At 34.3% G+C, this 142,814-nt stretch overlaps 6 protein-coding genes and 3 pseudogenes across 12 annotated transcripts; 5 read left to right on the top strand and 4 right to left on the bottom strand.

Moving 5' to 3' along the window:
• The first annotated feature begins 28,988 nt into the window (after positions 1-28,988).
• LOC123195475 (mediator of RNA polymerase II transcription subunit 22a-like) lies at positions 28,989-41,318 on the top strand. Its single transcript, XM_044609193.1, is given in 5 exon segments — positions 28,989-29,128; positions 40,117-40,298; positions 40,738-40,803; positions 40,959-40,987; positions 40,989-41,318. Coding segments are annotated over 4 exon segments (423 nt in total). The 5' UTR covers positions 28,989-29,128; positions 40,117-40,160; the 3' UTR covers positions 41,179-41,318.
• LOC123195474 (mediator of RNA polymerase II transcription subunit 22a-like) lies at positions 29,000-31,921 on the top strand. Of its 3 annotated transcripts, none has more exons than XM_044609190.1 (4): positions 29,000-29,128; positions 30,715-30,896; positions 31,339-31,404; positions 31,559-31,921. In XM_044609190.1, exons 2-4 carry the CDS (start codon positions 30,759-30,761, stop codon positions 31,778-31,780), a joined length of 426 nt encoding a protein of 141 aa, XP_044465125.1. In that variant the 5' UTR covers positions 29,000-29,128; positions 30,715-30,758; the 3' UTR covers positions 31,781-31,921. The 3 variants fall into 3 exon arrangements, with proteins under 3 accessions (XP_044465125.1, XP_044465127.1, XP_044465124.1); XM_044609192.1 differs by having other exon boundaries at positions 30,699-30,896; XM_044609189.1 differs by having other exon boundaries at positions 29,009-29,128; positions 30,749-30,896.
• On the bottom strand, positions 32,716-35,578 carry LOC123195473 (annotated as a pseudogene).
• Positions 41,319-41,940: 622 nt separating the features above from the next.
• On the bottom strand, positions 41,941-43,399 carry LOC123197033 (annotated as a pseudogene).
• Positions 43,400-60,762: 17,363 nt separating this feature from the next.
• Positions 60,763-87,340, top strand: LOC123195702 (annotated as a pseudogene).
• Positions 87,341-89,911: 2,571 nt separating this feature from the next.
• On the top strand, positions 89,912-91,484 carry LOC123196295 (aminoacyl tRNA synthase complex-interacting multifunctional protein 1). Its single transcript, XM_044610262.1, has 2 exons — positions 89,912-90,713; positions 91,103-91,484. The coding sequence occupies exons 1-2, from the start codon at positions 90,021-90,023 to the stop codon at positions 91,244-91,246; spliced, it is 837 nt and encodes a 278-aa protein (XP_044466197.1). The 5' UTR covers positions 89,912-90,020; the 3' UTR covers positions 91,247-91,484.
• Positions 91,485-92,057: 573 nt separating this feature from the next.
• LOC123196293 (methylenetetrahydrofolate reductase 2-like) lies at positions 92,058-97,462 on the bottom strand. Its single transcript, XM_044610261.1, has 11 exons — positions 96,860-97,462; positions 96,494-96,554; positions 96,319-96,401; positions 96,010-96,183; positions 95,573-95,746; positions 95,373-95,473; positions 95,113-95,224; positions 93,524-93,604; positions 93,250-93,424; positions 92,532-92,866; positions 92,058-92,434 (listed from the first exon to the last, which is right to left on the bottom strand). Exons 1-11 carry the CDS (start codon positions 97,259-97,261, stop codon positions 92,351-92,353), a joined length of 1,782 nt encoding a protein of 593 aa, XP_044466196.1. The 5' UTR covers positions 97,262-97,462; the 3' UTR covers positions 92,058-92,350.
• Positions 97,463-117,280: 19,818 nt separating this feature from the next.
• LOC123196397 (cysteine protease ATG4-like) lies at positions 117,281-121,348 on the top strand. 5 transcript variants are annotated; one of them, XM_044610413.1, is made up of 10 exons: positions 117,281-117,388; positions 117,781-117,848; positions 117,941-118,314; positions 118,406-118,491; positions 118,597-118,647; positions 118,822-119,201; positions 120,095-120,233; positions 120,504-120,559; positions 120,638-120,708; positions 120,789-121,348. In XM_044610413.1, exons 2-10 carry the CDS (start codon positions 117,841-117,843, stop codon positions 121,001-121,003), a joined length of 1,380 nt encoding a protein of 459 aa, XP_044466348.1. In that variant the 5' UTR covers positions 117,281-117,388; positions 117,781-117,840; the 3' UTR covers positions 121,004-121,348. The 5 variants fall into 5 exon arrangements, with proteins under 5 accessions (XP_044466348.1, XP_044466347.1, XP_044466345.1 ...); XM_044610412.1 differs by having other exon boundaries at positions 117,758-117,848; XM_044610410.1 differs by having other exon boundaries at positions 117,781-118,314.
• A 507-nt stretch (positions 121,349-121,855) lies between these two features.
• Positions 121,856-123,832, bottom strand: LOC123196398 (F-box/kelch-repeat protein SKIP20-like). The gene is made up of 2 exons (XM_044610414.1): positions 123,331-123,832; positions 121,856-123,297 (listed from the first exon to the last, which is right to left on the bottom strand). Exons 1-2 carry the CDS (start codon positions 123,632-123,634, stop codon positions 122,222-122,224), a joined length of 1,380 nt encoding a protein of 459 aa, XP_044466349.1. The 5' UTR covers positions 123,635-123,832; the 3' UTR covers positions 121,856-122,221.
• Between the last annotated feature and the right edge of the window lie 18,982 nt (positions 123,833-142,814).

Raw genomic sequence — 142,814 nt, 5'->3', positions numbered from 1 at the left:
ATTTTCTGAAAGGGTGCGACATGTTCTGAAAGAGTGCGTGGAACTGTTGGGCGCGTTGGGGCGCGTGGCCCATAACGTTTGAGTTAGAAACTAACCCTAACTTTTTATAATAACTTTAATATTGCAAATCAAAACTTCAACTGTCTCCGCAAAACCAAAATTTCTCACACTCGATTCACCGTCAGAGAACCGTTGTCGGAAAATTACGGCAATGTCGTCGGAGTCGTCTCAGTCGTCTCAGGTGCGTATTTGTTACCATTTATTCGGCATTATTCCGCATTGACACTTCGGCTTTGGCACATTGTATGAGATTTAGGTTTTCGTTTGGTTGGTTGGATGTATGTATATCGATTGGTGGTTGTTTAGGGTTTGTGATTAGTTTGCCGGTTTAACTGTGTTAGTTTTGGATGTGATTTTGCCGGATTTATTGCGTTGCGTTGGTTGATTTCACACCGTTCACACACACATTAACGCACCCTTTCACGTTTCGTCACACCCATTAGCACTTCCACGCACCCTTCACTCGTTTTGTCGCACCCATTAGCACTTCCACGCACCCTTCACTCCTTTCGTCGCACCCATTAGCACTTCCACGCACCCTTTACCAGCACTTGGACGCACCGTTCACTCGTCGACGCACCCCTTAGCAGCTCTTTCACGCACCCTTCACTCAGCCACGCACCCATTCACATGTTTGCCACACCCATTCACATGTTTGTCGCACCCCTTTGCACATCCACACACCCTTTCACATTTTGCCGCACACCTTTGCACATCCACGCACCCATGCACATGTTTGCCGCACCCATTCACATTTTTGCCACACCCCTTTGCACATCCACGCACCCTTTCACAGTTTGCCGCACCCCTTTGTACATCCACGCACCCTTTCACAGTTTGCCGCACCCCTTTGCACATCCACGCACCCTTTCACTGTTTGCTGCACCCCTTTGCACATCCACGCACCCTTTCATAGTTTGCCGCACCCCTTCACAGTTTGCCGCACCCCTTTGCACATCCACGCACCCTTTCATAGTTTGTCGTACCCCTTCACAGTTTGCCGCACCCCTTTGCACATCCACGCACCCTTTCACAGTTTGCAATTTGTTGGATTATATTAGTTATATTAGCCTTTCAACCTTTTCCTAATTTTTTTCAACATGTTGATTGCTTTTTAGGATAATGGAGTTAATGAAATTCCTGGGGAAAGGAGGTATAATGACAGCCATTATTTTTTGGGGAAGTTAAAAGTTAGAGCTCATGTGGAAACTGTCAAAGAAATCAGAAATGCCCTTACAAATACCCAGAAAAAATTGTTTAAAACATGTTGCTTCGGGCAATTTTTAAAGATGGAGACTTTGAAGCATAGTTCTAGTTTATTACATTCTGTGTTATTTCGTCAAATCAACAAAGGAGTGGTGGGAGAGGAAATGTGGTTTCGGCTTAATGGAGTGGACTGCAGATTTGGTCCTGTTGAATTTGCTTTAATAACAGGATTAAAATTAAGTAGGGAAATGGTTAAGAGGAAGGTTATAGGAAAATCCCGATTGAAATCTCAGTATTTCCCAGGTAAAAAGGCTGTTACCTATGGTGATTTAGCAGCAGTATTTAAAGAAAGAGTATGAATTGACAATGATGATGATGCCATTAAAATATCTGCTTTATATCTACTTCATTTTGCATTATTGGGATCCGATAATAGAAAAACTATTCCAGAGAATATTTTAAGTATTTTTTATGATTGGGATACTTTTAATTCATATCCTTGGGGCACACTTGTTTGGAAGATGACAGTAAAATCTTTAGGTGATGCTTTGGTAAAACAATACAATGAAGTTTCTAGATTGTATCCATCAAATTCAAATGATATCCCAATATTAACTTACGGTATACGAGGATGTACGTTAGCATTTCAGGTAATATGTTAACCCCTTTTTAATATTTCATAAGTATCAATGTTTACTCATTTATTTTAAGTATTGTATGTGTATTTGTTATTGATAGGTTTGGATATACGAGACGCTTAATAATTTGGAAAGATTTGTGGTCTGCAAATCGGTTAAGACAATACCTCGAATGTTGAGATGGAGAAGTTTAGAAGTTCCAAGCTGGGAGGAGATGGATCGTATTTTAAACTCTTCTGAAGTAAGTTCTTATGCATCTCTTCATACTGTATTAATAGTTCATTTTAAACTTCCATTAATAAACTTGATTTGAATATCTTTAGGATGTTGTCACATCTCGTATGATTGCATCCAAAGTTGAGAGGCAATCATGGTATTACGAAGATGTTATAAATGACATTGATGATTTAGAAGAATCTGATACAACTTCTGATGCACCTTCATCCCCTCCAAACATCCAACCTGATGTAACATCCCCTCCAGACATCCTTTATGGCGTTACATCCCCTCCAGATATCCAACCTACACCTTGGAGTACTCCTGTTCGTAGGTGACGAAGTTCATTTATAAGTAGTCATGTGCCCTCGCCTCAGCCAGCTGAAGAAACACATACTTGCAATATTCCAAGTGCATCTACCCGGATGGATAATGATAAATTTGATAGGCTTCAAGAGCTTCTACAAGGGTTTATGCAAAAAGTGGATGAACGACTTGAAAGCATTGATGAGTGGCAAACACTACTTGAAGCACGTCAAATATCCATAGAAGCCAAATTGACCGAGCTTCAACATAAGCACCATTCAAACCCACCAAGCCCAACTGAAGTGGTATATATATATATTTAAACTATATTATGATATATTATATTTTTGAATAATTGAATGATGTTATTTTGAAAATTGATAAGTGTTTTGTTTTTTATTTTCAGGATGAGCCAACATAAGTTCTGTTTGAGTATTTTGATCAGTTGGATACGGATATCCAACAAACAATGGATGTCACGAATAAAACTCAAACAGAGCACCTTTCCATTACTCGGAGGACATTACGTGGAAGGATAATGAAGAAGGGTAAAGCACTTCGGAGCCCATACACTGATCCTTTTGAACATCGTCGTGCACGGGCAGTGATAGGGGCATCCTGCAGAGAGGATATAACAAATCTTATGTGGGAATATTTGCAATGGTACGGAGACCCTCTCGAACCGGGATTGGGAAACACTTATTTATATGGGTCATGCGATAAAATAAAATGGTGGAAGCTATTATGTGAAGATAACCATTGGCTCATGGATCAGGTATATTAATCTTAAAAAGCCTGAAGTTACATTACTTTTATATTATTATTATTTTATTATGTTTGCTAATCAGTTTAATATTATTTAACTTTTCAGCATATCGATAGTTATTTAGTGGTATTACGACATACATTTCCATCGGCTAAATGGACTTGTGTCGAAACTTCTTTTGATGGGTGGTTACCGCATATAATAAAAGAACGAGAAGATTATAGGTTAGATAATTATCGATGGCCACGATTATTATTAGATCCGATTGAAGGGATAAATGATTCAGACCTACATAGAGGTTATATCTCATGGGCTAACGTTGATCGGGTTTGTATTATGAATCTTGATATTTATATATTATTTTGATAAAATATATTAGATAAATTTTGACTGATGGTAATGAATTCATTTTATTACAGGTTTATATTCCGATCAATTATGAATCTCAACACTAGGCATGCGGTGAATTAGACTTAAATGCTTGGACTTTGACTGTGTATGATTCATCGAAAGCATTTTTTGACTCTACAGAGAAGTTCTTAGAGGCTATGAAACGTTATTCTTATCTTCCGTCTATTATTAATGCGACCAATTATTGGGAGTCACGGGGTCTTGAGCCAAAGTTAGAACCATTGACCATCACGAGATACATAGATGTGCCACAACAAGGCACTGCCTCCGGTGACTGCGGGATATTCTCATTATTTATTTTAGAGTATCTCGCCATTGGCAGGAGATTAACTTTTAGGGCATTGAATGCTTCTGTCATGCGTTGTATGGTTGCATCCAGAATATGGAGGCATGGCGGGAATACAATTCTTTGATTTTTTGTATTATATATAAACATATGAATATGATTAATATGTTTTAGTCATATGCATATTTTGATTGATATGTTGATGTGGTTGGAATTTGGGTTGATAGATATATTGATGGATATATATATATATATATATATATATTGGAGTGCAGTTTCTTTTGAATTTGTTATATACAGATTGACAATTGTTGAAAATGCAAAGGAGATGCTGCCAAATTTTTTAAAAAATTTGGCCTAAATGATTCTGTTAATTTGATAAATTTGTATTCATATTATAATAAAAATTAATTAATACTTAATCACATATATATCATTCATATATTCAAAAATAAATATGCATAATGAAATTACTCATTTTATAATAATATCAAAACATAAATATAAAATAAATATAAATCTTTTGACTTTAGATGGGGGTATCAATCAACCAACCTTTCACATTCAAAAAATGGCAGCCCACCTTCCACATTCTAAACATACAATATTCTAAACACAACAACTATCTATCTGCTATTCTTCATCTTTCAATATTCTATTAAATATTTAAAATTTTAAACTCAACTTCATACGCAAAAACATAATAATAATTGCGGCAATTTATTAGAAACAGCAAAAAAAAAAAAAAGATTTGGAAATTGCTTAAAGTAAAGATATCCCTAAAGAAAATCATCACTTCAGCAAATTAAATCCACCATTGATAATTAACATAACCCCTCATGAAGTTTCACTTGCGAAAAGGAAAAAATTGTCATGAGTCAGAGACCAAATTATCATGAAGATGTTGTAGCCTCAGTTAAGAGATTTTTACAAACTAAACGTGTGTGCCCTTTTTGATGACATTTGCTACATTCAACTTGACGGATTTCTTCTCCTTCTGTTGGTCTTCTATTATATTCTGATGGACGACCAGAACGTCGCTGTTGCATTTGTGGTGGATTAACGATACGGATATCTTCAGGTTGTACCCATTCGGAAGAATCTCCCAAAGGTTCAACAGCCTCCTGGTAAACAGCTTTCCAAAATTCAGTTGAGTAATATTTATTTACCCAAGGATAACAATTTGAGAGGTTTTGAAATCTGGCAATTGCCGCAACATGCGTGCATGCTATCTGTGATAGTTGAAATTTTTTACAACTGCATTCTTTTGTTGTAAGATTGACTATAGCAACGGATCTACCAGAACTAAACACTTCATATCTATCAATGGTTACTGGTTTGACAATCATATTAGCTGATTTGCGAATATGATTGGCTAACTTTTCTTCAGCCCACAGAGTCAGAGGATGAGTACAAGTATCTGAAAGATATTATAACATATAAAAAATTAGAAAATGTAGATATTTAGGGTTTTTAGCTATCATACTGCAAAGAGTAACAAATTTAGGAGGTTTGTACCTGCCATATTGCAAAGCCTCTTCAAAATAAGCAGCTGCAGTGGGGTTTTCAGCTTTAATCATATGCAAAGCCTCTTCAAAATCCTCTGTTCGATAAGCCTTCACCGTTCTCCAAAATACTCCCTCCATATGTTTTGTTTGCTTGTATCGAGCACGCATATTTCCTTTTATATGATGGTTACACCAGCCATGATGTGCATTTGGAAACACCTCTCTCACAGAACGAGTGATGGCTTGGTGTCTGTCTGAGATGATTGCTAGATTAGTGAGATCGCCGATACATCTGTGTAACGCTCGGAGAAACAAGGTCCAAGTCATTGTTTCCTCCCTTCCGCCAACTCCCAATGCAATTGGATAAATTTGATTGTTTCCGTCCTTCCCCACAGCAATAAAAAGTGTACCCCAATATCGACCTTTCAGAAATGCTCCATCAATACAAATAACAGGACGATAATACTCACGGAATGCTCTAATAGAGCATCCTAAAGATATGAAAACAAATTGAAATCGATTATCTGAGTCAGTTTCAATTTGTGTAATAGTACCAGGGTTTCGTTGTTGAAGGTTATAACAAAATAGTGGTAATAATCTAAAAGACTCTTCTGGTGAACCTCTAATTTCGTTCAACGCCCAATTCTTTGCACGTCAAGCTTGTGCATAAGATATATCAATTTGAAACCTATCTGCCATATCTGTTATAATTTCTTTCGGCCTATACACACGATCCCCAGCAGTAAATACGGTCTGTAAGATTTTTCCAAGTGCCCTTTTACCTGCTTGCCTGTGATGAGGCCTTATCATATCGCGAGGACAAGTATGTGTTCCGAATTTATGTAAGACAAATACATCGCTATTACTTAACTTGCTCCCTCCCGCTTTCCATTTGCATTGTTGATGTAAACACTTTATATCCCATCTCTTCTTATTTGAGCTCGAGACCTTGAATTGATAACCATTTTCTATTGCATCTCTATATAATGTATCTTTCAAAACTTGTTTAGATGCAAACTGGTCTGTCACTTTGAATTTGTCGCGTGATGGTGCAACAGTATGAACTGTAATTCCTTCATTTTCAACATCTCTGTAAGGTTCTGGACCATTTAAAAATGGATTGCAACCAACTAAACTTTCAGGTGTTGTCACTGACGTACCAACCCCTACATCATCAACAACATTATCACACATTTCCGCACCATTATAATCTCTAGCACCCACGTTATCAAAACCACAATATTCATTTTCTTCTGGAAGGTTAATATCATTTCTTGGAATATCATCTGTTTGATAACAGCCTTCAGGTGTATCCCATATTGGTTCTGGGCCTCTTTCACCATATGCCAAGTCTTGAGAAAAAGGATTCCAACCAATATCGTTCTCAATACCATCTGTATTTATCCTGCTATTTTCTGGAACACTTTCTGGAACACTTTCTGGTATATGTTCTGGTACACTTTCTGGTTGTGTATATATGTTATCCATGGAATGAATTTCGACTGATGGATTTTATCGGATGCCTTGACGAATCTCTCGATCCAGTTGTGAATATTGCTGATAAATATCTGGAAATTCATTTTGCTGTAAAACCACTTCAAGGAAAAAAGGAGACTTTTTGCGAGACTTACATAACTGCATCATCATTCGGATATCATAATCATCTTTCAATAAATAAGGTGAATCGCTAAACTTGGTTGGATTCGGCATATAAATTTTAATTTCATTGAAACTTTGATCGATACCTAAACGAAAGCATACTCCTTCCTTAAATCCTTTGTAATTGATTCTTTTATCAGCTGAAAATAATTTCTGCAACCCACCGATATATTTGAGGTGATTACCTTCATCGTTGCGCCATTCTCCTCCGAATCCTAGCATAAACATCACTCCTACCATTCTTTCTTATGGATGGATTCAAAATCAAAAAGGTGAGATTGAAGTTATAACAAATAAAGAAAGAAAGAGATCTTTGTGAAATAACAATAATTTGTTTATGGAGAAAGTAGATAATCATAGATTTATCTACTTAATATTGCAGTAAATACTTTCATCTGCCACAAATCTACCCTACCTAAATATTAATGAAGAATTGAATTCTCTTCATATAAAAAATAATTAATTATTAACTTCTTAATAAAGGTTTAAAATTAAAAATGATAAGTTGTGCATGCATGCACAAGTCTGAACATTAGGGTTTTCACGCACCCGTTAGATTATAATGCAATGCACCCATCCACGCACCCGTTAAGCAATTCCTGCACCTTCAACGTGCCTATAATGCTTGCCGAACCCTTTCGGTAATTGTCGCACCCTTTCAGAAACTGACGCACCCTTTTAGCAATTTCGCACCCTTTTGACAATTCCCGCACCCTTTTAAAAACTGTCGCACCATTTTAGTATTTCCCGCACCCTTTCAGAAACGGCCACACCCTTTCAGAAATTGCCATATATTTTGGCCAATTGTCGCACCCTTTCAGAAACTATCACACTTTTTTCGGGATTACCATACCCTTTCAGTAATTCCCGTACCCTTTCTCGCACTCTTTCAGTTTGCCGCACTCTTTCAGAAAGTTACGCACCCTTTTAGCAATTTTCGCACCCTTTTAAAAACTGCCGCACCATTTTAGTATTTCCCGCACCCTTTCAGAAAATGTCGCACCCTTTCAGTAATTCCCGCACCCTTTCAGAAAATGTCGCACCCTTTCAGTAATTCCTGCACCCTTTCAAAAATTGTCATACTTTTTTATCAATTGCCGCACCATTTCAGAAACTACCGCACCCTTTCAGAAATTAACATGTCCTTTCGGTAATTCCCACACCCTTTTGGTAATTCTTGCACCCTTTTAAAAACTGCCGCACCATTTTAGTAATTCCTGCACCCTTTCAGAAAATGCCGCATCCTTTTAGTAATTCCCACACCCTTTTGACAATTCCTGCACCCTTTCAGAAATTACCATACTTTTTTGTCAATTGCCGCACCATTTCAGAAACTTTTCAGAAATTAACATACCCTTTCAGTAATTCCCGCACCATTTCGGCAATTCTCGCACCCTTTTATAAACTGTCGCACCCTTTCAATAATTCCCGCAACTTTTTGACAATTCCCGCACCTTTTCAGAAATTGCCATACTTTTTTTGTCAATTGCCGCACCATTTCAGAAACTACCACACCCTTTCAGAAATTAACATACCCTTTCGGTAATTCTCGCACCCTTTTAGAAACTGTCGCACCCTTTCAGAAATTGCCGTACCCTTTCAGCACTTGCCGCTGCACCTTTTTCGCAATTTTCACACCTTCCACACACCCTTTCACGGTTTGCCGCACCCCTTTCCAAATTATCCACTATTTCCGCAGCCTTTCTCAAATTTCCGCTAAGTTTCAGCCTTTCTCAAATTTCCGCTAAGTTTCTGCACCCCTTTCCAAATTAACGACCATTTCCGCACTCTTTCTCAATTTTTCCCAAGGTTTCAAAGCACCCCTTTCAAAAGCGCAACCTGTTTGAAAATAAAACGCACAAGGTATCGTTTTAAATATATCTATTATCTTTTATATATAAAAATCAATTATTTTATAAAAATAAAATTTAATCGATTTTTCATTACAGGTAATTTAAAGAAAAACGTATTATTTTTTATATATAAGAATAAAATAATTTATAAATATTGATCTCTTTTTTAATTTATAAATTTTATTTATTTCAGATAATTTAATATTAATGATTTTATTGAAAAGTAATGAATTAATCGGCGAAACGTAAGCGTTGCGTTTGAAAAATCAGAAGAAGGGTATTTTTCGAATGAAACAGTTGGTTTGCTTAAAAAGGTAAAACAGAGTAATTGTTGCCGAAAAATGTTTAGACGGGGATGTAGGTGCCTATTTTAATTAATATCCCGTTTTTAAATTAATAAAATTTAAATAAAATTTTCACTAGCTTTCAAAATGACAGTTGCATCTCCAATTATTGAATATAATACAATAAATTAAAAGATTAAATAAGATGTTCATTTACTCTATCTGGTCATTCTCATTGCAGTTTATTTTACACATTTATTTCATATCCTAAATATCTATAATTTGATATTATTTATTAGTTAGGAAACATTTGGAAGTATAAAATTTTTAATATGTTCAAACGATTAGCCAAAATTGAACCAAACTGTATTTTTTCAATTTAATTTGATTTGTTTGAAAACTAAAATTGTTTTGGTTTAGTTTGAAAATTTTGCAAATTATTTTTTTAATTTGATTTGAAAAAGTTTTTAAACTAAACAAAATCAGATCTTGTATAACCCTTCTAATCATATTCCTATTGCTACACATAAACCAATAGGAATATGAGTAGCAAAAGGCAAGAAAATTGTGGAAAAGGAAAGAAAGTTTAGGGGTTTGAGGTTTAAGGTTTAATACTCAATCTCAAAGTTATCTTTATCTTTTCAACTTCGATTGATTAACAATGCCATAAAAGAACTATTTTTCTTTTATCTTTTCTTTTTAGGAACAAAATATTTTAGGTTTTTATTTTGTAGTGTTTTAATTTTTTTTTTAAACTAAATTTGATTATTCTCATACTATACCCTATTAGTAAAATCAACCGAATCGGTGCCTAATCTCAAAGTGTTTCCTTTCACTTATTTTTTTAGGGGCTGAAAGGGTTTAAGGGTTGCTGGCCTCATTTTTCACCCGTGTGTTATCATCCATGTCTCTCACTTGACGTTGTCATCAACTTCATTCATCTCCATCGACTTGCACCTCTATTTCCACCGTTTACGTCCTTACACCTTTAAGTACATTTGTTGCATTTAAGGCTTACATCTTTCTTAGATTGTTTGATTTTGATTGAAATTGATTTTTAATTTTTGAAAGTTTTTCTTGATTGATTTTGATTTGCTGATTTTACTATGCTATTTTGGAGTTATGATTTAGGATCTTACTGTTTAAAAGGGTTTGAAGATTAGTGCTATTATGTTGTGCACGCCTTGTGTTCGACGAATTACCTTAGTGGAAATGCACAGTAGGTGTTTGTCATTTTGTTTATCTAAAGCTAATGCTTAGCCACCTAGTAGTCTCCTCTTTGCGCCAACAGCGTGCCTAGTATTTGCACTCACACATGAACCATTAAACCTTACACCAAATGCCATCTCCTAACCAACCACGTCTCTACCCCACTTCATCAACACTAAAACTAGAACACATTCACCTTTTCTCAACACATTTTAGCTTGCCCGACCACCACTGCCCATCTTCTACCAACACCCATGGTAGTAGCTTTGTTATCCATGACCTAGCAAGCCACTAAACCTACCACTTAAGACACCATTGCTCCTTCTTCCTAAATAGTCACCACTACACCTTCTACCCAAACAGTTGCTATATTTGCCACCCAACCATTAAGACCACCACCTTAAGGCTTATCCTGGGCTAATAAAATTATGGTATCTAGTTCAAAATCCATTTTTCCTTGGATCAAATTGAGTGTATAGTTAAGGGCAATGAGCCAAGTTTGGTGATTACAGATGATGTGATTAATGAGAACACCACTAAATGGATTAGATGCATAGTAGGTTTCTCCTCAAGATATGTCATGCCATATCAAGCTGTGAAATCAATAACTATGTAAGCGTGGAAACAATATGGCCTCGAACATGTTATGTCTTCATATGCTTTCATGTATTCAGATTCAAAGATAAAGAAAAGGTTCATCGAGTTCTTGAGGAGGGCTTATGGATGTTTGGAGGAAAACACTTACTTTTATAATAATGGCATACCCACACCTGATTTGACATGAAAAAAATTTCTAAGGTGCTAATATGGGTTCGATTACATTACCCCTCCCTTTATAAACTCATAAAGGGTTGAATATGGTTTCAAGTATGGTTGGAAGACCACTCTCTTGTGACAAGCAGACCAATGAGTGTACATGCCTTTCTTATGCTTGTGTTTGTGTTGAACTTGATGCTAAGAAACCTCCTTTGCACAATTTCAATATAACATGTTGCCTATGACCAAACCCTATTCAAGTTAGAGTGGAATACAAGTGGAAACTGAAGAAGTGTGACAAATTTGGGGGTTTTAGCTATAATTGCTAGCCTAAGGAGACTGTGCAAACACGACAAGCCTTAAGAGACCCTATGGTAGATGCAATCAATACCCTAGCTCTAGATTTAACTATAGGAAAAGAGAAAGCTATTATTACATATATAAAGGTGATAAAGGAGATTACAACCACTTTTGTAGGAAAGGTACAAGCCTTAATGACTGGTACAACTAGGTTTAAGAACACTTTAACAACTAGTGCTAATAACGAGAAAAACCCAAGGGAAGATGATGCGAACCCCCTATTATGGTTTTGGTGACAAAAAAAGAAAAGACTTCTTCAGACTCTGATTTTGATCTTGACACTCTAATAGCTATTAAAGAGGATCAAAAACGAATTTTAGGCGTTGGTGAGTGTATTTTGAACAAGTTGGCATCCTTGTCAAGGTCACCTAAACATTTTGCATTGCTAGACATTAGTATGGATATTTCTACTACCTTTAATACACCTGATAGCGGTACTAAGACTGTTGCTCATCTACCAGCTACACCTCGTGTAAAAAGAAAAAGTTAGAGAGGAGTTAGGCTTCAAGCCCAACGATAGTTTTTGATGTTATTGTTTTTTTATTCCACTTCTATATGATGGAAGTTGGAATATTAAAAGCTTAAATGGCCTCACAAAACAAAGAGCTATAAGGAATTGGATTTCAAATTTCTCATTGGGTTTGGTGGGTCTGTTAGAGACCAAAGTAGAGTATTTGCATTTAGATTTTATGATGTTAGTGATATGTCTTTCTTGGTAGCATTTGCCAAATGCTTCAGACTTAATAGCATGTCGAGTGTTGGTTTATTGAGATCTTTTTATGTGCAATATTAGTGGTATTTAGACTTCTCTTTAGGAGATTACTTGTGGGGTTACTAGACTTTCTGATGGATTTACTTTCACTGTCACTTTTGTGTATGGCTCTTCTGATCCGGGTAATCAGTGACAGTTATGGGATTCAATCTGGATATATTCATAAGCTCTTGGCACTTCAAAATGGCTTGTAATAAGGGATCTTACTACTATTCTTTAATCAAGTGATTTGTAGCTCTTCTTGGTATATGACTTAGCCAAATATGGTTTTAGAGTTTTTAGTCAGGGATGTTTCATATCATAATGCTATGGTTGTCTGGATTAGGCCATTACAAGCTAAGACATTTATCCCTTTCAAATTTTTGAATTTTTGGGCTGATTATGCTAATTTTCTGAAAATAGTTCAGAAAGTGTAGGAGTTGTTTATTAAGGATAACTTGATGTTCCACCTAACACAAAAATTGCAAAAATTAAAGAGTGAGCTCAAATTTGTTCATATAAAATCACTCATCTTTGTTTTGATGATGATCTTATGGTATTTTGCCATGTAGATGCCTTTTTAGTTGAAGTTATCAAGTTATCTTTGGATGAGTTTGTCAGAGTATTGAGTGACCTCTCCAGACAAAGTGATCAAAAATTCCAATACGTGGGAAGAAACGGATAGAATCCCAAACCTACTGGAGCTCCGAATAGCTCTGAGGAAATACCTACATGCCATCACAAATGATATCAGAAACCTTAGCATCCCAAGTAAGACCTGTGGCTGACAAGACCCGAAAAGAGAAAAGATCACATAACCGGTCCTGTGGAAGTCAATAATCAAACGAGAGGGAAGTGTTCTAACCATCACCAATGCAGTTAACAAAGAGACCCCTACACCAATCTCTACTCATAAGAATCTTCCTTCAAGCCTAAGAAACCCCTGAAATAACTCTAACATGCCAAAATGAGCGACCTCTGAGAAGGATCTTGTGAACCCAATAAGACCAAATGGAAGAATGATCAGTCAGAAGCCACCAAACATGTTTCAACAATGCCGCCTTATTTTAGTCCTTACGCCTCTTAATCCCCAAACCCCTTTCTCTCAGTAGGTAACAAACAGATGCCTAAGCCACATTTGCCTCTAAGTTAAAAGCAAGGTGCCACTCTACAAAAACCTCTGTAAAATACCCTCAATCTTCCTCATAGTAGCTGAAGGAAGGATAAACATAGAAGACCAATAAACCTATATAGAAAACAAGACTGATTTGATCAACTGTAAGCACCCAATATATGTAAAAGATGCATAAGTCCTAAGCCTGATCCTAGCAACAATCTTCTCAATCAATGGCTGACAATCAGAATGTCGAATATGAGTAATAACCCTAAACCCCCAAATATCGAATAGGAAGGGCACCCAACTGAAACCCCAAAATAGCCTAAATATGTATCTGTACATCCTCGATAACACCCAACAAGAACAGATAACTCTTCTCTGAATTAGTGACTAGACTAGACACCCTAGCAAACTCATCCAGAGAAGGCATTTACATGACAAAATACCATTAGATCATCAGCAAAACAAAGGTGGGTGATGCTTGTTTGATGACATCTCTAATGGTATTGAAAACCGGGAACCTAAAAAGCCTCCGTAAAATACCATCCAACCCCTCTATAACTAGCACAAATAGGTATGGTGATAGAGGACCCCTTGTCTCACTCCTCTGGAAGAAGAGAAAAAGCCATGCAGATCTCCATTTAAAGCTATCGAGAAATGAGGTATAGTCATGCATGTCTCAATCCACTGAACCATCATATTAGGAATACTCACCGCTAGTAATGCTGAGAGGATGAAGTCCCAGCTAACAGTATCAAATGCCTTACGGATGTCTACCTTAAGTGCCTTAGCCCATTTCTCCTTTGCTTCCCTTACCCTAGATGATATGTGGCTAGAATATTTGATATGAAGGGATTTCAATTCACCCTTCAATTTCTATAGTTTTTTGGTAAGGCGAAACATGGAATTACCCAAAAGTTTAGAAATTTAAAAGGAGTAGGGATTTTAGCTTGAAGAGACCCAAACTCAACCACCATCGCACTATGATCTGAAACATCCCTGATCAAAAACTCTGATTCTGAATTTAGCCAAGTCAACAGCCAAGAAGAATTACAAAAACCCAATCAAGCTTTCTAAGAATAGTACCATCTCCCTGTTGATCATTATGCCAAGTATATCTCAAACCCTTGTAAGGAACCTGAACAAGCTCAACATCATGAATACATTGCCCAAAATCATCCATATATGAGTACCACCCTGTATCACCTCCAACTCTATTAGAAGATCGAAGAATGGTATTGAAATCCCCCACAACAAGCCATAATGAGGAGTTTAATGTCTGAGAATGGCCTTAGATCGAATCCTATAGTTGTCGCCAGTTACCTGGATCAGAAGAACTATAGACAAAAGTGACAGTGAAAATAAGGTCATCAAAAAGTCTAGTTACCCCATAAGTGATCTCCTGAAAGGAATTCTGAATGCTACTAATGTTATACAAAGAAGGATCCCAACAAACCAACATACAACATGTCATAAATTCTATGGCATTAGACCAATATCTCCAAGAAAGGTATATTGCAGACACAACAAAATCCAGGTGCACATACTCTACTTTAGTCTCCTGTAGACCTACCAAACCCAAGAAGAAATTATTAATCAAACTCCTTACTGCTCTCTACTTTGTTTGACCATTCAGGCCTCTAATATTTTAACTCCTTATCATATGGAAGTGGAATAGAATAACCAGAATGTTAAACTATCACCGGGCACAGAGCGTTGTACCCCTCTTGCTTATTCCCCTTATCCTAAGTGTAACAAGTGGTGGAATAACTGTCTTTGAGTTTTTATCTACTGCTTTTGATATAGTGGTCGGATCCATACAACTATCCAATAAGGCAAAACGGTTAGGTGACTCTGACAAGGATATTGACTTGTTCAAAACACACTCAGCAAGGCCTAATAAGTAATCTTGATCCTTGTCAATAGCAATTGGGCTGTCAAGATCGGAATCTGAGTCTGAAGAGGTGCCCTGAGCTTTATCTGTCACCAGAACGATAGCTAACGATCCTACATTAGCGTCTTTCAAATGGGGATCATCCATCCTCTTTACACCCTATTCTAAAGACTTCTTCTTCCTAGTTGTCTTTATTTCTGATGTCGAAACCTATTCTATAATAGCTTGAGAATCTGCATTAGCTTCATCAATTACCTCTATATCTGTTACCACAACTTTCCCTTTTTTATTGACTATTTGGATTGAAAGACTAGCTGAAACTGCTTATGTTTCCTCCTTGGGCTTGGTGTCTCTCTCATTTGGATGACAATTATGGCCAAATAAACCACATTTAACACATCTCTTCGGCTTCCACACATACTCCACTTTAACTTCAATAGGGTTTGCAGATAAACAACATTGTATCTCAAATTTCTACAATAGTGTCTTTTTTGCATCAAGTTCTACACATACACACGCATAAGAGAGGCGTGTGTATTCATAAGTTTGCTTGTCACACGAGAGTGGTCGACCGACCATACTTGAGACCATACTCAATCTTCTTTGAGTCCAAAGAGGAAGAAGAACTTCATGCAAACGAACCCAGATTAGAACCTTTGAGATTCTATTCATGTCGAAGGAGGTGTGGGCATGCCATTGTTGTAGTACAATATGCTTTCCATCAAACATCCAAGAGCCTTCTTCCAACACTCGATGAACACCTTCTTTTTCATTGAATCTAAAAATAACAAACCCATAAAAGGACATTACATGCTCAAGGCCATATGACTTCCATGCTCGCATGGGAATAGACTTTATAGCTTGGTATGACACTACGTAACCCAGGAAGAAGCCAACAATACACCATGTCCATTGGGTAGCGCTCTCATCTATTATCTCATTATCAATAACAAGTTTGGGTATATCACCTTCAATAGTACAATCCACTTGTTCCAAATTAAACTGGGATTTCAAATTAGAAACCCGAATACGATTAGCCTATGATATGCCTTGAAAAGACTGCTTTGATGGTAGAGTGATGGGTGAGATGACAAGTTGGTGGTGGGTGAGGTAGAGGGCAAATTTTGGAAAGTGGTGGATGGTCGGGCTTTGGTTGGGGAAGAAGAGTTGGGCATGTTATTTGGCTGGGTAGTAGAGACCTTGTTGGCCATGGGGAATGGTAATGTACAGTTGTGTTGTGTGTGGGTGATAAGAGGGGAGTATGTGGTAAGCTTTTACTTAAACAAGTAGGTTATGGTGGTTGGATTATATGTTTGTGAGTGATGTGGAAGGTGAAAGCAGTAAGCTCTGGAATGGAGTGAATGACAGCTGTGGTGTGAGTGATTGGTAGTTACTGTGGCAGGTTATGACGGCTAATTGCATGGGAAAGATGCTATTGTACTGTGGCAGGTTGTGACGGCTAATTGTGTGGGAAAGATACTGCTGTACTATGGCAAGTTGTGGCGTGAGTTCAGGGATGTTGTGCACTGGAATCTCAGGAGCAAATCATTAAACACCTGCTACCCAATGCCACTCATACAAAATGTTGAACAGATGGTGTGCACCCAAGAAGCCAAATGTCAAAAACCCCTTTAATGCAACAGCAAAACCAGAAAACCGAATGCCAATTCAACACAAAATAATACCAATTAGAGTAATATCTTTGACAAAATTCAAATCACAGTAATTTAGATCACAATAATTCAATCCCAAGCAAAATTGGAAAGAAAACCAGGAAAGTAGAAGCTTCGATCATGGCAATAGGATAAGGGCGCTAGAAGATCGTCCAATAGAAGATATATGACAAGTGTATGGTGATCGGAGATGACAACTGGATGAACAGAGATAAGGCAAATCGAAAGCAAGCTGTGATAGAAGCAAAAAGCTGATCCATACAGTGATGAAAATAGACAAAGGGGGAGAAAATGGTGGGCTAAAGACGACGGCAGTTGGACGGCAAGATAATGCCAGTGATTGGCGACCCAAACACCGGCAGTAGGCTAGCAGATCGGGGCAAAGGCAGACCAACAGTTGAGAGTATTTCCAACCTAAACCCTAAACCCTAAACCCTAAACCCCTTAAACCCTAAACCCTAAACCTTAAACCCTAAAATCCTAAACTCTAAACTCTAAACCCTAATTCATTGTTGATTACTCTTGCAAGAAAAGTTCAATCCCTTTCATCAATTGATGCAACTCCTATGAGTGGACAGTTTTATAGTAGTTATTAATGATTGTATTATTCCAATTCATCCTAATCTGTACTGCTTTTAATAATAATACACTAATCAGATTGTTTGTTTACCTATGGTTTTTGCTTTTCCATTTTTTTACCCAGTCTCAATGTTGGAGTGGAAAACACAAATTTATAAGATGATTGACCTCATTGTTTGTCACACTTTTAAAATAAGTATAACTTTCTTCTCGTTCCTAAAACTATATACAGAATTGTTTGCTTTATGCCACTAACTGTCATGTATTCTAAATACATCTTTTAATTTTTTAAACTCATAGTTTAGCTTTTTTCAATGATAGATTATCATAATTGTTACAATCTTTTTATGGCTTAATAATTATAGCATGTGTGTAATTTCATATATTTCTTAATCTGGACACAAATTTTTTTGCTAGGGTTGTTTAAAGCAGAGTTATCAGTAAGACGTGCAGAAGCTAAAAAGACAATTAGAACTTGTCACTAAGGAGAAGAATGAATTTCATGTTGGCCTAATTTTGATCATCAGACCTTCTTCCCTTAGAGGGTAACAAACAGATGCCTATGCCACCTTAGCTCTTGAAAGTGAGAAGGAGGTACGCATCTATAAGAACCTTCGAAGAATACCCTTCAATCTTCCTCATAATAGTTGTCGGCAACATAAAAATAGATGACCAGTACATCTAAACAGAAAATAAAACTAACTTGATCAACTGCAAGTGCCCAGCATATGTAAGCGAAGCTAAAGTCTATAGTTTGATCCTAGATAGGATACGCTCAATCAAAGGCTGACAATAAGAATGTGTAAGACGAGTGGTCACCAAATGTACCCTTAGATACCGGATAGGGAAAACACCCAATTGAAACCCCAAAATTGATTGAAGCTACATCTGAATCTGCTTTAAAACCTATGATAGGAAAAGTTAACTTTTCTCTGAATTAGTGACTAGAACAGGTACTCTAGCAAACTCATCTAAAGAGGACTTGATAACTCTTAATAAAAAGGCATTTGCTTAACAAAACACCATAAGATCATCAATAAAGCAAAGATGAGTGATACCTGTTTAGTGACATTGCCAATGGTACTGGAAACCCGAATCCAGAGTTGCCTTTTGAAGAATACTACTAAGACCTTCTATGGTAAAAAAAAAAAGGTATGGTGATAGTGAATCCTCCTATCTCACTCCGCAAGATAAGGAGAAAAATCCATGCAATGTTTTGTTTAAAGCCATTGAGAAATACAGAGTAGTCATGTAGGTCTCAATCCATTTAACCATCATATCTGGGATGCTCACATTCCATAATGCCAAAGGGATAAAGTCTCAATTAACTATGCCAAAAGCCTTATGAATGTCTACCTTTAAAGCTCAACGAGCTGAAGAACCCCTGACATGATAGTTATACAATAACTCCTAAGTCAACAAAATATTATTTGTAATTTGTCTCCCTAGAACGAAAGTTGACTGAGAGTTCTTAATGATGTTAGGGAAAACACACTTTAACTAACTTGCAATCACCTTAGAGATACACTTCTAAAGCATAATACAACATGATATTGGTCTAAAGTCCCCTGTGCTCCTAAGACTCTCCACTTTTGGAACCATAACAATTCATGTCGCAATGACACATCTAGGAAGTCTACTAGTAGTAAAAAGAATACCTCACTACTGCTCTGAAATTAGCCTTAATAATATCCTACAACCTTTTAAAAAATAAGGTTGTGAAACCATCCAGCCTTAAGGATTTATTATTAGGAATAGAGAAAAGAGTATCTCGAATCTCCACATCTGTAATAGGTGCAATCATATTATCAACCATTCTTATTGGAATATGCCTAGCAAAGTACCTCAAGGCACCCTTGATTGGAGGTTGTGTTGGGGCGCTAAGTAACCTTTGATAAAACCAAACTGCCAACCTACCAAGCTCCTACTGATCATAAATAATAATGTCATCCTTATCCCGTAAACTCAAAACTTTATTCCTTACTTGCCTATGTATTATAGACTTGTGAAAGAATTTAATATTTTGATCCCCCAAAGCCAACCACGGAATCCTGGATCTCTGTTTTTGAAAAGCCTTCTCATCTTTGCAAAAGAGAAAAGTATTTTTTCACTAGGTCTCTCTCCAATCTTATGTGTTCAACTGATAATAGATTCTGATCTAGGCTAGTTTATGCATCTGCCCATTCTGTTTTAGCTTTCCTCACCCTAATAGAAATGTGGCTAGAACCCCTAATATGAAGAGACTTTAGCTTACTCTTTAACTTTTGCAATTTCTACGTTAATTGAAACAGTAGGTTACCCTAAATAGAAGACTCTCATACTCTCTAAACTGTCTCCAAAAAATTAGCATGAATTGCCCAAAAATTCAAAATTTTGAAAGGAGTGGGTGTCTTAGCTTATGGAGGCCCAACTTGTACAATCATAGCACTATGATCTGAGACATCTCTAACCAAAAACTCAAAAACCGTATTTGGCCAAATCATATACCAATAAGAGTTGCAAAAAGCCCAGTCAAGCTTTTTTAGAATGATACCATCCCCCTGTTGACCATTATGCCAAGTATACCTCAGACTGGTGCATGGAACTCTAATTAGCTCAGCATCTTGAACATAACACCTAAAATCATCCATATGTGAATACCAACTAGTATCATCTCTAACTCTATCACTTGACTGAAGAATAACATTAAAATCTCCCAAAATCAGCCAAAGAAAGGAGCTAAGAGCTTTAGAATACGTTCGGATGGAATTCCATAACTACTTTCGATTACTAAGATCAGAAAAGTCATACACAAAGGTTACAGAAAAATTAGATCCATCCAAAAGTTTGGTTACCTTACATGTAATCTCTTAAAAAGAAGTCTGAATATTACTGATATGGTAAAAGAAGGATCCCAATAATCCAACACTCGACAAGCTATAGAAAGTGTGGCATTAGATAAATTCCACCAAGAGAGGCATATATGAGACACCATAAAATCCAGATGCAAATACTCTATTGTGGTATCCAAAAGACCCACCAAACCCAAGGAGAAATTTGAAATCCAGTTTCTTGTAACTCCCTATTTTGTTAGGTCATTTAAGCCTCTAATATTCTCACTCCCTATCATATGAAAGTGGAATAAAACAACAAAGTCAAATTATCATTGGGCCCAAAGCCTAGTTCTACTCTTATCCTTTCCCCTTATACGAGGTACAACTAATGGAGGAGTAATAACTTTTAAACCATTATTAGATGCATAACCATAGTGAGGGGTTTATATTACTGTCTAGTAAGCCTAAGCAATTAGAAGACTCTAACAAGGAGGCTAACTTATTCAACATGTATTCACTAATACCCATAATACATTCTTGTTCCTTCTTGATAGCTCTTGGAGTGTCAGGATCAGAATCTGAATTTAAAGAGGTGCCTTGGTCTTGTTTTGTCACCAAAACCATAACAAAGGGTCTCACATCATCTTCTCTAGAGTCTTTCTCCTTACTTGAACTAGTTGTAGGAGTTGTCTTTACCTCATCTATGATTATTTATAAGGTTGGAACCATTTCTATGGATGTTGTTGGTATCTCCTTAGTCACTTTCATTTCTTTAAGAACAGTTTTCCCTTTTTCTTTAGCTAAATGTTAGTTAGAACAAAGACTATATCTTCTATTGAGTCCCTTGTGGGTTTCCTTGCCTTCACATTCTCTTTAGGTTGGCAATTGTGGCCAAAGACCCCATATTTGTCGCACCTCTTTGACTTTCACTCAAATTCCACTCTAACTTGAATAAGGTTAGGTGATAAGCAGCATGTTATATTGAAGTTATGCAAAAAAAGTTTCTTTGCATCAATTTCAACATAAACACGGGCATAAAAAAGACAGGTACACTCGTATGTCTATCTGTCACATGATAGCGGTTGCCCTACCACGTTTGAAACCATGCTTAACCATTTTTAAGTCCATAATGAAAAGGGCACTCCATGTAACCAAACCCACATTAGTAGCTTAAAATTTTTTTTTATATCAAAAGAGGTATAAACATGTCATTGTTGTAAAACTATGTGTTTTCCTCCAAACATCCCCGGGCCCTCCTCAAGACCTTAAAAGACTCTTTCCTCATCTCTAAATCTGAACACTATAAAACTATCTGAAGATATAACATGTTCTAGGTCATATAGTTTTTATGCTTATATAACTATTGATTCCACAACTTGATATGGCATAACATATCCCAAAAAGAAACCAATTCTGCATCTAGTCCATTAAGTGGCATTATCATAAATAACATCATCAGTTATCACTAGATTAGGTTCCCCACTTTCTATAACACATTTAACTTGATCAAGAGAAAACCAGGATGTCGAATTGGAAACCTGAATTTTGTCAACCCAAGATAGGCCTTATGATGGTAGACGTGGTGGTTGGGTGGTAGGTGCAATGACTATCTAAGTGAGAGGTGTAGATTCATTTTTTATGGATTCTGCAATAGCGTGGTTCGCTAGTTTAAAGAGGTTGGCTTGGGGGTTGATATAGGGAAATAAGTAGTAGAGGAAGTTATGGAAATGGTGGCTGAATACAGTGGTTAAAGTATCATTAAAATGGTTGGGTTTGTATGATTGTGGGTGGCATGACAGGTGAATTCAACAAACTGGTTTGTATAATTGACAGGTAATTATGGCAGGTTATAGCGTAGAATGATTGGTAGGTAATTGTGGCAAGTTGTGGCATGGTTGGTTGTGTGAGAAAGAGGCTACTGAGCTATAGCTAAGAGTTAGTGTGAGTCAAGGAATGCTGGACGCTAAATTCACTGAGGCAAATCAACAAACACTTGCTACCTTTAATTACTCAAGTAATACATCGAATAAGTGGTGTACACATTCAATAAGCTAACTTTCAAGCCATTTCAACGCAATAGAAAAACCATAAAATTGTACTACAATCAACATAATAAATTAACATACTCCAAATATTACTAAACACAGTAGATGCTTCAACAAAAAGTCAGATCATAGAAAAAGCCAATCCCAAGCAAAATTGAAAAAAACCAAAAGAACAGAAGCCTCGATCTCTGTAAGAGGATAGAGGTGCTAGGAAGTCGTCTGGTGGATAAATTGATGACTGATGTAGGTGATTAGAGGTGACGACTGAATGAAATAGAGATGAGGCTGATGGAGCACGATCTATAACAGAGGCAACAAAATGATCTACAAAAGACAAAAATGGGCAAATGAAGAACAATTGGTGGGTTTTAGATGATAATAGCTGAACGACAATGTAACGCTAGTGACTAGTGACCAAAACATCGATAGTAGGTCGGTAGATTAAGCCCAAGGTAGACTAAGAGTTGAGAGCGTTTTCCAAAGCCAAAGTTTTCCCCATTTCCTTAAACCCTTCCTAAACCCTAAACCATATTTAAATCTTAAACCCTGAACCCTAAACCCTATTTGAACCCTAAACTCTAAAGTTTAAACCCTAAACCCTAAACCCTAAACCCTAAACCCTAACTCTTAAATCCTAGAGCCTAAACCTTAAACCCTTTGAACTCTAACCCCTGACTCTTAAACTTTAAACCTTACCAATTTGTTTTTGGAGAAAGTAAATGATTTATATTAAAAAAGAAATAAAGTACAAAGTTATGAGGGGCGTACCCAAAGCAAAGTCAAAGAAGTCTCAAAACAAAACACAAAGAGCGCATAGACATCTAAAACAATCTCAAATCAAAGCAAACTAACTAGACAAGTGCCAAATAGTTTGATACTGTGGTGATACCTCGAATCTTTGCTCTATGGAAGTGATCTTAGAGCAAACAACATCATAAATATCTGAAACAACCTCTTTGCAATGCCTATGCGTTTGATGAAACACTCTGTTATTCCACTCAAACCATAGAAAGTAGACAATGGTAGATAAGGATAACCAAGAAAGGAAATGCCTAAAGTCTCTCCTTTACTTAAATTGGAAAAATGCCTAGTAGATAAGGGAGGACCAAGAAAAACTCGGCCAAGCTAGGAGGGTCTTAGCTTTGATTTCCCCCTAAATAGAAGTGAAGAAATCATAGCTGAATAAAAAATGGTTATGAGTCTCTACGATTGACTCACATAAAACACAAACTATAGAACTCACAATATAATAAAGCTAAAGGCGATCCATGGTACGAAAATGACCCATAGAGGCAAGCCAAAGAATAAATGAGTGTCATGGAATATGACCCAAGAACCATAGTAAATAGTGTACAAAAGTAACATCTCTTCAAGCCCATAGCATATTCTATTTCGAGTCCACTAAAAACTTTTCAGAAGAGTGCCTTTTCTAAACAAGATAATCAGAGGCCCCAAAATATGAATAGAATCTTAGATCTACTAAAATTTCAAACTGCTTAATAGGAAAACCAATAGACTATCATAGATGATATAAAAAACCTTAGCATCCTAGGGAAAACCAGTGGTCGATAATACCTGAAAAGAGAAAAGATCACATAGGTGGCCTTGCGAAAGCTAACAATCAAGCCAAAGTGAAATGTCTCACCCATCACCAATGCAGCTAACAAAGAGACCTCTACACCAATCCTTACTCATAAGAATATTCTTGAAAACCTAAGAAGCCCCAAAGCTAACTCTAACATTCTAAGAAAACCAAATAGAGGCACTATCTAAAAGGAACCTCCAAACGTGTTTCAAAACTATTGTCTTGTTCCAATCATTTTACCTTTTTATCTCTAGACCTTCTTCCTTTAGAAGGTAACAAACAAATGCCCAGACTACCTTTGCTTCCAAATGTGAGAAGAAAGTGCCCCTCTATGAGAACCTTCGTAAAATACCTTCAATCTTTCTCGTGGTAGCTACAAGGAGAATGGACATGGATGACCAGTATACCTGTATAGAAAATAAAACTAACTTGATCAACTGTAGGCTTCCAACATATGTGAGTAAATTTGAAGTCTATAGTCTGACCTTAGCTAGAATCCACTCAATCAAAGGCTAACAATCAGAATATGTAAAACAAGTGGTCACCAAAAGCATATCCAAATACTAGATAGGTCGAATGCTTAACAGAAACCTCATCATAGATAAAATTTGCTCCCAAACCTTCTCTATGACTCTTGACAAAAAAATGACTCTTCTTTGAATTAATAAATGGACCCAATACTTTGACAAACTCATCCAAAGATAACTTGATAACTTCAACTAAAAAGGCATCTACATGGCAAAATACCATAAGATCATCATCAAAACAAAGATGAGTGATTTTATATGAAGAAATTTGAGCTCACTCTTTAATTTTTGTAATTTTTGTGTTAGATGGAACATCAAGTTATCCTTAATAGATAACTCCCACACTTTCTGAACTATCTTTAAAAAATTAGAATAATTAACCCAAAAATTCAAAAATTTGAAAGGGATGGGTGTCTTAGCTTACAGAGGCCTAATCCAGACAACCATAGCACTATGATATGAAACATCCTTGACTAAAAACTCTAAAACCATATTTGGCTAAGTCATATACCAAGAAGAGCTATAAATCACTTGATCGAAGAATAATAGTAAGATCCCCTATTACAAGCTATTTTGAAGTGCCAAGAGCTTATGAATATATCCAGATTGAATCCCATAACTGTCACCGATTACCTGGATCAAAAGAGCCATACACAAAAGTGACAGTGAAAGTACATCCATTAGAAAACCTAGTAACCCCACATGTAATCTCTTGAAGAGAAATCTGAAAGCTACTAATATTGCAAATAAAAGGATCTCAATAAACCAACACTCGACATGCTATTAAGTCTGAAGCATTTGGCAAATGCTACCAAGAAAGACATATCACTAACATCATAAAATCTAAATCCAAATACTGTACTTTGGTCTCTAACAGACCCATCAAACCCAACGAGAAATTTGAAATCTAATTCCTCATAGCTCTTTGTTTTGTAAGGCCATTTAAGCTTTTAATATTCCAGCTTCCATCATATAGAAGTGGAATAAAAAAACAACAACATCAAAAACTATCATTGGGCTTAAAGCCTAACTCCTCTCTAACCTTTTCCCTTTACACGACGTATAGCTAGTAAAGGAGCAACAACCTTAGTACCACTATCAAGTGCATTAGAGGTAGTAGAAATATCCATACTAATGTTTAACAACGTAAAATGTTTAGGTGACCCTGACAAGGATGCCAACTTGTTCAAAATACACTTACCAACGCCTAAAATTCGTTTCTGATCCTCTTTAATAGCTATTAGAGCGTCAAGATCAAAATCAGAGTCTAAAGAGGTCTCTTTTTTTGTTGTCACCAAAACCATAATAGGGGGTCAGCATCATCTTCCCTTAGGTTTTTCTCTTTATTAGCATTAGTTGTTAAAGTGTTCTTAACCTTAGTTGTACCAGTCATTAAGGTTTGTACCTTCCCTACAAAAGTGGTTGTAGCCTCCTTTATCACCTTTATATATGTAATAATAGCTTTCCCTTTCCCTATAGTTAAATCTGGAGCTAAGGTATTGATTGCATTTACCATAGGGTCTCCTAAGGCCTGTCGTGTTTGCATAGTCTCCTTAGGCTAGCAATTATGGCTAAAACCACCAAATTTGTCACACTTCTTCAATTTCCATTCGTATTCCACTCTAACTTGAATAGGGTTTGGTCATAGGCAGTATGTTATATTGAAATTGTGCAAAAGAGGTTTCTTAGCATTAAGTTCAACACAAACACAAGCATAAGAAAGGCACATACACTCATTGGTCTGCTTGTCACAAGAGAATGGTCTTCTAACCATACTTGAAACCATATTCAGCCCTTTCTGAGTTTATAAAGGAAGGGGTAATGTAATCGAACCCATATTGGCACCTTAGAAATTTTATTCATGTCGAATAAGGTGTGGGTATGCCATTATTGTAGAAGTAAGTGTTTTCCTCCAAACATCCACAGGCCCTCCTCAAGAACTCGATAAACCCTTTCTTTATCTTTGAATCTGAATATATGAAACCATATGAAGACATAACATGTTCAAGGCCATATTGTTTCCACGCTTACATAGTTATTGATTTCACAGCTTGATATGGCATGACATATCTCGGGGAGAAACTTACTATACATCTAGTCTATTGAGTGGTGTTCTCATTAATGATATCATATGTAATCACCAAACTTGGCTTATCACCCTCAACTATACACTCAATTTGATCCAAGGAAAAATGGATTTTGAACTGGATACCATAATTTTATTGGCCCAAGATAGGCCTTAAGGTGGTGGTCTTGATAGTTGGGTGGCAAATATAGCAACTGTTTGGGTAGAAGGTGTAGTGGTGACTATTTGGGAAGAAGGAACAGTGGTGTCTTAAATGGTAGGTTTAGTGGCTTGCTAGGTCGTGGATAACAAAGCTACTACCATGGGTGTTAGTAGAAGATGGGCAGTGGTGGTCAGGCAAGCTAAAATGTGTTGAGAAAAGGTGAACGTGTTCTAGTTTTAGTGTTGATGAGGTGGGGTGGAGACATGGTTGGTTAGGAGATGGCATTTGGTGTAAGGTTTAATAGTTCGTGTATGAGTGCAAATACTAGGCAGGCTATTGGCGCAAAGAGGAGACTGCCAGGTGGCTAAACATTAGCTTCAGGTAGACAAAATGACAAACACCTACTGTGCATTTCCACTAAGGTAATTCGTTGAACACAAGGCATGCATAACACAATAACACTAATCTGCAAACCCTTTTAAAACAATAAGATCCTAAATCATAACTCCAAAACAGCATAGTAAAATCAGCAAATCAAAATCAATCCAGAACAACTTTCAAAAATTAAAAATCAATTCCAATCAAAATCAAACAATCCAAGAAATATGTAAGCCTCACATGCAACAAATGTACTTAAAGGTGTAAGGACGTAAACGGTGGAAATAGAGGTGCAAGTCGATGGAGATGAATGAAGTTGATGACAACGTCAAGTCAGAGACATGGATGATAACACACGGGTTGAAAAATAAGGCCAACAACCCTTAAACCCTTTCAGTCCCTAAAAAAATAAGTGAAAGGAAACACTTTGAGATTAGGCACCGATTCAGTTGATTTTACTAATAGGGTATAGTATTAGATCAATCAAATTTAGTTAAAAAAAAAAAACACTACAAAATAAAAACCTAAAATAATTTGTTCCCAAAAAGAAAAGATAAAAGAAAAATAGTTCTTTCATGGCATTGTTAATCAATCGAAGTTGAAAAGATAAAGATAACTTTGAGATTGAGTATTAAACCTTAAACTTCAAACCCCTAAACTTTCTTTCCTTTTCCACAATTTCCTTGCCTTTTGCTACTCATATTCCCATTGGTTTATGTGTAGCAATAGGAATATGATTAGAAGAGTTATACAAGATCTGATTTTGTTTAGTTTAAAAACTTTTTCAAATCAAATTAAAAAAATAATTTACAAAATTTTCAAACTAAACCAAAACAATTTTAGTTTTTAAACAAATCAAATTAAATTGAAAAAATACAGTTTTGTTCAATTTCGGCTTATCGTTTGAACATATTAAAAATTTTATACTTTCAAATATTTCCTAACTAATAAATAATATCGAATTATAGATATTTAGGATATGAAATAAATATGTAAAATAAACTGCAATGAGAATGACCAGATAGACTAAATGAACATCTTATTTAATCTTTTAATTTATTGTATTATTTTCAATAATTGGAGATGCAACTGTCATTTTGAAAGCTAGTGAAAATTTTATTTAATTTTTTTAATTCAAAAACCCCGTTAAACCAAAAAAACCAATTCGCCAACTTTAAACTTTTAAAATTGGCCAAAGGACAAATTCCCATCCAAACTATGCCTTATTCTCAAAGTTCCACCTGTTAGCCATGGAAATACCATTTACCCATCTATGAGCAGTTAAAATTAATGGTAGTAAAGATAAAATCGTTATTTTATATTTAATATTAAAAATAAACTTAAATATGATTTCATTTTCTCCCCTAAATTTAAAAAACTAACTTTTCTCTCCTAAACCAAGTTTGAAAAGATCACATTTCCCCCTTAAGGTTTAGTCTCTTCCTCTCGACGGTTTCTCTTCCATCGATGCCACAAAACAGTTTCTTGTCTTCGTCGTCTGGGAAGACGATTTCTCTTTCCAGACAACGTTTCTCGACGTCGAATGGGTTAGAATGGAGTTGAGGTGGGATATCGATGGAAGAAAAATAGTCGGGAGGGAGAGACGGCTAGCGACGGTGCGGGAGAAAGTGAATGGATTTGAAAACTAAACCCTAAGAGGGAAATACGATCTTTTCAAACTTAGTTTAGGGAATAAAATGTTAGTTTTTAAACTTTAAGGGTGAAAAATGAAATTAAAGTTTTAGAAGTTAGAGTTCTATTAAATTTAACCGGTTATGAGTGGATAAACAATATTTTCATAGTTAATGGGGAGAACTTTGACAATTCAACCTAGTTTGGATGGGAAATAGTCGTTTGGCCTTTTAAATTTTTATATCCTCCCCCATTCTCCATTTCCTTCCGTCATTCTATATCACATTTTTCCTCCCCCTTTCTCTCTTGTCATCAAACGATTGCTCCTGCACCGTCCGCCTCATCATCAAATAATTCGTTCAGACTTCGTCTCTTCCACTATGGATAGGTAAGCATTCCTTCTTTCTTTCCTCTTTTTGATTTCGGTTCAAAATAGATTAGGGTTTCCGACCTTGTTTATTAATTGACTGTTTCTTTACTTTTTTTACTTGGGGAAATGTATTGGTAGATTTAGTTGTCAGAACAATGTCAGAAAATAGAATCAATCGAATCAGTACCCAGTCACAAAGTTATCTTTATTTTTTTGACTTCAATTGATTGATTAACAATGCCAAAACAGAACTATTTTTTCTTTTATCTTTTCTTTTTGGGATCAAATTATTTTAGTTTTTTTTTTTTTTTCACTTCAATTGATTGATCTCATACTATACCCTATTAGTAAAATCAATTGGATCGGTACCCAATCTCGGAGTGTTTCCTTTCACTTAATTTTTTTAGGGTTGATCATTATTTTTCGGTTCTGAATATTTGGTTTCACCAATCGCATTTTTTAGTTTAATCATTGAATAAGTCTGATCTCGGTGGTTTTAACAAACTGGTGAACGCTAATATTACAAATTTTTTTTATCTTTATTTGTATTCATGACCATCTCTGCTTTCATCTCCTCATTTTCCTTGATACTGTTTCTATTGGATTTTTTTTTGGAGGTTTACATAGATTCAACCGTTGAAAAGGGAGGAGGTTTTTGTGTGTCTGACTTTTGCGATGGAGGGGTGTAAGGGTGGTTTACTGTTACTGTTATATGATTGGGGTGATTCTGATTTCTGGATGAAAGGTTCAGTTGTGACTAAATCGGGCGTAGGGAAATGTATTAATAGATATAATTGTAAGATTATGGTGAAGGACAATTGTTTAAATGCTTGGTCTAGGGTGTGGCAGGATTCATTAAGATTTGTATATTTTTTTAATTACTTTCAGTAGAATGTGTTTTTGCAGATAATTGTAGCATGTGCATATATTCAACAATGATGTTTTACATTCTAAATTTCACTCTTAGATTGTTTGAACTCTAAAACATAATTTATCCCTCAACAAAGTTTTGTCAAGCACATTATATGCATCTGTCTGTGATAGTGTAATTTTTGTGTGTGAATATCTGCACCATAAGAAATTGCAAGTGTCTTAACATCTTTCCAAACTTTGTTCATGGGAAAAAAATCATAGTAATATTAAATTTTCCTACCCCTTTTTAATTTGTGCGATATCAAGTCCTTGCTTTGTCATGTCAGGAATTGCTATGGGACAATTTTTCTTCTTTTTAGAATAAACATAATAACAAAAGATTGAACAAGTTGTTCAAAAATGTTCTGTCTAAAAGGATCACAAATAGATCATCATATAGATTAAACAACTCAAAAGAGCTGTGAATAACTCAAACTTCAATTCCAATAAAATGAAGTTAACATAAAACCCCTTCCCAGTTTAGGTGAATGAAGAAATGGTATGTATAATTGAATATTGGTGTGCATGAATCTCATACTCCTATTCTCTCTTTCTTTCCCTCTTAAAGATGCATTATTATTTTTCTCCTATGGCAAACTAAATACTGAATTTTAAACTCAAGCTAGTATCAGTGTTGGTTGGTTCTATATAAGTTTGGCTTATTATCTTTTCCTAGGCTTTTTTGAAATCAGATTGACTTAAGTGAATATTGAGGTGGCCTTTTAGAGAGAAAACAATGAATAAAGGAGGAAGTGGGCCTACAGCAGCTGCGGCAGCTACAGCAGCTCAGAAGCAGAAGACTTTGATGCAAAGAGTTGAAACTGATATTGCCAATATTGTTGACAATTTTAGCCAACTTGTCAATGCTGCCAGGGTATACTATTGCTTAGAAAATTTTTTTCGTCCCTTTCTTGCATTATGGCTCACTTAAATTTTAATAAATGTACTGCTGCAGTTAAAAATGTGATAGCCTAATTCTTGAGATATTCTTGAATGTATGTATGTTGACATGATCAAGAAGTACTCAAAAATTTGTAGAACTATTGTCGATGAGACCATGTTTCAGTTAATTGAATATGGTCTTGAATCCTTTGGTGAAGTAGGGACGGATAAATTTATCTGTTTGCTCTAATTTTGCTTATGTATCTTAGGGGTAAAACTTTATATGCAAATGAAAAGTTGATATTGCTTTACAAGAAAAAAAATTTAGCTTCTTTTAGAGGATTTTCTGCATGTGGTTAGAAATCGTTCCTGGCATGGGTGGGAAATATCCATAAAATTCATTTTTTTCATTTGATTGAACCTTTTATTTGCAGGTGAATGATCCACCCGTTAGAAATTCACAAGAGGCTTTCATGATGGAGATGCGTGCATCTAGGATGGTATGTGAAATTCTTCAAAAGAAAAAAATAGTTTTGTTATGGTCTTCATTTCATAGAAGTGACATTTATTTACTATATAATTGTAATCATTCATTTTTTGAAAGTTTAACTGTTTTCAGTTTCTCATTCCTCCTAATCACTTAATGAAGAACAGGTTCAAGCTGCTGATTCTTTACTTAAGTTGGTCTCTGAGTTAAAGCAAACTGCAATATTCTCAGGATTTGCCTTTCTTAATGACCATGTAGAACAGAGAACAAATGAGTTTAATCAACATGCAGAGAAAACAGACCGAATTATGGCTAGAATCGGAGAAGAGGCAGCGGCTAGTCTCAAGGAGCTCGAAGCACATTATTATTCGTCTGCCCAGAGAAGCTAAATTTAGGCATTATGAGTTAGTGACATGGGAAATGTAGGAGCGTATATTGCTTTAGCTTTATGATATATTTGTGGAAATAGAAGCTGGTTTTCAAATTAAATTGTGTCAACAATTGAGATTGGTTCTATTGCGTTTACTAAATTGTGTTCTTATATTAATATCTATTAGAGTTTGTTAATAATTTTTTATTATAAAAAATAAAAGATTATTACAAAGATAATTTGGTAAAATTTTATAAGTATAAATAATTGTCGTATTTGATTGAAATTAATTATTTTTTTAAATAATGAAAATATAATCCAAAAAATTTCATATGCCTATAGTTCCTTACCTGAATTCTTAGATCAGAAACCTTACGGCTCAAATCTCTCAGTCCTTCCAATCATTTCCTCCTAAAATCACCAAAAAGAAAAAAAAAACAAAAACAAAAACAGCAAAAAAACAATAATCTGGTTTATAACCATAAATATAATCATAATAATAATGTTTATGGAATCAACAAAATTGTTGAATGAAAAACATTAGGTTTTACTGTAAGCAAAAAGCTAAAATCAATTAGATAAAACTCACTTTCACTTTATCCTTTCTCTTCTTCTCTCTTTTCTCCTATATAAATATGTTCTGTTTACTCTTTCATTGGCCTTGCAGGTCTGGCCCAATACAATATCAATTTATTAAAAATAAATTATATTTATTATTATAATAAATACTCATAGAATTATTGAAAAATATTAATAATAACATTATGCGTATATAGCATATATAATAGGGTGACAAATTTTAAACAAGTATAATACAAATACCATTATTTTTGAATTAGAGCAACAAAAAAGATTACGTATAAGAGTTGTAACAATAATACACATAACTTCACATAAAAAGGAAAAACCGTATACTTACAACACCAATTTTACTACTATATTGCACTCCATACATCAGCTTTCATGCGCTAAAAATTCTGGATTTATAAAATAAGATCATAATCCCACAAATAGATTTAGTTATAACTGAAATTACAATTCAGTTAAAGATATACAATGGACCATACTTCATACAGCCTCACATTTTGAAGATGAAACCTTTTATGTAAAAACTAAATTGGGGCTTTTATGATCATTGTTTATCCCTAAACTAAAGCAACAAAAAAAATATGAATACGTTATTTTTCTATGGCTCCACGTCTTAATGACAGGATTTGAACTTGTTCTTTCCACCAAAGAATAATAATGTGCTTCAAGCTCTTTGAAATTGCACTTGTCCCCTCTCCAATTCCTATCAAAATATGTGTTCTTGTTCTAAACAGTTTTTAAGAGATGCAAACATGGAGAAGATTGCCTTCTGTTTAACTCAGACCAACTTAAGTAGAGAATCAGCTACTATTAATGGACTAACAAGAATGACGGATAAAATACAATTAACACTTCAAAAAAATGAGCTACAATATATAAGATTTTGAACCTTTTACTTCAAAATGCTCCTGCCAAAGCTTCTCAAGTTCTCCATGATAGTCAAAATTTTATCAGAAATGGAAGAGTAAAGATATCTGCGAGCAGCTTCGTCCATTCCATGAGAGTCACTGCCAGGCCATCCCATGCTACAAAGATGTGGATCACGAGACTTGGAAATTGCCAGCTACCTCATTTTGAGAAGGTCAAATTTTATTGGCCCCCCAACAACTATGTTAATGTGCTTATTACACAATGGAAATGGAGCCCTTCGACCAAACATAAAGTTTTCAGGCATCACGTGTGAAATCATGAAGTGTAAAATAAACCAAACCAAGGAATAATTACACATGTACCAAAGTCATATTTTAGAGCTTTCGATACTACATGCCTCTAGATAAATTATTCATAAGCAATTATACAAATTCACTCCTTGATAGAGAGAACTTAATAATTATTTTTTAACCATCAAAATGGACAGGGTTTAAGGAAAAAGCATTACCTCTTGAAAACCATGATGAATAATTGGCACAACTATTGGAGTAACTGGTGCACGATCAATAAGACTAGCAGTTCCCCATTTCAAACGCCGAATTGGTGCATCTTCTTGTGACACTTTTCCTTTAGGAAAAGTATGTAACTTCCCATAAGGGATATGAAATTAAAAATAACCTTAGAACAGCTACAAATTTGTCATTCTCAAACAAAAAAGGATTAAAGAAAAAAGATTATCACAAGTGTAAAATCTACAACAAATCAATCCATAAACTGTTAAAACAACTTAAACATTGTGAGGAACCCATAATATTAAACAAACATGAACCTTTTATATCAATATACACCAACAGACTATAAAAAAAGTCAGCTTCATGTAAATCTGGAACTTTGGTTGGCCGATCTCTCACTTAAAGATAAATAGCCACAAGATGAAAAATTACTAAAAGTAGACATTATATCTGTCCAACCAATGTTCAGTGAGAAACAGAGACTATTTCTCAGCTTGAAAGTCATTTAAAGTGAAAAAATAACTGGGAAAACGGATGATATAGAAAGAGTGAAAAATGTATTGATTATTGAATAATATATCATGTACTATAATATCACATTATTCCCTACTCTAATATCAGTTCCACTAAGCTAAAGTTCTTCTTGATCTCACTCACATTGGATAGAATGACATTCCGCATGTAACCTCCTGCACAAAGCATTCAATAAGGAAGAAAAGTGATAAAAGCAAAGGGAAATATATGAGTTAGTCAGTCAAGCTATTTATTTAGATTATCAACCAAAATAAACCCAACAACCTATGAAAAAAATCACAAAACACTCCTTTTCTATTATAATTTTTTAAGTATAAATTAGAAGAAACACTTGAGAAATAGAGCCCAGTCAATCATAGGAGTACAAATTGTGCAATCATAAGTGCATACGCATTCTCCATCACTTAAACACTTAATTGCTTCATTCTTATGTTCTTGATAAATTCCCCCACCCTTTGTGATGGGTATGCATTTACCTGTAGCATTACAATTTTCAGTGACAAAGATGTGCAAGGAAAAACACTCAACATGTTCAAATTCAGTACAAACTTCAGATACTAATATCGAAAAACGAGACTTGCCTAATCAGAAGACATATGAAAAAATAGGATTTTTGAAGCAAATATCTTCAGCAGCAAGAACCCATCGAGCCAACTTAGCATCCATGATGGGAAAACCCTTGAATCCCCACATGACCGGATCATCTAAGCTGCCGAATCATTCATGAAAATAATAATAAGAAAATGGAAAAATGGTTTGTTAATTAAAAAAGAAAACAAAAACAAAGGAAGAGACCGACGTGGACATGTGATTACTAACAGTGAGGAGAGGTACCCCACAAGGCCTAGAGTGAACAAGACGAATTAGTGTATCAGCTTTGTGAACATAAGTGGTGTTGAGAAAATTGGCCACCGTCTTTGCAAATGCTCCAACAGCCATGAACACTAACTTTCTTGGTAATCCTCCCATGTGGTTCGCTTGTGCTACCCATTCCATTTTTCTTCCCATCCTTACCCTAAAATCTCTAAAACTTAATCTTATCTCTCACTAATTTGTACCGAGTCATCCATAAAAATAGTACAAAAAAAAAAAGTACCCGGAAAGCGTAATAGCAGAATAAGATCACATACCAGTACAACAACTTTGGTTTGAAGACGATGATTATTTTTAATGTTCAGGTAATTGGCTAGAGTCTCATTCACATTGAATCTGAAGACCTCCCCTCCTTCCTATCCTTGCCTCCCAAACCAGAAAGAGCCGCAAGACATAAATGTAATGGAAAATGAAACATGGAACCAATTTGTTGGAAACCCACTTTCAGTAACTCCTTTGTCTTTTTTCTCCTTTTATGGGTTTTGGCCCGTATTCAAAATTATGTATTAATGTGGGCCTTCGAGGGTGCAATATAAAACCCATATAGATAAATTTGTAACCAGAATAAAGAAAGAATGTTTAGATTTAATTATATAGAATTGCTTATATTATAATCAAAATTAGTGATTAAATATGTTAAGATTTATTATTTCTATGATTTCTAGTAACTCCATATGCAACTTTATTGATACATATCATTTTGTTGAAGAAAAATATAATTTAATTAGTTAGTATACAAGCATGCAAATCATCACACAGCAAGGAAATAATCTTATTTCACTGAATTATTCATGACTAAATCAATATTCCTAAAATACTTTGTACGTGCTCCACATTTTATTTTGTTTTCTTTGTAATTTGAAGTCAAAACATTCGTACCTAATCCTCCAATTGATATTGATGTATTTCTCTTCTCAGGAATGTGTATGATCTGAATTGTGAAATAGGGATTAGAAAGTACTCGCCACCCGAATAAATACCAAATTATGCAAAAAACTTACCACCAGCTTAGGAATTCACCACTCAATGGAATCCCTCCTAACCATAGAGATAGTACCAACTCACCAATCAAATAAATCTACCCAAAGTGAAAAAGAAACCAAGTTCTGAATTTCCTGCTCAATGATTTGGCATAAACAGTCTGAATAGTGGTGTGCATGAATCTTATTCTCCTGTTCTACGTTCTTGTCATATTTGTTTTTCTCCTATAGCAAACAAAATAGTGAATTTTAAACATAATGCCAGTTTTATTTTTCTCCACCTATCAGTGTTCTCGCTTTTGGTCGACTTATCTCTCCCTTGCCCTTCATAGTCGTTTTCATCTTTGATGAAGACAACAAGCTAACAAAGACAATTTCATCTTCGCCTGAGATGAAGACAACAAAAAGACTACCAAGAGACTGGGAGGGAGAGAGAAGCTAAGAGGGAAAGAAAAAGTCAACAGTCAAAAAAGGGATTATTGTTAGAGAGAGGAGATGAAAACTTTGGGGGAAAATTATGACTTTTCAAACTTGAAATGAGGGTTAAGGAGAATCGTTAAATTTTTAAATTTAAGGGGAGAAATGAAATAAATTTTTAGTTTTTTAAAATAGTTTTGCTAAATAATGATTTTACTTCTAACGCTAACTGCAAAAATTAATAGATGGATGGGTGTTTAAGATTTTCAAAGTTGATGAATAGAAATTTGGAAAAACACTAATCTTTAGGAGGGAATAACTCCTTTGGCCTATCCTTTTTCTAGGTTGTTGCTTTAGTGACTATTGAGGAACTGAATTTTCGGATTTTTTTTTATTGAAGAAACCAAATATTTATATTTTTCTTTAGAATTGATCAAACTTCCAATAATATTCTCTTAAATGTACTAACCAAATACATTTAGGATTATTTAATTTGTTTTAAAAATAAATGATTAGTTTGGTACTCTCAATAAAAAATAATGAAAATTAGATCATTTAGCCAAGAAAATATGAAAGTTTCATTGTTTGAATAGTAAAATTTGAAAGTTTGATCCTTCTAACAAGAAAAAAACAAAATTCGATCTCTTAATAGAGAATATATGATAACTAGATAACTTCATGTGCTCTTATTCTAGAAATTAGGGCTTAGTATTAAAGTTGACTCGACTTGGTTCATCTCAGTTCGAATTTGGTTGATTGAAATTTGAGCCAAATCAAACTCTTTTTTTAAACTAAGTCAAACTCAAGTTAGGACATGTTTGGCTTGATTTAGGTTTAAATTCATAACTCAAATTGATAGCTCAAATTCATGTTTCGATTTTGTTTGGATTCATAGTTTAAATCAATTTGAATTCATAGTTCAAATTGGCTGTTTGAATTCATGGCTCTATTTAATTCAAATTTATGGCTTGAATCAATAACTCTATATATTATTGGAGGGAAACAATGTTGTTTCGACAATGAGCTAAAATTTTTAATTATCAATTTGAATCATGAATTCGAATAGAACTAAATTACAGATTTGAACTATTAATTTAAACAATGAATTCAAACCGAACTAAATAATTTTTTATTGAAACCGAACTTGACTCACTCTTAATTTAGCTTGACAAACTCAGACCAAATCATTCTCTATTTGATTTAAACTCGAGTCAAAAGATATTCGGGCTTAATCTAATTTACATCCACCCTAACTCAAAATATTCTTAGAAGCACATAATGCATATTTCTTAATGATATCACATATATCATGGTTGTCTTCGTAGAGCCCTATCACCAAAACCATGACAAAGATTGTATATCACCATATCGAATGCACCCGATCATATATATGTAGACATGACAGTGGAGCATGTCGGGCCAGTTATAACGCAACCCACCATGCTTATGGGTTGTGTCAAGCCCAAAATCCACATAGTCGCAAGCTATCATATCAGGCTAGCTTGCGAATTTTTGGCAAATCAACCTGTTAATTATATATTTTTTTCAATTTTTTTATTGTTTTTCTGTTAATTATATTTTTTTAAGTTCTTTTTCAATTTTTTTGTTATATCTTTTAGTTTTTCCATATGAAAATTTTCAATTTTCACCATAAAAATAATGACAAATAATTAATAAATATCAATTTCTCATCTTTATCTTTTAGTTTTCTCATAAAATTAATAACAAATTTATTATTATTTTTAAATTTTTTATAATATTAATGAATACTTTTAAATTCCTCAAGTAAATTATTTGGATATCTTATATAATAGTAAATTTTTTTAAATAATTAATAAGTTTTTTTTTTTTTAAATTATACATAACATCGTGCCAAGTCAAATTAACCTATGGAACAAACTTCACAGGGTACATGGCTAGTGGGCTGGCGCATGGACTGCTACAATATATGCCAAGTTCCCACTGGCTACAACAAAAAAAGGAGCTTGGTTGGGGCGCGGGCAAACCCAACCCTTTTGATGTGTCTATTACATGTTAAGTAGAAGTGTATTTTTGGTAAGTCCTCGTGTCAAGACTTGAACTTGTTAATCATTTTCAAATAATTTCGTAATAATAACAATAATAATAGGGGAAATATAATTATAATTTATTTTTAATAAATTCATACATATTGGGCCAGACCTGCGAGGCCCATAAAAGAGTATATTTTTAGTTATAAACCACATCAATGTGTTTCTGCTGTTTGTTTTTTCCCTTCGATTTCAAAAGGCAAGGATAGGAAAGAAGTGGAGATTTTGAACCGTACGGAGTTTCACATCTAGGAAATCATGTAAGGAACTATGGGTATTTGAGAATTTTTGGATATTATTTTTTATCATTTAAATTACGTCTTTAGTACCATATGTCAAATGAAGATCATTTTGATATAAACTTCTACTTTTTATTTTTTGGTAATACTTTGTTCAGGAATTATTTTGTTAGAAAACATTAGGGCTAGTTTTATGAATCAGGGTTGTTGTAAGCATGCTGTTAATATATAGTTGTAACCTGTCTTTTTTAATATTATGCTCATGTTTAAAGTATATTTTTTTATTGTGTTCCCGGGGTTATATGCAGTTTGTTTGTGTTTTTGTTCATGCATTTTGCGCTATTATTTGTGTTATGGATTTTTATATAGGAAATACAGGTATAGCCCTAATTTTGGTGGTTGGTTGTTTTGGAAGAGTATTCCCAGTAAAAGATTCTGGGAATTGATTTCTATTCTTCAAAAAGAAAAATGTTTAGATCAATATTTTTAGGTCTTGATTCCATAAGCCTTTGTAAATTTCACTTGTTCACCTTCTTATAGTTTCGGTATGACACTACCCCTACTACCCCTTTCTTTTCTTTATCTGTGGAGTTCAATAAGAAATTTCAAAAAATATAAATCAAATTCAGAGAAATTAACTAAATATCCTGATGTTTTTTATCTGATTATTTGACTACATGTATAATTTTCTAGATGCATCTGTTTGTGATAGTGTAATTTTTGTGTGTGAATATCTGCACCATAAGAAATTGCAAGTGTCTTAACATCTTTCCAAACTTTGTTCATGGGAAAAAAATCATAGTAATATTAAATGTTCCTACCCCTTTTTAATTTGTGCGACATCAAGTCCTTGCTTTGTCATATCAGGAATTGGTACGGGGCAATTTTTCTTCTTTTTAGAAAAAACATAATAACAAAAGATTGAACAAGTTGTTCAAAAATGTTCTGTCTAAAAGGATCGCAAATAGATCACCATATAGATTAAACAACTCAAAAGAGTTGTGAATAACTCAAACTTCAATTCCAATAAAATGAAGTTAACATAAAACCCCTTCCCAGTTTAGGTGAATAAAGAAATGGTATGTATAATTGAATATTGGTGTGCATGAATCTCGTACTCCCATTCTCTCTTTCTTTCCCTCTTAAAGATGCATTATTATTTTTTTCCTATGGCAAACTAAATACTGAATTTTAAACTCAAGCTAGTATCAGTGTTGGTTGGTTCTATATAAGTTTTGGCTTATTATCTTTTCCTAGGCTTTGGTGAAATCAGATTGACTTCAGTGAATATTGAGGTGGCCTTTTAGAGAGAAAACAATGAATAAAGGAGGAAGTGGGCCTACAGCAGCTGCGGCAGCTACAGCAGCTCAGAAGCAGAAGACTTTGATGCAAAGAGTTGAAACTGATATTACCAATATTGTTGACAATTTTAGCCAACTTGTCAATGCTGCCAGGGTATACTATTGCTTAGAAAATTTTTTTCGTCCCCTTGCATTATGGCTCACTTAAATTTTAATAAATATACTGCTGCAGTTAAAAATGTGATAGCCTAATTCTTGAGATATTCTTGAATGTATGTATGGTGACATGATCAAAGAAGTACTCAAAAATTTGTAGAACTATTGTCGATGAGACCATGTTTCAGTTAATTGAATATGGTCTTGAATCCTTTGGTGAAGTAGGGACGGATAAATTTATCTGTTTGCTCTAATTTTGCTTATGTATCTTAGGGGTAAAACTTTATATGCAAATGAAAAGTTGATATTGCTTTACAAGAAAAAAAATTTAGCTTCTTTTAGAGGATTTTCTGCATGTGGTTAAAATCGGTCCTGGCATGGGTGGGAAATATCCATAAAATTCATTTTTTTCATTTGATTGAACCTTTTATTTGCAGGTGAATGATCCACCCGTTAGAAATTCACAAGAGGCTTTCATGATGGAGATGCGTGCATCTAGGATGGTTATGTGAAATTCTTCAAAAGAAAAAAATAGTTTTGTTATGGTCTTCATTTCATAGAAGTGACATTTATTTACTATATAATTATAATCATTCATTTTTTGAAAGTTTAACTATTTTCAGTTTCTCATTCCTCCTAATCACTTAATGAAGAACAGGTTCAAGCTGCTGATTCTTTACTTAAGTTGGTCTGAGTTAAAGCAAACTGCAATATTCTCAGGATTTGCCTCTCTTAATGACCATGTAGAACAGAGAACAAATGAGTTTAATCAACATGCAGAGAAAACAGACCGAATTATGGCTGGAATTGGAGAAGAGGCAGCGGCTAGTCTCAAGGAGCTCGAAGCACATTATTATTCTTCTGCCCAGAGAAGCTAAATTTAGGCATTATGAGTTAGTGACATGGGAAATGTAGGAGCATATATTGCTTTAGCTTTATGATATATTTGTGGAAATAGAAGCTGGTTTTCAAATTAAATTGTGTCAACAATTGAGATTGGTTCTATTGTGTTTACTAAGTTGTGTTCTTATATTAATATATATTAGAGTTCGTCTGGTTTGAATAATTTTTTATTATCAAAAATAAAAGATTATTACAAAGATAATTTGATAAAATTTTATAAGTATAAATAATTGTCGTATTTGATTAAAGTTAATTATTTTTTTAATACACAAGATAAAACTTGATTATCTGTTATGTTGTCTCTCACGTGAATTTGGATAATACTTGTCTAAATTATTTATATTGATTTATTTGAGAATTTACGTGAAATTCTATAATAATATCATTTGAAAATTTAAGAAAACCCTAAACCCTAAACCCTAAACCCTAAACCCTAAACCCCTAAACCCCTAAAACCCTAAACCCTAAACTTTAAACCCTAAACTCTTAAACCTAAACTCTAACCCTTTAAATCCTAAACCCTAAATCCTAAATCCACCCTAAAGAAAAAAAAACACCCTAAACCCTATTTGAACTCTAAACCCTAAACCCTATTTGAACCTTAAACCCTAAACCCAAACCCCTAAACCCTAATACCTTAAACCCTAATATCCTAAACCTTAAACCCTAAACCCTAAAACCCTAAAGCATTATTTTCTGCAATTTCTGAATTTGCACCGTTTCTGCAGCTTCTAGGTTTACAATTTTGCTTGTTCTTCCAGTTGTTCCTCTGTCACAAAAAAGGCATGGAAGCCGTAGGGAACCCTATTCAGTAATTCCACCACTGCATTAGGATCTGGCGACATTGTTTTTGCATCAATTATATTAACCCCTAACTTTCCGGTGTTTTCGTCATGTATAGAGAAAATTAAATAGTCGTCATCTTCTTTAGAAGAGGTACCAGGCTCTCGAGGGACAAAAATAGCCTTTGAACCAAATCTACCTGGGCCCAGGTCGAAGATACCTTTAACATTTCCTCCAACTTCAAGCTTCGTCTTTTCAGCCTCTGGTTCAACATGCAAATCAAATTTGATAATCCCTGTAACCTTAACAATACTGTCTAAAATGGTCCTATAAACATATCTTTGTTTCCTACCAGTGTAGCTCTCATTAACCCTGGGAAAGTCAACAACAGGTGCTGATAATTTTTTTTTGTGAAGCTAGACCAGTTTTCAAGTTGAATCTCATCTCATAAGTTCATTTGTGAAATTTTCAAGTTTTTCTTTGACAGTCCCATTGACCATGTCTAGATATGGATTCCTCAGCGGCAGGTGATCAGAACAACTTCTTCCTCCTCCTCCCAAGCATTGGCATTATGGAATATGAAGCAATTTGGAAGCTCAAACCATCTGATTTTAGCCTCATTCTTTGCATATCGAGGAAGTACACCAAAATGAGCTTTCTTTGTTGCATCGAATGTGAATATCAGCTTGTTTTCTTTCACCATTTCCTTTGGCCTTTGGATGGGCAGTAAAGGAATGTTGCAATCTCTTGTCATAATCCAACATGCCATGTGTCTATAAATCTCTATCTTCTAATACTTTGATGTCGTAAGGTTTGTCTACCTCTTGAAGCACTAGAAGCTTCCCATGGTGATAAATGAGAGTTGTATTAACTATTCCAGTTCCATATGAAACATCCAATACTTTCAGTTTAGCTTGAAGAATTTGCATGTTAACCATGAGCAATCCAAATAGCCCTTTAAGGTCTCCAACCTTCAAAATTTATCATCTCCAAAAAATTCTTCCTATTTAAGTTGTGATGTTCTCACAAAACGTAAGACATAAGTTGCCTTTCCATCTATGATGTGTAGACCATGAATCATGCCATCTCTATCAAACCAGTGATATCCAGCAACCAGAGAGAACTTTGGATTTGGACCAACAGGAACAAACTCCCCATTCAAGCAATCCAGGAGATAACCGATGACGGTGAGGTTTTTAGTAGAATGAGTTTCTTTAGATATCGAAGCAAAGTTACCAGAGAGATAGTGGTGAGGCTACGAAGTATCGTACAGAAACTTGACGATCAACCTTTCAACAAAATCGATCACTTTGGAAGTAAGTCTATTCTGTGGTTTCGGATTCACCACCACTACACCGCCGTCAGCTCCGCCGTCATTAGCCATTTTCCCTCTTCTTGAGTAATTTTTTTTCCCCGAGTCCTTAAAACCTTAAACCCTAAATCGTAAACCCTAAACCCTAATTCATTGTTGATTACTCCTACAAGAAAAGTTCAATCCCTTTCATTAGTTGATGCAACTCCTATGAGTGGATAGTTTTAGAGTAGTTATTAATGATTGTATTGTTCTAGTTCATCCTAATCTGTACTGCTTTTAACAATAATACACTAATCAGATTGTTTGTTTACCTATGGTTTTTGCTTTTCCATTTTTCTACCCAATCTCAATATTGGAGTGGAAAACACAAATTTATAAGATGATTGACCTCGTTGTTTGTCACACTTCTAAAATAAGTATAACTTTCTTCTCATTCCTAAAACTATATACAGAATTGCTTGCTTTATGCCACTAACTGTCATGTATTCTAAATACATCTTTTAATTCTTTAAACTCATAGTTTATCCTTTTTCAATGATAAATGATCATAATTGTTGCCATCTTTTTGTGGCTTAATAATTATAACATGTGTATAATTTCATATATTTCTTAATCTGGACACAAATATTTTTGCTAGGGTTGTTTAAAGCATAGTTATCAATAAGACATGCAGAAGCTGAAAAGACAATTAGAACTTGTCACTAAGGAGAAGAATGAATTTCAGGCTGGCATAATTTTGATCATCAGACCCCCTTCCCTTAGAGGGTAACAAACATATGCCTATGCCACCTTAGCTCTTGAAAGTGAGAGGGAGGTACGCCTCTATAAAAACCTTCGAAGAATACCCCTCAATCTTCCTTATAATAGTTGTCGACAAAATAAAAATAGATGACCAGTACACTTAAACAGAAAATAAAACTAATTTGATAAATTACAAGTGCCCAACATATGTAAGCGAAGCTAAAGTCCATAGTTTGATCCTAGATAAGATGTGCTTAATCAAAGGTTGGCAATCAGAATGTGTAAGACGAGTGGTCACCAAAGGTACCCCTAGATACCAAATAGGGAGAACACCTAATTGAAACCCCAAAATTGATTGAAGCTACATCTGAATCTGCTTTAAAACCTATGATAGGAAAAGTTGACTTTTCTCTGAATTAGTGACTAGACCAGGTACTCTAGCAAACTCATCTAGAGAGAACTTGATAACTCCTACTGAAAAGGCATTTGCTTAACAAAACACCATAAAATCATCAACAAAGCAAAGATAAGTGATACTTGTTTAGCGACATTGCCAATAGTACTAGAAACCCGAATCCAGAGTTACCTTTTGAAGAATACTACTAAGACCTTCTATGGCCAATACAAAAAGGTATGGTGATAATGAATCCTCCTATCTCACTCTGCGAGATGAGGAGAAAAATCCATGCATTGTTTCATTTAAAGCCATTGAGAAATACAGAGTAGTCATGTAGGTCTCAATCCATTTAACCATCATATCTAGGATGCCCACATTCCTAATCCCAAAGGGATGAAGTCTCAATTAACTGTGTCAAAAGCCTTATGAATGTCTACCTTTAAAGCTCACCGAGCTGGAGAACCCTTGGAATGATAGTTATACAATAACTCCTAAGTCAACAAAATATTATTTGTAATTTGTCTCCCTAGAACGAAAGTTGATTGGGAGTTCTTAATGATGTTAGGCAAAACACACTTTAACTAACTTGCAATCACCTTAGAGATACACTTCTAAAGCACATTGTAACATGATATTGGCCTAAAGTCCCCTATGCTCCTAGGACTCTCCACTTTTGGAACCATAACAATTCACGTGGCAATGACACATCTAGGAAGTCTACTAGTAGCAAAAAAATACCTTACTACTACTCTGAAATCAACCTTAATAATATCCTACAACTTTTTAAAAAATAAGGTTATGAAACCATCCAACCTTAAGGATTTATTATCAGGAATAGAGAAAAGAGTATCTCGAATCTCTACATCTGTAATAGGTGTAATCATATTATCAACCATTCTTATTAGAATATGCCAAGCAAAGTACCTCGAGGCACCCTTGATTGGAGGTTGTGTTGGGGCGCTAAGTAACCTTTGATAAAACCAAACTGCCAACCTACCAAGCTCCTACTGATCATAAATGATAATGTCATCCTCATCCCGTAAACTCAAAACTCTATTCCTTACTTGCCTATGTATTATAGACTTGTGAAAGAATTTAGTATTTTGATCCCCTAAAGCCAACCACATAATCTTGAATCTCTGTTTTTGAAAAGCCTTCTAATTTTTGCAAAAGAGAAAAGTATTTTTTCACTAGGTCTCTCTCCATTCTTATGTGTTCAACTAATAACAGATTCTGATCTAGGCTAGTTTATGCATTTGCCCACTATGTTTTAGCTTTCCTTACCTTAATAGAAATGTGGCTAGAATCCCTAATATGAAGAGACTTTAGCTTACTCTTTAACTTTTGTAATTTCTGCGTCAATTGAAACATTAGGTTACCCTAAATAGAAGACTCCTACACTCTCTAAACTGCCTCCAAAAAATTAGTATGAATAGCCCAAAAATTCAAAAATTCAAAAGAAGTGGGTGTCTTAGCTTATAAAGGCCCAACCTGCACAATTATAGCACTATGATCTGAGACATCTCTAACCAAAAACTCAAAAACTGTATTTAGCCAAATCATATACCAATAAGAGTTGCAAAAAACCTAGTCAAGCTTCTTTAGAATGATACCATCCCCCTATTGACCATTATGCCAAGTATACCTCAGACTGGTGCATGGAACTCTAATTAGCTCAGCATCTTGAATACAATGCCTAAAATCATCCATATGTGAATACCAACCAGTATCATTTCGGACTTTATAACTTTACTGAAGAATAACATTAAAATCTCCCAAAATTTGCCAAAGAAAGGAGCTAAGAGCTGTAGAATGCGCTTGAATGGAATTTTATAACTGCCTTCGATTACCAAGATCAGAAAAGTCATACACAAAGGTTACAGAAAAATTAGATCCATCCAAAAGTTTGGTTACCTCACATGCAATCTCTTAAAGAGAAGTCTGAATATTGCTAAGATGGTACAAAGAAGAATCCCGATAATCTAACACTCGGTAAGCTATCAAAGGTGTGGCATTAGGTAAATTCTACCAAGAGAGGCATATCTGAGACACCACAAAATCCAGATGCAAATCTTTACTTTGGTCTCTAAAAGACCCACCAAACCCAAGGAGAAATTTGAAATCCAGTTTCTTACAACTTCCTATTTTGTTAGGTCATTTAAACCTCTAATATTCCAACTCTCTATCATATGAAAGTGGAATAAAGCAACAAAGTCAAATTATCATTAGGCCTAAAGCCTAGTTTTACTCTTATCCCTTCCCCTTATACGAGGTATAACTAGTAGAGGAGTAACAACTTTTAAACCATTATCAGATGCATAACCATAGTGAGGGGTCTATATTACTTTTTAGTAAGCCTAAACAGTTAAGAGACTCTAACAAGGATGCTAACTTATTCAACATGTATTCACTAATGCCCATAATACGTTTTTGTTCCTTCTTGATAGCTCTTAGAGTATCAAGATCAGAATCTGAATTTGAAGAGGTGTCTTCGTCTTGTTTTGTCATGAAAACAATAACAAGGGTCTCACATCATCTTCTCTAGAGTCTTTCTCCTTATTTGAACTAGTTGTAGGAGTTGTCTTTACCTCATCTATGATTATTTATGAGGTTGGAACCATTTCTGTGGATATGGCTATTATCTCTTTAGTCACTTTCATTTCTATAAGAACAGTTTTCCCTTTCTCTTTAGCTAAATGTTAGTTGGAACAAGGATTATATCTTCTATTGAGTCCCCTGTGGGTTTCCTTGTCTTCACATTCTCCTTAGGTTGGCAATTGTGGCCAAAGACCCCACATTTGTCACACCTCTTCGACTTTCACTCAAATTCCACTCTAACTTGAATTGGGTTAAGTGATAAGTAGCATGTTATATTGAAGTTATGCAAAAGAAGTTTCTTTGCATCAATTTCAACACAAACACGGGCATAAGAAAGACGGGTACACTCGTATGTCTATCTGTCATATGATAGCAGTTGGCCTACCACGTTTGAAACCATGCTTAACCCTTTTGAAGTCCATAATGAAAAAGGCACTCCATGTAATCGAACCCACATTAGTAGCTCAGAAATTTTGTTTATATAAAAAAAGGTATGAGTGTGCCATTGTTGTAAACTATGTGTTTTCCTCAAACATCCCCGAGCCCTCCTCAAGAACTCAGTAGACTTTATCCTCATCTCTAAATCTGAACATTATAAAACCATCTAAAGACATAACATGTTCTAGGTCATATAATTTTTATGCCCATATAGCTATTGATTCCACAACTTGATATGGCATAACATATCAGCCCAAAAATTCAAAATTTTGAAAGAGATAGGTGTCTTAGCTTACACAGGCCTAATTTAGACAACCATAGCACTATGATATGAAACATCCCTAACTAAAAACACTAAAACCATATTTGGCTAAGTCATATACCAAGAAGAGCTACAAATCACTTGATCGAAGAATAACAGTAAGATCCCTTATTACAAGCCATTTTGAAGTGCCAAGAGCTTATGAATATATCCAGATTGAATCTCATAACTGTCATCGATTACCTGGATCAGAAGAGCCATACATAAAAGTGACAGTGAAAGTAAATCCATCAGAAAGCCTAGTAACCCATATGTAATCTCCTGAAGAGAAGTATGAATGCTACTAATATTGCACATAAAAAGATCTCAACAAACTAACACTCGACATGCTATTAAGTCTAAAACATTTGGCAAATGCTACCAAGAAAGACATATCACTAACATCATAAAATCTAAATGCAAATACTGTACTTTGGTCTCTAACAGACCCACCAAACCTAACTAGAAATTTGAAATCCAATTCCTCATAGCTCTTTGTTTTGTGAGGCCATTTAAGCTTTTAATATTCTAGCTTTTATCATATAGAAGTGGAATAAAAAAACAACAACATCAAAAACTATCGTTGGGCTTGAAGCCTAATTCCTCTCTAACCTTTTCCCTTTACACGAGGTGTAGCTAGTAGAGGAGTAACAGCCTTAGTACCACTACTAGGTGCATTAGAGGTAGTAGAAATATCCATACTAATGTCTGGCAACGTAAAATGTTTAGGTGACCCTGACAAGGATGCCAACTTGTTCAAAATACACTTACCAATGCCTAAAATTCATTTCTGATCCTCTTTAATAGCTATTAGAGTGTCAAGATCAAAATCAGAGTCTGAAGAGGTCTTCTCTTTTTTTGTCACCAAAACCATAATAAGGGGTCAACATCATCTTCTCTTGGGTTTTTCTCTTTATTAGCACTAGTTGTTAAAGTGTTCTTAACCCTAGTTGTACCAATCATTAAGGCTTGTACCTTTTCTACAAAAGTGGTTGTAGTCTCCTTTATCACCTTTATATATGTAATAATAGCTTTCCTTTTCCCTATAGTTAAATCTAAAGCTAGGGTATTGATTGCATTTACCATAGGGTCTCCTAAGGCTTGCCATGTTTGTATAATCTCCTTAGGCTAGTAATTATGGCTAAAACCCTCAAATTTGTCACACTTCTTCAGTTTCCACTCGTATTCCACCCTAACTTGAATAGGGTTTGGTCATAGGTAGTATGTTATATTGAAATTGTGTAAAAGAGATTTCTTAGCATTAAGTTCAACACAAACACGAGCATAAGAAAGGCACGTACACTCATTGGTTTGTTTGTCACAAGAGAGTGGTCTTCCAACCATACTTGAAACCATATTCAACCCTTTTTGAGTTTATAAAGGGAAGGGTAATGTAATTGAACCCATATTGGCACCTTAGAAATTTTATTCATGTCGAATAAGGTGTGGGTATGCCATTATTATAGAAGTAAGCGTTTTCCTCCAAACATCCACGGGCCCTCCTTAAGAACTCGATGAACCCTTTCTTTATCTTTGAATCCGAATACATGAAACCATATGAAGACATAACATGTTCGAGGCCATATTGTTTCCATGCTTACATAGTTATTGATTTCACAGCTTGATATGGCATGACATATCTTGGGGAGAAACCTACTATACATCTAGTCTATTGAGTGGTGTTCTCATTAATCATATCATCTGTAGTCACCAAACTTGGCTCATCACCCTTAACTATACACTCAATTTGATCCAAGGAAAAATGGATTTTGAACTGGATACCATAATTTTATTAGCCCAAGATAGGTCTTAAGGTGGTGGTCTTGATAGTTGGGTGGCAAATATAGCAACTGTTTGGGTAGAAGGTGTAGTGGTGACTATGTGGGAAGAATGAGCAGTGGTGTCTTAAGTGATAGGTTTAATGGCTTGTTAGGTCATAGATAGCAAAGCTACTACCATGGGTGTTGGTAGAAGATAGGCAGTGGTAGTCGGGCAAGCTAAAATATGTTGAGAAAAGGTGAATGTGTTCTAGTTTTAGTATTGATGAGGTAGGGTAGAGACGTGGTTGGTTAGGAGATGGCATTTGGTGTAAGGTTTAATGGTTCGTGTGTGAGTGCAAATACTAAGCAAGTTGTTGGCACAAAGAAGAGATTGTCATGTGGCTAAGCATTAGCTTCAGATGGACAAAATGACAAACACCTACTGTGCATTTCAACTAAAGCAATTCGTTAAACACAAGGCGTGCACAACATAACAACATTAATCTTCAAACCCTTCTAGAACAGTAAGATCCTAAATCATAACTCCAAAACAACACAGTAAAATCAGCAAATCAAAATCAATCAAGAGTAACTTTCAAAAATTAAAAATCAATTCCAATCAAAATCAAACAATCCAAGAAAGATGTAAGCCTCAAATGCAACAAATGTACTTAAAGGTGTAAGGACGTAAACGGTGGAAGTGGAGGTGCAAGTCAATGGAGATGAATGAAGCTGATGACGACGTCAAGTCAGAAACATGGATGATAACACACGGGCGAAAAATGAGGCCAGCAACCCTTAAACCCTTTCAGCCCCTAAAAAAATAAGTGAAAGGAAACACTCTGAGATTAGGCACCGATTCAATTGATTTTACTAATAGGGTATAGTATGAGATCAATCAAATTTAGTAAAAAAAAAAAAAACACTACAAAATAAAAACCTAAAATAATTTGTTCCTAAAAAGAAAAGATAAAAGAAAAATAGTTCTTTTATGGCATTGTTAATCAATCGAAGCTGAAAAGATAAAGATAACTTTGAGATTGAGTATTAAACCTTAAATCTCAAACCCCTAAACTTTCTTTCCTTTTCCACAATTTCCTTGCCTTTTGCTACTCATATTCCCATTAGTTTATGTGTAGCAATAGGAATATGATTAGAAGGGTTATACGAGATCTGATTTTGTTTAGTTTAAAAACTTTTTCAAATCAAATTAAAAAAATAATTTGCAAAATTTTCAAACTAAACCAAAACAATTTTAGTTTTCAAACAAATCAAATTAAATTGAAAAAATACAGTTTGCTTCAATTTTGGCTTATCGTTTGAACATATTAAAAATTTTATACTTCCAAATATTTCCTAACTAATAAATAATATCGAATTATAGATATTTAGGATATGAAATAAATATGTAAAATAAACTGCAATGAGAATGACCAGATAGAGTAAATGAACATCTTATTTAATCTTTTAATTTATTGTATTATATTCAATAATTAGAGATGCAACTGTCATTTTGAAAGCTAGTGAAAATTTTATTAAATTTTTTTTAATTCAAAAACCCCATTAAACTAAAAAAACCAATTCGCCAACTTTAAACTTTTTAAATTGGCCAAAGGACTATTTCCCACCCAAACTATGCCTTATTTTCAAAGTTCCACCCGTTAACTATGGAAATACCATTTACCCATCTATAAGTAGTTAAAATTAACGGTAGTAAAGGTAAAATCATTGCAAATATACTTTCTTTGGTATGAGAGGAATAACGAGTTAGCTAAAGCTCGAGTTCAAATTGAGCTCTAGCTGAAGTCGAGCTCGAAACGAGCAGAGCTCGAGCTTATTTGCAATAAGCTCGAGCTCAATTACGACAAATTGAACTAAGCTGGGGCTCGGTTTGGCTCGAATCTAGCCTTATTTTTGGCAAGGGCAAAAATATTATTTTTCAAGTTTAATCAATATATATGTATTTTTCAAAAGTTTGTAGGTGTTTTTAAACATTTATGTTATGTGATAAAGATTTCTAATCTCAAGAGGCTTTATGATATTATTAAGCTCTTATAAATAAGACAATTGTCCTCCAAATCTGCATATCGCATAAGGTGTGTACTTTTTCGAAAACTTCAGCCTTTTCTCTCATTTCATCTTCGCCAAAATGCTTCATCAACCGTCCTCCTCCACCCCTATGAGATCACACCGTGCCACCACCACTCTTAGACTTTGTCTTCTTCCACCATGGAAAGATAAGCATTCCTATTTGTTTTTTATTTCGACTTCGGTTCTAAAATAATTTAAGGTTTCTATATGTTTAATTTTTTGACTTAAACCAATTGATCTCATTCTAACACATATTTGTTAAATCATTTGAAGTCTCAGAATATCAAGACTTAACAATTAGAAAGTATGTTTTGTCATTCTGCCTTTATGATCTTCTGGGTGTGTTTGGTAGTACAAAATATTCTTATGTAATGTGCCAATTTACACCTCATTTGACTTTTTAAATATTTCTTTTCTGCCTTTATGATCTTCTGCAACCACTTCTAACTAGAATTTGGAATTCAATTGCCATGCTTCAATGATGGTATCGAACATGAAGAGTAGGCATTCTTGAATTGCAACAATCATTTGTAATTGAATTACCTGCTTAATAGCTTCTTAAGTTTATAGTAGTACTAAATTTTTTAAGTAGGGTGCTAATGTAAGTCTTTTTTGTGGTTCATGAAAAATTAAGAAAAAATACAAAAGCATAAACCCTACCTTAAAACATAAAACTCTTAACACTAAAACTCTTAATCCTAAAACCCATAACCCCAAACTTGAAACCGTAAACCTAAGGCCCTAATCGGAATGCTAAACCTTTTTTTTAGAGAAATTAAAAGATTTTATAAAAAGAAAACATAGTACAAAATACGAGGGGCATACCCCAAGCAAAACAAAACTCAAAACTCAAAAACAAAACAATATATAAAATGTCATAAATAGACAACAAAGGCAAAAGCTCAATGAAAGGAAAACTATCCAGATAAATGTCATATAGGCTAAAACTGTGGTGAGACATCATATCTATGCCCTATGGAAAGGATCTTGGCACTGTAATACCCTCAGGTATATCTAAGGGCAATTACATCTTTTGACCCTATTTGGAGATATTTTCAATTGTATGTGTGCGTTTTAGTATATATAGATATATATATAAAGAAAAAAAAAGAAAGAAAGAGAAAGAAAAGTCAATATATATGTTCCAAAAGTCAAAAAAAAAAAAAAAGAAAGAAAGAAGGAAACTTTACCTTTGCTTTTTCGATCATTTTCCCATCTCTTCTAGAGGAGGCAGTTTCTTCCTTTCTTTGCTGTGTATTTGAAGAAAAGGTGGTGATTTGGAAGGCTTTTGAAAGATAAATAAGGAAGGAAAAAGAAAAAGAAGCACTTGGAAGCTTTGGTAACCAAAGATCTCCTTCCTTTCCCTTTTATCTATGTTTATATGCATGTTATGTGAATATGTTAGTGTGTTTTGGTATTGATTTAAAGTGGTCTTGGTGATAAAGGAAGCAAAATAAGGAGAAGGAAGCCAATTTGCAAAGATTTGGCTTAAAACAAGGTAAGGGGAATCATCCTTGATATGTTGCATGATTTAGTCTTTTAGTTCCTTGGATCTATGTTATAAATGATGATTTTGAAGTTGAGGAATGTTGTTTTGCCATCTGGGATGTCTGTGTGTTATTTTGTTCAGGGCAGAAAGTTGCATGATATTTACAGTTTTTGTCACTGAGTTCGTCCCATGTTTTGGCTGCCTTATCTGATGAATTATGAGTGCTATTATATCTTTTTGGAAAGCTCTTTGAATCCTCTTTCCAATGATATATAGCTTTTATGAATTAGAAACCGTTTGTGCTGTTAAATTGTATGAAAAAGAAGGCTGCCCTGCTAAATGTCCGTTCTGTGAACAGTATTTTGTAATTTTATCACTGAGTTTAACTCACGTTTTGACTGCCCTATATATTGAATTATGAGTGCTATTATAGCTCGTTGGAAAGATCTTTGAATCCTATTTTCAACGATATATAGCTTGTATGAATTAGAAACTGTTTTGGATGTTAAATTGTATGAAAAAGAAGGCTGCCCTGCTAAATGACTGTTCTGTAAACAGTGTTTCGTAATTCTGGGCAAGATAGAAAGAAAGAAAGAAAAGGAAGAAGAAAGAAAAGAAAGGAAAGGAAAGGAAAGAAAAGAAGAAAAGGAAAAGAAAGAAAAGCAAGAAAAGGAATTTGGGGCTCAAGATTTAGGGGTCGTCCCAAGAGTGATGTCTAGTGAATTATGAATAAATTTATATGGAAGCAAAATTTGTAAGATATAAGGCCCGCATGCATGCTATAAACTATGAGGGGGCACTTTACACTACACCCCCCGCAGTAAGGCACGTCCGTAGTAGAAGATAGACCCACAGTCGGGTCCGTTTGCAGTAGAGCACAATTCAAATCACAATTAGTGTCGTGAGAGAAAGGAAAAAAGCTCGAGCTTAGAAAAGTATCAAATCTCTATAGTTAGCTTCCAGAAAATATCAAATAGACACCAGATGGGACAAAGTATGACCCAAGTAGTAAAGAATGAACTAGATTACCCCGCCAATCTCTTATAGAGGTTATGATGTGAGGTTGAGTCCCGAAAGTGAGACAAAACAGGAAAGAAGATAGTTTATTTGATTCTTTCCCCTTACTGAGTGTTCTTATTACTCACTTCCTTTTTTTTCATGATTGCAGATACAGGTGATCGAGGTAGCTGCGAGGCAGGGTCAGGTCAGTGAAGATAGATCTGGCTAGAGCAGGTTATCTTTGGTTTGTGTTGCATGTATACAGTCGCATGTTCTTGGTCGACTTTTGACCTTTTTGAGATGATTGTAGTTGTATATGATTACTCCCTATTTTCAGATGCTTTCAGATGAGTATATATATCTTTTGGTTTACTTCCAGATATTCAGTTTTAAAAATAATTTCTAAACCCTTGTAGTGATGTATTCATATTAAAGTAGTTTAAAAAGAAAAAAAAATATAGACGCTCCGGATATTAATTCGTAACATCTCTCCTTCGGTAGATAGTACTTATAGGGAGGGGTGTTACAGGCACAAACAACATCATAGATATCCAAGACAATCTCTTGACAGTGCCTGCTAACTTGATGAAACGCCCGATTATTCCTCTCATACCAAAGAAAGTATACAGTGGCAAACAAGGGAGATAAAATGTCTAAAGTCCTTCCTTCTCTTGAGGTGTATAGAGGCCCAGTGAACAAGGGAGGACTATAAGAAGCTCAGTCTTGTCTGAAGAGTCCTAGCTTTGACTTCCCCCTATATATAAGTAGAGAAATCATAGTTGAAGAAAAGATGAGCATGAGCTCTGCAGTTGACCCACACAAAACATGAGCTGCAGAATGCATTATCCCATAATGTTGAAAGCAATCTATAGTACAAAGGCAACCCATAATGGCAAGCCAAAGAACAAAAGAGTGTCACGGAATGTGACCCAAAAACTAGAGCAGATGATAGACAGAATTAACATCTCATCGAGGTTGTATCAGATCCCATGTAGAGTCAACTGAAAACTTACTTGATGAGTGATCCTTCTAGACAAGGTGATTAGAAATCTTAATGCATAAGTGAAAGTGGATAAAATCCCAAACCTGTCAAAGCTCCAAACTGCTTTGTGGAAATGCCTAGATGTCATCATGGATGATATCAGAAATTTTGGCATCCCAAGAGAAAATATCACATAGTCGACCTTGGGGAAGCCAATAATCAAGCCATAATGAAGTGTCTCAACTATCACCAATGCAATTGACAAAAAGACCTCAACACCAATCCCTACTTGTAAAGATCTTCCTCCAAGCCCAGGAAACCCTTAAAACAGCTCCAACATGCCAAAATGAGCAACCTCTAAGAAAGACCTTATACACCCAAGAAGACCAGATAGAGGAGTGATCTGTTAGAAGCCTTCAAATATGCTTCAGAACTATTACCTTGTTCTAATCCTTACACCCTTTAATCCCTCAAAAGGTAATAGACAAATGCCCAGGCCACTTTTGCCCCTAAATGTAAGAGAAAGGTGCCTCTCCACATAAACCATCGCAAGATACACTCAATCTTTCGCATGGTAACTATAGGAAGGATAAACATGGATGACTAGTATACCTGTATAGAAAACAAAATCGACTTGATCAACTGCAAGCATCCCTCGTAAGTCAAGGTAGCTTAAGCCCATAGTCTAATTCTAGTGAGAATCTACTCAATCAATGGCTAACAATCATAATGCGTAAGATGAGTAGTTACCAAAAGCACCTCTAAATACTGAATAGGAAGAACACCCAATCAAAAACCTAATATAGACTGAATTTGTATCTATGTATCCTCTGTAACACCTAACAAGAATAGATGACTCTTCTCTAAATAGTGACTGAACTAGACACCCTAGCAAACTCGTCTAGAGAAGACTTGATAACTCCTACCAAAAAGGTATTTACATGGCAAAATACTATAAGATCATTGGCAAAACAAAGGTGGGTGATACTTGTTAGGCAAGATTTCTAATGATACTGAAAATCAGGAACTCGAGAGGCCTCTTGTAAAATACCACTCAAACCTTCCATTGCCAACACAAAGAGATATGGTGATAAAAGATCCCTCTGTCTGACTCCCCTAGGTGAAGAGAAAAAGCCATATAAATCCTATTCAAAGCCACTAAGAAATGTGGTGTGGTCATGCATGTCTCAATCCACTGAATCATCTTATCTGGAATGCCTACTATCTGTAATGTTGAAAGAATGAAGTCCTAGCTGACCGTATCAAATGTCTTATGAATGTCTATTTTAAATGCGCATTGAGTTGGGGAACCCTTAATATGATAATTATGCAAGAGCTCTTGAGTCAGCAAAATATTATCAGCAATCTGTCCCCCTGGAACAAAAGTTGATTAAGAGTATCTAATGATGTCAGGTAGCACACCTTTAAACCGGTTAGCTAACACCTTGGAAATATACTTATAACGTACATTACAATAAGATATCGGTCTAAAGTCACTCATGCTCATAGGACTCTCTACCTTAGGGATCAAAGCAATCTTTGCAGCAATGACACATCTAGATAGTTTACTGGTAGTAAAGAAATAATGTACTGTTGCTCTAAAATTGGCCCCAATAATTTCCTATGACCGTTTAAAAAATAGGGAAGTGTAACCATATGGCCCAGGGGATTTATTATCAAGAATAACGAATAAAGCATTCTTAATCTCCACATCTACAATTGGTGCAATCAAACTGGCCTTCATATGCTCTGGAATTTTCTCGTAATTTTTTGTAATTTTTTCGTAAGGGGAAATATGGAATTGCCCTCTATAGAGGCCTTCCACACTTTTTGAACAGTCTCTAGAAAATTAGCATAATCAGTCCAAAAGTTTAAAAATTTGAAAGGGATAGGGGTCTTAGCTTATAGAAGCCCAAATTGAACTTCCCTGAAACATCTCTAGTCAGAAACTCTAATTCTGAATTCGGCCAAGTTAGAAACCAAGAGGAGCTATAGAAAACCCAATCAAGCTTCCTAAGTATAGCATCGTCTCCCTGTTGGTCATTGTGTTAGGTATATCCGTTTTGTTTGGCCATTTAGGCCTCTAACATTCCAGCTTCCTATCTTTAAACCCAGAGCCCTGTGCCTCTTTTATTTTGTCCCCTTGCTCTAGATGCAACCAGTGGTGGAGCAACTGCCCTTAAATTGTTATTTGATGCTTTCGAAGTAGTGGTCAGATGCATACTACTATCTAGTAAAGCAAAACGATTAAGCGACTCTAATAAGGATACTGACTTGCTCCAAACACACTCATGAATGCCTAATATACGATCTTGATCCTTTTCAAGAGCTATCAGAGTGTCAAGATTTGAGCCAAATTTTGAAAAGTGTCTTAGTTTTTGTCTATCACCAGAACCATAGTTAAGGGTCTTATGTCAGTTTCTCTCAAATAGGAATCATCTATCCTACCTATTCTAAATTCTAAAGTTTTCTGCATCCTTGATATCATTTTTTCAAATGTTTAAAATTGTCTTGTAATGGCCTCATAATCAAATCTAGTCTACTCAGTCATCACCAAGTTTGTAACTACATCTTTCCTTTTATTACTTGCTATTAGGGCTAAAGCACCAACTGAAGCTTTATTTATTTCCCTTTAGGGTTGCCTTTTGGTTTTTTTCTCATTTGGCTGGCAATTGTGGCCAAATAAACCAAATGTAGCGCATCGTATAATGGAGTGACCCAGAGGTAATTTAACCAATTCCCAAATACCATTATGATATAATGCAGTCATTTCATCCACCATTGTTTGCCTCCAACCTGGATTAGAAAAAGCCTCACGAACAGATTTAGGAATTGAGATGAAGGATAAAGAGGACACAAAGGCATAATATGGTGAGGATAAACTGTGATAACTAAGAAAGGTATAAATAGGATTAAGGTTACGAGAGGATCTTACAGCTTTACAGATGGCAATAGGAAATTAGTCGTCAGGATATAAGACCTTAGTCGGGTTAGATACAGTAGTAGGAAGTGAGTCAACATGAGTCGTTAGATCAATAGAAGTGATATTAGTATCTATAGAAGAGTCAATAATCGGGGAAACAGGTGCCAAATCTTATGTGAGTGTAGATTGTGGGACAATTGTAGGATGTACATCGAAAGTAGAAATAAAAGTAGGTAATGAAAGACTTTCAGTGACAGGAGATTGGGTTTTAGATGAAGAAAAGTAAGGAAATGACTCGAAGAAAGTAACATTGGTATATATAAAGTAACGACGTGTCGTAAAAGAGTAACATTTATAACCTTTCTGGAGACGAGAGCAACCAAGAAATATACATTTGATAGATCGAGCAGATAGTTTATCATGACCTAGGGAAAGGTTATGTACAAAACATGTGCAACCAAAGACACGTAGAGAAATAGTGTATAAAGGGCCAGTAAGGAAGAGAATCGAATACAGAATCTGATTTTGCAATACTGAAGAGGGCATCTGATTAATGAGATAGCAAGCAGTGAGAACTGCATCAGCCCAAAAATGTAGAGGAGCATGTGAATGTAATAATAATGTACGAGCTGTTTCAATAAGGTGTCTATTTTTACGCTAAACAACCCCATTTTGTTGTGGGGTATAAGCACAAAAAGACTGATGAAGAATCCCTTGAGAAGACATAAAATTTGTGAAAGAAGTGGAAAAATATTCACTCGCATTATCACTACGTAATGTGCGTATAGAGGAATTAAATTATGTTTTAACTTTGGCACAAAATGATTGAAAATGAGAAAATAACTCAGAGTGACTTCTCATTAAAAATATCCACGTGCAATGTGAATAATCATCAATGAATGTCACAAAATATTGACAATTTAAAGTAGACTTAACTCGACAAGGACCCACACATCGGCGTGAACTAACTCAAAAGGAGACGAAACTCGATTATTGACATGCCTTGGGAAGGAACTGTAAGACTACTTCCCAAGTTAATAAGACTCACATTCAAGAGATGATAAACTTGATAAACGAGGGACCATTTTCTGAAGCTTGGAAAAACTAGGATGCCCCAAATGATTATAGAGAAGAGTTGGAGACTCAATAGTAGTGCAAGTAATGGAAGAAGGAATGGACAAGTGATAAAGCCCTTGTGACTCACGTCCTGTGCCAATCGTCTTGCCCGAACTTTGATCATGTATAACAAAAACATCATTAGTAAATGTAACAAAACAATTTAAGGCTCGTGTTAATTTACTAACTGAAACGAGATTAAATGGGCAATTAGGAAGATAAAGAACATAATCTAAAGATAGATTGGGTAATAGATTAGCATGTCCTACGACTTTAACTATAGATTTTGTGTCATCTGCTAGTGTGACAGAAGAAAAGGATTTGGAATGATTAAAATGTGAAAATAAACTAAAGTTACCAGAAATATGATCCAAGGCACCTAAATCTAGGACCCAAGGTCCTAGAGTAGAGGATTGTGATAAGCAAGCGATCGAATTATCAGACTGTGCAAAGGAAGCAACAGAGGATTGAGATGATTGTTTTGTCGTCTGGTACTGAAGGTATTTTTCATAATCAGCTCTAGTGAGAGTAACTGACTGAGAAACTGATTGAGGCTGTCTTGTTGAAATTTCTAAATGATAATCAAGATGAGCTGATTGAAGGACTGATTGTACAATATTGACATTGTGTATAGGTCTCTTATGTAGCTTATAACATTTTTCTCGAGTAAGTCCCTATCTATTACAGTAACTATATCTTGGATGACCATCTCTACTCCTACGGTCACTTGACTCTCTAGAGTAGTTCAGAGATCAAGAGACTAGGGTAGCAGAATCTGTAACTGTGGGTCCTATGGTAGAGGAAACTCTAAGTAGATGAGCAAATACATCATTTAATGTTAGAATGGTTGCACTTCCCAAGATTTGATCCTTAATAGGAGCAAGATCTGGATTAATTGCAGAGTCAAAACCATAAAGAACTTGTCACATTGTCCCAAATCCTCAGCTACACTATTCTCGACAGGCAGAATAACATTAAATTCAACTTTTAAAGATGACATCCTCCCTAGGAATTCTGGTATACTCATATCTTGTTGTTTCATATTAACCATACTAGAGATAACCAAATATAACTGTTGAATATCATTAGTGTAAAGTAATTTGGCTTGATTCCAAATATCAACATATGTTCTATAAGCTTTGTAAATAGGGTAGATAAATGGATCAATAGATTGTCATAACAAACTACACAATAACGCGTAAGTTTTGACCCAACTAGCCTTATTAATATCAATTTCTTTCAAATCAGTAGCTAGAACGATCAAATGGTCTTCTAAACCTTGTCCTGTGAACCATAACTCTACAGATGCAGCCCATGACATATAATTAACACTTCTTAATAACTTTTCAATAGTAATAATAGGAAGGGAGAGAAATGGAGTAAATGCACATAATTTTGAAAATCTTTCACTGGCCATTAATAAAAAAATAGCAAATTCAACACTATTTGACTGTTCTGGCAAAGACGATGGTGACGGACGGTGAAGAAACTGTAAGGTGATTACTCGTCAGAATTTACTGAGTTCAACAGTATTGGCGGTGTAGTCTAATACGCGCTGAAAAAGTAGATCGGAGATGATGATTCGAGACAGAAACAATCGATGCATGATACCAATTTCGATGATCGATGACGATGAAGTCACCACAGACTGACTCGTTGGCTTCTTCTGAGAGGACTGGAAGAAGTGGTGTCAATGCATGTTCACTGGAGAAGCAGATCGACGATAGAGGTATCCAGAAGTCTGATCGGTACGTGAATTGGTGAATGATGGCTCTTTTTTTAGGGGATTGTCAGTGAAGTCGCTCTGATCACAATGGTATAGACACAACCACCGAAAAAAGACAAGAACACAATGGTTGGAAAAGAACATCAGAAAATAATGTAGACTTCATCGAAAAATAAACCAAAATTACCGAAAATATTTTAAAAGCCTAATATTGGCTCTAATACCATGTGAAAAACCTTAAGAAAAATATTCTATATATCAAAAGAGTGAATTTACATCAATATTTATATGAATTTCTAAATCCTACTCTAGGAAATAGTATATTTACTTTCCTAGTTTACAAAGATACAATCACTTTAATTATTTTTTTCTTAATTTAGAGATACAACTCATATACAACTCAACAGCCTTGAACATGTAATGTCCTCCAATGGGTTTGTTGTGTTTGAATCATGTATATGGTCTCTATCTAAGCATATATATACTGAGTATGCAAGATAGAAACCAAAATTAAATTGCAGAATATTAAACACTAACCTCCAGCCATTGCTTGACGATTTAATGCAGAATAATCCTCTGGAAATTGTTGTAAACTTTCGTCTTCCAGGTGATATCTTTTTCTCATAGAATGGTGTATGTTTTTTTTTTGTAGAAAAAGCTCACCCAGGGACCCTATTTATAACCTGAAGAAGCATTCTACCATCAAGAATGCTATGCAACTTGTGGAGTTATGGCATGAGAGTTACAGACCATTACACCATGAAAAAGTAACTGCATGAAGCAGTTACCATTATCCATGAAGAAGTAACTGTTGCAGTTACCATTATCCATGAAGAAGTAACTGCTACAGTTACCATTAAGCCATGGAAGTAACTACATGAAGCCATGAAGAAAAAACTAACATTCTCCCACTTGGTTTGTAACCCATCAATCCACATACTGAAGTAAAGAAATAAAATACATGAATCATGGCGATAAGTCATCTAAGAACGAGTATTATCTTCCATGTATCACAATGTATTTATTCCTCTATAACTTAATGAATAAACCTTATGTTTATTCTGGGTCCAAATTTGATTATTTTCTCAACCAAAATGTGCACATAAAATGAGAAAACTTAATCAATAGAAAAACTGAATAATTTTATTATAGAAAATGTATATACATCAAATCACATGATGGAACCAACTCCCATCACTATTACAACATGAGACTAACTCCCATTCGCTCTACATGATCCTTAAAACTTTTTGGTGGCATGCCTTTTGTCAAAGGATCGGCAATCATCAATTCAGTGCTGACATGTTCAATAACCACTTTATTTTCTTTTACACGTTCCTTAATGGCTAAATACTTAATGTCGATATGTTTACTTCGACTACTACTTTTATTATTTTTAGCCAAGAAAACAGCAGCTGAATTGTCACAATAAATTTTTATCGGCTTAGAAATAGAATCCACAATCCTAAACCTAAATATGAAACTCTTCAACCATACACCATGTGATGTAGCCTCAAAACAAGAAACGAACTTAGCCTCCATGGTAGATGTAGCAATCAATGACTACTTAGCACTCCTCCAAGATATGGCTTCATCGGCAAACAAGAAAATATATCCAGATGTTGATTTTCTTGAATCAACACAGTCGGTAAAATCTGAATTGGAGTAACCAACTACCTCTAAATTATCAGTCCGTTTATATATAAGCATGTATTCTTTGGTCCCTTGAAGGTACCGCATCACTTTTTTTGTAGCTCTCTAGTGGTCTATACCTGGGTTACTTTGATATCTTCCTAACATCCCAACAGCAAATGCAATGTCAGGTCTTGTGCAAACCTGAGCATACATAAGGCTTCCAACAGCTGAAACATAGGGAATGTTCTGCATTTGTTCCTTTTCAAGTTCATTTTTAGGGCATTGGTTCAAATTGAACTTATTACCCTTCACAATTGGTGCTATACTTGGTGAACAATCTTTCATCCGAAATCTCTCTAAAACTTTGTTGATATAGGTTTCTTGAGATAGACCTAGTATACCTTGAGGTCTGTTCCTATGAATCTTAATGTCAATGACATAAGACGCCTCACCCATATCTTTCATATCAAAGTTTTTAGAGAGAAATTGTTTCACCTCATAAAGCAATCCTTTATCATTAGTTGCAAGTAATATATCATCCACATATAGAACAAGGAAACAAATTTTACTCCCACTGACCCTCTGGTATATACATTGATCCATGATATTCTCTTCAAAACTGAATGAAGAGATAACCTCATGGAATTTCAAATACCATTGACGGGATGTTTATTTCAATCCATATATGGACTTCTTAAGCTTGCACACCAATTGCTCACCATCACTAGAGGAGAATCCTTCAGGTTGTTTCATATATACCTTTTCCTCTAAATCTCCATTGAGGAATGTCGTTTTCACATCCATTTGATGCAATTCTAAGTCAAAATGGGCTACTAATGCCATTATAATATGAAAAGAATCTTTCTTAGATACAGGAGAAAAGGTCTTCGTATAATCGATTCCCTCCTTTTGAGTGAAACCCTTAGCAACGAGTCTTGCTTTATATCTCTCGATGTTACCTAATGAGTCTTTCTTTGTTTTATAGACCCATTTACACCCAATGGCCTTTGCCCCATTAGGTAACTTGACAAGATCCCAAACTTCATTACCCTTCATAGATTCCATCTCATCTTTCATAGCATTATACCACAAAATAGATTTACTGCAATCCATTGCTTGTGAAAACGTAACAGGATCATCTTCGGCTCCTAAATTATGGTCAATTTCTTGTAAATACACTATATAATCACTAGAAATAGCTGATTTCTTCATTTTAGTTGATCTTCTTAATGTTATAACACTATCCTCTTGTGGAGTAGAGTGTACGACTGGTGGTTCAACAATATCTGAAGGTTGTTGAACAGTTTGATCTACTAAAGTATTATCAACAACTTGTGGAACTCCATTGATTAGTTGTTCAACATCCATTTGAACTTGAGGGGTGTTGTGAATAAAAACCAATCTATTACTCGAAATAGGTGGTTGAGTATTTGAATGATCTTTCTTAAAAATTAAATCCTGAGATTGATCGCTGCCACTGATTAAGTCATTTTCAAGAAATTTTGTATTTCGAGATTCCACTATTCTAGTGCTATGTGATGGACAATAAAATCTATAACTCTTAGACTTTTTGGCATATCCAATGAAATAACCACTTATAGTCCTTGGGTCTAATTTCTTCTCATATGGATTATAAACTCTTACTTCAGACGAACATCCCCAAACGCGTATATGTCGCAAACTTGGTTTCCAACCTTTAAATAACTCAAATGGTGTTTTAGAAATAGCCTTGGTTGGAACTCAGTTCAATATATACACTGCCGTTTTAAGAGCTTCTACCCACAGTGATTTAGGAAGATTGAAGTTGCTAAGCATACTCCGCACCATGTCTAATAGAGTTCGGTTTCTTCTTTCTGCTATACCATTTTGGTCCAGAGAACCAGGCATAGTGTATTGGGCAACAATCCCATTTTCTTCAAGAAACCTTGCAAATGGACCAGGTGCTTGTCCATCATGAGTGTATTTACCATAATATTCTCCACTTTTATCTGATCTCACGATTTTAATTTGTTTTCCAGATTGTTTCTCTACTTCTGCCTTGAAAACCTTAAAGGCATCTAATGCTTTATTCTTGTTATGGAGCATGTAGAGATACATGTATCGTGAATAATCATCAATAAATGAGATGAAGTATTTTTGACCATAAGCGTCCATATCAGGACAACAAATATCTGTATGTATGATTTCTAATATGTCTGAACTCCTCTTGGCACCTTTCTTTGACTTGTTGGTTTGTTTTCCCTTTATACAATTCACACAAGTATCAAAGTCAGTAAAATCTAGAGTATCTAGTACTTCATCATTCACTAACCTTTTAATTCTTTCTATAGAGATATGTCCCAATCTCCGATGCCACAATATAGAGAAATTTTCATTCATAACACTTCTTCTAATACCAACATTATCTTGAACATGCATCAAATTAAATGAAACATTATTTTGTAAATGAATTCAGAACAAACCATCAGACAATGTACCATTTCCCACAATTGCAGATTTATAAATCAAACTAAATGTAGTTTCATTAAATGTAAAGGAAAATCCAAAGGGTACAAGTCTTGAAACAGAAATCAAGTTTCTAGAGAAACTGGGAATATAAAAGGTTCGTTCTAAATCCAAAACAAAACCAGAATCTAAAAATAATCTGTACGTTCTGACCGCTTCCACATGTGAACGCATCTTATTTCCTGAATAGATGCTTTGTTCACTGGCCATCGACTTCCTTTGGTTTAGAAAGCCCTGCAAGGTATTTGAAACATGGATTGTAGAACCAGAATCAATCTACCAAGTGTTATGACAAACATCAACCATATTAGATTCATAACATACAAGTGAGATTGGATTACCTTTCTTTTCAAGCCAAGCTTTGAACTTAATGCAATCCTTTTTTACATGTCCTTTCTTTTTACAGAAAAAACATTTGGATCCTTCTTAAATTCGGGCTGATTGAATATTTTATCATTTCCCTTATACTTAGCTTGGTTTTTCGTCTTCTTCCCTTGTGTAACCATATGTGCATTTTCATTCATTTCAATCAACAACCTTCCTTCCTCTTGAACACACATGGTCAGAAGTTCATTGATTGACCATTTTTCCTTATGTGTGTTATAAGAGATTTTGAAAGGTCTGTATTGTTGTGGAAGAGAATTTAGAATGAAATGCACCAAGAAAGATTTAGACATCTCAATCTCAGGAGCCTTAAGTTGAGCCGCAAGATCCCTCATTTGCATGATGTGCTCACACACACCTTTAACACTAGTGAGCTTTATTGATGTAAACTTTGTTATTAGAGTGCTGGCAAGTGCTTTATCTGAAGACTCAAACTGTTCATCAATAGCCTTCAGTAATTGCCTGACATTATTACACTCAGGGATTGAACCACGAATACTAGCAGATATGCGTGTCCTGATGAACATCATACTCAAGCGATTAGATCGCTCCCAACATTCATATAGGGCAATTTCATTCTTAGTGCTAGTTTCTGTAGTTGTAGGTGGTTCATCCTTCCTAATAGCATAATCAATGTCCATACACCTTAATTGGAGAAGAATTCTCTCCTTCCAAATTTTATAATTGTCACCACTCAAAATAGGAACATCACATACATTATCAGAGAAATTCACAGGTTGAATAACTGCAAATAAATATTAACATACATGCTTAAGTCACTAAATTTGAAGCTATCAAAATTAATATCATGTTCTACCAATATATAAACATGCTTTAAATATATAAACCATATAACATAAAAACTGCCTGTGGGCTAAGTTTTTAATTTAAATAGGTTTATCTACAAATATATAAACCGTATGATAAAACTACCAAATTATATTCTTTTTCTTAATTCCTATGGGTAGATTAAAAAAAATAATTTGTTATTTTATCCTAATTAATCACATAAATATAATAAAAATTCCTGTGGAATAAGATTTATCATACTTACATAATTAATTACAATTGATGTCATATAACTAAATATGATCTCAGGATACTTAATGTATAACTTTGATATAATCAAAGATGCTGTGGCTACTCTATGATCAATCAAATATTATACTAATCACATGACATCTAATTTTATGCATATAATCCTTAAGAAATTATTTAAAGTATAATTTCAATTAAACTAAAATTATGCATAAAATTAATCATATAAATAATATTTAATAAACACTAAAAATTGGATAAATGAAACTTAAATTATCCAATTAATTATAATAATTTTGGCAATTACATGTTATAAAATATATTTTATTAAGGCCAAAAATATATTCAAACTGAACCCTAACAAAGTTATTATTCATGAAAACTAAAATTAAAGCATATAACAGTGTACGATGTCCCAAGTTAGCAACGAAAATGACATTGGCTGAGCGGCAAGTGTCTCACTCAGAACCTTGTGCCTTGTGGCCTTGGTTCAAGACACGAGACTAAAGGAAGTTTTACATTTTAATAAAGTAGATGAACGACATGCCATCCGCTGGAGATGAATGCAGATGTCATGTCGGCTGGCAGTGCATAACAAAAGAGACAGAAGTGATGCGTATGACATGTCGTCTGTAGAAACCAAAAGCAAATGACATGTCATCTGAAGATCGTCCCTGACCTCTAGTTAGGTCAAGATTCGGGTCGACAGACCCGTATGCATTTTGCACTCTAAATCAGCCTACAAAACTCTGATTTTGACTTTCCATATATCAAAATTTTTAGTTTTTGATGTAGAATTCATCTAAATAAAAATTTTATTCAAAAAATGCCAACAACCAACTTTCTCTTTCTAAAGAAATTCGGGATTTCATAAAATTATGCATGTTTAACACATCAAAGCAAGGTAGAGGCATAAAATAGCTCTGATACCAAATGTTAGAATCATGTATATGGTCTCTATCTAAGCATATATATACTGAGTATGTAAGATAGAAACCAAAATTAAATTGCGGAATATTAAACACTAACCTCCAGCCATTGCTTAACGATTTGATACAGAATAATTCTTTGGAAATTGTTGTAAACTTTCGTCTTCCAGGTGATCTCTTTTTCTCATACAATGGTGTATATTTTTTTTTTTGTAGAAAAAGCTCAACCAGGGACCCTATTTATAGCCTGAAGAAGCATTCTACCACCAAGAATGCTACGCAACTTGTAGAGTTATGGCATGGGAATTACAGACCATTACACCATGAAGAAGTAACTGCATGAAGCAGTTACCATTATCCATAAAGAAGTAACTGCTGCAGTTACCATTATCCATGAAGATGTAACTACTACAGTTACCATTATCCATGAAGAAGTAACTGCTATAGTTACCATTAAGCCATGGAAGTAACTGCATGAAGCCATGAAGAAAAAACTAACATGTTGTTCTTAGATTCAAAGAAGAAGAAAGTGTTCACTAGGTACTTGAAGAGGGTCTAGGGATGTTTAGGGGAAAACATATTGTTTTGCAACAATGGCATGCCTACACCTCTTTTGACATGAATAGAATTTCAAAGGTCCCATTGTGGGTTCGTTTGTATGGTGTACCTCTTCCTCTTTAGGATCAAAAGGGATTAAGTATAGTTTCAAATATGGTTGGTTGGCCGCTCTTATGTGATAAGCAAACCTATTAATGTACACGTATTTCTCATGCACATGTATGTATAGAACTTGATGCTAAGAATACTCCTTTACTAAAGTTTGAGATACAATGTTGCTTATTTCCAGACCCCATTCAAGTTGGAGTGAAGTATGAGTAAAAACCGAAACGATTTGCTATATGTGGTTTATTTGGCCATAATTGTCAGCCAAATGAGAAAAAAACCAAAAGGCAACCTAATGGGAAATAAAGGAAGCTTCGGCTAGTGTTTTAGCCCTAATAGCAAGTGACAAAAGAAAAGTTGTAGTTATAGATTTAGAGATGACTGAGGAGACTAGAATTGATTCTGAGAACATTACAAGATAGGTTCAGACATCAGAAAAAATGACATCAGAAATGTATAAAACTTCAGCACTAAGAATAGATAAGTGGGATGATTCCTATTTGAGAAAAGCTGACATAAGACCCTTAGCTATAGTTTTGGTGACAGACAAAGACCAATACACCTCTTCAAATTCTAGCTTTGATCCTGACACTCCGATAACTTTCGAAAAAGATTAAAATCGTATATTAGGCATTAGTGAGTCTGTTTTGAACAAGTCATTATCCTTATTAAAGTTGCCTAATCATTTTGCCTTACTGAATAGTAGTATGGTTCTGACCACTACTTCAAAAGCATCAGATAACAATTCAAAGGCTAGGGCTCCAGGCCTGGAGATAGTTTGTCATTTTAATTGTTTCTATTCCACTTCCACATGATAAGAAGTTGGAATGTTAGAGGCCTAAATAGCCAAACAAAGCAGATATACCTAGCATAATGGCCAACAAAGAGACAATACTATACTTAGAAAGCTTGATTAGATTTTTTTGTAGCTCTTCTTGGTTTCTGACTTAGCCAAATTCAAAATTAGAGTTTTTAACCAGGGATATTTTAGATCATAATGCTATGGTGGTTTGGTTTGGGCCTTTGCAAGCTAGGGCCCTTACCAATTTTTAAACTTTTGGACTGATTATGCTAATTTTTTGAAGACTGTTCAAAGAGTATGGAAGGCTCTTACAAAAGGTAATTCCATGTTCCGCCTTACGAGAAAATTACAGAAATTGAAGGGTGAATTGAAATCTTTACACATCAGGGATTCAAGTCACATATCCAATAGGGTGAGGGAAGCAAAGGAGAAATGGGTTGAGGCATCGTCAATAACATATATGATTAAAAAAAATAATCATATTTTCTTATTGTTATCGTCTTAATTATTGGATCTGATGCAGATAGAAGAAAAACATTATTGTCTTTCTTTTTCCTTATCTTTAAAGGTAAGAAGATTGCACAAATCCAAAACGAATTTGGTGGAGGATCACATTGAGTGTTATTTTGAAGATGAATGACAGTCCAGTCCTTTAAGACCTATAGCTAAGAAAAGTTCAATGTCAACTTGTCAAAGAAGAATGTTTAATGTGGTGTATTTAGAGTAAACAAACCCAGTCAACAAGCTCTTATAAGGGATAGATTCCCCTCTCTTGAAATAAATGGAACCAAAAACTGAGTATGAACCACTTGGATGAACACAACTAGGCGCAAACAATAATGAGTATGTTAGGAACCTAGCTCTTATTCAACTAAAACACAAAATTAAAACACAAAAAATATAATAAACTAAAATTATTTCATTAATAAAAAAATTACAAAGATAAATCGAACACTTTGAGGAGTTCGGGACCTCCTATTTTTTGGCCATTCGAGGTGCCAAAAACCTAAAAATCAATCAAGGATGACTACTCTCAAACCAAACCCTAATATATTCTCTTCTCCCCTTTTTAGATATATTTATAATAGAAATTGACCGTTGGATTTAATACAAGTGTCTCAATCCTAACATTTCTCTCCTCTTCAAAATCATCTTGTCCTCAAGATAATTTTTTTTTTCAGTTGTGCCCTATTTCATTCTCCTGCCTTTTCTTTTTTTTTAATAATTGTGCCACCTGTCTCCTGTTTTACAAATCTACTTGCCAGCCTACTGTTTTTACTTTACTTTTTTTTTTTCATTGTTTACAGGGATCCCTTTTCTTTTCCCTCTTTAATATTTTTTCCCTCTCCTTCGTCCTTCTTCCTTCTACTTTCTCTCTGCATTTTCTCATTCCTGCTCTCTGTAATGTTTTTTTTCTTTCTTCAAGCTTTTGTTGACATTCTATTTGATCTCCTTCTTCTTCTTTTGTTTTTGTTTTCTTCTTCCATTCTTTTTTTGGGCACTTTTCCAGCATGTAGCCACTAACTTATTTCTCTCTGTGATGATTCTTCTTCAAGTCAACCTCCTCTATGAATATTTTCTGATAATTCTTCACTTTTTCAACCGTCAGTTATCTTTCCCGCTGGATCAAATGCTCTGATACCATTTTATAGAGGATAGGAAGGTGAAAACGTAGAGAGAAAGTAGAAGGAAGAAGGACGAATGAGAGAGAAAAAATATTAAAGAAAGAAAAGAAAAGGGACAGTTGTGAACAATGAAAAGAAAAAGTAAAGTAAAAGCAGTGGGCTAGCAGGCAGATTTGTAAAACAGGAGACAGGTGGCACAATTATTAAAAAAAAAAAAGGCAGGAGAATGAAATAGGGCACAGCTGAAAAAAAAAAACTCATCTTGAGGACAAGATGATTTTGAAGGGGAGGGAAATGTTAAGATTGGGACACTTGTTCTCAATCTAATGGTCACTCTTTATTATAAATATATATTTTGGGTTTTAAGAGGAAGGAAAAAATATTAGGGTTTTGTATGTGGGCAGCCATCTTTGGTTGATTGTGGGAGGTCTTTGGCGCCTCGAACGATCAAAAAATGGGAGGCTCTAAACTTCTCAAAATGTTAGGTTTATCTTTGTAATATTTTCATTAATGAAATAGTTTTAATTCATAATGTTTTTTGTGTTTTAGTTGAATAAGAGTTGGACACCCAACAAAGTACCTAAATTGATAGATATTTATATATGTCATCATATAATTAGATGTTCTATTTTTAATTCAAATCATTCAATCACATAATGATATATATAAATATATATATTTATGTATTAAAAATGGGTGTATAGTTTTATTGAATAATAATACCGTCTTTAGATTCTATGGGATAACTTCAGTGGCAAAGGAGTAAGATGCCAAACATAAAAGCAACAGTTAAAATCTCCCAGCGATATATCAAGATTAAATTATTGATGCCCTTTGAGATTTTAACTCTACCAATTACATTTTCCCATCCCTTTGATTTTCCTTTGATCCCTTAAGGTGACTGCAAACTTTGTCGGTGTCACCGACAAATTCAATTTTTCAACCAGTCTTTCAAAAATAAAGTTGTGAGTAGCCCTACTATCCAATAAAATCACCACTCGTCTACGCCTAACCTCACTGAAAAATTTCATTGTCTTAGGGTTGTTGAATCCATCAACTGAACTAGAATTTAGTGCTAGCTCCAATTTTTTTTCCTCAATCATTAAACTGCCTTCTTACTGGGTTGCTTCTCCTCTATCTTCCTCCTCTTCTTCCGACGATATCATGATCTGGAGCTATCAATTTTTGCATTTATGCCTAGGAAAATATTTGTCATCACTTCGAAAACGAAACCCCCTCTCTATTTCACACGGAACTCTTCATCAAAAGCTATTGAAAGGACCTTTCTAGCTATGGTTGGCTCACAGACGCAATAGAACTCGTCGCTTCCCTGTTGGTTTATGTTTCTCTAGTGTTTGAAGGGTGAACAAATTTAGGTAGGTTTGATTGAGGAAGATTATTTTATAGGCGAGTTAAAGCTAGCCGAATTATGGGTTAGGCAGACAAAGCAGGTCAAATGGTGCATTGGGTTGGCTGATTGCGTGGGTTGCAATTTAGGTTTTGTAATTAGGCTGGAGCAGTTGGGCTTGGCTAGGAGTAATAAAAACATGTTGGGCTGGGAGGTTAGGTTTCAGGTATGAGCGATAGAAATGGACCCCGGATCAGAGCCCTAGTTTGGCATCTATCACCTGATTTTTATCTTTAACTTGTAACGTTCTCTCCATCATGGCTTCCAAAGTCTCTACTATGAACATCTTGACCTTCGTTCGGATGTCATCTGCCAGTCCATTCATTAACAGTGTCGTCAGTGTCTCTTCAGCCATGCCTTCCACCGCTGCTGATAGCATTTCAACTCACCGACAATATTTACAGACAGTATCAGTTTGACAAAAGCTCCTTGTAAGGGGAACGATCCTGATCAACTGGAAATCTTTTCAATAGTTTATTTTGGAACTCTGTCTAGTTTAAAAATGTCTGTCGTCTCACCCTCCACTTGAACCAATTCAAAGCCTCTCCTTTCATACAGATACTAACTACCTTCAATTTCTCTCTTTTGGTCAGATGATTCACTTTAAAGTATCTGTCTGCCTTAAAAATCCAATTGATGGTCTATTTCCTATTGAACATTGAAAGATCCGGCCGTCAAAATGGGGTATCCTTCCTGCCCATTTTTGTTAGGTTTTCGTCTCTTCTTACCTCGCCAGTAACTTTGTTTTCGGTCGTTCTACCACTTCTTTTGGCCCGAGGCATTGTCGCCTCTCCTTCCAGAGGTGAATATAAGGAAGAAGGTTTTTGCCCCATCAAAGCCTTCCCTCTCTCTATCGTCTCTCTGCCTATAATGGATTCCCATAAATCCCTCTGGTAACTTTTAACAATTTTTACACTAGCTTCCAAACCCTGTATCCTCTAATTCATTTCTTCCATTTGAGTATCCATAATTCCCACTTGTTCTCTTACTGCTGTTACCTCCTCCTCCACCTTTTCCACCCTACTTTCCATCCTAGTCATGCTCTAATACCAAGTGATGCATACCTGAGCAATGCTTCACAACTAAACCAACTCCAGGCATAACCTCACTCAATAACTCAATCACCAATCTGACAACAATGCAAAAGCAAACTAATTTTCAGCTAAGAACAAAACATACATCTATAAATTGAGCAGAAAATATGTATTGTATTGATTAATTCATCAATTTAATTACAACAATCTTTCATCGATACAATGACTATTTCCCAACTATTACAATTGATAATCACAAAAATTACAAAATTAGAACAAGCTTCCCAGAATTTGCATAAACACAGAATACAGTAGGACAGACTTCCTAAAATTCACAAAAAGCATAAAATACAATAGGCCAACATTCTCTTTGCTCAGCTTCCAAGAGGCTGGCACTCTCCCACCAACATTCCTATTTTTTCCTCTTTACCCCTTGCATGCACATCTATTCCCTTTTTCTTCATTCCTTCAACTAATCTTTTCTTCTTTTCCTCTAATGTTGTGCCACCTATCCCTTTCTCTTATTGTTGACTTGTTAATAGAGTTGAGACCATTTTGTCTTCCTGTTTGCTGTCAAATGCCCTCCTCTCTTTATTTTCTCTTTTCCTATGTGAAATATAAATATTAGTCTTAACACATTTTTTATCAAAAGGAACTTGGTAATTTGGTTGTGCAGTTCTACCAAGACTTACTTACCGCCCCAACTCGGCCACCTATTGAGAATGTTTCCAGATACTTTTCCAGATTAGTGTTGTTGTGTTATAATGGTATATGATAATTGTTTGTAAAAATTTTGGGTTATAAAAATTTATGGACGTATTACACATTTTTGTCCAACACTTTTGTAATTGTCTTTCACTAAATTTCATATTTGTGCCTTGTGTAAGTGTCATGGGCATTCCTTTCTTTTCATGCATGAGTAAATATTATTTTTTATATGATTTTATGATTATTTATTTTTGGAATAGCTGTGTGTAAGACACTATTGCTACTCTTAAAGTCGAGATATCATATGTTTATTCTTATTGTTTATACTTTTTCTTTTCCCCTTTAATTAGAATCACCACTTTAAAGTATAACCGATAGTTTATGGTGTTTTTAAACTTCCCAAAAAGTTAGAAAGAAAGTTATAAGGCAGGTAAGGAAGCCAAGCGAGGAGTTCCAAGCTAGACTGAGAGATGGCAGAAGGTGGGCAAATACATACTTCTATATTTGAAAGGAAAAAAAAAAAAAAAGATGAGTGAAGAATTTTTTGGTTAAGTAATTAAATTAAGATTGTGATATATGGGACTAAGTAAATATGTATAACCTATAGAAAGAAGTAATAATACCAATTTGTTTTTTATTTGGCACTGGAGGATCATTTACCTGTCTATGATGTGTGTGGTTGAAGCAACAATATTATCCAAATCACCAGATTTATTTATCATGAGGTCTTTTGTTTGTTTTTTTTTCAGAGGAATTCCAAATGGGAAAAGTGTTGAAAGAAAAGCTGGAGCTTTTGTTATGCATTTATCTGATGATGAGACGGATGCCGATTTTGAAACTCAAGGTGAGGAGGTTTATAATCAAGGTTCAATGTCAATCAAACAATTTGGTTGTGATGAGCTTTATCTTAGGTAAGTTTTCTTCTTTTTTTATTTCATAATTTTAAATATTGATATCATTGTTGCTCGTGCACTTGTTGTGTATTGAAACTTTTTATTCCATAGCCCTAGTGTTGTAGGTTGATTTATTTGCTCTTAATATTAAAAATATGTTGAGAATGTGGTTTTGCTTTTTGCCTCCAGTGAGAATGATGATTCTGGTGGCGACAAAAAACTTGAATTGGAGCCGTACGTGGTGGATGAAATGGGATTAGCAGAAGGTGCTTTGGTTGAGCTAACCCATGTTTACCAACTTGGAGTTAAGATGTGTAGGATCATTTTATGGTTATTTAAGGGGTGAGCTTTGCAATTAAAGGATAACCCTTGAACTTTTTTAAATCTTTTTTAGTAAGAGGGTAGTCATATCTGTGGATTTCACCTTTTTGGGTTGTCTGGAGCAGTAGAATATTCTATTCTTTTCTTGTGTTGTAGTAATTGGCTTGCCGAGCAGGAGGAGATTAGGAACCTGATTTCAACATTAGAGATGGAACTAATGAGTGAAAAGGAATAGTCTTCCTCTGCACTCGCTTGAGTTGAGAAATATAGAGACATGAGATGGAAATGGATAAGAAACTTGATACTCAATATCAGCGCAAAATGTAAGATCAATTTTTTCTGTTCAATATCTAGAATTCTTCATTTCAAAATAGGGTTGAAAATTTTGTTATCTGTGTTTCAAGTGCTGAATCATTTGTTTCCATATAATTTTAGCTTCATGGGTGGTAGTATAATGTTACTTATACATTTTACTAGTGTCCCATTCTCTATGACTTGTAACTATACTGCTTAGCAAACCCAGTGAATCATCATTGCATCTACCTGAATTTCATATGAGAATTTTTTTTTTTTCACTCCCCTTTCAGTTAATTTTGGTTCTTCTATGAAAGAGTTATTGACGACATGTGAAGAAACTGAAATTAAGGGTTTATTTTCTTTGATTAATTTACTGTTACAAAGGTACATTTATATACATATTAGGTATTCCGTATGAAGAATATGAATCTTTGATTTCTATATTTGATTCTTATAATCAAGCTCTATATTCCTATAATTAAGTCTTATTTACTAATTTACAGATTCTGCAACACTCTCTCTCAAGCTGGAGCATAGATATTAATCATGTCCAGCTTGTTACAAAGATAATCAACTCGAACCCCATTTATAACCATAGTGAAGATATCCTCTAATTGTTCTCCAGTCTTCACATATCCTGTAGAAATAAAATTCTGCTAAATTTTCTCTCGAACGAAATGATAGTCAATCTCAATATGTTTACTTCGTTCATGAAACACAGGATTAGAGGCAATATGAAGAGCAGTTTGATTATCACACCATAATTACGCTGGTAACGATATATGGAAACCCACTTCAGTCAAAAGTTGATATACCCACATTATTTCACACACGGACTGAGCCATAGCTCTATATTTTGATTCTGCACTTGATTGAGACAACATTTTGCTTCTTGCTCTTCCATGATACCAAATTTCCTCCCACGAAAACACAGTAACCAGTGGTGGATCTTCTATCTGCCTTGGAACCTGCCCAATCTGCATCTAAGAAACACTCAATGTTAGTGTGACCATGATTTCCATACAATATGCCACGTCTAGGAGCACCCTTCAAGTAGCACAGAATTTGCTCTAACGCTACCCAATGATTGACCGTTAGAGATGACATGAATTGACTTACAACACTGACAGAGAATGCAATGTCAGGACGAGTTACTATAAGATAATTTAACTTTCCCACCAATCTTCTATACTTCTTAGGTTCTTCAAACGGTTCACCATCTTTTGTAAGTTATAGATTAGGAATCATCGGAGTGCTACATGGCTTGGCTCCTAATTTACCTATCTCAGTCAATAAATCAAGCACATATTTTTTCTGAGATAGAAAGATGCCTTTCTTACTTCTCGTCACTTCAATACCCAAGAAATATTTTAACCCTCCTAAATCTTTTGTTTGAAACTGAGTATGAAGAAATGATTTGCGAGAGAAAATCCCACCAGTATCGCTTCCAGTAATGATGATATCGTCAACATAAACAACTAAAAGAATACTGTCAGCTTCAGACTATCTATAAAAAACTGAATGATCACATTTGCTTTTTATCATGTCAAACTTTTGAACTGCCTGACTAAATTTTCCAAACCAAACATGAGGACTTTGTTTCAAACCATACAGGGATTTGCAAAGATGACAAACCTTTCCACGCTCCCCCTGAGCAACAAAACCAAGTGGTTACTCCATATATACTTCCTCTTGAAGGTCACCATGCAAGAATTCATTCTTGATATCTAGCTGGTGTAAAGGCCAATTATAGGTAGCTGTCATAGAAATAAATAAATGAACAGATGTCAGCTTAGCAACAGGAGAGAAAGTATTAGAGTAATCCACCTCATAAGTTTGTGCATATCCTTTAGCAACCAGACGAGCTTTAAGACGAGCCACTGATCCATCAGGATTAACCTTAACTGTAAACACCCATTTGCATCCAATGGCTTTCTTCCCTGTAAGGAGATTGACCAAATCCCAAGTACCATTATCAGCTAAAGCATTCATTTCCTCTATCATAGCCACACGCCAACCAGAATGAGATATAGCTTCATGAGTGGTATTGGGAATAGAAATAGAATCGAGTGATGCAACAAAGGAACATGAAATAGGGGATAAATGACCATAAGAAACAAAAGAAGAAATAGGATAATTACATTATCGTTTACCTTTTCGAAGGGCGATTGGTAGATCAATGTCAGTAGAAACTAGATCTGACGAAGAGACTGGTTCAGGATATGCATCCGGGGCTTGTTGACGTCTAGAGTAGACCTGTGTAATGGGTGGTCGAACAGGGTTTGATTTTTCAAAGAGAGAAGGTTTTGGAGAACTAATAGTTGTAGGGCGAGATGAGGTAACAGTGTACACTAACAAATCATCATCCTCCCCCTAAATGGTGTAAGTAGGAGAAGTAGAGAAGAAAGGAATATTCTCCAAAAAGGTAACATCAGCAGACACCAGATATCTGTTTAAGGTTGGACAAAAGCACCTATAACCTTTTTTAAGACGAGAATAGCCAAGAAACACATATTTTAAAGACTTGGGATCTAGCTTTGTGACATCAAGTCGAATATCATGAATAAAACACGTACTGCCAAATATTTTAGGTTTAATAGGGAACAAAGATTTATTTGGAAAAAGAACATTATAAGGAATCTAACCTCAAAAAACTGATGATGGCATGCGATTAATCAAAAAACAAGATGTTGAAACAGCATCAGCCCAAAATTGTTTGGGAACTTGCATTTGAAACAAGAGTGCTCGAACTGTTTCAAGTAAGTGTCTATTTTTTCTTTCAGCTACTCCATTTTGAGATAGTGTGGCAGCATAAGAGGATTGATGAAGAATGTCATTTCTTATCAAATACGACTGAAAGGATTCAGAAAAGTATTCCTTGGCATTATCACTACGTAAAGTCTGAATAGAAACATTGAATTGTGTTTTTATTTCAGCATGAAAGGCACAAAAATGAGAAAACACTTCGGAACGATTTTTCATTAAATAAAGCCAAGTCATACGAGAATAATCATCAACAAAAGTAACAAAGTATTTAAATCTAGCTTTAGACACTATAGGACAAGGACCCTAAACATCCGAATGAACTAACTTAAAAGGAGAGTTAGCTCGTTTATTGACTCTAGACCCTAAAGACAAATGATGATGTTTGGCAAATTGACATGACTCACAATCAAACGAAGATATATGACGAAACTGTGGACATAAAGTCTTTAACACAGGTAGAGAAGGATGTCCCAACCGACAGTGAGTTTCGAATGGGGTTAAGGCACTGGAACAGGCAACAGACCTTGGTGTTTACATATCTAGGATATAAAGACCCCCAGATTCATGTCCTTTACCAATAATCTGTTTCATCATAAGATCCTGAAATAAACAATGATTAGGGAAAAATGAGACACAACAATTAAAAACACGAGTGAGTTTACTCACAAAGATTAAATTAAATGAAAACTATGGTAAACTAAAAACAGATGACAATGAAATTGATGGAGTTAGATTAACAATTCTAGAACCAAGAACAGATGACATTGATCCGTCTGCTAAAGTAACACTAGAAGGGGATGTAAATGACTGAAAGGTTGAAAAGACACTACGATTACCTGTCATGTGATCTGTAGCACTAGAATCAATGACCCATTTGAAGGAGGAGGAAACAAGACATGTATTTGATTTACCTAACTCAGCACTGGCAGCGATAGAAGTCGATGAAGACTTTAGTGAGTCTTGGTACTGAAAGAACTTGGCATATTCTTCTGCAGAATTCATAATAGCCTCTCCAGACAATGAACTGGTAGCAATGTTAGTTGCTGTAACATGTGTTGACTGAGATTTTGAAGCACGATTTAGCAATTTTCTACAAGTGCGCTTTGTATGGCCTGACTTATGGCAATAATAGCATACAATCCCTCCTGATTCCTGACTCTGATCAATAGCCCTGTCACGGTTACCACTGCTCCCTCCTCTATTACCAGTTCTATTATATGGACGTCCAGTGTCAAGGGCTCCACTTCGACTAACAAGAGCGCTATTATTCTAAAATGATGGGGTGCTTTCTGTGCGAAGTACCGTAGTAAAAGTGTCATGCAAAAATGAAATCTCAGGACTAGCAAGAATTTGAGACTTGGCAGTTTCGAACTCAGATGGAAGACCTGCTAGGAAGTTCATGATGGCCATTTGTTCTCACTGAACTTGTTGAACCTTTACATCTGGACTAAAAGGTAACAACATATTAAGTTTTTCATAAGTTCGTTTGAAGTCCATGAAATAAGAAGTGATAGTCTTGTCTTGTTTCTCTGCACAATTGAAAGCTTTGCACACCTCATATATACGAGAAAGATTACCTCTTCCAGAATACAAAAAATCTAAATACTTCATTAGCTCCTTAACCAATTCACAGTGATTAATTAAACTGACTACCTCACTTTCAATGGAATTCCTGATCTGCAAAAATAATCGAGCATCATCTCGTAGCCATGCTTGTCTAGTACCATAAGCAGAAGGAGCTTGCATAAGGTGATCATCTTTCTCCAGACTCAACAGATACAATCGAACCATTTTACTCCATTCTAGATAATTGGAACCATTAAGCTTGTGTTCAGTGATTTTTGACATTACAGGAACCATCTCCGCCATAGTTATCGGTTTAATATCTGTCATAATAATACTCAAAGCAATGGAATAGAATAAATAGCAAGAAACTACTGGAGAAATTGATTTCTGTAGCACCTAGAGCACGAATACACTGCACAAACCACAAAGAATAGCAAACAAAAAGGACTAAGATTTGATCAGAGAGAGATTCGGCGATAGCAACTGTTCCGGTGATGACGTCGGCACGTGCGACAGCGAACAGCGACAAGGTTATGGGGCTTTGACTCCCCTGCGCTGTCTGAGACTGACTGTACCGGCGGTGAGATCTAACGCGCCTCAAAACAAGAGATCTGATGCGCAAGTGTGCAGAAGAAACGGGCGGCGCGTGCAGGTCACGCACTGAGTTTCTAGTGACCAGATTCCGGGAAACTGCCGATCGTCGAAGCATACTCCTTCTTAGTGCGGCGGTGAGAACTAATGTTCACTCTACAAGGGTGAACGACGAAATTGCTCACTAGGGCTAAAAGAAAATTTTCGAATTTGCACACTGGGGCAAACCAAGCTCTGATACCATGAAGAAACTGAAATTAAGGGTTTATTTTCTTTGATTAATTTACTGTTACAGAGGTACATTTATATACACATTAGGTATTCCGTATTAGGAATATGAATATTTGATTCCTATATTTGATTCCTATAATCAAGCTCTATATTCCTATAATTAAGTCTTATTTACTAATTTACAGATTCTGCAACAACATGTTAATAGAATTACATTTAATCAGTTATCCAGAGTTGGAGTTCTTTGAGACATTCTACGTCATCATCTAGTGATTCAGAACTGCTGTATATAAGGAGCTAAAACTTTTAGTTTATACAAGTTAAAGGCAGTGGGTTGAAGAAAACAGAAGTGTCTTCTAAACTTGGCTGCGGTTTCTTGCACCTATGTTTCAGGCTTAAATGCATGTTTAAGGGTTTTGTTGGAAATACACGCATCCACTCTCTTGCTTCTAGAATTGTTTATGAATGCTTAGTACACGTTTTTTCTGGAACTGTTGCTGCATAATGTGTTGTCATATTGATAATGTCTGATACACGGTGTCTTGAATACCTAGTATCTTTACTTTCTAGATAATTTCTTTACTAGTTAGAATCACTTGATAGTGCAGAAGCACTTGATAATCATTTGACTGCTATCCAGCGAGACCATGAACTTAAATCACAGATAGAAGAAAGGAAATTAGAAGTGATGCAGCTTACGAAGAGGCCAAGAGGAAGGAAAGGGCTCTTCAAGAAAAAATGAAAGCTGAAGGAGAGGTTGTTAATCTGACTTATCAGGATATTTATATTTTATTAACTAAATAAAGAACGTTGCTTTCACAAAATAGAGGGACACATTCCCTATTTAATGAATTGGTTGCTTTCACACCACAATAGAGAACGAACTCTTTTTTGGTGTCCTAATGGCTTGCGCATTCTAAAAGACTCTTGTTTAACGGACATTCTTGTCCCAAATCGCTTGCACAAAGCATATGAAATTGGGGATAAAAAAGGGAATGGTGGTTCGGTCTCTTATTCATTTAGAGATGGTCCTTACTCAGCAGGACTTGTGGACACCAGACTTTAGGTACTGAAAACCCAGCCCCTTTGCTATAGAAGGCAACCCCTCTACTTTCACTGATTTCTTTTGATGAGCCCTTGACAGGGGGAGGAGTTTTGTGATTGTTTTCTATAGTCTACAGGCTCTTTTCTCCTGGGGAGGGTTTGGGTGATGCAATATAATTGCAATTGTTTTACCATCCATGGTCTACTTTTTTTCTATAGATATGTCATTACAACAGTTATCATGGATCTTGTTACCAAGTTGACCGAATGTATGCATTATTACTGCATTTACTATGCAAGTGCTAGGAAAAAATACACAAGAATGATTATATTTTGGATGCAGGCTAACATTAGACCTGAGGAAGCAAACAAAGCAGCTTTAGAAGCTGAGAGGAGAGCAGCAAAAGAAACTGCAGAGATAGAAACTACTGAAGCCTTGGAAAAAATTATCCCTGCAACATCTCAAGGAGAAGCTACAAGGCACCAGATGAATGGTGGTTCAGAAATTTTGAATTATCAATCCAAGGGACCTGGATCTGATATAATAACGAATTCACAATCAACAAGTACTTTATCTTCTTATAGTGTTCTCTTAATTGTTGTCTTTCTCCCTTTTTGTTTGTGTGTGCATGCAAATGTTTTTTTTGCCCCGGCGGGGGGTGGGTGGGTGGGGTGGGGGCTCTCGTTGCTTTAGATTTTGCCATCTAACTTTTTGTTTTTTTTCATCTAAATGGCAGGTGAGATACTCAGAGCTGCCGAAAGTGGACTGAAGATGGAGCAGAAAAGACTGGAGAAGCTTACAGAGTTTGATGAGAAGAATCAGTTATTGACATCAAGCTCCAATAAGGTATTCTAACCTAAACCATGTCAAATTCTGAAACTTCTGAGCTGTGTTGCCTTTATGAATCAAAATAAATACATATGTTTTTGCTAATGTTTTTGCAACTTTAAAAAAATTGAATAATAGAATATTTGATTGTAATATATGTTTTTTTTTAACTTTATTTGTGGATCTAATCTACACTGCCCTTGGGTTCTTTTGGGCCTTTTCTTGTATTTGTACTGCATTTTGTTTTATCAGTTATTTATATGGTTCAAAATATTTAGGATTGCAGCAGCCATGAAAGGCATATCTCCAAGCTGATAAGACAAATAAGGGACACAAAAGATAATGTCAGGTAAGTTGGATGACTTCATTTGTGTTACAACTTCTCCCATAGAAGTTGTCAAAATAACTTACATGTGTATTTTATTCTGACCTCGCCAAACCCAAGTTCTTGAAATTTATTTGACGTACTAATTGCAAGACTATATCAGTTCGTTCATTATCTTTCTATTTTGCCTGTATTTTCCAGTTGAGCTTGCCTTGCAATTGTCGCATTATTTGTCTTTCGGTTGATTGAGGATTTGCTAATCTTGGGAACTTACGTAGATACGTAAAGGTCATGCAGAACATTGTATTTAAGCAGGACCATGTCTTCCCACTTTTAGGGCTTAGATTAATTGACAAGTTCATTATACACTGAAACATGAACACATGGACAAAAGCAAACTCAAACATAACTTGTCAATTTATAATTACTAGAATGAAGAAATATGAAGCAAAACCTTTTGATCAAAAGAAGCTTAATACTATGCTGTGAAAGCATTAATCTTGCTAGTTTAAGCAAATGGATTTAGTGCTTACTTAACTGCTAGAATATTTTTCAAGACTGTGTTATGAGTAGTGGCTTAGACTGGTTGGTTAGATCAAGCCAGTTGATTTATGGAAGTCCATTTATGATGGTTGTACCTGGCTTTGGTCTTTGTTAGAGAGTGGATGAGTTGTTCTACATCGATTTGTTTCTTTACCATGCTGAGGTCCATATTTGTAACAAACTGTCAATCTCTCTTAACAGAAACATGTCTTTGTTAGCCTGGGTTCTTATTTTCATTAAAATTGGTTTATTTCATGCAGAACAAAAACAAAAGAAATTATTAAGATTTTCAACAATCGTCTTTGTCCTCAATCTTTCAGCATTACAACTTTTGCAAAAAAGGTAACCTCAGTTTTTGTATCTGAATCTTCATCATTTTCTTCATTTCACTTGATCATTGAGAGAATGTAGAGAGTAGAAGCAGGCTCTTTTTGGAAACCTTAAAAACATGACCATAGATTCATTTGAGTGAAAATTTTAGTCATTTGTGAATTTATTAGAATTGGATAAGGATGAGATAATAATTATTATTATAGTAATATTAACATTAACTAATTAATTAAGAAAATATTTGGTATTTGATTTGAATAAAATATTTGATTAGGATAAAATTTTTAATATTAGCATAAGATATTTGGGATTATGATAAAATAAATGATTTAGATAATATTTGAATTTGAAAGTTAGATATGGGTAAAATAAATTGAGCTGATTGGTTTGAGAGAGGAGAACAATATTGTTATTTGGGTATTTTGGGCAGTTTTTGATTGATACCTTTGAGAGGAGTAGGCACCTCTATTTTTTTAATACTAATCAAATTTGTATTAGGTCCCTAACAAATTGATACTGGAGCAGTAAGATCAGAGCAATATTATTTAAGGATGGAAAGGATGAAAAGTAGAGTTGATGTGAAAAAAAAAATTGGAGGCAGGGTAAGAGAAGTTGGAAGCCATGGAATCCCGAGTGGATAATATGGCCAATGAAATGATGTCTAAAGAAATGGAAGGAGATTGTGAAAAGAGAGGTGATTGAGGAGGAAGACGATGAGATCAAAGCTTAGTCACCATCACCATTGTCAAAGGAGAAAGCCGTAAAAAGAGTGGTGGTTGGCAAGGAAAACGAGGAAAGTGAGACTGGTTATGGAATTCTTGGTGCATTCGTAACGACATATGATGTTGAATTTGGCGAGATAAGGGTTGTGAGGTTGAGATTTCAGGCACATGTAATGGTGCTTGGGATAAATGATGTCATAGTGATGTTTACGACAATGGTGAACAAAGAGTTGACTTTTTTGACTAGTGGCGACAACTAAATTAATGGTAGAACGGGTGAGATTTTTTTTAAATTGGGTAAGAGGAAATGTACCAAAAAAAATAAAAATGCATGAAAAAAAATTTCATTTTTCCTACTTTGAGGACAATGTCAGTTTCAAGGGAGGCGGGTAATGTTAGAATTGGATAAGGATTTGATAATAATAATTATAGTAATAACAACATTATTATTAATTAATTAAAAAATATTTGGTATTTGATTTAAATAAAATATTTGATTAAACGAAGATATTTGAGATTAAGATAAGATATATGGGATTATAATGAAATAAATAATTTAAATAATATTTGAATTTGAAAGTTAGATATGAATAGATTAAATAAAGGTGATGAGATTGAGAGAGGAGAAAAATATTATTATTCGGGTATTTTGGGCAACTTTTCACTTATGGGGACGCTGCGGCCTTTGGGCGGAGTTGACATCACTTGTCAATATTATTTTCTTTTAATAATAATATTTGTGTTTGGTCCGTATCAAAAAGAACATTATCTAGTATATAAGAAATCTAACCTACACATTCAAATAATTGGAAGCTTATATAATGGTTACAAGCTTAGATTTATTAAAAGTGAAAGAAAAATATGACTTGTTACCTTTACTAAGGAAAGGAAATTGGGGGATTCGAACACATTATCATATTCTTCTCGTCCAAGGTAATTATCTGGCATAGGATTTTTCACTTAACATGTATTTGAAGCCAATTGGAGCCCGTCACTGAGGCTTTTATATCAATTTTCCATTATTCTATTTGACGGCAAATGCACTTGTATTTCAACTATTATGCAAATTATAAGCTTCTACTTCCAATTTTCCATCTTTTAACTGTGTATATTGAGAAAGCTTAAAGGTAGTCTGACATTAGCCCTGGTTTTATATCACAGATCGTCTTCCATTGTGAAAGCCCTGATAATGCTGCTTTTGCGTGTGGCTATTATAAGCTTCACAGGTATATTATGCTTGGTTTGTTTTACTGTCTCCTCAATACAATATGGTATCTGATCTATTATTTTTAGATAATGCCTTCATTAGTTGCTCATTATATCGTACATCAAGTGAATTTGTATTGTCATAAATTCATCTCACCTTGGCACAGGTTGTATCGATAGAGTTTATTTAAGTGACCATTTGATAAAAAGTCAAGATTCTAGGCCAGCCAAATCTGCACAATTATTATCAGACTATATTACAAGTATTTTCTGTGTTCTAGTTGATTATGTATTGTAAAAAGATAAGATTAAGATAATCATCTATAGTATTGGATGATTTGTTAATCAGGTACCAGAAGTGATGGATTCTTCTTGGTGAGTTCCATAGAGCTTGCATCTACACTGTTCCAAAACATATAGTGTACTCAGAGGTAACTCAGCCTTCTATCCATACAAGCGTATATTAATACTTGGAAATTTCATGATGAAATGACTGTGTTTTAGTCATGCTTTGATTTGTTCCCCTATTTTATTGTTGTCCAGAAGAAAATGCACCCACACTCGTTATCCGTAGTTGATCCATATTAAACAATATGATGGTGTGCCAAAGGTGTAAGGTGGGCTTGCCCTCTTAGGGGCCAGGAAGGAAGAATTGACACATTTATTTTTCAACTTAGGTTTTGCCTCAATTTTATACTGACTTGTAGTTCATAGTTCTACAATTATATTTAAAATAAAATCTTCCAAACTTCTCATTCTAAATAAGAGATTTTGCCATAGGTTGATTTCATGTATAATTGGTCTTTCAAACCTTCTTATGTTCCAATTTTATTTTGAGCTCAACATGAAATTGAGTAGCAAGTACTTACCAGACGAATTTTGGAGATAATGCATCTTAATCTGCTCCTGTTTAATGTTTCTTTTATGAATTTCTCCCTGAATTTGCAATTACATCACCTTATTACTCTTTATTCTAATTATATTATCACTAGTTTAGTCTGCATTTGAATCTAAAACTGCATAGTACAAAAGGATTGGATATCGAGAAGAAGATGGAAAAATTGAGTCTCAAGGATTATTTGAGACTCTTGGAATCCTACATGAGATTGTATGCTGCACTCATTCAGGTTTGTCACTGGTACTCTGCTTTATGCTGTAATATTTGTTTAGATGCTTTTCCTACACTCATGAGCATTTGAATCTAGTTGCATTTTTGCTGTAGTCATACATACTCCTATAATTTCAAGTAATTAAAACAGCAGAAGCTGATGAAGAATGCTTTGTTCTGGCAGACAGAAGTGCATGGTGTGGAGAACGCACATGGCTTGGAAGAAGATTGGACATGGCTTGCAAGATTCTTAAAGGCAGTGCCTGCAAGTATATACGCTGCTGTTGCATTGCATGTATTCCTGCAAGTAAGTTACACATGTGCTGGTCAGTAATATCTTATTGTTGTCACAATGTGACCAATTAATCAATCACCATTAGGTTGGTTTCTTGATTAAAAATATGCAATTGAAGATGTCCTGTAAAAAATGGGCTGGTAATGTCTGGGTATTCTTATAATGGTATTGAAAATACAGGGTGTGTAAAAAAAATATTATTTTCCACAGATGGCAGGTTTTGCTCTTTTTCGCAAATACAAATCTCAGTTTAGGAAGATGATCAACATAATCTCTGACAACTTTCTGAATGCATTGAGAGAACGAGAAGATTCAGAGTTGAAGCAAGTAATTGTGGGGATTCAATCTTACATAGAAGATAAAAAGTCCCTTGAGGAACCTGAAGGGAGGACTTTGCAGGCATCCTTACTATCTAGTACAGTGGTTCCAGATTCAGAATACCAAGAGTCTTATAGTAGATAACACCCAGAATACCAAGTCCGATGGTAGATACCAGCCTGAATTTCGGGAGTCCTCTAGTAGATGCCAATATTATTAACTGAAATTTATTGTGATGGTCACAATTGGAGATGATGTCTCGAAGAGATGACTCAAAGAGTCCCTGTCACGGATCATGCTTTTTAGCTGTGTTTCACTTTTCAGCTTTCTTTGCAGTTGAGGATGAAAGTTCTTAATACGATAAAACTATGTACACAACTCTTATGCGCAATTTTATATATAAATAGTTATGTATCATTATGTGATTGAATGTTGTTTTATCTTTAATTTTTTACTATCCAATCATATGATGATACATTATTGTTTATGCATATAGTAGACATCTACCATTTGGTTTTACTTTAGTTTTGTATGATGCTTACTGTGGATGTAGGATTTGTCACAAGTTAATGTCAATACCGAAATTGATAACAGAAATGCATATTCCATTAAGCACAAAAGGAACTTGACGATACCAAAATTTTACTGCATTTACATCAAAACCAGATGAAAGCTTACAGAATTACATATACCAAAACTGAATAAAAGAATGTCAACTTGATCAAATGCTGTAATTATTATTTATGTGCAAACTCATCCTATGAAAAGTTAGAAGCTATGGACTTGAATTTATTGACATTCTTATGGTTCATCTGTTTCAAAAAATTTTAAATAGCAAGCTTCTCTCACCACTAGGATCTGATCGATCAATATTGTGCTTTGGATGACTAGACAAATACAGGTGCTGAACGTTATCCTTTTAAATAAAAGGCCAAAGGCCTATGTCCCACCCAATATATGTTGTTTTCTCAAGTTTTCTTCTATTAACTTTAAAAATACCAGTTACCCACTCATGACTGGTTAAAACTAACGGTTTCAAAAGTAAACTCGTCATTTTGTCGGTATTATTAAAAATAAACTTAAATTTTATTTTATTTTTTTCCCCAAACCCTAAAAACTAATAATTTCCTCTAACCTAAGTTTTAAAAAACAACATTTTCCCCCCTAGGGTTTTCAATTTTTGGGAGTTAGTTTTCCGGTGTCGTTTCTTCCTCTCTGGCAACCTTCAGGCGACGCTTCTTCCTCTCTCACGCGGCCTCCTTCCAACGGTTGTCCTGGGTGCAATCATCGATAAAGACCTCATCTTCGTCTTGACAAAGACGAGTCATCTTCGTCGATGACCGCTCCCAGGACAACCATTGGAAGGAGGTCGCACCGGAGAGGAAGAAAAGTCGCCTGGAGGTCATCGGAGAGGAAGAAACGACGTCAGAAAACTAACTCCCAAAAATTGAAAACCCTAGGGGGGAAAATGCTAATTTTTAAAACTTGGGTTGAGAAAAATGGTTAGTTTTTAGGGTTTAGGGGGTCAAATGAGATAAATTTTTCAAACGTTAGAGTTCTGTTAATTTTAACAGCTATGAGTGGGTAAATAGTATTTTCAAAGTTAATAGAGAAAAACTTGAAAAAATCGCATACTTTGAGTGGGAAATAGTCCTTTGGCCTAAATAAAAGGCCAAACGACTATTTCCCACCCAAGGTATGCTGCAAGCTCAAGTTTCCACCTTTTAACTATAAAAACACCAAACACCCACTCATGAGCAGTTAAAATTAACGGTGGTAAAGGTAAAATCGTCATTTTCTATATAATATTAAAAATAAACTAACATAGAATCTACTTTTGCCCCCCTAAACTTTAAAAACTAAATTTTTTTCCCAGCCTAAGTTTTAAAAAATCACAGTTTCACCCTAGGGTTTCGTTTTGAAATCTCTGGCGACATCTCCGGCTCCATTACCGACGGCCTCTCACTCCCGAAGCATCCTCTCCTTCCGATGATCTTTTTCCTCTCATTTGGATGTCTAATCGACGTCAGAGAAGTCGTGGAAGACAAAGAACTTCGTCGGGGAAGATGAAGTTCTTTGTCTTCCCAGTCGTCATCGTCTGGGAAGACGATCGTCTTCCCAAACGAAGAAGAGACGACTCGTCGTCCTCTAGGAAGACAAGTCGTCTTCATCTGGGAAGACGATCGTCTTCCCAAACAACGAAGATGAGATCGATCGATCTCGTCTTCATCGTCTGAGAAGAAGATTTCTCTTCCTAGACAATGTCTCTCTACGGCGGATGGGTTGGGGTGGAGTTAAAGGGGGTTGTGGTGGAAGAGAAACCGTTGGGAGGGGGAGACGGTCGGCGATGGCACCGGAGAAAGTGAAAGGGTTTGGAAACTAAACCCTAGGGGGGGAATGCAATCTTTTCAAACTTAGTTTAGGGAAAAAATGTTAGTTTTTAAACTTTTATGGGGGAAAATGAGATTAAATTTTCAAGGGTTAGGGTTTCGTTAAATTTAACCGGTCATGGGTGGGTGTTTGGTGTTTCTATAGTTAAATGATAGAAACTTGAGATTGCAGCATACCTTGGGTGGGAAATAGTCGTTTGGCCTAAATAAAAATTTAAAGAGTACCTTGGAGCTTCATGTTCTGTGGGAGTACTTGGTCAAGAAAACAACCACAATTGCCTTTTTTTTTTTAATTGTTTAAGCCTTTGAATTAGGAATGTGGTACAGTTTAAAAGTTTTTTTAAACTAAATTGAAAAATGATTTAAAAAATTTTAAAATCAAACTAAAATTGTTTTAAATTTCAAACTAAATCAAATTATATTTAATGGTAATTATTATATTAATGGAAAAAGATATTATAAATTTTAATAAATAAAAAATAAAAATTATTTTAATACTAGACAATCTGATTGTATGCTAGATTACACCATTGTTAAATTACTTTTAACCAAATATTTCCCCCAAATGTTCTTTTAAATCTCTTCTGTGAAGAAGCTGACGGCTCCAACCCAGAGCTTCTGGAGAGTAAGAAGAAATACTTCAAATTACTAGATGGCAACAACTACTATGGCTGTTGGGGCCAACATTTTGAGAGGCGGCGCCGGCGGCGTTCGTGTCCAGCTCCTCATTTCTCCCTTCTCTTCCGCCAAATCCACAAATAGACCCCTTTCCTTTTCACTATCGTCGCAGAAAATCAGCCCCATATCCCAAACTCCACGATTCTATCACTTTCACCCCCATCATCCCCACAACAACTCTAATCTCTCCCCCTCATTTTGCACATCTCCAACTAACACCCCAGACACTGCTGCCACCACCACCTCCACCACTTCATCATCGTCAGATAAGGCTAAGGATAACAATGTTAACATAAAGGATGCAGCCAACATGCTCGACATAAGGGTTGGCCGAATAATAAAAGCGTGGAGACACGCGGAGGCGGATCCGCTTTATGTGGAAGAAGTGGACGTGGGTGAAGCTGGGCCCAGAATTATATGCAGTGGTCTCGTTAAGTACATTCCCATTGATTTCTTGCAGGATAGAAAAGTAATTGTGCTCGCTAATTTGAAGCCCAGAAATATGCGAGGTGTGAAGTCTAATGGAATGCTTTTGGCTGCTTCTGATGCTGCTCATGAGAATGTTGAGCTGCTTGAGCCTCCTGAGGGTTCACTTCCTGGAGCAAGAATATGGTTTGGCTCTGAAGAAGATAAAGAAAATCAATCAGCTCCTGCCACGCCTAACCAGGTTACTTCATTGATTAATTCGCTTCAAAAGATGTAATTTTTTATTTGATTTGTTGCTGAATTGGCATGTTATTGTTTCATTTTATTATACTCTAATTGGGTTAAAACCAAACATACGAATGGCTTCTTCATTTTATTATGCTTTGTTTTTTATTTTTCTCAATATATTTCTGTGATTCTTTTTTTTTTTTTATCCCCTGGGAATACTATAAACCAGCAAGAGCCCTTCTTTTCAGTTGTATGACGAAACGCTTGATACATCTTTTTATTAAACAATAAAATATTGGTGAAGTGAGTGTTGTTGTTAGGATAAACTGTTGTGGCATGCTTGATGTTATGTCGGCTGATGTCCTTAAAGCTGTGTTGTGTTTTGCTCGTTACATTATGCAGATTCAGAAGAAAAAGATTTGGGAATCAGTTCAGCCTCATCTCAAGACAGATGATTCTTGTATTGCTATGCTTGGAGAGCAATTCATGCAGACTTGTGCAGGTGTAGTGATGTGCAGATCTCTGAAGAATGCAAATATCGGCTGAGCAGCCTGTGAATTTCATTTTAATTCTGCACTGCTTTTTTGGTACCAATAAACCCTGGATGTCATATGGTTTTCTTTTTAAAGATTTAACGTGAGAGGAAAGTGAATGTAGAATTAAATATTCAAAGATTGAAAATTGAGAAGCATTTTGTCAGCTATTTTATACTGTCTGTCATCATCATGTATTATTGTCTGTTATCATTACTCTGAGTTTAATAAGTAAAAGTGATTTCAGGTCCCGTAAGTGCCATCATGTCTGCCACCAGCTTGCTCATGTTGATGCTTGGCCCGGTTGAAAAGTTATTAGGTTCTTGTTTTATGTTTCTTGAAGCACTTTACCGCTAAGGCAAGGGATGATAATGTCAGATAAAAGACCAAATGTCTTTTTTCAAAGTTATTTCTTCCTAAGACATATCAGCCTGAAAAAAATCAATATTGGAGTTGGTGTATCTTTTTGCATATGAAGTCTTAAAGCTCATCTCCATTCCACATAACTTACAACCACTAGTGCTAGTGCTCTTTTTCAATCCTTAAATAAAGCTAGCACGCAAAAACATTCAGTTTCCAGGAGCTGTAGATTTGGATTTCTGAGACTGCTGCTTGATTATATCTCCAATTTGAAGCAGAAAGTTTGATTGTCTTGTGACTGCTTCTGCTTAGTTATATCTCCCATGCATGTGGATGAAAACAACAAAAGGGAAACAATTCATTGACAAAAAAACACGTTACCTAAGAGTGCGTCAAACTATCTTCTCAGAGTTTCTTCTACTACAAGCCATTGGATGAGGGCAAAGTATTAAAGGCTTGAAAAGTAGTACAGACATGAATCATCTCGTATTAGAAGGCTATAATAGGTTACAGTACAACAATTTGCAGATTTCAGTTTCCATCCAACAAACAATATTAAATACAAACCCCAAATGAAGCTTGCTCTAACCAGTAGGGAGGTATCAAAATCCCAATATCTTATTACTACAATCAATTAACAATAATATAATTCAATACATTCCAATCGCAAATAGAATTATAACTGAATTTGAGATGGGTACCACTGTGGATGCCTTCCATGACCTTCAAAGTGACGAGCTGAGTTGAACAATTCATTTCAGAAATCTGCGAAAACAGAAAATATATCGCCTTGGACGTAGTCATTTTCGACCAAGCTAACCAAATAATAGTTGCTCTGCACCTGCAAATATATAGAGGAAGAAGCATTATGGTTATTATGATACATGAACGAGTAACTAATAAAATATAAGATGACATTTTTAAAATTACAATCTAACCTCTTCAAGCAATTTTCTTGATGAGTCACCTTGTGGGAATAAGGCAGCCCATGATCTTGACCATATTTCAAATGCCTCGTCCTTCCACACCACAAAACTAGTAGGATCAACAACAGTAGGTTGGATAATCTCCTTACCGGGGAAGACTCCCCAAGTTACCGCATTCACATTTGTTTCACTGCAATTGGATATCCAATTCCCTTCTTTGTTGACAGCCATATAAGTTATAAATGGCAGAGCCTTGCATTTTTCAACAAGTGCATTCAACTTCTCCTTAGAGCAGAAAAACTCTAGATAGGACTTCTGGTAAACATATCCTCCTGGCCCACCCCATCCTGCAACCACGTATCAGAAATGTGATGAGACACATGGTGGTAAGCACTCTGCTGTGGAGCAAAATTATTGGGAAATGGAAGGGGACCAGGGAAAACATATAGGGGAAGAGTAATCCTTCAATAAAATGCACAAAAGCCTGTACAAGAACAATACTGCTGCCCTTTTATAAAAAGGACCCTAATCAACAAGTACAACTTATTGCCAACTCAGTAAAATAAAACTTTTATCTGAAGTCTCACTAACTTAACAGAACTAGCAAACACATTTAATATAATTATACAAAAATAAAAAACAAGTATATCTTCTGTATGAAAATAATTTTCCAAAAAGCACATCCAAATAGACACATAGGAAGCATAAATCTGCACATGTTTTTACTTACCGACAGTTGGTGAATCGGAGCTTTCTCCGTTGACAGCTGGTTGGCTATTGATTGTGAGAAAACCTTTCATGTTGATCTTCCCAAGCTGTTCATTTATGATGTTTGTCTCTGGCTGAAGGTCTAACTCAGACCAAGGACTACTTCTCAACTTCCCAAGGCAGTATTTCTTAAATTTCTGATATACAACATTCCCAACAGAACCATGTTAACCCATGCAGTTGTAATTATTTGATTCAGGAAGAGAAAACACAATACATCAGAGATGAATCTTTACTTCACAAATATCTTCAATGCTTTTCAAGGGGACAGCCCATTCATCTTGAAGTTTCTTGTCTCGTGCACGTGGACGCATGAACTGTTCAGAAAATTATAAATTGAGTCAAACATGACATATTCACAATGTCTAAATTAAATGATAAGTGAACGAACATCCTTCAACTAAGTTGTGGGTTTTCATCATAACAAGATCAATTCTCAAATATCATAATCAAACGAATGATTATCACGTAAAATGAAAAGAGATATTGAGAATTTGACAATAATATAAATAGAAGAAAGCAACATCTACACATCTATATAATTTACACAGCCATGGCATTTTGCATACACATGCAATGCATCATCTTAACAGAATCATAACAAAGCATTCCAAGAACCATGTGTACGGAGAACCAAATTCCACAGGGGCCAGTATCCTTTACCATTACAAGACAAGTGTTGACTGTGGAGCACTAGATCCATAATAATGCATAACATAACATTAATCAGAGAAGTTCTACATATGTATTAGCTCCAAAAATGTCTACAACAGTGCATATGACACCTAATTAAGGACAACTTTTTCTGTGTATCATAATTTGTAATTCAATGACTTTAAGAATACAATACATTTGTCTATATTAATTCTCAATTCTCAAGTATCATAATACATTTGTCATCATGACAAGATCAATTCTCAAGTATGATAATCAAACGAATAATTATCACATAAAATGAAAAGAGATACTGAGAATACGACAATAATACAAATAGAAGAAAGCAACATCTACACATCCATATAATTTACACAGCCATGGCATTTTGCATTCAAGTGCAATGCATCATCTTAACAGAATCATAACAAAGCATTCCAAGAACCATGTGTACAGAGAACCAAATTCCGTGGGGGCCAGTATCCTTTACCATTACAAGACAACTGTTGACTCTGGAGCACTAGATCCATAATAACGCATAACATAACATTAATCAGAGAAGTTCAACTTATGTATTACTCCAAAAATGTCCACAACAGTGCATGTGACATCTAATTAAGGACAACTTTTTCTGTGAATCATAATTCGTAATTCAATGACTTTAAGAATACAATACATTTGTCTATATTAAGAATAGTGTCCTTCAACAAGAGTATCTAATACAACAATTTCTTTTCTTCCCATCACCTATCGCTGCCTATCTTCTCTCATATCATTTCTAATTTTCCTCTTGATCTATGTTTTTTTTAAACTAAAAGGAAAACACTGAAGTAACACACCCATCAAATCAGAGCAAATAGACCCCATGGATGAAAAACCAACAGAAATATATGAAACAAGCCACAGAATCACAAAAGCAAATGATGATTACATAAGTGCATCGCCGTATCTGATTTGGATGTCATGTAAGCATAGTTTTCAAAATTACAGAGATCAGTATACAACAAGCTTGTTGTCCAACAAACATAGATTGCAACTGAAACAGAAGCATTAAATTCTTTTCTCAAGAAACATATTCAGAGATTGAAAAAAACAATAACTTGGATTAAAATTTGAAAGTTCTAACAGTATCTGAAAGAAAAAGGCTGAAGTTCAATAATCATATCATTACCTGATAGTCAGATAAAGCACCATATGATGGATTACGAGAATCACCCCATCGCCCACAAGGATACTGATCCCAACCTGTTGTCCTTGACAAGTAACTCTTTGGACGATTAGCCCTGTATCCATAGACCAGTATATAAGATGTCTACAAAAGTTTACCTATTACAATGCAATGACATGTTGCACAGTAATAAGCAAGTTATATGGATGCTTCGATCATACTATCAAATCTCATAATTTTGCAGCCTAATTTACACTGCTTACCAAAATATAGGACGAACACCTTCTTTAACACGGAAAATATTAGTAGGAGGTCTCCAAGGTAAGGATCTGGAAATTTTGGACTGTTCAATCAAACCAAGATTCTACAAATGTAAATCTATCATTAGGAAGGCCCAACCTTAATGATAAATATTAATCACAAACAGGATAGTTCAAATCTGAATAGGATATCTGGAAATAACCATTAAAATGGCTAATGCTGACTTCTCCATATTTAGTGTATAGAGATGCAATGTCTTGATCCCATTAGCTAAGATTTTCTTGCACATTTCTGTTCCAAGGTGAATTCCATAGGCTTTAACAGCTTCTTCATTGTCTTTGATAGGCTCCAGGGCAGCAGTAACCTCAGCTGGTATCTACAACATACCATCAAAAGCAAACTTATGTCAATAAATATAGAAGAACCACGAAATTCTATCAAATATTATCAACAATCAACAGACATAGCACAAAATGAAGGATGAATGTTTAGCAAGCACACACAAGGTCAAAATTCTCAGTTAATTACTTTCTCCAATTTTGTCCATTTCAAATGGCATAGAAATCAATGGTAACAACTAATAGTTCACAATTTTCATAAAGTTACTTTAGTTATGTGAACACACAGGAACTGCCATACCTTTGTTTTACAAAAACCAGTCATGCGCAAGAAACCCTTGTAGTTATTAATTGGCATAATTCCGGGTACAATGGGGCAAGTTATTCCAATTTGGCGGCAGTCATTCACAAACTTGAGAAAGATATCAGTATCATAAAAAAGTTGAGTAACAATCAGATCTGCGCCAGCATCCACCTATCAAATCAAACCATCAGAACACTCAACTCCATCCGTCATAAATTCAATACAAACTCCATAAATAATCAATTCAAAATATGATTAGCTATTGATTATGAGTTTATTGTTGCGCGAAATGAATAGTAGTACGACCTTTTTCTTCAGATATTGAAGATCGTTGGTATAAGATTCCAAAGTAGCCACTCCATCAGGTCCAATGGCATCGGGGTGTGCCTCTGATCATCAATATAGATTACCGTTATTATAATTATATTCATAACGATTAATTAATTACCAATAAAAAATATTAAAATCAAACAAAAATAACCTGGGTAACCGGCAACAGTAATGCCAAAGTAGTCACCATACTGGGATCTAATATGTTTCACCTGCAAAATTAGTAACAATAGTAATTCACACTGACAAAAGAATTTATACTGCAAATCTACCACAACCAGTAACCACATTAGTCATATTTTGGTTCTATGTTGTAACTAACAATCGTGTTTATCGAAATTAACATATTATTACACCCACAAAAATAAAACCATAGTAAATGTAAGTGTACATAACTTACATGATTACTAAGAAATATTTCAGTTAAACTGAATGATTTTTTAAGCTGCCAATTATATGAAACAACTTCATACGCTAAGACTACTGAACATGAGAACTGTAGGCATAGAATACATACGAGGTCGAGAGCGCAGGCAAAGCCACCCTGGATCTGGACGAACTTATCCTGTCCATGAGGAGGATCGCCACGAAGAGCGAGAACATTCTGAATGCCATTAGACTTGATAGTTTGAAGAGCATGGTCGATCTTTTCAACAGGCATGTTAGTACAAGTGAGATGCATCATAGTCTCGACACAGATGACGTTCTGCATACGGTTAGCGATGTCAAGAGTGAGATCAGCGGTGGAGCCACCCGCGCCCCAGGTGATGTCGCAAAATGCGGGATTGTGAGAGACCATACGGTCCATACGGTCGAAGAGATTGTCGACGCCATCTTCGGTCTTGGGGGGAAAGAATTCGAAGGAGAAGACGACCTTGTCTGATGAAGTACCTTGTCTAATCTTATCGATAACCTTCATTTTGGCACCGACAGAGAGTTAAGATGTCTGAAGATAAAAATCAAGAAATGTGAAAAAGAGGGAGGGATGGAGAGTAGGATTTTATATGAGACTGAGCCACCACCAACCACAAATCCCACGATTCAGGCAGACGATGAATTGAAAATTACCATCGGGAGGCCTACTGTACTGTACTACATTCTAAAGTCAAAACAGAAGACAATTAAGTCTGATCTGATTGTCTTAAATTATAATTAGAATTAGATCTGCAAAGGAACGGTTTGCCCACGGGTACGTAGGAGGATATGGGTTTCAAGTTTCTAATCCATATCAGCTTGTATCCGTACCACTTGAAATACCCGCTTTTGCGATGGGATGGCTACACCTGCACTGCACGTGGAATTAATTTTAAAAATATTTTTATTAATTTTTAATTTCACAAATTCAGAATGCTACCACAAAAAAGTTAATAAAAATATTTTTAAAACCAATAGTACTTTGAAACTTTTTTTTTAAGAGAAATTTTAGGGAAATTAAAATAAATGCCCTTTTTTGTGGGGTAATAAAAAATTTACCTCAAATTTTGGGGTTAAAGCATAAATACTCTTAAATTAAAGTATTTAAACGAAAATACCTCAAATATCTCATTAAATACCAAAACTACCTTTCTAATTTAAATTACTATTTTATTTAAGGGTAATAAACAAATTTACCATAAATTTTGGGGTTAAAGCATAAATACCCTTAAATTAAAGTATTTAAACAAAAATACTCCAAAATAATACCAAAACTACCCTTCCTCTATTTCTATATAAACCACATATCTTCCTTCATTTTTAACATATCTGAGAGAGATTTCTGAAGAGAGAAAATAAGTTCGTGTTCAAGATTTCGGGCGTGAAGAGAAAAGTTCGTCATTACGAGGTATTTATCCCTGTCATTACTTTAATCGTTATTATTTTATTAATAATGCAATTATATATGATATTTTATATAATAAATTATAGTTATATGTAATATGTAAAATAATAAAAATTAGATAGGTTATGTTTTTAATATTATAGTAGTATAGGATAACATGATATTATTTCAATCGTTATTATTTTATTAATAATGTAATTATATGTGACATTTTATATAATAAATTATAGTTGTGTGTAATAAGTAAAATAATAAAAATTAGTAGGGTATGTTTAATAATATTATTTTGTCGAATTGAAGTATGAAATAGATATAATTATGTAATAGATATCTGTAAATACTATTTTCAGTCGTATTATTTATGTTGATTATATATTTGATTTAGGCAATATACAATTTACCCCCAAATTTTAGGAGTTAAGCAAAAATACCCTTATATTAAAATATTTAAACGAAAATGCCCCAAATATCCTCTTAAATACCAAAACTACCCTTTTAAATTAAATTATTATTTTTTAAAGGGTAATACCAAAACATGATATATTTAAGTAGTCACAATATATAATTGAATTATGGAATAGGTATAATTATGTAATAGACATCTGTAAATATTATTTTCAGTTGTATTATTTATGTTGATTATATATTTTATTGTAGGATTAATCTAAATGGCTGGATATGCTTCAATTAGATATGGGGGAAATTGGATAGAAAATGATGATAATGTTATAAAATATGTTGGAGGTAATAAGAAATTGATTAAAATTCCAGAATACACATTATTCGAAGAATTAATCGAAATAGTGAGCGACAAGTGTAATATAGATCGACGGATATTTAACATTCAGTTGAGTATGAAACCAAGGCATCTCGACAACGGTGCTCCGATAGAAATTTCGAATGATGAGGATGTTAAGGTTCTTAACGGTCTATCTAACCTCTTCAAAGAATGTGTTCCAGTTTTTGTTATAACTACAGTTACTGATGATAGTTATGAGACTCAACAAGCAAATGAAGATTTTCAAGGTGGGGAGTCGAGCAGTTATCCAGAAAATCAAACTATTGGTGTAGAAGAGATTCAAAATATCGAGATCAATCCGAAACAAGAATTATCAAAGGAAGATTTTGCACATATAAATGAAGTTAACGTTGATGCATTGTATCGTGCAGAAGAATTTCTTAATGGGGACGAAGCAACTTTTTCAGACTGGAGTGAATTTAATGGAAAGGTTGAACAGAATATTCCAATCGAAGAACCAGAGATTAAAAAGAAGACCTATGGTAATAACGATATTGGAGGTACGAGTTATTTTCCAGAAATAAATCCTGCTGGTAGGAATGTTCTTACTGATGCATTTCATTGGTTACCACCTTTTCCTGATCAACCATCTACATCTAGAAACTCTAAAGCATCGACTGATACTGATTCTCCAAAAGCTGGTACATTATTTTCTAGTAAACAACATGTCATTGATGCGATAACTCAAGACGCGCTTCGTAGGGGATATCAATTTTTTGTGGAAAAATCAGACACGCTTAGATGGGTTCTTAAATGTCGCAACAAAGAATGTAAATGGCGTGCACGGGCAATTAGGGTGGGAGAAACTGATAGCTTTGAATTACATCGTATGGATAGTTGTCACACATGTTGCAGAAATCAGATATTACCTCATCATAGACAAGCAGGTGCTCGAGCTTTGGGGCAGATTTTGAGGACCAAATTCATTTTAGTTGATTGTGTTTATCGACTGAAGGAGATCATTGCTGATATCGCCAATCGATATAAAATTGATATATCATACGCACAAGCATGACGGGCGAGAAATTGGGCGCTTCAATCATTGAGGGGGACACCAGAAGAGTCGTTTATGTTGCTACCAGAGTATTGCCTCAATTTAGAGCATTGCAATCCGGGGATGGTGACACATATACTAACGGATGAAGAGGATCGATTTAAATACTTTTACATGGCATTCGGTTGTAGTATCCGTGCATTTCAGCAGCATATTCGACCGGTTATTTGTATTGATATTGTTTTCTTGAAGGGTCGATATCTGGGTCAACTATTTATTGTTGTCGCATTAGATGAGAATAATCAAATATATCCACTTGCTTTTGGGATTGGTCCCAAAGAAGATCATGACATATGGTGCTGGTTTTTAACAAAGCTGAGGGATTGTATTGGTGAGGTACCTCATTTGGCCATCATTTCAGATCGACATGTCAGCATATTTTCTGCATTAGCTGAAGTTTTCCCTAGTGTGCATCACGGTTATTGTTGTCACCATCTCCATTGTAACATGCGGTCCAAGTACAAAAAGAATGCTAAAGTCGCATGGATGTACTAGAAAGCAGCCAAGGCATACACTGAATTTGAATTCCAACAGGTCATGAAATCATTGTCCTGTTTGCACCCTGAGGCAACTGCATACCTGTGTGAAGTGGGTTATGATCGATGGGCACGAGCATATTTTCTAGGCCATAGGTATAATGTAATGACTATCAATATTGCTGAGTCATTTAATGCCTTGGTCAAACACGCTCGAGGTTTACCTATTACTATGCTGATCGAGTTCATTAGAGGTACATTGCAGCGATGGTTTTATGAAAGAAGAAATCATGCCAGTAAGTTCATATTCACCGTTATACTATATTATAAATGTGTGTTACTAAACTTATACTTGTTTACTAACCAGATGAATTTATATTTATATGATTTACAGATGCTTGTACCAGTCCAGTCACACCTTGGGTTGAAGATAAGATCGCAAAACGTGTACGGAAGCCTTCAAACTTAGAAGTGCGTCCTATAACAACTGAGAGATACCAGGTTCTTGGTAGTGGCCAATATGATGCCCTGGTAGACCTGACGGAGCATACATGTACTTGTAAAAAATTTCAATTATCAAAGATTCCCTGCATGCACGTTATTGTTGTAGCAAGATATATGAAGCTTACAACCTGCCTTCAATAGGTGCATTCATACTACAGCACAGTTTTTTATCGAACCGTTTATGCAGACGCAGTCAATCCATTGGGAGATCAGTCAGAGTGGCTTCATCCGGAGGAGACAACTGTTATCCACCCACCATATGTGTATCGTCGTCGTGCAGGACGTCCAGCAAATAAAAACAGACGGCCTTCTCAAGGAGAGGTTGTTGAACAACTTATCTGTAGCCGATGTCATTAACCTGAACATACAAGACAGAACTGTAGAAGCCCTATTCCAGTACCTAGTTCTATACCATCAAGTTTAGGAAGAAAAAAGAAAGATGGGAAATAAATGCACTTGTTATTTGTACTTGTTAATGTTAATATAAATATTGATTTTGTACTTGTTTTTTTAACTCTAATGTTCGTGGATGTTAATTTTAATATAAATGTTGTACTTGTATTTGTTTCTGTAAACCTAATGTTTGTGATTGTTACTGCGAATATTATATTTTTATATTGGTTTTTTTATTTTGGGTCTACAAAGATCCTTCAATTATGCTTCACAATTCCTTATATTGAATCATATGCATATTCAACCCTAATAAAGGCTATATATTAAAAGTTGAAAACAAATTTTATATATATATATATATATATATATATATATATATATATATATATATATATATATATATATATATATATATATATATATATATATATATATATATATATATATACCTTGCAAATATTCTCAATATTTACAAATACATTAAAAATAAAATGAAGATAAAAATTTGAGTAAAGAGAAACTTACCTTAAATAGTTGAAAAATCATTTTAAGGGATGCTAATTTTATCTTGAATAAAAATTCATACTGGGTGGTTTGTGAACTCCAAATTCAAATCAAAATTGTATCCAATCTTACATTCGTATAACGATAAAACTATATATATATATATAATATATCATTATATAATTAGATGATTTTAAATTAAACATAACGTAACACTTCTCAAATATATAGATAATATATCATTATATAATTTTATTTTTTTTATTATATGAAATTCTTAACTATCAAGTGATCTTTTTCAACTCTTCTCAAGTATTTAATTTTAACTATAGTTTTTTAATATTTCTTAATTCTTTGATGAAGTATTTTTAGTTATATATTTGTTATGAACATATAAATGAATCAATATATGGATAAATATATGGATAAATGAATAAATAAACATATATACAAATACAAATAACATATACAATAACCGTCAATCAATATCTTGAAAATATAGCTGCGTGTCTAAACGAGTGCGCAGACGTAACGAGTCCTCCCCCTCAAAGCATAACGAGCGGTGAAGTGCTAAACACTCGATGTATCGTAACATGAACACCCCACAGTCACCTGATAGGGGCACCTGCTGCAGTATATCCACCACCCTATGCAATGCAAATGGATCGTCCCGTGGACTCCGCTGCGAATCGGCCCAAAATGATGTTGCAGCTAGTAAATGTGGTATCATCGATGTATATCCCAACATCTTTCACCTAAATAGCTCCGGGTCAGCTGTGAAACTCTATAAGGAGTCGTAAACCGTAATCTTCCACTCCTTCAAATCCAACACCCCTGCTACCCAATGAGCATTCTCAAAGTTTATTGGGATAAAAACTTGTACACGTTGATATAATTATAATTAGATCTTAATCGATTATTCTTCAAAAATGTACTCGAGATTCGATTACTAACCTTATCGATCATACCCCAAGGTTGCAAATGTAACTCAGGTGGGTAATCTGCATCCACCATACGTGTAAAGAGAGAAGGGAACTAGTAGCTATTCGGATCTCTCGTCCAGGCCGCATACTCATGAGGGATGTATCCAACAAAACAACTCAAAACCGTCGTCCAATTCTGTCGAACATTCGTAGTATCATCATGTTGGCGACGACGTAATAACCCCAAAAACGAATCAACATGTTGAAAAAATAGAAGATATAACGTCATCAGGCTATACAAGGATTATCTAACCAAAATACGAAATTTATTTGTTAAAGTGAACTCACCTCGTTAGACAACCATCCGGAAGTGTTCATGAGTGTACCCCAAAATGCTGCTTTGGTCCTCTTACCTATGTCATACACATGACGTTTCTCGAACAAGTTCGGCTCTGCATACCACTTCTTGAATTCCTCCTCCCATTCAGTTCTCGATAACTGTACAGACTGTCTCGTTCGTTGGCCTTGTGGTTTCAGAGGATTCATGTATGGACTACGAATCAGGGGTCCCTTCTTGATAATCTTACCACGAACTGTGCAAAAATACTACACTAAAACAAATGATATGTTAGGTCAAATGAATAATAAATAAATAAATTTAGTAAAAATCAAAACTTTTTAATACCTTCTGCATCGCTGGAGTCATAGCTGGAGAATCCGCAAGTGAAGCTATATCGAATATATTTTCTTTTGAGACCAGTTGTATTCAAATATATGAATTGACTAAATGCGATGATAAATTATTTTAATTGTAGTTATTAAATTTCTTAAATATTCAATTACCTGCTCCTGGCCCTCGTGTGCAGGGATCTCAATAACCTCATCAGTGACCTCATCATCCTCGGAAACAATCTCGATCATCGATTTTCCTTTGCTTGAAGTGTTGAGATAGACCAAATGGAGATCCTATTGTAATATGATAGGAAGGTTAAACGACTATTGAAATTAACAAATGTAACAATTAATAGATGAAAATTTTGGCACTTCACCTCAACCTCCTCCCAAAAGGATACTGGAGCATCCGCATGTGGTGATTGATCGACATCGGTAATATCCTATGACAATATTAACATTTAATATTAGTAAATCATACTATTCAACAAAAAAATAATAAAATATTCATTATACAATGTACGTACCTCTAATGTCGAAACAGATGTCACAATGGGATTCGTAATCGGTGTAGTCGTAGAAACGTCAGGCCGCTAGCACAAAGAACGATAATAACAAGTTTAGAGAAAATCAAACTACAAATGTGTAAATGAGATATAATATTGTATATCTATGTTATACTAACCGGAATAATCACAGAAGGTGTCGACGGAGAAGGGCTCATGTGAAGTAATCCATCATCGCCGACATCCTGTATCAGTATTAGTAATTAATAATAATTAATCGAAGAGTTATATTTAACGGGATTAATAGATGTACAATCAAAGAATTTAGATATAACATTGATTTCAAGAGGACGTTTTGACTACCTGAACCATCGTAGAAGGTACCATCGAGAAGATCTCATGCAATGATATATAATCGCCGATATCAACAGTCAATATCATATCTTCTCGGGATGGTCTCTCATCAAACAACTGACGCTATAATAATTTTAACATATTAAAATTTATTTCAGAAATAACATTCTTAAAATACTCGAAACAGTTAGTACTCACATCGACAACAGGTGAAGACGAGAACGTGAAAGCACCTGTCGAGTGTCTATCACCATCATCCTGAGAAGGCTGTAAGATAATGTGCAATTATTATAAAGTTACAAACAATTACGTATATAAATAGATTTTAATATCTTGTAAAGTATTAACTTGTTTACCTGTCCGACAGTATCTGGATGGTGATGAGAGTATCCGGCCTCCGTACGACTCAATCTCGTCGTATGCTCTATACAACTCAATCTATCCTCCATAAGAGTCATCCTACCATCAATGCGACTAAACCTATTCTCTATCCTAGCCTCTAACCCAGTAAGTCGAGCTAAGATAAGATTTCCCCATTGAGCCAATGCAGCATCGAAGTGATGAATGGAGAAATCTGGTCTAGTGGTAGGATGATCATCTGGTATCTGCTTAGTGGTAGGGGGCATAGGCACGGGATCCGGTGATATATGCTCGATGGTAGGGGGCCTAAGCCCGAAACCCAATAATATAAGCTCCTTGATAGGGTCGCTAATCGGGCACGTGGGAGGGGGCTGAACAGAAGCATCAACAGGAGGAGGAGCTACGATCAGAGAACTAACGTCACAAGGACTCGATGGTGCATCTGCTGACGCTGAAGAAGATCGATTATCCGACATCCCTGTATATCGGACGATATCCTCATACCACTCCGTATCTCTCTCAACTGGAGATAACTCTAATGGAAAATTAACATCATCCTACAAAATATTTATTTTCAGTATTCATTATTGTCATATCCAGAGTATGTGTTAATACTTAATAAATTAGTACTTACTGGATCTCCAGTGAAGATAGCTGAGATAGAATCCCATCCCGGAATGTCCTTCGTGTGCCATCTCAACATCCAGGCGGCTCCCATATACGGCGACTCGTCTATCCATCGAAATAACGAGTCCAGCGTCTCGTAAATCCAAAACTGCAATATCAATATAAATCGATTATTGTATATATTTACAATCATATTAAACTAATTTTATTTTAAACTTTTATTTTTTGTTTGAATTAATAAATATCATAATTACCTGAAACGCTAATGGAAATCTCATAATGTCATACTGCTTAAGCTGATTTTTTTTTTCTTTTTCGGACCGAAATCCATAGAAATTCGGGAGATGTTATCGCATATAGAGCGATATGTCATCTGTCATACTCGTACTCCCCACGGGTATGCATTAAACCCATCCAGATGATTAACTAATTGTAATATCTTTTGGGAAATTGTTTTCCTCAAGTCACTCCCTAACAACCACATGTGAAGATAAAACAATAGTGCTAACTTAACTGCATCAGTGTCGTCTTCCCCCCACGGTCTCTGCTGGAAAACATGACTCAGATCAACATATGTAACTGATTTACACCCGTGAAAATATGTCTGGAGGATCCGATCTGTGGCTTTCGATGGAATGTAGAGGTCGATATCTACCAAATGACTGAATCGAAGGTCTGTCATAATAGCAAACTCATATGCACTGAATCTGATATCCACGTCATTAACCCGAAACCATAACTCCTCTCCCGAAGTCATCTTATTTACCACTCGAAGGATGAAAGAATGTATTAGGACCCCACTAAATCGACTATCCTTCAACTCTAGGAAGTGTCCGAAACATGTACGCCGAAACATTTGTAATTGTCTCTCTGTTAATAATTTTTTTATCACGGCTCCAACATCTCTATATCCACGTGTAGTAACTTGAGCCTTGAAGTATTTTTCGAGAGGAAATCGCAGTTCATCTCTGCTTTCGTCTCTTTTTCTCTTTTGTACAGCTCCCTGTATGAAAATTAAATTATAATTATATTAAATTTATATAAATTTTTTGGAATAAATTATTCAATTCTATACATAGAGGCCTTATTCAAAAAAACAGATATCAAATTCGAATTCTATACGTCAAAAAACCTTAAGATGGTTAAATTTCAATTTGATCTCATATGAAAAAATCAAAAAAGCCCTAAAATTTAATAGAATTACATTCTGCCCCCCTGATTCCAACAAGAGGAAACACATGCTATTAAACTTCTGGAAAATTGTAATTTGCCCCACCACGCGAATTCGTGAGTCAACCACATGAATTCGGGGGGTTGACCGTAATTTTGCCACCCTACACAGTTTCCTAATTTAACTATGCCCCACCACACGATGAAAATGCGCATTTTCACCCCCAACCACACGATTCCGTGTAGTCCACAAAGTTTGAAAAGTTCAAAACACCTCTCTGTCTACACAAATGCTGACCACACGAATTCGTGTGGTCATTACGCCATTCACGTGATGACTGCCGAATTCGTGTGGCCACATTTCACCTTCCAAACTTCGTTTTTCAAACTCCATTTCAACAACAATCAACTCTAAACCTAATCTAACATAAAAGCCCTAACATAATTCATCAAAATCAGCAAACAATCAAGCATTTTCTTCGAAAATTTCTAACCGTAAACCCTAACACAAAACACCCAAATTTCGCATCAAATCGCTCAAAGCGTGAAATGAAATGCATAAAGAGATGACAAGGGTTGTTTTACTAACCTTTTTGTCCATCGTCGTTGTCGGAAACGTCGAAAAAATCGCCGAATGAAATCGGAGTTGTCGAGTGCGCGAATCGTGTGTTCAAAATTTTCAGTTTCGTGTGTTTGGCTGTTGTGCGTGTGGTTTTGGACGATTTTGAGTGGAGGGGCATTTTTGTCTCTTCACAATTTTGGGGCATTTTCGTTTAGTGTTAAAATTTAGGGGTAATTTCGTTTTAGCCCTTAATCTTTGGGGCAATTATTTTAATTTCCCGAAATTTTAACAATTACATAAATCAAAGAATTTCATACTGGTATGTTTAAATTTTGACTCATATTTATTTGTTTGAATGTTTTCATTTTTGTAAGGCCAAACGATTATTTCCCACCCAAGGTATGCTGTAATGACAAGTTTCCACCTTTTAACTATAGAAACATCAAATATTCACCCATGGCCAGTTAAAAATAATGATAGTAAGGGTAAAATCGTCATTTTCTCTATAATATTAAAAAATAAACTAAAATATAATCTATTTTTACGTCCCTAAACTTTGAAAACTAAAATTTTCCCCCAGTCTAAGTTTTAAAAAATGACAGTTTCACCCTAGGGTTTGGTTTTGAAATCTCCGACGACATCTCCGGCTCTATTGCCGACGACCTCTCTCTCTCGAAGCATCCTCTCCTTCCGATGACCTTTTTCCTCCTATTTGGAGGTCGATCGACGTCGGAGACGCCTTGGGAGACGAAAAACTTCGTCGGGGAAGACGAAGTTCTTTGTCTCCCAAGGCGTCTCCGACACCGATCAGCCCTCCAAATGGGAGGAAAGAGATCGTCAGAAGGAGAGGATGCTTCGGGAGGGAAAGGTCGTCGGCAATGGAGCCGGAGAAGTCGCTGGAGATTTCAAAACCAAACCCTAGGGTGAAACTGCCATTTTTTAAAACTTAGGTTGAGGGAAAATTTTAGTTTTTAAAGTTTAGAGAGGTAAAAAGAGATAAAATTTGTAGACGTTAGGATTCTGTTAAATTTAACCGACTATAGATAGGTATTTGTTGTTTCCATAGTTAAAGGATGAAAATTTGTCATTACAGCATACCTTGGGTGGCAAATAGTCGTTTGGCCTTTTTGTAACTCAAACTATTGGTGGAGGTAGCATCTTGGGAAATTTAAATAAAACCAAAACAGAAGAAAGAACTAAAACTCAAAGAAAAAAAAGAAGAGGAAACTCTCAACTCAACCATGTCTAACGAGGAGCACCACTTGGAATCAAATGCTGATGTTGGAGCCTCCAAAAATTGCAATCAACAAGCTGGAGCCATCTGCAAGAATGGTTATGTTGTGTGTGAATTTGTTTTTATGTTTGTTTGACATGTATTCCCATATGGGTTTGTTCTTATTTTCTATGCTCTTTGAAGAGTTGTTTTGGTTTTTTAATGGTAATTGTGCATTATTGTTCATTTTTTGCGTTAATTTTACTAAAACATTGGTGTTGATTTGATGTAAATCGAATTTTTTATTTATTAAATTAGATTTTACTCCACTCATATCTTTCATTGTTTTAATAAATTTATCTATTTTTAATCATTTAGATAGACAGAATAATAGGGTTTGTCAAATCAAACTAATTTCATAATTGTTTATTATACTTGTTGATTGTATCAAGTCTAAGACCCTCACAATTGCACATCTTCGTATTGGATTAGTTTTTAAAAATATATAAACTTACAACATAACTCATACTATAATTGGTCGTCTTATGTCAAGTCTTTAACGAACCGGCCTATTAAATATATATATTTTTAATTTTTAATTTTTTATTAAATTTTTAGATTTTTTATACTAATATTTTAATTTTTCATTAGAATAATGATAAATAATTAATAATTTTTGATTTTATCTTTTGATTTTTTATTAAATTAATAATAAATTTATTATTACTTTTTAATTTTTCATAATATTAATTAATGCTTTTAAATTTTTCATAAAAATTATTTGAATTTTTTATATAATAATAAATAAATAATTAATATTTTAAAATAATTAATAAATTTAAAAAAAAATTATGTACAGTATCGTATTGACTCAAAGGCCGATTAAAAGGCTGTTACAATCCTTGTCAGGGCCGATGGCCGTGCCAAAACCGAAAAAAAAAAAAGGGAAAAGGACTATGTCCAACCCATTTTTTTGTTTAATCTCAAATATATACTCATGTCTTACAAAAAACCTAAACACTCATCTAAAGTTTAATTTATTTGCATCCACCCACATATTTTCTATTAGATTAAGGGGTAAATTCGTTATTTTATCAATAATATTAAATAATTAAAATCTGATCTTATTTTCCCTCTTTAATTTAAAAAACTAACATTTATCCCCTGAATTAAGTTTTAAAAAATTCACTTTTTCCCTCTGAAATACAACCACTTTTTTCCGACAACGACGGAGAAGTTTTCGTCCAGAGGTCGACCACCTCTGGACGGTAATGACCTTTGGACAACGATTGTCGTTCAAATCTTCGGACAACGATCGTCATCCAAATCTTTGGACAACGAATAGTCGTCCAAATTTTTTGATGACGAAGCGTCGTCTAGTCTAGATGACATTTCGTCGTCTATTCTGGATAATGCTCTGTCGTCTAATGAAGCTCAACGAGCGTTGTCCAGATTTAGACGATGCTCATCACTCTTCCTCCAGTCATGTCATCATCGATGGGTGAAGGAAAAGAGAAAAAAAATTAGGGATTTAGAGGGGTAAAAGTCACTTTTTAAAGATCAAGGATGAGGGTAAAAGTTAATTTTTAAAATTGGAGAAAAAAATATGATAAAATTATATAACTGTAATGTAAATAGTAAAATAATGGGTTTATCTCTTTATTTAATGAAAAATTTAACGATGTTTTAAAAATTGATAAGTATTTAAATTTTTTTTAGGTATAGGTATGTTTTTGAGATAGGGGTAAAAAACGGGGGGAAATAACGTTTTCCCAACAAAAAACATGGAAGACCTCCCTTGACGTGTCTTCATCCAGGTTTCACACCGATCTATACGTGATCAGTCCGTCCTTTTGCCAAGGTTAGTAGCAGTCACTATCCTCTCTCTACTCCCAACTCTCCTCTACTCTTCACCAACGCCGATGCCTGCCAACTCTCACTCCTAGGGCCCATGGCATTGGAGAGTAGAAATGGGTTGGTGAGTGGGTCCCACTTAACCAACTCCATGCCTTATCCTCGCCGATTTAATCGTTGCTTCTCTCAGGAATTTAGGTCCTGGATCTGACCAACCATACCATACGTCCATACATACATACATGAATCATTTGACAATCCATCCCATCTACTTGCTTCATGTTGCCCACAAATCAATTCCACCCAGCTTGTTTCCTCCATTTATCATAATGTGAATCCATGAATAATTGTCCAGAAAAATTAGATTACGTTTATTACAAACCCTTCAATGGAGCTAAGATCTAGATCAAACTCAAAAGTTGGTTCAATTTGGTTTAATTTAACTCAAATTTATTTAAGTTTAAGTTAAGAAGATCGGTTTGTTTTTAAAACTAAGTCAAACTTAAGTTAAAGAAAGTTCAGTTCAATTTAATTCATGAGTCAATCGGATAGCTTGAAATAGTTTGAGTTTAGATTATAGCTTGATTTGAATTATGTCAAATAATTATCAAAATAATATTATTTTATTTATTATAAAATAAAATAAAATCGTTCAATCAATAAGCTGTGAACTCAATTTACAAATTTGAATAACTAATTCGAGTCATAAACTTGAACCTAGCTTTAAACTTCAAAATTTAGAGATCAAATCAAACTTTCCAAATTTCTTTGGACATGTCGAGAAAGTCAATGGTATCATCTTCAAACATGACATACAGCACCATAAATTCTTGCATGGCCATTATGCTCTTATAATTTATATGATCAAAATCTTCAACCATGTTGCAAATATAAGTCCCTTCATTTTGTCATAATTTCCCTCCATGTATTCGTAGAATGGAGTTGAAACAGAATAATTTATAAAGCACAAGATAGATGCACCCTAAACACTTGCTACATTTCAAAATACAAAGGGATATTTCTTAAGCTCCAACATTTTTTTATTTTCTAAGATAGGAAATGGGCTAGTCCATAACCTCTCGGGGGGACGAGATGATCTACTTACTTTATCTATGCAACATTGCTGACACACTCGATTATGGGCAGATCGAGAACTTCCTGAATGGAAACTGGCTAGTGTGAGATAATTGATCTATTTCAAAATAAAGCAGTTAATACATAAAATAGAAATCAATAGAGCTCACTAACCTGTATGCAAACCGCCATTCTGATAAATCTAGTGAAACAATAACCCAAAGTCTGTTCAAGTTCAGATAAAAAATGCACACAACAATTTAACAAAAATGATAAAATAACCAGAAGCTACACGCTCGAAATTCTTGTGAAACATTCATCAAAAACAAGTAACCAACTTCCCAGACAAAACTCTTTCTATGGTACATTCATATGCAGCTTTGGTTACTTTATGACAGTGAAACACCGGGTTAGACTTTAACCATTTTGTACAGTAGAATGAAATCCAACAATTTGAACACAGTACTCCGAATTATAATCTTCACAAGAGCAGCTAAGCTAATATATTGAAACAGCCAAATCAAAATTACTGTTACAATTGGGAGAAGAGATAGCTAATTGGCATGCTACAAACTTTAATCGGAAGAAATCTTGGGCTTGCTAGGTTTTACCCTCAGGCAATCTTGATCCTCACCAAATTGACAAAACTGCTAAATTTGTTAATGGGGGGGCATTGAGTCGTAGAAATAAAATTTCAAAATGAAGTACATCTACCACTAATGATTAAAAGATGCCTGCTTAGAACATATGAATACATGTTGAGTAAATTATCTGACAGTATGCAATAGGAGCAATGCAAGTGCTCATACTGATAATCATATGTCAGATGTTCGCCATTTTTATGTCATGGGTTGCAAATATACCTATTCTCGTTTCACCATCAATTATCCCGCAGAAAGGATAAATTGAGACATTAAAGATTAGTAAATGAACAAGTATGACTATAAAATCAGCTTTAGTGGCCAGTAAAGAACCGTTTCTGCATCTCAGTATTGCGGCACCATGTCTCTATTGATCGCACACAAATAGAAGTCCGTTTCTCCACGGTTTTTCATTTTCCAAAGTCTTTCCTCACATCTTTTGTCATCAATAAGTGCATTGAATAAACACCTAGTATAAATTTAGGCCAAAAGACTTATTCCCACCCAAGGTATAACGAAAGCCCAAATACTCACTCTTTAACTTTCAAAAATTTAAATATTTATTTATAAATTAAAATCTATTAAATTTTTTATTTAGTGTTAAGGGTAAAATCATCATTTAATAATAATATTTAAAGTTTATATCAGTTTACCCTCTTAACTTGAAAAATAATAATTTCCCTCAAAATAAAATTTTAAAAAATGACATTTTCCCCCAAACTAGGGTTTCCAATTTTGTCAATGAATTTCCGACCAACAATGGCTAATCTCTCTCCTTCTCGGTGTCGTTTTTTCCTCTGATGCTTAATATCTAACCAACGATGTCTAGATTTAATGAAATTTAGACTAAATCCAAGAAAAGAGTTGAAACTTTTCGTTTGGATCTTCGTCATCTAGACGAAGTCGACTTTATTTGGGCAACGATGACAGTCCAAACAAGGAGTCATCCTCCTCTAGACAAGGCTAATCTCTTTGTCCGAACCATCGTCATAGTCCAGACAAAGTCGCCTTCACTTGGACAACAAAGAGTTTTGACTCTTTGTCTAGATTTCGTTTGGATTCTATCAACTCTAGATGTCATCAGTCCAATATTGAACATCGGAGGGAGAGACGACACCGAGAGGGGGAGAGATTGGCCATTGTTAGCTGGAAATTCATAGATGAAATTTGAAAACGCTAGGTAAGGGGAAAATGTCACTTTTCAAAACTTAATTTTGGGAGAAAATTGTTAGTTTTTCAAATTATAGGGGTAAAATGATATAAATTTTTATTTTTTAAAATATTAATGGCTTACAAAGGTAGTGAAACTTAAGAATACAAAATGTGATTTTAGTGTGATAAGTGGGGATGGATTCAGGTTGGGCCAAGCTTGAACACCCCTTAGCTCAAGTTTAGTATGGACTAAAAATAGTTTGGCTGGAATACAGTTTGAGTTCATCAAGTTAAAATTAGATTCAACTCAAGTTCAGTTTGGATGAAAAATGACTCAGTTCGGTTTAGTTTGAGTTTAGCTCGATTTTGTAGCTCAAATTAATTGTTCAAATTCATAGCTCGGTTCAGCTCAAATTAATGGTTTGAATTGACAGCTCAAATGTATGGCTCAGATTCGTGGCTCGAGTTCGTGATTCATTAACAAAATAACATCATTTTACCTAATAATATTCAAAATTTATGATTTGAGTCACCGATTTGAGTCAAATCGAGTCATGAATTTGAACTACTAAATTTGAGTTGATTTTAGCCGAATCAAGTCACAAATTCGAATTATTGATTTGAGTTATAGATTTGAGCCGAATAGAGCCAAACACCTTTTGGCTTGAGTTCAATTCGAATTAAAAAACAAGTCAAATCTTTTAACTCGAGTTCTATTTGAATTTTAAACAAATAAATTTAAGTCGAGCTAAATTAAACTAAATCGACTTTCAAAATTGAACCGGCTTAGGTCATATCTAGGCCTAGTGATAAGAAATGACTAAAATATCACCTTCTCCACCATACTCAATTACAAACTCTCCATGTTGAATATCTTCGTCTGCCAAAATCCAAGATCCGCATTTCTCGATCTAAAAGCAATACCTTATTTAACCGACCTGAAAATCTATGTTGAACATTTATTCTAGAGCAATACTATATGTATCCATTTTGGGTACACAAATATATACACACTTATATATGTCATCATATGATTGGTTATTGTTTTATTCTTAATTCAAAATCATCTAATCACATGGTGATATATATAAATGTGTATATATTTGTGTATCTAAAGTGGATACACATAGTTTTATTGTTTATTCTATGCAGGAGCCATTTTCGAGCAGTAAATTAATAATGGGAAGGGGGTAAGTTCTGGTTTGTCTAGGCAAAAATTCCAAGTCATGTTATGGATATCCTCATGTATTCATGGTGATGATGTTGGTTAAGTGTCTGGCGAAACAATGGCATCAAGTTGACAATGGCGTCAACGTTATGCCTTTTTTCTTCTTGTTCTTCAGGGGGTTGTTATTGTTAAGATGGTTGTTCAACGTCCAATTCGGCTTCCGTCTCTTCAGATTGGTCAGTGGAAGATTGGTTTTAAAAACCAACAAATTTCCCCTCACCCAAGGTTTGAAAAATCAACTTTTCCCCCTAGGGTTTTTCCAAGATGCCGCCGGCAGTTGGAAATGATAGCAACGACAGTGTTCTCTCTCTTTCTTGGCTTCTCTGTCAACCCCCTTCCATTCTTGACTAACCTCGACTGATGAAAACATTATTTCAACTATTGATGAAGAGGATGATTTGTCTTGGTTAGAGACGAAAACAATACATCATCATTTTCTCTCAGACACCAATGATGCATCGTCTTCGTCTAAGATGAAGACAAATCGCATCTTTGTTTGAAAAAGATCGATTCGTCTTCGTCGATCAGTTTTGTCAGCCAATGATGGCTGAAAATGAAGCATCAATGAGAGAAAAATCGGGAGGGAGAGAGAACGTTGTCATCGCCAGCAACGTTTGGAGAAACCCTAAAGGGCAGATGAAAATTTTCAAACTTTGAATAGGAAAATTTGTTAGTTTTTTAATCAAAGGGGTGAAAATGTGATAAATTTTTAGTTTTTAAAATATTTTTATTAAATAACAATTTTATTTCTGATAATAACAATAAAATTTAATATATGAATAGATATTTAAATTTTTGATAATCAATATATAAGAAATTAGATTCACACCAAGCCTTAGCTGTCATTGGGCCAAATATATATATTTAAAAAGAAGGATGGTGAAAGGAAAGCCGACTTTCTAAGATTCAAAATATGGGGAAAATAGAAAGTGAACTTTTGTAAGATACAAAATATTTTATAAATGCAAACTGAGTGAGCAGAAGGCATATTCCATAATTGATGAACCATACTAAATACAAACTGAATGGGTTAAGTTTTAGGGAAGAACTTGTCAGAATAAATTTCGGTTTCAATTTCGAATCTGAGCTGAGTGTGTTGAGTTTGGGAGGGACGTTTTTGAGCGAATGAAGTTGTTACAACTTTTAGAGAGAGACAGTTATACCCCAGATACATAAAAGGGTAAAAATGTCATGTCCTATAATTCATATGAAAAAGTTGAGAACATGAATATTTTTAACGAGGCGCTGCATGGCATTTGATATCAATCACTATTTAATAATGACGAGTGAAGGATATCACCCTTCTATTTGTCCAATTTCAATTTTTACTCCATACCGAGATACATGGGAAAGTCTAAATTCCTATTATTTTATGTCTGTCATCTAGAATTGAGGATTTACACAATTACCTGTACAATTAGGGCTATAATCCAGTCAAGTAAGTAGAATTAAATAGTTTTTGATTCAAGCTTGATTGAATAACATAAAGGCAAAGTTTGAGCTTATCAAGTTGTTGAATTCTCAATTTGAGCTCAAGTTTGAAATATATAAGTTAGCTTAGGTTTAACTTAAAAAATTACATTTAAATATTTTAATTTTTAAATAATTATATTTAAATATTATAACTTATATATATTTATCAGTTATTTTATATTCAAATATTTCAAAGCAAAATTCAAACATGTAAATATAAAATTTAAAATTTTTAAGAATTTATTAATAGTTCATAATATTTGTACAATTTTTTTTGTTAGCACAGAAGTATTATTGTATGGAAATTTTAGGTATAGTGATAATTAACAAATTATAGGGTGGTAATAATAATATTTCCAAGAGTAAATAACGTTTTTCCTACCTAAGGTTTGGTCCAAAAACATTTTTGCACTCTTAGTTTGTATAAATAACATTTTCCAATCCAAATCCAAATCTATTAAAAAAACTAATGACGTATAGGTGAAATAATAATTTTAATAAATATTAATTATAAAAATAAAAAAACAATAAATTTCTATTTGATCAAAATGTTTAAAATATGATAATTTAACCCTTAAAAATATTATTACATTTTATTTAATTTTTATGGATGTAACTATCATTTCCAAAATAATTAGGGGGCAAAATGATATGTTAAAAATTTCCAAAAGTCTCCAAGCTTTTTTAAAATTTTCAATAACCCTCTAAAAATTTTATAAAGACCCATGATACTTTTAAAAATTATAATTTACTCTCTAATATACGATTATACAACAAAAACAGTTCTATTAATATAGAAAATAAAAAAAAGATGAAAGTAAAAGAAAAATAAAATAAATTATTTTAATTTAGATATTTAAAAAGATTTATTTTAATTTTTGTTAATATATGGTTATATAATAATATTAAAAAATAAAAAATAGGAATAAAATAGTAATTTTACTCTTTAATACTATTATTTCATTAATAGAGTTTAATTTTAGGTGAAAAATTATTATTTATGCTGGATCTTTAGGTAAACAATATTATTTAAATTAACTAGGGGAGGAAAAGAGATTCAAGAGTAAATCTTGGGTGGGAAAGGTGATTCACTCTATTTCAAACTATTAAGGAATAAAGTGACTTCAACAGGAGAAAAATTAACAAATTATAAAACTATATAAATTCAGTTTGAATATAATTAAATATTCATATATTATTATATAATTTAATATTATTTTATTTTAATTTAAATTTATTTCATCATATAATACATATTATTTAAAGAACAATATTATGTATACTTATTTTTGATACACAATTAATATACATAGTAATATATTATCATATAATTAAGTGATTTTAAAATATGTATCATCATATAATAAAAAAACATTCAATTATATGATAATATTTTATTTATGTATATAAATTATGTACGAAAAATAAATACACATAATTTTATTGTTATTTAAATAATCAATTACTTTTGAATACTCAACATTGCTCACTGGGCTGGGCTTCACAATAACCAAAACCGGCCCGAAAAACCTCGTTAAACAAGTGTAACGGTAACAGTTTAACTCAAAAATCAAAAGACCGTTTTTTGTTGTCGCTTTCGTGTTTCTTTGTCTCTTTCTTTTGCCTCTTAAAAGGAGAAGAATTTTCGAGTTGAGGTTGGACTTCACTCCAATCATTGATTTCTTCTGGTAACCCATCTCCATCTTTCTGTTTACATATATATTTTTCCTTCTGCTTCAGTTTTTATTTATTTATTTATATTTTTTATGCAATTGATTATTACGACATTAATTTTTTTGTTCAATCAAATTATAAGCCAACTTAGTTACGGTCACTGCAGATCCTACTTTGTTTCTTATATCTTTTTGCTATCAAGTTTAAATTTTTCTATTTGGGTAATTGAGTATTTGTGTGTTTGTTTTATTTAATTTGTGTTATTGTTCAAACAATCATGATATAACTGTAAACTGCTTAACTGGAGCAAATTTTTTTTTCCGAAATGCTATGTTATTAATGAGAGCTTCGGTTTTCTTGTTCATTTGATATTCATCTTGCAGCTTCTTTGGCTTTTTGGCTGCAGTTGAAATTTTAAAATTTGGGATTGCTTCTATGAGGCAATTGCTTTTCCATATTCTGATTCATGACTAGGTAATGAAGGGTTTTCATGAGAAGGCAGTTGCTGCAAAATTTTCTTCTAAAAGTTTAGTTGATACTTCTAATAGAGCTTTGATATCCTCCAGCTCAGAGCCAGGATCTGGTGACGTTAAAAAATCTGAGGGTTCTTTGTTGTCGGGCTTCTTAACATCAGCTTTCTCAATCTTCGAAACTTACAGCGAGTCATCGGCTCCTGAAAAGAAGGCAGGTCATAGTAAGAGTAATGGGTGGGCAGCATCTTTGAAGAGGGTAGTGACTGCTGGCTCAATGAGGAGAATACTCGATCGTGTACTAGGGCCCAGCAGGACTGGAATTATTAGCTCAACCAGTGACATATGGCTTCTAGGTGTTTGTTATAAGATTTCACAGGAAGAGTCCACTAGCGATGTAGCTGATAGCAATGGATTGGTTGCATTTAACCAAGATTTTTCATCTAGGATTCTGATAACATATCGTAAAGGTTTGTATAATGTAGCATTATCCTTTTTAAGTACATATGTAATTTATCAACTTTCATGTGTAACAATTGTGTTTGGATGGTTCATCTACAGGTTTTGATACTATTGGGGATTCAAAGTTTACAAGTGATGTAGGCTGGGGTTGCATGCTTCGAAGCAGTCAGATGCTTATTGCTCAGGTTCTTTTTCAGCTTACTACAGAAAAATTTTGAATGATCACAATAATTTGGGTTTATAATCACAAGCTCATGTTATTTTTCCCTTTTGCACTGTAATTTTTGTAGGCATTGCTTTTTCATCGATTGGGAAGATCCTGGAGAAAGTCTTCTCAGAAGGTAAGAGAAATGGTACTGATGTGCTTCTCATAGCCCAATTTTGTGATCGCATTTGAATTATAGATAATTATTATATTAGAAATAAATTCTTCCTGAGATATAGTCATGAGAAAGTCTTGTCAAGCTTTAAAGCATATTGATTATACTCAAGCTATTTCCTTATTTATTTTGCAGCCATTTGATCTTAAATATCTTGAGATCTTACACCTTTTTGGTGATGCTGAGGCGTCACCTTTTTCTATTCACAATCTTCTTCAAGCTGGGAAGGCTTATGGTCTTGCTGCTGGGTCATGGGTCAGCCCATATGCCATGTGTCGTACATGGGAATCTCTAGCCCGCTGTAAGAGAAAGGAAATTAGCCTTAACTGCCAGCCACTTCCCATGGCTGTCTATGTGGTTTCTGGTGATGAAGAGGGAGAGCAAGGTGGAGCTCCAGTAGTCTGTATTGAAGATGTCTCTAAACATTGTTTTGAGATTTCAAAAGGTGACGCTGACTGGATGCCAATTCTTCTTCTTGTTCCTTTGGTTCTTGGACTTGAAAAAGTAAACCCTAGGTTCGTACATTTTACTTGAGGTTTATCCTTTAGATTGCTAATGATCAATTTCTTTGTTTATTTTGTTTCCACATAATACAGAAGAATTAATCCAAATTCACAATTATGTTATTACTCGTCTTCCTAAAGTTATCATCATAATATGTCTAAGGGCCATGTCTTTTGATTGGCCAAAAGTAGGTTATTCGAAATTGCCTCTAGGAATAATGAGTGTGTTATAAGTAAATCGTTGGCTGGAAGGGTCCTAAGAATTGCTGTATGGTTGTTCTTTCTGAGGTAGATTCTTTAGGTCAGTGAGTTGTTTTGCTTATGAGAACAGTTGCTCTTCAATAGATTGTAAGAGTAAGGATGTTTGGTTGAGTTTGCTTCAGGTAAGAATTTGTGTTTTCCTAATTTCTTATGTTTTGTTTCATAAACAATTTATTGTTCATTTACTAATCATGTGTCATCGTTATTATTAGGCTTAGTTTTCTATAAATAAAAGCTATTGCCAAAGAGCTTCCAAATGGTAATAAATAAAGCATAATATCCTTGTACAAGGGTCTAGTAGCAAATTATTGGCCTCATGATCATTGACTGAGAGTGATGCTAGAGCCTATTAGCATTATCCTGGCAGATATTATTAAACTGCTGTGAGTTTTACAGACATTCAGCCCGATGGTGGAATGACAATCAATCTTTTAGAGACATTTGGATGTAACTTCTACCTTAGGAACTTTCTCCATTCTCATTTTCCTTTTTGCAAATAGTATGACTAAAATTGATGGATTTTAAAGAATCAAACTGTCCTTACTGGGATATTCTCAACTGAAATAAGTAGTGCAATATAAAATTGGAACTCTCCTTTGAGTTTTTGCCTCACCTGTCAGAATTTTTATTTGCTTGCTTATCAGGTTCATTCCATCATTGCGGGTAACATTCTCCTTCCCTCAGAGCCTTGGCATTATGGGTGGGAAACCTGGTGCCTCAACCTACATTGTGGGAGTGCAAGAAGATTGTGCTTTTTACCTTGATCCCCATGATGTTCAGCCAGTAAAGCCTCTAATTCAGTAGTTGACTAAAAGTCATATCCTTTTGAATCATTTTCTTAAATGGCTATTATTACATTGGCTTTTACAAAAAAATTTTGTCAAGCAATTATATTCTTCTGTTCTGGCATGGATGCGGTAACATAAGTTAAAACTAGTTGTCATATCCCACTTGAAAATCCTGATTGTTTATGTTACTGACCACTTAAATGACTGTACAGCATTGGCAAATATCACTCTAACTGCAGTTTATTTCATTATGGCTGGTTGTCAGGTAGTCATTGTCAACAGGGATGATTTAGAGGTTGACACTTCATCTTACCACTGCGAGTAAGTGATTTTCTGGACTTTTGGCTTCTGAGCTTATTTTCAGATTTTGCTTTCTTAACTATTGAATATTTGCTCCAGTGTTGTAAGGCACATTCAACTGAACTCGATTGATCCATCTTTAGCTATAGGATTCTATTGTCAAGACAAAGGTTTGCTTTCTCTTCACTGAATTTGTGTAGGTAAAATTAGGACCAAGCTCTTGCTGATTCTTCCCTTTTCTGGTTGGCAGATGATTTCGATGATTTTTGCTCCCGAGCATCCAAGCTAGCTGATGAATCAGATGGCGCTCCCTTATTCACTGTAACTCAAACCCATAAAAAACCAGTCAACCACGGTGATGTCTTGGATGATACCAGTGGAGTTCGAGAGGATGATTCCTTAGGTGTGGTGCCCATAAATGACTCAGAAGGCAATACACATGAGGATGACTGGCTACTCCTTTGAGTGGAAGACATTGTAATTTGTACTGGGTAATGTCTTACTGCTCATCTTGGTGATGATGGTGGGTGTATATCCAATTCAGTTGGCTTGCGATGCGGATGATCATCCTGGAATTTACTGAATTCATGTGCAGAAAAGTATATTTATTATGATTCTTTTCTCTTTTAATTACGTCCAAGTTGTTCATACAACTCACCAAAAAAATTCATGTTGTAAAATAAATGCAAAGCATCCCATTAAGACTTGTTTATCGAGAAAAGTTTGTGCTTCATTGTTGGGTTATACTATGATAGGATGTACAGAAAATTATTGTAATGCATAAAATGCCTTTCAACCGGTGCTTCACGACTTTTAGAATGCACAGAAGACTTTCTCTTGTATAAATGTTATATAATCAGTTCTTTATTCTTAAATAAGCAAACAAGTTGATAGCTAGTTTTACATACTTTAGTCTTAGCTTCAACCCATATTGTTCAATCAAACCCATTGAGTAGATAAATAGATAATAGGGTGGATTCGAGCTAACTTGATATCTTAGTTCAATTTTGAAGGCTTATCAACACCTTGCATTGGAGTTTTTCATTTTTAGTAATTCTTTTTTTTTAGTTGACTTTTTTTTTTTCTTTAGAGTGCTTATTCTTCTAATGTTATTGTTTTACCATTTGAGTCAATTCGAAATCAAGCTTGAGGTTTTATATTTGAATTGAGCTTGAGATGGTTTTTATTTGAATTTGGTTTGTTTAATTCACATCATACGAATGTATGTTATTTGTTTATTAGCTATATAGCAATATGCCATTACTATTATTATATATATGTAACACTTGAACTACTTAAAAGATAACCAGCTCAAACTCAATCAAAGGTTGGTACTATTCTTGGCCAAAAGATTATTTTCTACACAAAACTAAAGATGTTTAGCACAAGGCCGCTTGACCCAGAATTTGTGTAAGCTCATTCTAATAGATAATTATAGATCACCAAACTGACAACGGTCAACTACCTGGCTCAATAATTGATAAGAAAAAGTGCCGATAGAGGCCCCATCTCCATCTATTATACCTCAGTACCCAAAAAGCACAAAACTTTAACCCATAATACATCTCATCTCTAATGAAAACACCCATATGTTACATTTAACAGCTAGTCTAACTTAACTCTCTCTCAATCTAACTTAATTCATGGTGATAAGAACAAGACAAAAAACCTCAAGTTTCTTTCTTAGATAAGGATGTGAGAGGCAGAGTATGGGAAGCCAGAAAAGTCAGCAGGCATGTGCACATGAGTCCACTTTGTGTTACCATTCTTATTATCTCTTTCCACTATGAAAGCCCCTTCTCCTTCGCATTCACTGCATGTTGATTCAGTTGATGATGATGATCCTCTACTTCCATTTCCAGTCATCACAAACACCTTCTGCTGACAACTATTATTAACTATGGCACAATCTCCAAGTCCTGTCACACTTATACACGGAGATGTCCCAGTAATAGTATTGGGAAGTCCAACAATTGAACTCACCATTTTCCGTTTCTTCTCCTTAGCTTCACACTCTTTTGCAATCGAATTTACCCCTCCATGTTGTTGTTGCTGCAATATTTGTTGCTCTTTTGACAAGAACCACAGCCACTGACATTGCTTTAGACTGGTACTATTATTAGAAGTAATTGGAGTTGTGGTGCCTCTGGGGCTAATACTAGGAAATGGCCAAACTCCGTCAACTTTAGACCAAATCCCAGTTGCAGGATCATAACACTCAGCATCATTCCTGAAACTCCCTTGACTTTCAGTGCCATAACCACTCACAACCCAAAACCTATCATCACCATCCCAACACATCCCTTGACATTCATCTCTCTCTTCTTCCATCTCAGGCAACATCCTCCACTCATCAGCCTTAACATCATAAACTTCTGCCGATTTCAAAGCATTCTTCTGATTGTCATGCCCTCCCGCCACATAAACTTGACTCCCTCCAACCACTGCACATGCAAAGAAAGAACGCGCAACTAACATAGGGGCCGCACGCCTCCAGCTGGGGCCTTTAACCATGTCAAGAACATACACATCAGGAACTGGTTCAAGTGTGGTAGGGTCCCAACCACCTAAAAGCAACAACTTTCCACAAGATTGAAGTGATATACACTGACAAAACATTGGAACTCCCCATGTTTTATTATTACCTGAACCAATGTTTGGTCTGATCCTTTGCCAGGTTTGATTGTTGCAGTTGTAGATACTGAGCCCATATTGAAGTGGGGTGTTGCTAATTTCTTGTATTTGTTGTTGTTGTTGGTGGTGGTGGTGGTGGTGGTGGTCTTGTTGTTGGTCTTCATCTTCTTTCTTGACGTTTCCGACTCTTGGAAACTCAGAAACAACAAGAGTTGAATCTTCTTTTTCCTGCTGTGAGGGTGGAGCTGGAGAAGGGAGAGGCTGGATTTGGCAGACAAGTTGTTCAGCAGTGCCGGATTTGATTCTTTGTTGATAAAATGAACGACTAGAGAGCAAGTTTTGCCAAGTATGGCAAACTGATTTCATATCGGAATGGAATTTGTAAGGGACTCTTATTAAACATTCCATGGCAAGCTCATCTGGGAGGCTTGGAATTAAGTTCCTTTGTGCAAGTTCTAGCATTTTGAAGAAAATATGTATCTATATTGAAAGAAATTGAGAAGAGAAAAAGGGTGGACTGGTGGTTAAATTGTTAGTGAGATTTAAAGAGAATCATGAATTGAGAGTGTTTCAGAAGGGCGAGGGACGCTGTGAACATGTGAAGACATTTATATAGAACCAATAGAGAGAAGGGGAGAGAGAGACCATGAGCATAACCTGTAGTTGGGGCTTGAATCAGCATTCGGTTGGGTGCGGTTTAGGATTTTTTTATTAAATTTAAAGTGTGTCTTGTTTATTAAATATTTTATTATTAAAATTAAAAAATTATTTAAAAGATAATGGTATATAAATAATTATAATATTTAATTAAAAATAATAAAATAATATTAATATATTTTTTATCAAAGAATTATTTTTTAGTTTTAGTAAAATGATAAATATATTCTTACTATAAATAAAAAACTAAATATTAATTTAAGTTTTAGTCTGATAGAATATATTCACGAATTTTCGGTTAGGATTAAGGGATAAATCGTTATTTTCTTAGTAATATTAAAATAATTAAAATTATATCTTATTTTTCTCCTTAATTTAGAAAAATAATAATTTTTCCTCACAATTAAATTTTAACAAATTCACTTTTTTCCCTAAAATACCAATCTTGAAATTTGACCACTTCTTTCAATGAATGGAGGCCTTATGATGAACGAAAACATCATCTTCTAGAGGATAACCTCTGATGATGACACTTCATCATCTAAAATAGACAATACTCTGTCATCTAGTGAAGGATAACGAACATCGTTTAGCAAAGTTAGGGAAGGTGTGAAGAAAAATCCTAGGGATTTAGAGGGGGAATCATTCTTCAAAGTTGAGATATAGGGATAAAATGTTAAATTTTAAAACCTATGGTAGAAATAAGATAAAATTATATATTTATTAATAATATTATTAAATAACTGTTTTGCCCTTATATTCAACTACAATATTAATGAAAGTTTAGGGGTGGGTGAGTATTTGAGTTTTTCATCTGTTACTGTTATACTTTTGAAATTGAGCTAAAACTTAGATAGAAAATTGTCATTTGACCTATATTATTTTACTTAAATATTTTAATTATAATTATTATAAAATACTTTTTATATTACTTGTTATATGAATTTAATATGAGATTATATTTGTCCTAAAAACTTAATAAATAAAAATATAATTATAATAAAATCAAGACTACCTTATTAACTTTTTAATATATAAAATAGAGTTAGTAATATGATTATATTTTATATCACTTCTCATATTATCATTAGTAATAGAATATTATCATAATCTTTTATTACTTATAAATCAAAAAAAATAATATAAGTAATAAAAAAATATTACTAGAATAATCTTTATCTCCCCTAACCAAATGTTCTTTTATGGTAACTACTAAAGAGGGGATATTAATTAAAATAGGCAAGCGGATTCCTGCCTAAACCTTTTTCGGCAACAAATACTCTGTTTTACCTTTCTAAGCAAATCATCTTTCTGATTCCAAAAATATCCCTGATCTAATTTTTCAAATTCAACGCGTGACTTTCCCCGATTAATTGATTCCTACAACGAAAATCATTAATATTAGATTAAGATTAAATTATCTGAAATAAATAAAATTTATAAATTAAAAAAGGGATTAATATTTAAAAAATAATTTATTTTTATATATAAAAAATAATGGATATATAAAAAATGATAAGTTTCTCTTTAAATTATTTGTAATGAAAAATATATAAAAATTTTATTTTTATAAAATAATTGTAGTGAATTTGGATATTTATAAAATAATCTATTTTATAAAATAATCTATTAAATAATATATATTTATAATATAATCTATTTTTATAAAATAGATTAAATTTTTTTTTACAAAAACAGGTTGCAGTGAATTTGGCAAGGGGTGCGTGGATTTGGTAAGGGGTGCGGGTGCGTGCGTTCGGGTGCGTGCAGGCGGGCGGCCTAGCTTTGGTGATGTGTGTGCGGGCGCGCGCGACACCCGCACCCTTCCAATAAATTGTCGCACCCCTTCACCAATTGTCGCACCCCTTCATCGATTCCCGCACCCTTTCAGCAATTCCCGCACCCGTTCAACAATTCCTGCAAATAATGGTGCAGCAATTGCTTACAGGGTACGACCATTTCTGAAAGGGTGCGGGACTTACTGAAAGGGTGCGGTAGTTTCTGAAAGGGTGCGACAATTGCTAAAAGGGTGCAGGACTTACTGAAAGGGTGCGGGAGTTTCTGAAAGGGTGCGAGAATTGTCGAAAAGGTGCGGGAATTTGCTGAAAGGGTATGGAAATTTCTGAAAGGGTGCGGCAAGTGCCGAAAGAGTGCGGGAATTGTCGAAAGGGTGCAGAAATTTGCTGAAAGGGTATGACAATTTCTGAAAGGGTGCGATAGTTTCTGAAAGGATGCGGGAATTACCGAAATGGTGCGGAAATTTGCTGAAAAGGTATGAAAATTTTTGAAAGGGTGCGGGAATTGCCGAAAGGGTGCGGGAATTTGCTAAAAGGGTGCGGGAATTTGCTAAAAGGGTGCATGCATGCACAACTTATCGTCTTCTTTAATGAAAACCTTTATTAAGAAAATTTTAAAAGAAGTTAACAATTATTTTTAATAAGAAGAGAATTTAATTCTTCATTAATATTTAGTTAGGGTAGATTTGCGGCAGCTGAAAGTATTTATTGCAATAATAATAATAAAACTATGATGATTTACTTCCTCCAGCAAGAAACTATTGTTATTTTACAGAGATTTCTTTGCTTCTTCACTTAGTTTTAATATTTCAAAGCTGCGTTATAACTTCAATCTCACTTTTTTGTTCTTGAATCCATACATCAGAAAGAATGGTAGGAGTGATGTTTATGCTAGGATTCGGAGGAAAATGGCGCAACGATGAAAGTAATAACCTCAAATATATTGGTGGATTTCAGAAGTTGTTTTCGGCTAATAGAAAAATCAATTACAAAGGATTCAAGGAAGGAGTATGTTTTCGTTTAGGTATCAATCAATGTTTTAATAAAATTAAAATTTATATGCCAAGTCCAACAGAGTTTAGCGATTCACCTTATTTATTGAAAGATGATTATGATATCCGAATGATGATGCAGTTATGTAAATCTCGTAAAAAGTCTCCTTTTTTTCTTGAAGTGGTTTTACAGCAAAATAAATTTCAACATAATTACCAGCAACATTCACAACCAGGTCAACAGACTCATCAAGAGATTCATCAAGGTTAAGAGACTCATCAAGAGATTTATCAAGGGATTCAACAGAATCCATCAACCGAAGTTCATTCCATGGATAACATATATACAGTACCAGAGAGTGTACCAGAGAGTGTACCAGAGAGTATAGTAGGAAGTGTACCAGGATGTAGCAGGATAAATACAGATGGTATTAAGAGTGATATTGGTTGGAATCCTTTTTCTCAAGACTTGGCATATGGTGAAAGAGGCCCAAAACCAATATAGGATACACCTGAAGGCTGTTATCAAACAGATGATTTACCTCTTGTGCATGATATTAACCCTCAAGAAGAAGATGAATATTGCGGTTGTGATAATGACACTGATAAAGATGATAATCATGTGGAAATGTGTGATGATGTTGTTGATGATGCAGGGGTTGATACGTTAGTGACAACACCTGAATGTGTAGTTGCTCGCAATCCATTTTTTGGTGGTCCAGAACCCTATAGAAATGTTGAAAATGAAGGAATTGCGGTTCATACTGTTGCACCATCAGGCGGCAAATTCAAAGTGAAAGACCAATTTGCATCTAAAGCAGTTTTAAAAGATACATTATATAGAGATGCAATCGAAAATGACTATCAATTCAAAGTCTCGAGCTCAAATAAGAAAAGATAAGATATAAAGTGTTTACATCAACAATGCAAATGGAAAGCGGGAGGGGTTAAGTTAAGTAATAGTGATATATTTGTATTACATAAATTAGGAACACATATTTGTCCTCGTGATATCATAAGGCCTCACCACAGGCAAGCAGGTAAAAGGGAAAAATCTTACAGAACTTATTTACTGCTGGGGATCGTGTGTATAGGCTAAAGGAAATTATAACAGATATGACAGATAGATTTCAAATTGATATATCGTATGCATAAGCTTGGCGTGCAAAGAATTGGGCATTGAACGAAATTAGAGGTTCATCGGAAGAGTCATTTAGATTATTACCCATATTTTGTTATAATCTTCAACAACGAAACCTTGGTACTATTACAGAAATTGAAACTGACTCAGACAATCGATTTCAATTTGTTTTCATATCTTTAGGATGCTCTATCAGAGCATTCCGTCAGTATTGTCATCCAGTTATTTGTATTGATGGTGCATTTTTGAAAGGTCAATATTGGGGTACACTTTTTATTGCTATGGGCAAGGATGAAAATAATCAAATTTATCCAATTGTGTTCGGAGTTGGCGGAAGGGAGGAAACAATGACTTGGACCTTGTTTCTCTGAGCGTTACACAAATGTATCGGCGATCTCAGTAATCTAGCAATCATCTCAGATAGACACCATGCCATCACTCGTTCTGTGAGAGAGGTGTTTCCTAATGCACATTATAGCTGGTGTAACCATCATATAAAAGGAAATATGTGTGCTCGATACAAGCAAACAAAACATATAGAGGGATTATTTTGGAGAGCGGCGAAGGCTTATCGAACAGAGGATTTTGAGGAGGCTTTGCATATGATTAAAGCTGAAAACCCCATTGCAGCTGCTTATTTGGAAGGGATTGACTACACACGGTGGGCTCGTGCTCACTTTCCTGGCATTTGATATAACATTATGACCACAAATATTGCTGAATCGTTTAATACTTTGGCACAACATGCATGTAAACTTCCAGTGGTTATGCTCATTGAATTTCTACGTTCGACATTACAAAAATGGTTTTATACTCGTCGCAATATGGCAGGTAAAAATCTCCTTAAATTGTTACTATTCATAATATGATCTGTATAAACCATCTATGTCGGTATTTTTATGATTTCTGAAATGTTATAATATTTTTCAGATTCTTGCACTCATCCTCTGACTTCATGGGCTGAAGAAAAGTTAGCCAATCATATTCACAAATTAGCTAATATGATTGTCAAACCAATAACCGTCGATAGATACGAAGTGTATAGCAGTGGTAGATCTATCACTATCGTGAATCTTGCAACAAAAGAATGCAGCTGCAAAAAATTTCAGCTTTCACAAATAGCATGCGCACATGTTGCAGCAATTGCCAGATTTCAAAACCTCTCAAATTGTTATCCTTGGGTAAATAAATATTACTCAACTGAATATTGGAAAGTTGTCTATCAGGAGACTGTTGAACCTTTGGGAGATCCTTCCGAATGGGTGTAACCTAAAGATATCTATATTGTTAATCCACCACAAATACAACAACGATGTTCTGGTCGTCCTTCAGAACGTAATAGAAGACCGTCAGAAGGAGAAGAAATACGTCAAATTGAATGTAGCAGATGTCATCAGAAAGGGCACACGCGTTTAGTTTGTAAAAATCCCTTAATGGAGGCTACAACATCTTCATCAGGTTTAGGTTTCTCAGAAAGAATATAAATTCATTTAATTTTGAACATTGCTATATTAAATTGTCTTTGCGTATATGATATATTTGTTCATATGTTGTGTGGGTTTTTTTTTTTTTTTCTTTACACCCAAAGTTTTGTGAAAGTAACACTATCATCTACGGCCAAAGGGTGTACTAATTATTTCACATATTATAACGATAAATAATATAAAAATAATTCTTCAAATGCTGTTTGATATTTACAGTTTAAGACAAATCTCTAGTCTCTAGTATGGATATGGACAGAGAACCAACAAGTTCTGACTGCTTCTGTTGAGAGAGGATGGAACACTTTTGTTTTCCTGTCTCAGAATCATCAACTCGCAAAGGATTCGCCAAGTATAGTTTTTTTTTTAAATAATATTACTCAAGTAAAGTCTTGTTTTTTAAGAGGTTTGTCAAGTAAAATTTTGTTCTATGTGAAAGTGTTCAAGTAAAGTTTTGTTGTAGATGTTATTAGTCAATTAAAGTGTTGTTTTTAATGATTTATTGACACTTTAACCACTTAGTTGGTGTCTGCTACATTTTCCGGAGTGTAGTGGCAAGTTTTGAAGTTGTTTTTTTTTTTGGTTATTTTTGGTTTGTGAATTTACAGCAATTGCTTTGATAGATCCTTTCTTTGTTAAAGAATGGGAGCTGTTTGATAGTGTGGATAAAAGGGTTGCTACTTGCTAGTATTTGTGAGGTTGCAACGCCACAAGACTTGCAGAAGTTTCAACCATCAGATGAGCAGGCAGATAATATTGTTATTGATTTACTGGATTGGCAAAGTAAAATTTTCTGTTTGATAATTTCATACGAACTTGTCTTTATTGTGTGGTTATGCCCTGAGACTTTAGTTATGAGATTAGATGAAGAGTGTGGATGATGATACTATTAGATCATTAGGAGATGTTCCCACCCAATAATGCCTCCTAGACCTGTGATTTGAATTTTCTCAAGCTCAGTTAAAATACAGACTTCATCTTTTAGAGGAAACTGTCTATTCAAACAGAAAATTTTAATGATAGGGTCCTAAAAGTTTTAAGTTCAAGTAGGGAGAACTTGATTGTAACTTGGACTTTATGTTTGATCTTTTAGTTCAAAAAATAAGTTTTGGGTATTAATGCATTGTTTGAAATATCTTAAATTGTATATATATACTTGTAATGTTCTGTTGTGGCTTTTACTATGGAAAGCCAAGTTTTCATTTTTTTCTTCCTGTTGATGTCTGGAAATGGCTTTATCTTGTTTCAGTTTTCTGAACATAATCATTTGTGCACGATGTGATAAATTTCATAATTTTTTCTTAATGGAAACATGATTCATTGTTCATTATTTGTTACCACGACAAACTGTCTCACCCGGTCTTCCTTCTTGCTTTATTAGCATTTCATGTGTAAACAAAGAAACTTATAATGTTTTCATTTTCGAAATTTATGACTAGCTTTTTTTCTTCCTTCTTGAAGCTTTATACTTTGAGTTCCCAAAACGTTTGTGTTTGTTTAAAATGGAAGAGTAACTAATAATTTTAATAATTAAAAAATAATAGTGTTACTTAAAAATAACTATCAGTAATTCTATTGCAAATAATATTACTTTTTGTTTTTGTTATTCGCAGGCTGTAATACAATTGCAAATTCTGTTTTTGTAATTGTCAGCGTAGATTACAAATTTAGCAAATTAGTATAATCATTTAGGCAATCATTAACAGTGTTACTTAAAAATTTCGACAGCATCTCCTCTGTAATTTCAATATTTCCCAACCTGTATATACCAAATTCAAAGAAACTGCACTCCAATATATATATTTATCCATCAACCCAAACTCCAGCCACATCAATATATCAATCAAAATATGCAATATTAAATACCCGAAACTTCCTAAATAAATCAACCCATGCATATCACTAAAACTCAATACATCTTAACCAATAAATACAAAATAAATATATTAAATTTACATACTATTAAAAAAAAGAAATATTTACAAGTTGATATATAATGCAAAATATCAGAGAAAGATTGAATTCCCGTCATGCTTCTATATTTTGGATGCAAGAACGCAACGCATATAAGAAGCATTTTTGGCCCTAAAATTTAATCTCTTCCCAGTTGCTTTATACTCTAAAATATATATTGTGAATATCCCGCAATCACCGGAGGCAGTGCCTTGTTGTGGTACATCTACACATCTAGTAATAGTAAATGGATCTAACTTTGGCTCCAAACCCCGTGACTCCCAATAGTTGGTCGCACTAATAATAGCCGAAAGATAAGAATATCGTTTCATAGCCTCCAAAAATCTTTCTGTAGATCCAAAAAATGCCTTCGATGAGTCATACATCGTCAAAGTCCATGCATTTAGATCCAATTCACCGCATGCCCAATGTTGAGATTCATAATTGATCGGAATATAAACCTGTAATGTAAGAAATTCATTCTCATAAGTAAAATTTTTACTTTCTAATATACTGACACAAATAATATATTTGTATTAATTTAAATTATACATACCCGATCAACGTTAGCCCATGCGATATAACCTCTATGTAACTCTGGATCATTTATCCCTTCGATCAGATCTAATAATAATCGTGGCCATTGATAATTATCTAATTTATAATTTTCTCGTTCTTTTATTATATGTGGTAACCACCCATCAAACGAAGTTTCCACACAAGTCCATTTAGCATTCGGAAATGTATGTCGTAATACCACTAAATAACTATCAATATGCTGAAAAGTAAAATAATATTACAAGTGAGCAAACATTATAAAATAAATAAAAATATTGAGTAAAAATAATGAAACTTTTGCATTTACAGATTAATATACTTGATCCAGCAACCATTGGTTATCTTCGGTTATTAGCTTCCACCACTTAATTTTATCACACGGTCTATATAAATAAGTATTGCCCAAACCCGGTTCTGGAGGGTCTCCATACCATTGCAAATATTCATACATATTATTTTCTACTTCCTCCAAAGAGGGTGGTTGATACACCTCTCGTGCACAACGATGTTTGAAAGGATCGGTGTATAGGCTCCGAAGTGTTTTACCCTTCTTCATTATCCTTCCGCGTAATGTCCTCCGAGTAATAGAACGGTGCTCTAATGGAGTTTCATTTGTGACATCTGTTGTTTGCTGGATAGCCATATCAAAATGGTCAATATACTCAAACAGTGCTTCGGTTGGTTCATCTTGAAAATAACAAAAAAAACACTTGTTAATTTTCAAAATAATATTATTCTATTAATCGAAAATATGTAACGTTAGAATATAGTTTAAATACATACCGTTTTTACTGTTGGGCTTGTTGGGTTCGGATTGTCCGTTTGTTAAAGATATGATAACTTAGCTTCCATGGATGCTTGACGTGTTTCAAGTAGTGTTTGCCGCTCATCGATGTTTCCAAGTCATTCATCAACTTTTTGTATAAACCCTTGTAGAAGCTCTTGAAGCTTATCAAATTTATCATCATCTATCCAGGTAGATTCACCCATAGGCATGCAAGTATGTGTTTCTTCGGCCCACGGAGGCGATGATATAAAAGCAGTACGCTCAGGTGGCTACATAGCTGATGGCATAGGACTACTAACAAATGAACTCCGTCGCCTACGAATGGGAGTATTCCAACTTACAAGTGCAGATGGGATATCTGGAGGGGAGGCTACACAAGGTTGGATGTCTGGAGAAGAAAATGTTATAATGGTAGGAATAGTATCAGAATCTTCTGGATCATCAATGTAATTCATAACATCTTCGTAATGTGGTAATTGTCTCTCAACTCTGGATGCAATCAACCGAGGGGTGACAAATTCCTAAAAATATTAAAAAAATTGTTTATTCAGAAAGAGATATGATAAACTACCAATAAATACTATTGAAAAATATAATATCTTACTTCAGAAGAGTTCAAAATACGATCCATGTCCTCCCAGCTTGGACCATCTAAACTTCTCCATCTCAACATTCGAGGAATTCTCTTCACCGATTTACAAGTCACAAAACTTTGTAAATTATTAAGTGTCTCGTAGATCCAAACCTGTCAATTAAAAAATAAATATATATACTATAAATAAAAATAATAATAAAAAATATAGACTCACAAAATATTAAAAAAAATTAATATTACCTGAAATGCTAAAGTGCATCCTCTTATCCCGTAAGTTAATATTGGGATATCTTCTGAGTACAGCGGATATAATTTGGAAACTTCGTTATACTGTTTTTGTAAAGCTTCACCTAAAGATTTAACAGTCAATCTCCAAACGATCGTACCCCAAGGATACGAGTTAAAAGTATCCCAATCATCCACAATATGTAAAATATGCTCTGAAATAGTTTTTCTATTGTCTGATCCTAATAATGCAAAGTGAAGCAGATATAGGGCCGATATTTTAATGGCATCCTCATCATTGTTTATCCATGCTCTTTCTTTAAATACTGCTGCGAGATCACCATAGGTAACAACTTTTGTACCTCCAAAATACTTAGAATTCAATTAAGATTTTCTGATAACCTTGCTTTTTCCTATTTCTCTACTGAATTTTAATCCAGTAATGAGAGCAAACTCAACAGGGCTAAATCTGTAATCCACCCCATTAAGCCGAAACCATAATTCCTCTCTCACCACTCCTTTGTTGATTTGTCGAAATAGCACAGAATGCAATAAACTGGAGCTATGCTTCAAAGTCTCCATCTTTAAAAATCGCCCGAAACAACATGTTTTGAACATTCTTCTGTGGGCATGGGTAAGAGAATTTCTGATTGCTTGGACAGTATCCACGTGACCTCTAACTTTTAATTTCGCCAAAAAATAATAGCCTTCGTTGTACCTCTTTTCACTAGGGCGTTTGTTAACCCCAGTTTCCTAAAATCCCCAAAAACAAACATATTCAGAAAATCAGAACAATGGGAAAATTACAATCAATATAAACATTATCAAATAACAATCAATATAATCGAGTAAATTGCAAACATGTTTAATAAATCAAATTGCAAATAGGAGATATAAAATCTGAAAAGCATGGGGAAAGTGTTAAAGGGTGCGGCAAAATGTTAAAAGGGTGCATGAAAGTGCAAAAGGGTGTGTGGAAGTGTAAGGGGGTGCGACAAAATCTGAAAGGGTGCGTGGAAATGCAAAGGGGTGCGAGAAAATGTAAAAGGGTGCGTGGCAAAGAAAGAGGTGCTACAAAATGTAAACGGGTGCGTGAAAAAGCAAAGGAGTGCGGCAAAGTGTTAAGGGGTGCGTGAGTTTCCGAAAGGGTGCGGCAAGATGTTTAAGGGGTGCATGGATATGTTGAGGGTGCCTGCAAGTGTGGTGTGAATATGTGTGTGAACGGTGTCAACATGCAAATTGGCACTCCAAAATAAACACCTCCTCCTCCCATAACGTCGAACCAAACCAACACAATCAACAATCAATCAACAAAATCGCATATATTAAACCAACAACGTCGCACCAGCAAAATCAATCGCATAATCAAAACTGTAATCAACTAACTAATCTACATCGATGCATCAAATGAAAGAAGAAAGGAAAACCTAAATCTCGTCCAATGTCAGAAAGCAGAATCAATGTTAGCAATAAATATATACCTGAGACGACTCGGACGACATTGCCGTGATGTTTTCCGACAACGGTTTCGAGACAGTGAATGGTGCGTGGGTAAAATTTTTGTTTTGGCCAGACTGTGGATCCTCCTGGCTTGGTTGATGTTTTGAATTGCATCTCTGACATTTCTTAATAATTTTATATTTTCATTACTCAACGCACGCACCGAGCCACGTGACCCGCACCCTTGCCGCACCAGTTCAGCAATTGGTGAAAGGGTGTGGGAATTGCTGAACGGGTGCGGGAATTGGTGAAGGGGTGCGACATGTGCGGGTGCGCACCCGCACGCACGCACCAGCGCGTGTGCACCCGAACGCACCCGAACACACGCACCCGCACCCCTTGCCAAATTCACTATAACCTGTTTTTGTAAAAAAAAAATTTAATCTATTTTATAAAAATAGATTATATTATAAATATATATTATTTAATAGATTATTTTATAAAATAGATTATTTTATAAATATCCAAATTCACTTCAATTATTTTATAAAAATAAAATTTTTATATATTTTTCATTACAAATAATTTAAAGAGAAACTTATCGTTTTTTATATATCCATTATTTTTGATATATAAAAATAAATTATTTTTTAAATATTAATCCCATTTTTAATTTATAAATTTTATTTATTTCAGATAATTTAATCTTAATCTAATATTAATGATTTTCATGGTAGGAATCAATTAATCGGGGAAAGTCATGCGTTGAATTTGAAAAATTAGATTAGGGATATTTTTGGAATGAAAAAGATGATTTGCGTAGAAAGGTAAAACAGAGTATTTGTTGCCGAAAAAGGTTTAGGCGGGAATCCACTTGCCTATTTTAATTAATATCCAACTAAAGAGCAATATAAATGATAAAAGTGAGCCAGTGTCCAAGTAAGAGAGTATGATTTTGAACACTCAAGGTCTCATTTACTTGAACTTTTACTTTTTTGTTAGGTTTATTATAGAGTAAATCGTTAACAAATATATATTATATATATTATAATATTGATAATTTTATAGTAGTTTGAATAGTAAAAATGAGATACTCATATAAGAAGGTAAGATCAAATATTTAATTTACTCAATGAAATTACTATAAGATTGATTAAAACCCAAATGAGAGAGTAAAATCAAACTTTTTATTTACTTAAAGATTAAACTTTTGATTTATTTAATAAAATAATTGCACGATTAGTTACGACCTAAATAAGAGAGTAAGATCAAAATTTTAATTTACTTAAAAATCAAATTTTTTATTTGCTTAATGGAGTAATTGTAACATTGATTACAATCCAAATAAGAGATTGAGAGTAAGTTTTAATTTACTTAATAGAGTAACTATAAAATTAGTTATTGCACCTAAAATTTTACTTAGGTTTAACTCTAACTCAATTTGGGTTAGATACTGTTAAACCAAAAGGATTAAAAAATAAAAAAATAGCTTGAATAGAAGTATAAATCTAACACACACACACACACACACACACATATATATATATATATATATATATACGTATTAAAAGAAAGTCTATCAACATTTATGAAAATTTACTGTATAATAAAGAAGATGTGCCTCAACTTTCAGGTATCAAACAAGAAGAAATTAATAATATATTGAATGCTTAAAAAATCAATCATGCATAATTTTAAATTATTTAATTATATAATAATATATTATTTATATATTTTTTAAAAAATATATGAATATATATTTTTATTGATCTTTTTAGAATAGACATTCTCAGCGAATTTTGGAATTGGGATTCATTTAACACCTCAAATTATTGATTATTCCCCAAAAGTCCAAAATAAGGCGATGAATTATGTAGATGAGTGGAGAGGGCAACGTGGTTGACCTGCAAGTAAACTAAAGTTAATTTGATTTATGTATAACAATTCGGCAAGACAAGAAGACGGTTGAATAATAAGTTAATAAAAAATATATACAAATATAATAATATTATTTATATACGACCCTTTCAAAGTAGCTTTAATTATGTATGTATGATGGATTTTTATAATATAGTTAGTGAGAAGTTATCTCACTAACTGTACTATTATTATTGTCTCTTTGAAGAATTGAAAAATATATGCAAGAATTGAAGTTCAGATTTTTTTTTTTTTTAAATTTAGGTTTAATTATATGCACCTGAATATATATATGTAGCAAAACAAACTGGTATCTATCTTTGAAGAAATAATTATTTATCTCTTATTTAAAATTATATTAAATAAAGTTAAAAATCCAAAATTTTAACCCTATATAATATTTATTTAAAGTCTATTCTATTCTATATGTATTTATCAGTATTTATTGCTTTGGGAAAAACCAAAAGTGTCTACTTGTTTATTTAATTTAAATGGACAAGTTGGGTTGGGACCAAAGAAAAAGCCTGCCTTATCCTTCTAGAAGCACTTTTGCCTTTCTCTCTTCTCTTCTTTTTAAGTGCTTTTTATCCACGCTTCACGTTGCTTAAAAAACAGTTTATTTCTTTTCTGCTTAACATAAAAAAAAAAAAAAAAAGGGTAAAAGGATTTGATGTTACAATAATAAACTTCTTTTAAAATGAATCTATCTATCTGTCTTATAATATAAAAATAATAAAAATGGGACCCACCCTTGAAAATATCATATACGATACGATATACCCATTTGCTAATTTTAAAAAATATCAAACCATGTGAGTTGATTGATTCTTCTCCAAAAGCAAATGTTTCTAGAAACAAAACCAAAGAGCGGCCCTCAATTTTTTTTACCATAAATTAATGACTTGCTATTTAAAAATTCCAAAATCAATTTTTTTTTTTAAAATAACATCCAATTTAATTGATGACATGGAAACACGTGGCAGTATTTTACCATCCTATCATAATCTGATTATCCGCAAAATAACATTGCTTCTTAATATAAAATTAATTCATCACTAACCTTATATATATATAATATAATATAATATGGTAGACAATTTTATCAATGTTAACTTGTAGCTTTCAGAGATATCAAGCCAAGACGGCACCGTCTGATCACGACTTTATTTATTAACAAATCAATTGGACACTATTATTTCTTTTTATTTAAATGTTGTAAATCTTCATCTCATCTTGTATTTCGTCATTTTATGATTAAAATCTTATTAATACTCATTTGATAATATCAATAAATTGATAGATTATTTATTTAGATAATGCAATGGGCATGTTATGCAGAAACCATAAATAAAATCATCAAAGTAACACAAAACAATCAATACCAGAATATAAGAATAAAATTATTATTGATGCGAAAAAACCCAAAAACAAGAAAATCCATGGAACAACACCGATGTTGAAGATTTGAGTGGAATGTTTGTGTAACCTTTATTTTGTTATTGGAATACCTATTTTAGAATTCAAATCACCATATCCAACAATGCAAAATTAGGGTTTTTGTTAACTTGGTTTTTTAGGATTTATATGAATATGAAAAAACATGTATGGATTGGACATGTTAGCACAATGTAGAAAACCAAACGTGATAGATGTTTACAAGTGTTTTACTTTTTGGATAATCTAATTCCAATTAGGTGCAGACTCAAGGGGGGCCACCTGATCGCCCTTAGATTTAAAAAATATGAATTACCTCTCATTAAGTATAAAAATTGAATATATAATATTATTTTAAATTTAAACAATTATTAGTTTAATATATTTATAATATCATAATATTACCTAAAATTTTTCACTAACCCCTTTTTAGGTTTTATTATTTTTTTAATTAATTCGTTTTTTCTTTATTTTCATTCAATTTTGAACTCTATCACTGATTCCAATTCGTTATATCATAAATGAATGCATAAAATGAATGTTTTCATAAGTTATATAAATGTTTTATTTTTTATATATAAATATTTTTGTAAATTTTATAAATATTTTTTTTTTGTATTTATAAATGTTATCATAAGTTATATGAACAACTTATTTTGTTTATATATAAATGTTTCCGTAAGGTTTATGAATTTTTCGTTTTGTATTTATAAATGTTTCTTCTAAATGTTTTGTATTATATGAACAACTTATTTTGTATTTATAAATGTTATCATAAGTTATAAATGTTTTTGTAAGTTATATGAATAGCTCGTTTCATTTATATATAAATATTTTCATAAGTTGTATAAACATTTTTTTTATTTATATATAAATATTTTCGTAAATGATAAAATATTTTCATAAACATTTCTTTTAAACCAAAAGATTCATGTAAAAATTTTTGTAAGTTATATAAATATGTCGTTTATATGTATATAAAAGTTTTTGTAAATTATAATATATTTTTGTAAATGTTTCTTGTAAACAAAAAAATTATATAAATATTTTCATAAATTATATAGATATTTCTGTAAAAGTTTTTATTTTACCCAAATTTTAATTACTTAGACATTGATTTAATAAGATTACTTATGGTACATTTATGACATAAAATTTTGTATATATACGTGGTTTTTACTCATTGTTTGTAGTATCTGGATATCTGCTCTGAACTCTGAAACTATAAGTTTAAACCAATTGAAGTATCTATTCCATTATGTATAATTCTGAATTCTAGCTAGGTCACTAAGATTAGCAAGAGATATATGATTCTAAAATTCTAGCTAGGTCACTAAGAGTATAGGTGACATTACTTGACATGAGTCTTAAAATATTTTTTGACTTAGGATTGGTATATGAAAAGTTTATATATATTTTAGTATTTATACATTATTTTATATGCTTAAATATTTTATTTCGTTTGATTTTCATTGTCAGTATTTAAATTAAATGTTTTTGTGTGTATACACCACATTTAGTTTTGACTTATTGAGTTGATGACTCGCCCTCTCATCATTAACTTTCTATGTATTAGAGTTTGATATAGTGTGAGTGATTGTTTAACAATTAGAAAATAAATAATAAAAGATGACCAACTAAAAAGACAGGATAAAAAAAGAAAATTTGTATCTATTTGATTGTATGCTATTTTGTCGAGAACAATTATTTTGGTTATAATGTTTTGAGGTTATAAAAAAAAAAATTGTGTATTCAAGATTTTTATTTATTTAAAGTTTTAAATTTTATTATATGTTTATATTAGTTATGGGGTGTTATAGTCATTAGCTAATTTATAAAAAAGAAAAAAAATCTTGTTAAGCTACTCCAAGTTGGCAATTATTTGATAAAATTAATATTTGTTAACATCCTATCCTACTGATTTGATAGGTTCGTTTACTAGTTGCATGCATGATGAAATTGTTAATTAATGAATAAAATTATCTTCTTAATTTTCTTACTATGCTGATGCCTGTCCCATTCATTCTAAGTCACCACCAAGTATGAATCCAACCCAAACTGAGTCTCTAGCATGTGCAATTGCCGTGTTTTTTACTTTATCTGCTTCAATCTGTGCAAGATATATTAATCTTAAAACAATATAAATTTATGCATGCGTGCTTACTTCAGTTTTCGAGTAGTTTTTGTGGAATTAACAACCATGTCGTCTATAAAATACAACACGATGAATTTGTAGAATTACAGTCAAGTTCTATAGTTTAAGACGTAGCAGCTATGGATGCTTACTTAGCTTTGAGCCTGTAAGCTTAAGGCTATCTCCTATACCAATTACTTGGAAAAGGAACAATGACGTTTGTCTCTTGGACTTGGCCTAAGTTTACTGCGATTTTTATTTTGTTAAATGTCAGCCACCTCAAAATGAGCCGTAAACGTTAATGGTTAAAAAAAAAAAAGTATTATAAAAGAGTGCCGCCATTGAGACACAAAAAATTAACTTAATTAAATTAAATATCGTGTCATGCAAAAGAAAGAGAGTTGACTCTTTCCAATTATTCTCCGAATGGCCATGCACATTAAACAAATATAAGAGAATTATACCCAGGCCACTATTGCTCTATATACTCGTTGAATTTGTAGAGTTTGTACCTCTTGCATCATGACAAAGGAAAAAGTACCATATTCTTCTTCTCATTACCTGCAAGCCCAAGCCCAACCCATTGTAGGTCAACAAGCCACGACTGAGCCCAAAAAACTCTCCGAGAAATGGGTCATAAAAAAATGAAATAATATCTCTAAGAAATTTAAAGAACGATTAACCCACAAATTAGACGCCGTTAGTCTGCTTTGTTTTGCCTTGTGAAGGACTTTCCATTTTAATTTGTTCATACTCGCATTGCACGGTATCCTATTATAATATCCTTACAAGACAGGTGAGTCAAATGTAAGTACAAGCGTAGAGTCGCGTGTAACATTCTTACAAGCTAAGCAAGTGGGGGTAGTTTGGTTTGAGTTTTTTTTTTAAAATATCTTGATTATTTATTTTTTATTTCTTAATCTTTTATTATTAATGTTTACATGATAAGTAATATAGATGATAATTTAATTATCATTTTTATTTTAAGTATTTAAAGATTATCAAGATAATTTTAATTTTATTATAATTATATTATTATTTATTAATTTTTTGAGATAAAAATAAATTTATTTTTAATTAATATGATAAATAATATAAAAAATTTAAAAATAATTATATTCAAAGACATTTAAGTATTACTAACTAAATATAATAATTATTTATACTTATTAAATTTTATTAAAAATAATAATTATTTATGTCTAATAATTTTTTAAATAATTTATTTTTAAAGTGATATTTTTATTTTAATAATAAAATATTATCAAACTAAACAAGCGTAAAGTTACATATAAACACAGTACGGTGTTCATGGGAAAACAGACTCCTGGCAGGAGGAGGAACAACATTAGAGCACACTCCAACATGGGTTGTTGCTGTAGTTTGCACTGTCATTGTTGTCATTTCTCTTTCCGTTAAATGCCTTCTCCATTATCTTGGCTAGGCATGTCAATTATATATATAATCTTTCGTCTCTCATTAGCTGCATTAATTGTTCTCTTCCTTTATCTGCATTTTCTTTCTTGGTTTTACAGCTCTTGAAGAAGAAGAAGCAGAAACCTCTTTTTTAAGCCTTGCAAAAGATTAAAGATGGTACATAAATATATGGCCAAACGACTATTTCCTATCCAAGGTATACTGCAATCTCAAATTTCTATCCTTTAACTATGGAAACACCAAACACCCATCAATGACCGGTTAAATTTAACGAAATCTTAACGGTGGTAAGGGTAAAATCGTCATTTTCTCTATAATATTAAAAATAAACTAAAATAAAATCTCTTTTGCCCCCCTAAACTTTAAAAACTAAAATTTGTCCCAAACTTAAGTTTTAAAAAATGACAGTTTCACCCCAGGGTTTGGTTTTGAAATCTCCGGCGACCTCTCCGGCTCCTTTGCGGACGGCCTCTCCCTCCCGAAACAACCTCTTCTTCCGGCGATCTCTTTCCTCCCATTTGGAGGTCCCAAAAAGAGATAAAATTTTTAGGCGTTAGGGTTCTTTTATATTTAACCGGCCATGGATGAGTGTTTGGTGTTTCTATAGTTAAAGGGAGGACATTTGAGAAAACATCAAACCTTGGGTGGGAAATAGTCGTTTGGCCTAAATATATTTGTTTAAAGTTTGAGCTATATATATATATATATATATATATATATATATATATATATATATATATATATGTATATATATATATGTATGTATGTATAATGGTGGGTGCAGAGTTGCTGTTGTTGGGGTTCATTTCACTGTCAATGACATTGTTTCAAGGAAGTCTTGCCAGAATCTGCATACCAAAGGACTTAGCCACTAAATGGATGCCTTGCAAGAAAGATGAAAAGATGGATTCTTCAACCACTGGCCATTTTCAATCCTCCTTCTCATTCATTGCTCCTCATGGCACCGGTCGTCGCCTTCTTGCGGACGCCTCCACTAATAACCAATACCGCACCGCCAAGGTAATTAAATTACTAAGAGCATAGATTATCTCTATTCTGAGGAGTTAAAAGATTAGTTGGAGTAATTGCTGATTT

Source organism: Mangifera indica, chromosome 14 (genome assembly GCF_011075055.1).
Source record: "Mangifera indica cultivar Alphonso chromosome 14, CATAS_Mindica_2.1, whole genome shotgun sequence".
Classification (NCBI taxonomy): Eukaryota; Viridiplantae; Streptophyta; class Magnoliopsida; order Sapindales; family Anacardiaceae; genus Mangifera; species Mangifera indica.
The sequence above is the reverse complement of the archived record's forward strand: the minus strand, read 5'-3'. Positions and strand labels throughout refer to the sequence as shown.

Excerpts from the sequence above, each read along its gene's own strand:
- LOC123196397 (XM_044610410.1), top strand. The coding sequence starts at position 117,852 with ATGAAGGGTTTTCATGAGAAGGCAGTTGCTGCAAAATTTTCTTCTAAA. Across the intron at positions 120,234-120,503 it reads ATCCCCATGATGTTCAGCCA|GTAGTCATTGTCAACAGGGA; the intron begins GTAAAGCCTCTA and ends GCTGGTTGTCAG. Across the intron at positions 120,560-120,637 it reads ACTTCATCTTACCACTGCGA|TGTTGTAAGGCACATTCAAC; the intron begins GTAAGTGATTTT and ends TATTTGCTCCAG.
- LOC123196398 (XM_044610414.1), bottom strand. The coding sequence starts at position 123,634 with ATGCTAGAACTTGCACAAAGGAACTTAATTCCAAGCCTCCCAGATGAG. Across the intron at positions 123,298-123,330 it reads CGTCAAGAAAGAAGATGAAG|ACCAACAACAACAACAAATA; the intron begins ACCAACAACAAG and ends ACCACCACCACC.
- LOC123195474 (XM_044609189.1), top strand. Across the intron at positions 30,897-31,338 it reads AACTTGTCAATGCTGCCAGG|GTGAATGATCCACCCGTTAG; the intron begins GTATACTATTGC and ends TTTTATTTGCAG. Across the intron at positions 31,405-31,558 it reads AGATGCGTGCATCTAGGATG|GTTCAAGCTGCTGATTCTTT; the intron begins GTATGTGAAATT and ends AATGAAGAACAG.
- LOC123196295 (XM_044610262.1), top strand. The coding sequence starts at position 90,021 with ATGGCAACAACTACTATGGCTGTTGGGGCCAACATTTTGAGAGGCGGC. Across the intron at positions 90,714-91,102 it reads CTCCTGCCACGCCTAACCAG|ATTCAGAAGAAAAAGATTTG; the intron begins GTTACTTCATTG and ends TACATTATGCAG.
- LOC123196293 (XM_044610261.1), bottom strand. The coding sequence starts at position 97,261 with ATGAAGGTTATCGATAAGATTAGACAAGGTACTTCATCAGACAAGGTC. Across the intron at positions 95,747-96,009 it reads CTGGTTTTTGTAAAACAAAG|ATACCAGCTGAGGTTACTGC; the intron begins GTATGGCAGTTC and ends GGTATGTTGTAG. Across the intron at positions 95,225-95,372 it reads GGTGTTCGTCCTATATTTTG|GGCTAATCGTCCAAAGAGTT; the intron begins GTAAGCAGTGTA and ends CTATGGATACAG.